We start from the raw sequence: 121896 nt of genomic DNA, 5'->3' as shown, positions 1-121896 counted from the left end.
TCTTGATGATATTAAGATGTTTGACATGGCATGTTCCTTGCTTCACAACAGGTCACACTAATCTTTTCAATGTGTCAAGTGAGTGTCTGTGGTCACATCCACATTCCAACCAGACATGAAAAGGGGAGCCCTTTGTGAGCCAGTATATAATGGCACGTCCAATTAAACCCAAATTAGACATAATTTCAATGATGGATGGAACATGTGCCATGGCATTGCGCAATGGCGTTGGGCAATTTGGTGATATTAAAATATTGTCCTATCCCTTAAAGCTAAAACATTATTTTCCCACATTTTTCGTAGGCGTTTTCGTAGGCGGAGTTACCGTCTCCATGTGCGCAGGTTATTTTTTTTTAAAAAGCTAATGTGTTCGGAGAAAAAAGTGTGTCAATGGGGCACGAGGCACTCCCCGGGGGTCACATGGTCCAGTTTTCAGCCCCGTGCGGGCATACATGCAGTGCGTCCTTGTTCCTTTCCTAGGGATGAGGGAGACTGAGCAAAACCAGGCCGACTTGGAAACTGCGGTTCAGACCTACACGGATAGAGCCTGTGACAGCATAGACGCTTTTCGTAATGTTTTTCACTGGCAGTGCTCACAGAGAAGCGATTCACATTACGCGGGAACTTGCTCGATAGCAGATGCATCCTTTGGTACAGTTTATTAACCCTGGTTCTAAGTATTTTAATGAGTATTCAAACTCAAACAGAGCTTTTATTATAGTTACTTAATGACATCGTTATAACAGAGAATAGAGGACCTGCTTTTTGCCAAGAACCTCGCCAGAAGGGAAATGATCCTTTCCTAAACTGTTTACTATTTGAACCGATATCTATATGAATGTTTTGGAGCTCAGGTTGGCAACAACAGCAATGGACACAAATAACAACAACACAGGTAAATAATTCTGGATGATTTTGTTTTGCATGTGTAATGGATACCGTGTTTGGGGTTAAAATGTGTTTTGGCTATCTGGTTTATTGGCAGTCTGTTGAAGCTCTTTACAGTTTGTTGTTTATCAGTCCGCAATGCGTAAATCAATGATGAGTTGTATTGTATTGATGTACACCTGTCGATTAAGTAGAGCTCATTTTGTATGGGATTTACGTGGTTGATGGAATCATCCTTGTGATGCACTAGATGGGGTAAAGTTCAATAGGTCTCTGTACAGTTCTACTCATGCCAAACCTCAGTGCCTGATTTACGAGGCTTGAAGTAGGCCTATTCCTCTATTCCTCGTATTTTGAATTAACTGATGGCTGTGTGTTGTCATTACTGTAGCCTATAGATTTTTACCCCAACCGCTCGACATAACTGTCATTGTCAAGGACGAATTACTGGCCTCAGTAAAAGTAAAATGAAGAAATGTTGTATCAAGAAGTATTTTAAATACTATACATTGTTTGACGGTGTACGTGTGGTAGTAAGAACATCATGGGTTAAGACACAGTGCTCTAAAATAATTCGAGGGGAAGTAGGTCATGTCAGGTGGACGGACATCGCTTTGATGCAGACATCCGCGCATGTTTTTGCCCAATTCACATGGCCCGCCAAGCTAGCCATGTGCGTTTTGTTTTCATTCACTGTTCTCCACCAATCTCCATTGGTACAGAGAGCAAGCTCATTACATAATTGCTCGTCAGAGTCCCATGGGTGACGCAGTCTTGGATGCCATGTGTGCACTGCTATTGGATAGCTTGCGGGTGTAATTCTTGCGATTCGATCCGGACATCATTCAGTCACGTGTTATATTGAAAAGTGGGACACGAACATTTATGTAAGGCATAATGTGTTGTTTCTGACATAATTACACAGGCATAACCAAATACTTGCAGGGTGATTGGGACATTCCCTTTCGTTATCTAAGATGTCCAAAATATTGGGCTTAACTTTATTATATTATAATTAGGGCAAGGCGATAGTAGGTCTAATAAAGCATTTAGTGGTTCATTCATTTGAATATAGGTTCAGAGTAAATGCATTTTCAATACATAAAATGATATTGTACAGCTACAACATAGCAAAGTGAAAACATAGATAGATACCAAGCTCTTCGGTTATATTCAGCAAGTATATTGTAAATTACATGAGAATATCTTGTGGGAATTGGCTGTCTATTGGGTACCATGGATAGCGCTAAGCGGGAGGGAACGTGAGGCTGTCCTAGAAACAGTTGGTGTGTTCAATCGGCGTGTATTGCACAGCCAGTCGGGTTGCAAGTCTTTTTATTTTTTTAGGCTGCCTGTCTCGTTGAGTAACCTGAAGTTGGAAGCGCGCACGTTGAGTAAGGGCGTGACTAGAATGTACTCCAGCCAGCCTGCTCTAGTGCTGCTCCTCGAGCAACACAAGTATGCAGCCCAGCCTGTTTTCATTCTATGGCTCTCCCATGCATAGCTTTCGATGTATTATTATATTTCTTTCAAATACTTCACTCTGAATGTATGTTTACTCACTAAGACTAATTCAACATTCATAGCTATGTCTATTGATGTGTTTTCTTCATTTCACATTGACTGTATAATTGTTGGTTTAAATGGCAGGTAATTGATTTTGATACACAAGCAATCTTATTTTCCACTCACTGATTGGTTATTTTGGGTAATACCTTTTTTTTTTAGAGATAGAAAGACAGGAGTTGGAAGACAGAGGAAAGGGAGTGAAAACACGAGGTGGAGAGAGGGGGGGGGGGACTTAATACTATAGAAACATGCAGGACAAGGAAGTACACGTGTTGTGGATGTTGTGGTGACACCTTACACAGTGACCCCATAAGACATTATGTTCCTTTCCACAGTGAAATATGTTTCTCCTCCAGGGCTGCCTGGCTTGGTGGACTCTGAGATTGGAATGTCTCAAAAAGAACAGAACAGAACAGGACAGACATTCTCTCACTGTTTGTTCAATCAGGAAATTGGAATTCATCCTGTGTCAGGCTCACAGAACAGAAGTATGGAGTTTGGTTTTGTTAAGCACAAAACAACGATCCCATCCTTCAATAGGCCCCACCCAAACATACAGTAGGTGGGCAGCCTGCCATCAATGCAGGGAAATTAAATCATAAAGACGGTTTTCAAGGGCATCATCAATTGAAAGCCTCAACAACACCAATAAAATGTATTGCAAAGGTATCAAAGACTCCTTAAAACAACACATTATCGACTCACAACAACACATTATCTCCTAACAACAACACAATACAGTTGATCTGGTATTAGAGCACAGGTTAATTGGAGTCAACAGGATGTGCAGAAAGTCTTGGGCATATGCTTTGTGGGTTCGGGTTTCGGCAGGGACGCTGTAAGTGGCAATGGCGGGGTACACCATTTGGCATTTAAAAAGCGATTAGCCATTCCCGGTAGCCTTGTGCGTGGCAACCCCCGGCGACCGGGCACGAGTTGGTGTGTGGGTGGCCAGCTGTGGCGAAACGTGATCCTTGGACGGAACTTGTGAGAATTAGCCTTCACAGCGGGAGAAACTGAGACAGCTGGATTAGAACAAGCGGGAGGGAGAAAGAGAATGAGAGTGAGAGAGGGAGAAGAGAAACAGAGTATGAGCAAGATAGAGTACAGAGGGGAGGGGGTGTGGAGAGAGAAGAACAGGGAGTTTCACAGAGAGTGAAAAGGGAGAGTTGGAGAGAAAGGGAAGTAAGGGCAAGTGAAAGTTGTCAGGAGAGTTCCAACAAAGAGAGAGAGAGAGAGAGAGAAAGTACAAGAGTATCTAAATCCACTCGTGTGGGTGGCTATGTCTGGCCAATGAGACTGCACAACAGCAATAGCACTGCCTGTGCTATTGGGCTGCATCCAAAAAGAACGCGCTCATTCTCCATTCTGCAACAGCTTCTTCCATAATGTAAATAATGTTCTGTAGGTGATGCTTGCTCACGTGGCACAACCCACGCAGGACAATCTTGCCCTTATGGCTTCCTATAAATGTACTCTGTGGTCAGGGCTTCTGTTTTGGTAAGAGTGGTGACCTCTGAACTAGAAAAATAAACGGAAAGCTAGTCAGGGCAGCCATTCCTGCCAACTTTTCCTGGAAAGCAATGTTCTTTTCCAGTCACTTGTCTTCTTGGACTCTCTCCAGCCACCCTGTTGCTATGGTTATCCTAACATTGCCACAGTTTCCTTGCATAACTGTCCTGGGTAGCTAAGGGAACATTTGGAATGTACAGAATGATACAAAGTTGCATCCGCCCCCTCGTTTTTTGTCAGTGAACATGACATGGGCACAGTATCAATCCTAACCAGTGGGCGTCCTCTCTCCAACCCTCTTCCTCTTTACCTCCTCTGTTTTAGTTTCCATCAGTCCTCACTGTCAGTTGACTGATGTCCAGTGGTTAGAGAGTCAAAGAACGGAGCACCAAATGTGACAAATCAAATTATCTCACTGTTTTTAAACCATGCATCCATTCTAACAAGTGGTCCTCTCACTTTTTATTTTGTCCACCAGGGGGTGTAATCTCCTACATCGGCTCCAGTGGCTGCTCACCGAATCACACCAGCCCGGTGTCTATGTACAGCGAGAACTCCTTCGGAGCCTCCTTCCCTCCCTCCCCCAATGGTTCCCAGAGCTTCTCCAATGCCTACTCCGGCAGCTCCAGCTCCTCCAATGGTGATGATGGCAACTCCTCTTCCGGCTCTGGAGGGTCCCCAAGGCCTAGGGGTCGTAATGACAACAGCATCTCTCGCTGCTCCACCAGCAAGTCCGTGGCAAGCCTTACCAGTGAGTAGACCACCTTACCAGAACCACAATCCTTTATATGATTCCAGAATGTGCACCCCCATCTGTCACTGCTGGAACTGCAGCTTTGAGTGTTTTTGGAATTTGGACTCATTGTCAGTTCTACTCTTTATGTTTGTAACAGAACTGAATGGGATGGTGCTGCTGTGTAAAGTGTGTGGAGACATCGCCTCAGGCTTCCACTATGGCGTCCATGCCTGTGAGGGCTGCAAGGGATTCTTCCGACGCAGTATCCAGCAGAACATCCAGTACAAAAAGTGCCTGAAGAACCAGACCTGTACCATCATGAGGATTAACCGCAACCGCTGCCAGCAGTGCCGCTTCAAAAAGTGTCTGTCCGTGGGCATGTCTCGCGATGGTATGTACAGCTTCACAGGCTAAAACATGACGCATATAGCCACAAAAGGTCTAATAAATCTGTTACACTCTCATTCCTGTTAGGACTGTTGTCTCTACATGTCTCTTTTTCTCTCCACAGCTGTTCGCTTTGGCAGAATACCTAAGCGTGAGAAGCAGCGCATGCTCGCAGAGATGCAGAGCGCCATGAACAACATGAACAACATGCAAAATGAGTTCCAGCTGGCCAGCCTGACCCACAACTCTCCCCCTTCTCCCACTTCCTCCTCTCCCTGCCCGGGTCTGACTGTGGCACCCCAGCCTCAGGCCCTGCCTTTTGCTCCCTCCCCTTGTCCTCCAGCACAAGCCCCTGCTTCCCTTCTGCCCCCACCAACCACCCAAAGCCCGCCACTGTTGGCCAGCTCTCCACCCCTGTGCCCCAGCCCTGGGGTGGACTGCACCATAACGGCCATTGCCCGGGCGCACCGTGAGACCTTCGTCTACGCCCACGACAAGCTGGGCGAGTCCACGAGACAGCATAACGGAGAGGTGGACAACTGGGGCTCCAACTACTGCCCTGCTGGCTACCATCAGAACGGCCTCTACACAATCTACCACCACAACAACAACGTGGGCCTCCAGCACCATGGCTCCCAGGCCATGTCTGACAGACATCACCAGAACAATGGCAAGCAGTTCCACAACAGCAACCTGTTTGAGTGCCACCAAGGCATTGAGACCAGCAGCGTTCCCGAGGGGCAGAACTTCTCATGGAAAAACCACAAGGACATTGTGCTGGTGAGTCACTCAACAGAGTAGCAACATTGAAAAGATCTTGACGTCAAAGATTGTCAATAATAATGGCAGGTAGTCATAGCATATAGGAAAATGCTGAGTACGATTCTCCTCGCTCCTCCAGGCATGTCCAATGAACATGTGCCCCCAAGACGAACCCAACAAGACCCCTCAGGAGATCTGGGAGGACTTCTCGCTCAGCTTCACGCCGGCTGTGCGCGAGGTGGTGGAGTTCGCCAAGCATATTCCAGGGTTCAGTGCACTCTCTGAGAACGACCAAGTCACTCTGCTCAAGGCCGGCACTTTTGAGGTAGGCATCCGTGAAATGTGTGCAAACACAGACATGCAAAGACCCTTCACACAGGGATAAGCAAAAATACTCACAGCTTGAGAAGATTCAATGATTCAAAGATTCAATTCTTGAGAAGATTCACCACTCACTTACTTTTGCCTTTCTTCTGTTCCAGGTCTTGACGGTGCGCTTTGCCTCTCTCTTCAACGTGAAGGAGCAGACTGTCACCTTCATCTCTGGTGCCACCTACAGCCTGGAGGCCCTGAAGGGCATGGGTATGGGAGGCCTGCTAGACACCATGTTTGAATTCAGCGAGAAACTCAACTCCCTGGAACTCACGGCCGAGGAGCTGGGTCTCTTCACCGCTGTAGTGCTAGTGTCTGCAGGTAAGAACAATACAAAGCCGTATTACTTTTAACAACCCATCTAAGCAGTCAGCGTGACCAGTGTTCCCTCTAAGCTGCACGCAGGTGCGCAGCTCCACCCGGGACTGCCCCGCAGAAGAAATAACAGCCCGCGCAGAGAATCGCAAGATTGAACTTCACTCAACTTTCTGGAGTTTTCACCGTTAGTTAACGATATCAACGTTTCCATTTACTGGGGGAATCAAACCAAACTTTATTTGTCACATGCGCTGAATACAACAAGTGTAGACTTTACCGTGAAATGCTTAATTACAAGCCCTTATAACCAACAGTGCAGTTCAAGAAGAGTTAAGAAAATACCAAGTAGGCTAAAATAAAAAGTAATCATAAGAAATAACACAATAAGAATAACGAGGCTATATACAGGGGACACCAGTACCGAGTCAGTGTGCGCGGGTTTCAGGTTAGTTGAGGTAATTTGTACATGTAGGTGGGGGTGAAGTGGTGAAGTATACATAGATCATAAACAGTGAGTAGCAGCAGTGTACAAAGGGGGGGGGGGGTTCAAACTAAATTGTCCACGGGCGATTTTATTAATTGTTCAGCATGGGGGTATCAGCTGTTGAGGTCCTAGACTTGGCGCCCCGGCACTGCTTGCCTTGCGGTAGCAGAGAAAACAGTCTATAACTTGGGTGACAGGAGTCTCTGCCAATTTTATGGGCTTTCTTCTGACACCGCCTATTATATAGGTCCTGGCTTGGCCCCAGTGATGTACTGGGTTGTTTGCACTACCCTCTGTAGCGCTTTACGGTCAGATACCGAGTAGTTGCCATACCAGGTGGTGATGCAACCGGTCAGTATGCTTTCAATGGTGAAGCTGTAGAACCTTTTGAGGATCTGGGGACACATGCCAAATCGTTTCAGTCTCCTGAGGGGGAAAAGGTTTTGTCGTGCACTCTTCACGACTGTCTTGGTATGTTTGGACCATGATAGTTCGTTGGTGATGTGGACACCAAGGAACTTGAAACTCTCGACCGCTCCACTACAGCCCCGTCGAAGTTCGGCCGCCTTTTCCTGTAGTCCACGATCAGCTCCTTTGTCTTGCTCACATTGAGGGAGTGGTTGTTGTCCTGGCACCACACTGCCAGTTCTCTGACCTCCTCCCTATAGGCCGTCTCATCGTTGTCGGTGATCAGGACTACCACTGTTGTCGTCAGCAAACTTAATAATGGTGTTGGAGTCGTGTTTGGCCACGCAGTTGTGGGTGAACAGGGAATACAGGAGGGGACTAAGTACACACCCCTGAGGGGCCCCAGTGTTAAGGATCAGCATGGCAGACGTGTTGTTGCCTACTCTTACCACCTGGGGGCGGCCCGTCAGGAAGTCTAGGATCCAGTAGCACTTTAAATGCAACATACCGAAACAAAACAAAGTATGCAAGATATTTTGTTGTCGGCAGAACGCATCGGAGTAGGATTCTATTGTTTTTACACACACGACTCAGCCCAAACTCTACACAGACCGGTGCGGCATACCCAATCAGAGCTGCAGTAGGCCTATATGCAAATATTGCCATATATGGATCTGTGGCATTCACTTGGAACTGGACTGTGTTTACAGCATGAGCAGTCATGAGTAGATTCACTTGTTTTGAGATCAAAGCAAGAGATGCATGCAGCCACGTGTGTACACTTGTTCATATCCTTTGATAGTTAGTGAGTTATTAGCCCAAGTCTCTGATCATTTGTATTCAGCAATGGGGGAGTGATTGCTTCCTACAAGAGCACAAAACGTGAATATTTCTAGACATCTTTGAAAAGGGAGTTAGATAAAGAGCTTTTTTGTGTCTTAAAGGGGCAGTGTTGTATTTTGAGAGAGTCTTAAATAAGCTAAATAGCCAATAGGCAGTAAGTAGCATAATTTGTCTGATTCACTGTAATATTTTGTAAAGTGGTTTCATCAAACAACACAACATTTTCAGTCAAGCCCTGCATGTTTTTTCAAAAGTCTAATGGAATGTATGCCTACATTGAACACCACACATTGGCTGCTACTTTCTGCTGAATGATAGAACAGCTATTTCCATGTTAAAATGTTATGGAATGCATTTTTCCATTGTTTTTTATGGTAGGCCAATCTGGTAGGCCAATCTGGTAGGCCAATCTGGTAGGCCTACATTATGATCCAATAGCCACAGTAGCCTACTTGACCACTGTCTGAAACTGTTACTTAAAGTGGGTACAGCCTCAGCGTTCACAGTAAATACTCGCTGGAAGTTGCACAGAATTTCACAATGTTCAAGTTTGTGCTCAGCAGACCTGAAATTTGCTTAGTGCCGGAAAAAAATGATGGGGAACATTGACGATGACACTTGAAACTTTAAAAAATCACTCACTATTATGGCATAGTAATGGTCTGTACTAAAGTGTAAAGTAGTCTAACGGGGCTCTCTTTCTTCTCTGTCCTCTTTCAGATCGCTCAGGCATCGAGAACATTAACTCCGTGGAACTGCTTCAGGAGTCTCTGATCAGAGCACTGCGTGCCCTGGTCGGCAAGAGCAACCCCTGTGACGTCTCTCGCTTCACCAAGCTGCTGCTGAAGATGCCCGACCTGCGCACACTCAACAACATGCACTCAGAGAAGCTGCTGTCCTTCCGCATCGACGCATAAGAATGTCACCACTGATGACAAGAAAACCTGTCTGGACTCGTCGCTCATCTCCACCTCACAGACAGTGGTGGTTGGTCGGCTAAGGGGCGGGGCAAGTTGGGGGAGGTGACGCGATCTGATTCCGCCTGCTCGCTTGCCCCCTTCAGGGACACCCGCCCGCCTCCGAGTTGACTGATGTGCGCTTCAGCCAATAACATGGCCAAGAGACAGTGACTGACAACTAATATGGGTAAGGCCAATAAACCCGTGGAGAGGAGGGAAACTAAGCCCTCTACATAAATGATTTTGGGTGGAGGTTGGGGTGGTCGCAGCTCAAAACTGCCCAGAACAAGTGCCCCCTCTACACCAGCTGGTCTGAGGGGGCCAGAGACCACTAGTCGGTTGAGGTGAACCAAAAGCAGCATGGGACTTTTCTACCCCACATGTCCAGCTAGGCCTGGTTCCTTCCAAGAGGCTGCTAGATACATATTAAAACCATCTGCTCTCTGTTTTATCATGACTGTAAATAATTAGTCAAATTTATGCATTGTTGTATACTTTATTCATACTGCAAACTGAGTTTGTACAAATGTGTAAATATCTAGCTACAAACATCAATAGGCCTACTTGAAATGTTAGACAAATGTGTATAATATATATTTTTTTGTTAAGATGAAATGTTTTAAGGTGCAAAGTTGTAAATGTGTGGGTAGAAATGTATAAAATTCAATTTTAGTGTATGCGTATGAAAAACAATATCCAGACTTTTATTTCAAAAAAGTTTTATGTAAATGAAGGAATTATATATAAAAAACAATACTTACTTGAATTCCTTTGTGTGATCTTTTTCTGTCGTACCAATCTTGTTATTCTACTTCTGTCTGGGACTGGGTTGGAGAGACATCACCGAGCATTTAGAGGGCTGTGCTACGTATCAGTCAGCCACATGTCACAACACTCACTTAGGATGCTGACAACACTAAAGTGGGAATAACAGTTCGTACTGACCAATTTTTTTATTCCACCTTTATTTAACCAGGTAAGCTAGTTGAGAACAAGTTTTCATTTACAACTGCGACCTGGCCAAGATAAAGCAAAGCAGTGTGACAGAAACAACAACACAGAGTTACACATGGAATAAACAAGCGTACAGTCAATTACACAATAGGAAAAAAAGAACGTCTATATACAGTGTGTACAAATGGCATGAGGAGGTAAGGCAAGAAATAGGCCATAGTAGGAAAGTAATTACAATTTAGCAGATTAAAACTGGAGTGATAGATGAGCAGATGATGGTGTGTAAGTAGTGATACTGGTGTGCAAAAGAGCAGCAAAGTAAATAAAAACAATATGGGGATGAGGTGGGTAGATTGGGTGGGCTATTTAAACAGCAGGTGCTTCTACACCTGCATTGCTTGCTGTTTGGGTTTTTAGGCTGGGTTACTGTACAGCACTTTGAGATATCAGCTGATGTACGAAGGGCTATATAAATACATTTGATTTGATTTACAGATGGACTATGTACAGCTGCAGCGATCGGTTAGCTGCTCAGATAGCTGATGTTTAAAGTTAGTGAGGGAAATGTAAATCTCCAGCTTCAGCGATTTTTGCAATTAGTTCCAGTCACTGGCAGCAGAGAACTGTAAGGAAAGGTGGTGTTGGCTTTGGGGATGACCAGTGAGATATACCTGCTGGTGCGCGTGCTACGGGTGGGTGTTGTTATCATGACCAGTGAGCTGAGATAAGGCGGAGCTTTACCTAGCATAGACTTAAAGATGACCTGGAGCCAGTGGGTCTGGCGACGAATATGTAGCATGGGCCAGCTGACTAGAGCATACAGGTCGCAGTGGTGGGTGGTATAAGGCATTTGGTAACAAAACGGATGGCAATGTGATAGACTACATCCAATTTGCTGAGTACAGTATTGGAAGCTATTTTGTAGATGACATAGCCAAAGTCGAGGATCAGTAGGATAGTCAATTGTACAAGGGTAAGTTTGGCGGCGTGAGTGAAGGAGGCTTGGTTGCGAAATAGAAAGCCGATTCTAGATTTGATTTTGGATTGGAGATGTTTGATATGAGTCTGGAAGGAGAGTTTACAGTCTAGCCAGACACCTAGGTATTTGTAGTTGTCCACGTATTCTAGGTCAGAACCAACCAGAGTAGTGATGCTAGTCGGGGGGGCAGGTGCGGGCAGTGAACGGTTGAAAAGCATGCATTTGGTTTTGCTAGCATTTAAAAGCAGTTGGAGGCCACGGAAGGAGTGCTGTATGGCATTGAAGCTCGTTTGGAGGTTAGTTAACACAGTGTCCAAAGAAGGGCCAGATGTATACAGAATGGTGTCATCTGCGTAGAGGTGGATCAGGGAATCACCCGCAGCAAGAGCGACATCGTTGATATATACAGAGAAAAGAGTCGGCCCGAGAATTGAACCCTGTGGTACCCCCATAGAGACTGCCAGAGGTCCGGACAACAGGCCCTCTGATTTTACACACTGAACTCTGTCTGCGAAGTAGTTGGTGAACCAAGCGAGGCAGTCATTTGAGAAACCAAGGCTACTGAGTCTGCCGATAAGAATACGGTGATTGACAGAGTCGAAAGCCTTGGCCAGGTCGATGAAAACGGCTGCACAGTACTGTCTTTTATCGATGGCGGTTAGGATATCGTTTAGTACCTTGAGCATGGCTGAGGTGCACCCGTGACCAGCTCTGGTAATTGAACAGACTGGTAAAAGGGGTTGCAACAATGGTGGCGGATCATTTTAGAAAGAGAGGGTCCAGATTGTCTAGCACAGCTGATTTGCACAGGTCCAGGTTTTGCAGCTCTTTCAGAACATCTGCGATCTGGGTTTGGATGAAGGAGAAGCTGGGGAGGCTCGGGCAAGTAGCTGCGAGGGGTGCGGAGCTGTTGGCCGGGGTTGGGGTAGCCAGGAGGAAAGCATGGCCAGCCGTAGAGAAATGCTTATTTAAATGTTCGATTATCATGGATTTCTCGGTGGTGACCGTGACGCCTAGCCTCAGTGCAGTGGGCAGCTGGGAGGAGGTGCTCTTGTTCTCCATGGACTTTACAGTGTCCCAATGACCAAGGCTGCACATTTTCTTGGATTAGGTCTTAGTTATGGAATCCATTTATAGTTTCAGTAACCCAGTCCACGTTGACCATAAGATGAACTTATTTGAAAGGACATGCTGACAGTAATAATAGCCCCTTCAATAGTAACAGATTATTGTGGTAGCTCATGGTCTTGTCTATAATTCTTGAAGGGTAGTGGGGTATTTTCAGTTGAGTGGCGCAGCGGTCTAAGGCACTACATCTCAGAGCAAGAGGTGTCACTACAGTCCCTGGTTCGAATTCAGGCTGTATCATATCCGGCCGTGATTGGGAGTTCCATAGGGCGGCGCACAATTGGCCCAGCATCACTGGGGTAGGCCGTCATTGTAAATATGAACTTGTTCTTAACTGATATGCTTAGTTAAATAAAGGTTAAATAATATATATATATTTTTTTTTTTAACTGACCATGTGAGTGTCAGCTCTGAGTGACAGTGTAGGGCCAAAAAGTATGTTCTCTTCAGAAAACCAAAATGTAATCTACTTTCATAGAACACACTACAAGCAGGTATTTATTTGACCTTTATTTAACTAGGCAAGTCAGTTAAGACCAAATTTTTATTTTCAATGACGGCCCATTTATAAAACCACTCAAAATATTTGTCATGTTTCTGTTTTGATGAACAACATTTAAAAAGTTTTAAAAGTAAGACGATGATTTGGTTTGCAAAAGTCAATGAAATTACAGTCCTGGAGACAAATTTTAGATTAGGAATTGTATTATGTAATAAATATGTATGGGTAGGAAATTTCCATGGACGCAGGGTTCTTCATTAATGGGAGCAATTTGTAATTTACTGTATGCATTTGTGCATTTGGAAAGTAGTCAAACCCCTTGACTTTTTCCACATTTTTGTTACAGCCTTATTCAAAAATTGATTAAATAGGGTTTTCTCTTCATCAAACTACACACAATACCCCAAAACGACAAAGCAAAAACAGGTTTTTAGAGATTTTTTGCAAATGTATAAAACTGAAATATCACATTTACATAAGTATTCAGACCCTTTACTCAGTACTTTGTTGAAGCACCTTTGGCAGCGATTAAAGCCTCAAGTCTTCTTGGGTATGATGCTACATGCTTGGCACACCTGTATTTAGGGATTATCTCCCATTATTCTCTGATGATCCTCTGAAGCTCTGTCAGGTTGGATGGGGAGCATTACTGCACAGCTATTTTCAGGTCTCTCCAGAGATGGTGGATTGGGTTCAAGTCCGGGCTCCGGCTGGGTCACTCAAGGACATTCAGAGACTTGTCCCAAAGCCACCCCTGCGTTGTCTTGGTTGAGGGCTTAGGGTCGTTGTCCTGTTGTAAAGTGAACCTTCACCCCAATCTGAGGTCCTGAGCACTCTGGAGATGGTTTTCATCTGTACTTTGCTCCGTTCATCTTTCCCTCGATCCTGACTAGTCTCCTAGTCCCTGCCGCTGAAAAATATCCCCACAGCATGATGCTGCCCCCACCATTCTTCACCGTAGGGATGGTGCCATGTTTTCTCCAGACGTGACGCTTGGTATTCAGGCCAAAGAGTTCAATCTTGGTTTCATCAGACCAGAGAATCTATCCTCATGGTCTGAGTCCTTTAGGTGCCTTTTGGCAAACTCCAAGCAGGCTGTCTTTTACTGAGGAGTGGCTTACATCTGGCCACTTTACCATAAAGGCCTGATTGGTGGAGTGCTGCAGAGATGCTTGTCCTTCTGGAAGGTTCTCTCATCTACCACAGGGGAACTCTGAAGCTCTGTCAGAGTGACCATCGGGTTCTTGGTCACCTCCCTGACCAAGGCCCTTCTCCCCGATTGCTCAGTTTGGCCAGGTGGCCAGCTCTAGGAAGAGGCTGTTGTTCCAAATTTCTTCCATTTAAGAATGATGGAGGCCAGTGTGTTTTTGGGGACCTATTATGATGGAGAAACATTTTGGTACCCTTCCACCGATCTGTGCCTCGACACAATCCTGTCTCAGAGCTCTACGGACAATTCCTTCGACCTCATGGCTTGGTTTTTGCTCTGACATATACTGTCAACTGTGGGACTTTATATAGACAGGTGTGTGACTTTCCAAATCATGTCAAATCAACTGAATTTTACCACAGGTGTACTCCAATCAAGTTGGAGAAACATCAAGGATGATCAATGGAAACAGTTGAAGTCGGAAGTTTACATACACTGAGGTTGGAGTCATTAAAACTTGTTTTTCAACCATTACACAAATTTCTTGTTAAAAACTATAGTTCTGGCAAGTTAGTTAGGATATCTACTTTGTGAATGACACAAGTAATTTTTCCACCATTTGTTTACAAACAGATTATTTCACAATTCCAGTGAGTCAGAAGTTTACATACTCTAAGTTGACTGTGCCTTTAAACAGCTCCAGAAAATGTCATGGCTTTAGAAGCTTCTGATAGGCTAATTGATATAATTGGAGTCAATTGGAGGTGTACCTGTGCACGTTTTGCAAGGCCTACCTTCAAACTCAGTGCCTCTTTGCTTGACATCATGGGAAAATCTAAAGAAATAAGCCAAGACCTCAGAAAAAAAATTGTAGACCTCCACAAGTGTGTTTCATCCTTGGGAGCAATTTCCAAACACCTGAAGGTACCACGTTCACCTGTACAAACAATAGTACGCAAGTATAAACACCATATGACCACGCAGCCGTCATACTACTCAGGAAGGAGACGCGTTCTGTCTCCTAAAGATGAACGTACTATGGTGCAAAAAATGCAAATTAATCCCAGAACAACAGCAAACGACCTTGTGAAGATTCTTGAGGAAGCACGTACAAAAGTATCTATATCCACAGTAAAACTGGTCCTATTTCGACATAACCTGAAAGGCCGCTCAGCAAGGAAGATGCCACTGCTCTAAAACCACCATGGAGAAGCCAGACTACGGTTTGCAACAGCACATGGGGAAAAATATTGTACTTTTTAGAGAAATGTCCTCTGGTCTGATGTAACAAAAATAGAACTGTTTGGCCATAATCACCATCGTGAAGCACGGGGGTGGCAGCATCATATTGTGGGGGTGCATTGCTGCAGGAGGGACTGGTGCACTTCACAAAATAGATGGCATCATGAGGTAGGAAAATTGTGTGGATATATTGGAGCAACATCCCAAGACATCAGTCAGGAAGTTAAAGCTTGGTCGCAAATGGGTCTTCCAAATGGACAATGATCCCAAGCATACTTCCAAAGATGTGGCAAAATGGCTTAAGGACAAAAAAGTCAAGGTATTGGAGTGGCCATCACAAAGCCCTGACACCAATACTATTGAAAATGTGTCTCTAGAACTGAAAAGGTGTTTGCGAGCAAGGTCTACAAACCTGACTCAGTTACACCAGCTCTGTCAGGAGAAATGGGCCAAAAATTCACCCAACTTATTGTGGGAAGCTTGTGGAAGGCTACCTGAAACATTTGACCCAAGTTAAACAATTTGAAGGAAATGCTACCAAATACTAATTGAGTGCATGTAGACTTCTGACCCACTGGGAATGTGATGAAAGAAATAAAAGCTGAAATAAATCTCTCTATTATTCTGACATTTCACATTCTTAAAATAAAGTGGTGATGCTAACTGACCTAAGACAGGGAATTTTTACTCTGATTAAATGGCAGGAATTGTGAAAAACTGAGTTTAAGTGTATTTGGCTAAGGTGTATGTAAACTTCCGACTTCAACTTTACCTGAGTTTAATTTTGAGTCTCATAGCAAATGGTCTGAATACCTACGTAAATAAGGTGCACACTGGATATCTGTTTTTGCTTTGTCATTATTGGGTGTTGTGTGTGTAGATTGATGTTTTCTGGTAGATTGAATGTTTTTGTTTATCCATTTTAGAATAAGGCTGAAACGTAACAAAATGTGGAAAAAGCCAAGGGGTCTGAATACTTTCTGAATGCACTATAACATAAACAACAAGCAATTGTCTGTGTAAAACTGCCCTAGAGAAAGCTAGGGAGCTCCCAGTCATTAGAAACAGGGGACAAAAACAAAGTAGGACTGATGCTGTTTGATGAGACTACTGTATGACATTGAAGACAGAAAAACATGATCCCTTTCACTTGCGTCCACAGTGGAGTGGAATCTGATCTATGAAGAGAATTATCAAACCACCCTACCCCTCAACCGCAAAGAGAGGAGAATGTAACCTAATAGATGCAGAAGCTGCTGCCTCATGGATCAGAAGTGGGTCAAACGGTCCGCATAACCAACTTTTCACAGCTCCGACATTAGCCCCGCCTGCTGCATCCCAGGGAGCAAATTGAAATGCAGCTGGTGAGGAGCAGTGTTGGAAAAAGTACCCAATTGTCATACTTGAGTAAAAGTAAAGATACCTTAATAGAAAATGACTCAAGTAAACGTATCAATAATTTCAAATTCCTTCTATTAAGCAAGCCAGGCGGCACCCTTTTCTTGGTTTTTACATTTACAGATAGCCAGGGGCTATCTTCAACACAGACATCATTTACAAATTAAGCATTTGTGCTTAGTGAGTCCACCAGATCAAAGGCAGTAGGGATGACCAGGGATGTTCTCTTGATAAGTGTGTGAATTGAACCTTTTTCATGTCCTGCTAAGCATTCAAAATGTAAGTCCTTTTGGGTGTCAGGGAAAATGTATGGATTAAAAAGTACAATATTTGCATTAGGAATGTGGTGAAGTAAAAGCTGACAAAAAATATAAATAGTAAAGTACATATACCCCAAAAACAACTGAAGTATTTTTATACCACTGATGAGGAGTGAAGCATGACGCAGGGAGGGTAACTGTGACTGTATGAAAAGTGAGAGGGAGAGCAGGCTCTCAAGTGCCAAGTAGCGCCAACAAAGGGCCTGTCTTTTCAAGAATATGAGTGCAAGTTTTGTAAACAGCTTATATGTTAAGTTACAAAGGTAGGTGGAAAGAAATTGAACACATTGCTTGTGGAAGCCATTGAAGACCCATCTTAGATAGGCTATTTCTCTTCAGGCTTTTGACAGCCTTCAGGGTTGACTTTGTCAAGAGCCACAGGCTCAATCTGTCAACCCATAGATTATCTAACCAGCCTTCAGTTAGCAACATAATTCACAGAGGCCCAGCCACAGGATCTATGCAGTGCACATAGTTACTACACTCTAGTGGTGAAATTCTGAAAAAAGACACAAACAAGATATCTTACAGGGGTGCTGATGACTAAAAGAGCCTAAACTGATCACGAAATAAAAGATGCACTCTACATCACAACATGGTTGATTTATTTTTAAGACTATAGAGTAGAGTGCACAACTTTCACCTTTTCTTTGTCTAAATATTATGAAAAACAAATGAACAAAAGTTAACCGAAAATGTTTTATTTATTTACATGCGAGTAGTAATATCGTTACAACAATACATAGACAACAGATATATCTAGAAGACAAAACAGAGCAACATTAGAAAGGGCCATGAGATATTTACTTGGGATGTGCAGCTCCCTAGTAAATTTGAGAGCCCATGTATCTAGATACGCATCTAGACACATGAACTCTGATATGATACAGGAACGATATGTTTTAGTCATAAATTATTTGGTGTGATTAGCAGTGGTTCCCAAATGTTTTAAAGTCCCGTACCCCTTCAAATATTCAACCTCAAGCTGTGTACACCTTCTAGCACCAAGGTCAGCGCACTCTCACTTTTTGTTTTTGCCACACACACACTATAAGATACATTTATTTAACATAAGAACGAGTGAGTTTTTGTCACAACCCGGCTCGTGGGAAGTGACAAAGAGCTCTTAAGAACCAGGGCACAAATAATAATCAATAATGTTGCTCTTTATTTAGACATCTAACATATAAAACTTGAATTGTTCATCGAAAATTGAGAATAGCCCCCACAGGTTAATGAGAAGGGTGTGCTTGAAAGGATGCACATAATTCTGCAATGTTGGGTTGTATTGGAGAGTCTCAGTCTAAAATCATTTTCCACACAGTCTGTGCCTGTATTTAGTTGTCATGCTAGTGAGGGCCGAGAATCCACTCTCACATAGGTATGTGGTTGCAAAGGGCATCAGTGTCTTAATAGCGCGATTTGCTAAGGCAGGATACTCTGAGCACAGCCCAATCCTGAAATCTGGCAGTGGCTTCTGATGAAATAAAATTTTCACAGAATTGTTTGTTGCAATTTCGATGAGGCTCTCTTGTTCAGATATTGGTAAGTGGACTGGAGGCAGGGCATGAAAGTGATAATGAATCCAGTTGTTTGTGTCATCCATTTCGGGAAAGCACCTGCGTAATGGCGCACACAACTCACGCAGGTGCTTCGCTATATCACATTTGACATTGTTCGTGAGCTTGAGTTCATTTGCACACAAAAAAATCATACAATGATGGAAAGACCTGTGTGTTGTCCTTGTTCACACAGACAGAGAATTGCGCCAACTTCTTAACCCTTGTGTAGTCTTACCATTCTGTATACTCCCCTTGTCCTAAGGGTCATTTTTTTACCCACCTTCACTAAACCCCTAAAATAAAGTGGCTTAATTGAATTTTAAACCCCAAATCTATTTTACACGAAGAAACAAGTGGTCATTCATCACAAAAAAATTGGGAATATCTGGGGTTTCCCTCTTCACAATGCAAAGATTGCATTTAATCAGTGGACACCACTCGTTTTTATTACAACACACCTGCCATAATCGTTTAATATTCTAAAGTAGAGATGTATTATTAATTATTGCTAAAGGTACTGCATATGTGTAAACATTTGTTTAGCAAGAGATAGCACTTGTATAGCCTATGAAAATAGATGTGCAGAAAGTAATTCTGAATGCATTTTATTGAAGGGAAACAATAACAGTCTTGAACGTTTTTGGCAACAGTGATACATTCTTATATACTGTACAATGAGGAATTCAACTACAAAATACTAGTCTTCTCCCATTTTTTAAAAACCATTGCACCCACCCACAAGGTGCGTAAACAATAAATAAGAATAAAATAAGATAATAGGGTTGATCTTGTTCCATATCAAAGGCATTGTTTGAGGACACATCAATGTTATGGAAGATGACCAGGGGCCTCCTGCAGCTGTAAGTTCCAATCACATTGTCCAGGTTGTCCACACTTCCTTTGTGGTTCTAGTCCAGGATGATGGCTGGCTTCCTTTCCTCACGATCACTGATCTCAGTCGTTTTGTGCAGTGTGTTCAGGAGGACCACAATCTTGTTCCCCTTTGGGAGATAAGAAACTAGAGTGGTGGTGGGGGTGAAGGCAAACTTTGATGAGAAGGCCTCTCTGCCCCTTGTTGCGAGGAGTGCAGGGGAGAGCTCAGGCTTGTTCTTTTTAACTGTGCCAATCATGGTGATCTTCCTCTTCAAGAGCTGCTGGCCGAGTTCATAAGAGGTGAAGAAATTGTCACACGTGACATTGTACCCCCTCAGTCTGTCTGTCACATCAAGCACAACCCACATCCCCTGGTTCTTCTCCGGGCCTCCACTGGTCAGTTTCCCTGCGTAGACTTGCATCTTCCAAGCATAGCTGGATTGTGCGTCACAGGCCACCCATATCTTGATGCCATCTTTGCTGGCTTGCTGGGCATATATTGCCGGAAATGACAGCGACCTTTTTGTTGTTGTTGTTTTTTAAAATTTTAACCCTTTTTCTCCCCAATTTCGTGGTATCCAATTGTTGTAGTAGCTACTATCTTGTCTCATCGCTACAACTCCCGTACGGGCTCGGGAGAGACGAAGGTTGAAAGTCATGCGTCCTCCGATACACAACCCAACCAAGCCGCACTGCTTCTTAACACAGTGCGCATCCAACCCGGAAGCCAGCCGCACCAATGCGCCGGAGGAAACACCGTGCACCTGGCCACCCACCTTGGCTAGCGCACACTGCGCCCAGCCCACCACAGGAGTCGCTGGTGCGCGATGAGACAAGGACACCCCTACCGACCAAGCCCTCCCTAACCCGGGCTACGCTAGGCCAATTGTGCGTCGCCCCACAGACCTCCCGGTCGCGGCCGGTTACGACAGAGCCTGGGCGCGAACCCAGGGACTCTGATGGCACAGCTGGCGCTGCCAAAAGTTATTAGTATCAGTGTCACAGAAATCAATAATATAAATCGATGATATTACAGCAATACATTATAAAATGAACTGTGAAAATCACTTACATTACAGATATGAACGTAAAAATGTACCTCTGAATGGAACCAGTTGTTCATCCACTATTACTTCAGGCCCAGGGTTGTAGAGGTATGGCAGATGCTCAAACCACTTCACCCAGACTTCTCTTATGGCTGCCAATTTGTTTCTCACACGTCTTGACTCACAGTTATCAAAATCATAGCATTCTTGAGAAAGTGTGAAAGACTTTCAGTGGCATCGTGACACGGAAAATCACTCTTCCATTCCCTGCATCCCAGAGACTACACATAGCCTTGCCTCGGGACCTATACACACCCGCTAAGATTAGCTGCCCTATGTAGGCACGCAGGTCAATCTCATCCATCCTTTTCCAGTTGTCTCCATTTTACAGAAACCCTCCAAATTTTGCATCTCCAGGATTATTTTTTTTTAATGGCTGGTGTGATGAACATGTAGAATGTTGAGGCGATGTCCTGGGCATGGGTAACTGCATGTCTTGTGGGCCCTGGGGTCATCCTTGACATTTTGTGTTGCCATCCTGCCCTGGTTGTCAAATGATGACAAGGACCATGTTATTTTGCTGTTCTTTGACAAAAATGTATCTTTCAGTTTAGCGGATTTCTTCTTCATCTGAAGATGTTGCATCGTGCTTTGGGTTGCATTCTTCCCCATCTTCCTCAGATACCACCTCTTCTAAATCATTGTACTCTTGCTCATCCTGGACATCTGAAAAAAAATCTGATCTACGACCTGTTGGGCACTGAAACGTACACTCGTGGCTTCAGTAAAGAGAGAACTCATCTGCAGCACCTTTACAGACTGACTGCATTCCCCATTAGTAAACAATGATGTCAAGAAATGTTTATTATGTCCGAAATGGTTTTTATTTTGTCTGTGAACGTGAGTCATGTGTGGGGTCATGGAGGGGAGATGCTGCACATGCACAAGACAGTTTTAGTTTTGTCTGAGTTCAATAAGTAACACAAATAATCTACATTTCTCATTGTGTGTGTGTCTGTCTTTGTGGTGGGTAAATGATTTTATAACTGCCGGGTAAAAAATGACCCTAAGACAATCTTTGTACCCTGGTGGTGAACAGCTTTCATGGAAATATGAACAAAGGTGATGTTTCACTTTTACTAATGTTGGGGTCACTCTAGGAAAAGTCAAGTTGAAAAAATATCAAGGGAGGTTCTCTGCTGTCGAACATAGTGGCGGGTCATTTTTTACCCTTAAGACAACACAAGGGTTAACCATAGCCTCAATTGTGTCCCGCACATTGAATATAGCTGCGGATAGTCCCTGTAATCCTAGATTCAGATCATTCAGGCGAGAAAAAACATCACCCAGATAGGCCAGTCATGTGAGAAACGTCATCATCATGCAAGCGGTCAGACAAGTGAAAATTATAGTCAATAAAGAAAACTTTAAGCTCATCTCTCAATTTAAAAAAAAAAGTGTCAATACTTTGCCCCTTGATAACCAGGGCACTTCTTCTGTATGTTGTAAAAGCGTTACATGGTCGCTGCCCATGTCATTGCATAGTGCAGAAAACACGAGTTCAGGAGCCTTGCTTTAACAAAGTTAACCATTTTCACTGTAGTGTCCAAAACGTATTTCAAGCTGTCAGGCATTCCTTTGGCAGCAAGTGCCTCTCGGTGGATGCTGCAGTGTACCCAAGTGTAGTCGGGAGCAACTGCTTGCACACACGTTACCATTCCAATATGTCTCCCTGTCATGGCTTTTGCGCCATCAGTACAGATACCAACACATCTTGACCACCAAAGTCCATTTGATGTCACAAAGCTGTCCAGCACTTAAAAGAAATCCTGATCTCCTGTTGTCCTGGTTTCCAGTGGTTTGCAGAAGAGGTCTTCCTTAATTGACCCCCATAAACGTAATGGACATATACCAGGAGCTGTGCTAGGCCTGCCATGTCTGTTGACTAATCCAGCTGTAACGCATAGAATTCACTGGCTTGTATGCGAAGCAGAGATTGTTTCAAAACATCTCCTGCCATGTCACTGATGCATCGCGAAACAGTGTTTGATGAAGACATTGTCTGTATAGTTTTTTGGGCCTTTTCCCCCAGCATTGTCCCAGCCATGTCCACAGCAGCAGAAAGAAGTCCTCCACAATAGTATGGCGCTTGCCTGTCCTAGCCACTCGGTAGCTCACCAAATAAGACGCTTCTAGCCCCTTCTTATTAATGGTATCTGCTGCTTTTATACATGTCTTACTACTCAAAAGTTGTCTTAACTCTCGCTCAAAAAACTCCCGTGGCTGATTTTACAAATTGGCATGTTTTGTTTCTAAATGTCAACAGTGAAGGTTTCATAGAGTAGTGAGATAGTACTTTTGCACACACACAACACACTGTGGTTGAGGAAAGGCACTGCTCTAAATATAAGTGAACCCCAAATCAATGTAGTGCTCATCATATTTGCGCCTCTTCGATGGTCCAACATCCCTGTCTGTTGTTCGGTTCTTTCCCGGGTAAGGGGGAAGTAGCACTTCGGCTGCATCAGATTCACATTCGTCAGTGTCCATGCTAGCTGGGCTAACAACAAATTTAGAATTACTGATGGTAGCATTGGATGTGCTCGTGGAAACAGAACAATTTGTGTCGTCGACAGGTGCAGGTGTAGTACTGCTGGTAGTAGCAGTACTACCAGTAGAGCTAGTATGTGTCTATGTATGCGGGCCTTACTTCTTTAAGCATTTATCAATATTCGAGCAATTGGAATGAGCAGCACGTTTGGCTACATACGGACAGTTAGTGGAATTCCCACGAGAGCGTAACGGTTAATGTGATTGGTTAATGTGATTAATGTGATTGGATGTTAATTATTTGACTGGGCTACCTGTATTTGACATTGTGTTGTTATTTCGCTGAATAGTAGACGGTTTCATTTTATCTTTGGCAGTCAAACGAGGCTACTCAGGTGAGAGAAAAACATCACCCAAATGTATAGCCCCGTTGGAAAATATAAATGGATTGATTGAAAATGCTTAGAATTTAATATATATATATTTTTAAAGATGTGATTGACATTTAAAAAAATTAATTAAACATTTTTATTTGGCGAACCCCCAATGGCATTGTGCTTACCCCAGTTTAGGAATACCTGGATTATGGAAATTAATTGATGGGATTCAGTTCTATACAGTATTTCTGTTGTTGTTGCATAAACACATTACATTTTCCATTTTAAAGTCATATCTGATAATGATTGGAGCGCAGGAGCTGGGCCTCTGAGCTGTCTTCTATAAACTGAGAGGCCCTCTGTTAGTGTCTGTGTGTCAATGGTATAGGCACATGAGCTGAGCCATAGGGCAGACATCTACCAACCCACTATCATCAGACTATTATCTGCAATACCCACTCATTAACTTGTCATTTCTTCAGATAAAACATGTTGAGCTTGTACTTCATCAATAATTATCTTTACAAATTAGCATGGCATTTAATATAATGGAAATTATTATATCATGCAACGTTGGATTTTATCCTACTCAAAAGCAAATGGTTTAGACCATTTTGAATTTTCTGGAGCGCTTATCCTGCGCTCTGACCAATGAATGTGACCATGCGCATCCTTTATGAAATGACCCTGTTCATGTATAAATGACCAAATATACTGATTGGGTCGTTTTTCTTTAAACAAACTATTTATTATGGGGACCCGAACAATCTAAATAAAATCAGAATGATTGAAAACCCCACTCAGCAGGTCGATGCGAGTTGTGTGCACTCCGGTAGACTACGCAACCCCAGTAAAAAAACAATTCTACAGCGCATTTGGTAACAATGACCCGGCAAATTGCATTGGTTGTCACTCAACTAATAAGACCCTACGATATGACAATGAGAAAGCCATTTTCAAAGCCTCTGAACCTTGAAGGTGCCGCGGTGAGGTCCGAACAGCCCATTAAGAACATGGAGAGGCCTACTTCTAGTCGGCGCAAGCAGCTGTGTCTACCTGACAGTCCTATGCAGTTACACGCATAAAAGTTCAATAGCCTACTGAACTGAAAGAGAGGACTCATCAACTCAGTCACAACACATAAGAGTTATTTTTAGAATAAAACAATGAGTGAAAAACTTTAGTGAACTGGCGATTGTAACGTTTGAAATCGGTTTTCTGACCGATGCATGCTAAATTTGAATTGGGGTCCTGCAGAACCATGCACTAGCATCTTAAACATTCGAACCAGGATCAATGCATATTAAATTGTTACATTCCTAATATTTACATATTAGAGGTAAGGGCGCCCCTTTGGTGACCATGGAGAGAAACAGCCACTTCCTCTGTGTCAACTAGAGAGAAGATGGTCAGATGTACGGACTGGAGGAGAGGAACTCCAGCCACTCTGTCAGAGTGGGGGTCTTCTGGGGAGGCTGCAAATTCAAACATACATGTCTCACATTATAACGGAACAGAATGTACAAATCAACATCACTTACATGGTTGTTTGTAGCTGTGGATTAAAAAATAAATAAAAAAGAAGACCCCAGAGGGTAAATAACTTCAAGAACTAAATAATTCATGTTTAAGCATAGATAATAACTTGAAGAACAAGGGCAGTGCTCCATCTTTGCTAAATAAAGTTTTTCCTAATACCATTTCAATGGGACTCAAATGGGCCTCAATACATCAATAAACAAGTAATCGCGATGAACGTTTTACCTGTAGGACAGCGTTGTCGACCAGTTTGCCGTCCCTGCGTACAGAGATGAGTGTAGCTGTGCCTCTGGAAGGGTAGCCCTCCTCCACCTCCAGGTTGCACACCCTAGAGGCAGTCTTCAGGAACACCAGCAGTCTCTGGCCTGGACGCCAGTCTATAGCAAACCTACACACAGGGGAAATTGTCACCATGTCAAAAACAGGTGTTTAAGAACGCAAGCAGATTGGACGTTAGACAACTTCATGTGTCATTGTGCTTGAAATATGAAAAAAGTCCACAGATATGAATAACCTCTCACACAGTGTAATTCTTGCGTAGAAGTGTTGGAGTATAAGCAATGTTATGAACATAAACAGTGTTCTCGTGTGATTGAGAATGCATGGGAAAGGTACTCAATATTTGCTGACAACTTCTACTCACCTTCAGTAGAACTGAGTAGTTCAGAAGTAATATTGTGAAGATATACTATCGGGGGTCATTAAAAACATTGTCTTTAATGGGTTCTCAGCTGAGCTAGTTATGGTTTTTGAGTGCTACTCCGCATGTTTTCGTTTGTAGAAATCTCTGTTGATCTGATCGACTGTATACAACAGTTTTACATTGGTTTTTGTAAGTGTGTGTGTGTCTCAATGATCCCTCTCCAAAAGAGAGGCAGTGGGATATAGTCAGACGGCTGCTTTCAATGCTTTAGATCACATGGTAAGGCAATTCAAACAGTTACAGGATTCAGTCTCAGAAAGAAACATCATTCTACTTCATCATTGAAGATCAAGGGTCTCACTTCTATCATCGCTGACTGATCTTTGTAGGCACTGTGTGTGTGTGTGTGTGTATATATATATATACCTGGAGTGTAGGGCCTGGATCTCAGCCAGCATCTCTCCCTGGCTGATGTAGCACTGCATGACCTCCAGCAGGGCAGCACTGAGGTGAGAAAGGCGACTCTTCATGGACTCCACTAACAGCCCTGTAGTACCCTGATACACCTTGAGAGAGGGACGGGGGGGACAAAGTGGGGGTTGTGACTAATGGCGTCAAAATGATGTTCTTTTCTCAATAGGTGCCAAAAACTGAGAAATATTGTATCGATATCTTACTTGGCTAAATCTAACAATGATTCCCATCTAGGAGACAGGGCCAGGTAAGTGGCTCAGAGGGAGCTAAAGAGAAGAGTTGTAGGAACTGGGATGGAACCGGACAAGGAGCTATGGAAAAGAGCTGTAGGGACCGGAAACCAAACCAGGAGTGTATTCATTAGTCACTCACTGTAGCAAAATGTTTTACAACGAAAACGAGAGTTTTTATTGGACAAATTCAGGAAGGTCCCTCCACATTTTGTTTGCTAGCGTTTGGTTCATAGTGAATAACACCCAGGTCGGAAGTCAGCTGTGTTGTTTACCTGGAGGTGGAAGTGGTCATCAGGGCTCCAAGTGACAGTCAGCCTGAGAGGCTCCAGCTGGCCAGAGGAGGAGGATCCACAGGAGCAGGGCCTCAGTTCCACACACAGCTCCGAGGACCCCACTGACAACAGCCTACACTGCATCACCCCTTGTGTCTCCTCCACATAGCCCTGCAGGCTAGGGAAGGGAGACAACAGGGGACAGAGGTGAGTATGGACTAGAGCAGGGCAGTCAGGTGCCCATCCTAATTTGGAATTACCAAGGGTCTAGGTTAGGGATTCTGGGTTGATTTTAGACTAGGCAAATTTTCATCTCTCTCACGTTCATTATGAAATGGTAAATTGAATGAGAGTTCTAATACCTGAGTCAACAACATGGAAGTGTGGTAGCTCAAGACTAAAGTCAGAGAAAATTAGTGGTGGTAGAATAGAAATAGGACACGTCTCTGCAAGGATGTATGATTGGTGGATAGAGCTGCTAGTTACTCACACATCTCTCAGGTGCTGCCAGTCAGCCGAGCGGGCCAGTGTGGCGTCTGTCTCCACCCTCAGCTGGGCCAGCTGCACCTCACATACACGCAAGGCATTGTGGGCCGTCTTGAGGGACTCCCCCATCTGCAGGCTGAGATCTTTCTACGGGAGAGATGTGGAAAGACATTACACATCCAAAACATGGCACAGGACTATACAAAGTAACCATATGAAAGACCACATCCATCAAATGCCTGCAAATTGTGAGGACTGTTGCTCTCTTTTTTATGTGGAAAGTCACTGTACAGACTAAAGTGTGTGTGTGTGTCCGTGAGTGTGCATCATGAGTGCGTGCGTGTATACCTTCTTATCTAGTGCTATGACCAGGTTTGTCAGTCTGTCCCGTTTGTGGTGCAGTTTGTCCATCCTGTCCTGTAAGGTGCTAATAAGGGTCTCCACCTCCTGGACTCCCTCTTTATATTCACTCTTCAGGACCTTCCAGCGTCTGTGAGCATCGTTGCCTGAACACAGCAGACCAGTCATTTGCAAAAGTACTACACTGGGGTAGACCTGACCCCTCTGAATACTATTACATGGTACTCGGAGGCCATGGAAGTAAGGATATCTTGAGCAGCATGATAGCTGATTATGTGTTGGGTGTGTCTCTGTGTGTTACCGGGGTTTGGGGGGCAGGGTTCATTAAACAGCTGGTCAGTTGTCTCCAGTCTCTCCAGAAGCTGCATCATGTCATCCAGCACAAACAACTGTCTGCACAAAATCTTCTGTTTGCTACGACTTTCCTGAACAACAACACAGATAGTACTTATAAAACGTAATTATTGCAATGCATATGTTTTCTTTGACCATCTCCAACATTTTGACGAGTTGTTTGGCCAAGCATTTCAAAGTGTCTAAAGTGGGTGAGGTGTTAACCTACTCACGGTTAGGTAGGGCACCATCAACTCCGCTTCCCCACCCTCCTGATGCTCTGCCACATCGTACAATTCCAAATGTAGATGGTCGCATCTTTCAAGTAACCTGCAAAAGATGGTTCAGAGTCAAACTCCGAATTGCTATCGAACTAGCAGCTAGCTAGCTTGCTTGGCTAACCACTCACATCATCTTGAGTTATTTTTAGGGATTTATAATTAACTAACGTTAGGCTATTATATGAAGTCTAATTTAACGAAATGCACGATATTGTGGCATAAGGTTGAAATACATTGCATAAGAGTATTCCATTTGATAAAAATGCTTAGGCAACTTACGCTTGAACAGCCTCAGTAGCCATTTTGGTTTTCAAAATTGAGCAGCCGCCGTGCAACGTGGAATGTGATTGGATAGATTATTGTCCAATTAGATTGAAAGTAGTCCGTGCGTGATGGAAAAGGGAGCGGCTTCTCTCATAGCCATAAAAGGCAACATTTATAAGGAAATCTATGTAAAAGCCTAGAAATGGTCTGCTTTTTAATTTTCCAATTGTATTTATTAGCAGCACAGGCTCCTGACTACCGAACTCAACAGTACTTTAGACATAAATACACACCACAGTGTTGGTCTTAAACAGGTATGATTAGTGACATTTAAATCAGGAAACTACCAAGCTAGCACATTTGGTTCCTTGGAAGCTGTGGGAATGTAAGTTTTTGGTTTCACATTGGTTCTGGGAACAAAGTCATACATTTCCTGACCGGTAAAATTGAAAGGTTTTAAACGTTGTGAGAATGTTCATTTTTAGGTTGCAGGCGGGTTCTGACAATGTTTTACATGGTTCCCAGAAAGTTTTCCTGGGAGGTTTTCTTAACCCTCTGAGAGTGGAAGCTATAGGTTATTTGAAGGTTTTAGAATAATTTCCTTAACTTTCAATAACACTGCTAGCTTAGTTTGGGTTAACTGTTTTGAACTCCAAGCACAGATAGGACACATGGACATTATTTTGCTTAAGCATTAATTTGGGGTGGCAGGGTAGCCTAGTGGTTAGAGCGTTGGACTACTAACCGGAAGGTTGCAAGTTCAAACCCCTGAGCTGTCGTTCTGCCCCTGAACACCCACTGTTCCTAGGCTGTCATTGAAAATAAGAATTTGTTCTTAACTGACTTGTCTAGTTAAATAAAGGTAAGTTAAAAATTAAATTAAATTAATCATGCAAAAATGTTCATTTTCTGTTCTCTATCCATAGAATTAGTCCACAGCGCCACCAGGATGGAGCGAGCATGTTGTGTGTATTCTAACAGACCCCATTACAATGGAAACAAGCATTCATTAAGATCAGGTGTCACCAATTGGTGTGCTCAGCCAACACACTTAAAGTTTTGTTGGAGCTGAGAATGGAATGTATATGTTTTAAATAACATTCTTAGAACTTCTTTTGAACGTTAATAATATTTTCTTGTGGTTTTTATGGAAAGTGTTCTTAATGTTCTGAGAACATTAATTTCAAATAGAACTATGAGGGGAAAAGTTTAAATTCCCACTTAAGAAACCTATGTTTCTCAGAACGTTATGCGCTAGCTGGGTATCTTGTGCCCAGACAGTTGTAGGAAGGCGGTGTGCAAAATAACCATAGAACAAACATGCTCTCACCAAGCTCTAGGAAACGTATGGTTCTCAAAACGTTATGTGCTACCTGGGGATTTTTTAATAAGAGAGGGGGGGGTACTGCTAAATTCATAGACTGTAAAACAAATTGAAAAAAATTATAGGACCTTGACCTAGCCAAGTGCGTACCCATGAAACAATTATGCTATGTGTCAGAGGAAACATTTCCTCAGAAAGTAAAGAATTTTGGTAAACTCCTGCTGAGTGTCTCCAGATATAGGCTTAAGTATATTTGTTAATACCAGTGTTTGAGGTTGCTTCTAAGAAAGTTCAATACCACTATGAATACCTCTTTGCAAATATTTGCAGAAAATGCAGATATAGTCATGGAGTTCCTAGACTCTTAATCGATATCTTTGATTGGAATTTCAAACTCTAGATCGAGGTATCTGATGTGACATGATACAGTGTTCCACTCATGGAAATATAATACATTATTCTAGTTCTGTGGTTAAATTGTAGTTTTTCTGTAAAGACCACAGTGGGTGAAGAAGGCATTGGTGGAGGCACTGTATAGAGTTAAAAGACAACACAGAAAACACAAGACCGAAGCGGGTTCCGGTTTTCTCGTCTTTTAATAACACATATCTATGCTCTGTTTTGTTTACAAGGAGTTTAAAACAAGTCTTGATGAGAACTAAAGAAACCAGGCAGGCAGAAGTTGAAAGGCCAATGCCACAGAGGTGGGAGGAGGGCTGGCAGCAGAGCAGAGCCCGATAGATGGGCCTCTCGCTCTACATGTCCTCCTCCTCCAGCTCCTCCGGAGACTGACCAGCTAAACGGGTCCTTTTCAAATGAATCATTGAAAATTAAAATAAACAATTCAATCGTTTAGACATCATGCTGCTGTGAAAAGGATTCACTGAGTGTTATTGTGTTGCAGTTCAGAGAGAGAATCCTAATGCATCCAAACACAAGAAATACAATCCTATGTCATTTGAAAAAGCAATCAGAAAATAAATCAAACAAAAAAAAAAAAGATGAAGAATTTTGAGGCTAATGAAGAACAAAAATACAACTGGATAATTAAATCTTGTTTATCTTGTTTTTTTGGAGAGAAAAAATACTTAAGTTTATCTCTCCCCTTGAATTTTTCCATTTCATAATCTTTTCAAAACAACTTCTAACAGAGAAAACAAAATCATCTTTGGAAGAATATAAAGTTATTTTTCTTTAATAGACCGAACTGCAGTATATGGAGATGCCGCTACCTAGTTATTTATTCATTTACTTACTTTTTATTTCAGCATTTTCAAATGTTAAACTTTTTGTTTCCTTTTTTTAATTTGACCTTTTACCTATTTCTTTTCTGAAGAGGTAGATCAATTATTTTTTACAGGGTTACAGGTATCGTGCCCCTTGATTCCGGAAGTGAAGACAAAGGGAGAGATGGTGGAAGAGGGGCGGAGCTAGAGGAGGACTGTGGGAGGAGGAGGGTGGGACACTGGGTCTCAGGGCCCCAAGGTGAGGGCCCATGGGGGAGCTGGTTATCCGAAGGGAACACGGAGAAATGTGGAACAGGCACAGAGTGTGGTGTATCTACTGAGGGACAGAAGCAATTTCAGGGCCCTCGGGTTCTCATTCAAGAGAGACCGAATAACCCTGCTCCACCAGAAGAGCCACAAAGGGTTTAGTTTCCCATGTATTCACTTTGTTCCAATCCTCAGTGCCCCCTTATCACTCAAACCAACATGTCCCAGGCCTTATGGGGATGCCCATAATAAACCCAGTCACTCCCCACACATAGTCCTCTCCCTCCCTGCTCCTGCACCCCACTTCACCCTCTGTATTTATTTTTATTTTTACAGTCCCACCAATAAGCCGGAGAGGTAAAATGAAAATAAAAAAATAAATTAAAGTGAATGAAAGAAAATACTGTAACATGCTGTTTGCTCTTGTCTGGTTGATAAAAACAATCTTATGGCTAAGTCTTGAGGTAGCGTTCCCAGTTATGTGTGAGGTTTGTTTCATCTTTGTAGCACCCATCTATGATGTTTCGTTTAAGTGAAGACCAGAGTCTACCAATGAGGAAAAAACCATTGCGGTGTGCATCTTTGTTTCAATAATCATAGCCATCATTGAATCTGTCATCAATATGCGAAAGCTACAAGCTTTGATGGGAAGTTTCAAAAGAGTTTTGTCATATTGTTGTGGGTTTGTTTTGTAAGTGGATAATCAACAGTCCACATGCCAAATGTTGACCATGAATATAGCTTGTCAACATATCACTCAAATTGCATAAAAAAGGACTTCATTTCAGACATGAGAGGAATTTTGTTTGTGGACACAATAGTGAGCCATTCGCTTTGCCACAGACAACGAGCATGGATTTCATGTTATAGTGCTTCAAAGTGTGAGGGCTGAAGAGTAAGCCACTCAGTGAACAGACCAGGTGTCATCCATTACAGATGAAACCAAATTCTTATTCTTTCTCTTTTTGAGTACAAAAACTTGTGTTTGGCACAGTTATTACTTACATCATGTAATGCGTTACATGTTAGTATTTTGTATTTATTTAGTAGCTGTTTAATAGTCCTGTGCATTAAAAAACATGATCAGAAAAAAAATGTAATCAACAATTTTTCCAAACTAAAGCAACGGAAACTAATTGAAAAAAGTATATGTAATACATCTAGAAACATCTGAACAGAAGTGAGAAAACGAACACAATCGAGGCCAGCGTAAGAGAGGGTGGAGGACTCTGTAGTTCCCCTCAACTCCCCAAAATGAAACGGATTTTAAAAAAGGTCCTCCTAATCCTGTGAAGTACAGAAAAGTACAAATAAAATCCTGGTAGAAAGAGTGTGAGTAGAAGGATCTTAAACCAGGATGGTGAAATAGTGAAAGAAGACTAGGGGGAGGAGGTTAAGTGTGTGATGTTAAGTCTACTTTGACTGGACTATGGTATACAGTTGCATTTCCATTGACCAAACATGAATAGGCAATTCCTGTATGTCAAACAAGGGTATGCTATTTGTCTGTCAGTCTCTGACATGGTAGATAAGTCCGTCCCCCGCTTTTCACAAAATATTGTCCCATCTCCTGTTACTCGTCTACGCCTCCGTTACTAAATTGCATCAAGTTTTAAAAAGCCCTGGAGGTTCTCTGTCATTTCAATATTTAGTTGTTTACATTATTCAATTAGTGTAACAGTATTTAACCAGATGTCATGTCCAAATAAAGCTTGCTGAATACAAAAAAAAAAGATACAAAAAAATGGCTGCAGTCTGAATAATCCAAAATAGTGTGTCTTGGTGTTTGTGAACAGAGCTCTATGGGTCGGAAAGAGACTGAAACTTCTGAGGAGCATTTGTACCCCACATGATGATGGAGTCATATGCTCGTTGCCAAGGAGACCTCTAAACATGTCAAGTCAGCTCTTGCCATGGCAAAACAAGAAGTTGCCCGTCTCTTGAAAAAAAAAATGGAAGCATAAACAGTAGAATAGACTTTCACCTGTCGATGGTAAGAAAGTATGTTTCAAAGCCGCTGGCCAGTCTACTGGATGTGTTAAATGAGTAGCTAAGGCTGTGGAAATGATGCTATCTGGCAGTGTCAATCAGTGACCTGGAAGTTTTTACTCTTCGGCTTTTCCATAATTTCTTCATCATTTTCCCTCCATAGTTATTTCAAAAAATACCAAAGTCTGGTGATCGGTTTCCTTTTACATCTTATGAACAGGTTGAATCTATTTATTTTATGCATTTTTTTCAACTTCCTTGTTTTTTGCTCCCATTTTTAAAAGGTTTTTGAACACCCCTCTGTCTGTTGAAAGACCAACCGAGTCCATAGGTTCTCTTTCTACTTTTTTCTGCTTTTTTTTTTACACCCCACCACTTCCCCCACAAAAAAATGAAACACTTAAAACCAATTTAAAAAAATAATAAAAAACACTAACACACCCAAACCCACACACGATCACACTCACAGATCAAGATCATGAGAAATGGGGAGGGCTGAGGCTTATTGGTCAGTGCACAGAGCTAATAAATATTCACATTCAGTGTTTTCAGAGTAAGGGGACAGATCGAACGCCCTTCAGTCTTACATCAACATTTCTCTGGCACAGCACAAAAGATGGACTGCAACATGTAAGTAAACATTCTGCGCATTAAGATGATGTCATCATGAAACAGACAAGAGGGCCTCGGATACACAGTGGTCAAAGTCATATCATGGGAATTCTGCCTCAAAAACCTGTCCTGTCATGCTGTCAGTATTCTAGTTCAGCAGTAAAACAAATGATAGCTTGTATGACAAACATATATAATCATAAATAACCTTTTGACCATGTCAAAAACATAATTACCGGGACCTGATCATAACCCACACCCATGGTGTGGTATGGACCAAAATGTGCCCAGAGACCCTCTTGACTAACAGCGCCATTCCCCATTGGCCAATAATCTGATTTTAAAGACCGAATGCTCCAATCATACTTCAGAAGAGCCAGAGGCTGCCCCCAAAGCAGGCATGACAACACATGACATGGTCCTCTATCACCTGGCCATTGTTGGCTGATTTCACTTTTTCTTCTGGGGCATCACCTCTGGGTCATTCTGATTTTCAAAATAAAAGTCACACAAAAAAAACCCAGAAAAAAATAACCAAAGCAACAAGACAAAACCTAAAAAAAGTTTTTTTCTTTCCTTAAAAAAATAAAAAATATTCAGGACTATCAGCTTTATATAAAACACCAGCAAGCAAAAAAAAAAGAAGTTAGGAATACTGAGGTAACAATACCCTGAGGTAGGTTTTTATTTTTTTATTTCATTTTATCTAATCTTTTCTAGTAACGGTGAGAGCGCCCCATGCTTCTACCCCTCCTTCATTAGGTGGGGTCTGGAAGCGTCACCAGCAGGCCTTCAGCGGAGGGGAGAGAGAGCGAGAAGAAGCCATTCCCCACTAACTGTTATTACCTTTCCATCTAGAGGAAAGGACTGTGGATCAACTCACCTGACCCATGCAGTCGTGGTCCTCAAAGACCGCTGTGTGTACTGTTTTTGATTCCATCTGGTCTCCTAACTAGTTTGTGACCACAGTAAGTATGGGTTCAATCCTGCTTGGTATCAATGGATTTAGTTTTTGACGTTTTTGTAGATCCAATAAAAACAAAATCCAGAACACACAGGAGATTCCAAAGAACCGGTTTTGGTCTAAATTGGGTCTGAGCATGAAAAAGGCAATGAGCAAAATCAAATAAGACCTCTTGTCTGTCAGTCATTGCAGGACTGCTACATATCTGGCTCAACTGTCCACAGTATTTCTCCTTGCCCTCAATTCATTCTCCCGAGGGACCGGGTTAACTCACATATCATATATATATAATATATATAAAATATGCCGTTTAGGCGTGGGCCGCTCGCCAGCGAGCATGGCTAGCTAGTTAACGGTCGTTCTCGTCCGCGTCTCGGAGCTAAGCCTCTGCAATAGAACTGCAGGACTAGCCGCGGCCACCACGCACTTACTGATCTCTCACTGCTCTGACCACCAGATGCCTATCGGGACCTCAGGAACAAACAGTGCCTTGGAAACGAGGCAGACCTGAGTCTCGAGGCGACCCCAAAAGGCAAGGCGATCGAGGGCAGCATTTCATGAAGATTCTATTTACAACCTCATATTTTATTTTTTTTCCTTCGTAGTTTTCTACGAAGGAGTCAAAGAGCAGTGTTAACAACTGCGGCCCCTCTGCTGAACTTTCATTGGCTGACGAAGGGTCACCTAATCCATGACCCCGCCCTCACTGCAATGGCTTCCCTGCCCCCTCTCCCGGCTCCCGATCACTGCATTCTATTAATAATACCTCTGAATAAACATTTCTATACATATATCTTTATCTTAAAAAAAAACACCCTTAAAATATAGGACTGGCTGGAGATGGTTAAGAGCTCAGTGTGGGTTTAGTATCAAGTAGGCTGGCACATCCAAGTGTAATCAGGGAGAGTAGTCGCTCTCCATATGAGGAGAACCAAATGCCCCCCATTGGTGTGAGAGAGACCCTCTCTGAAACACAAAAGGAGGCCTCTACCTGCCACATCCTCCAAACAACTCACCATTCCTAGTCAGTCACTCTGGCCTGGCATCTGGTCTCTGTTTTCTCTAAGTTTACTTTTCCCCTCTTTTTTCCCCTCTCTAAACTTTGTCATCTCTCAGGCGTTTCCTCTATCCGACTCAGTTTGACTCGCATCTCTCCCTGTCTATCGCTGGGTCCATGTGTCGCTCTCTTTTATCCGTCTGTTCATCTATCCCCCGTCCGTTTTTCTGTCTGTCCGTCCGGTAAGGTCCCTCTGCCCCGTCACTTTCTCTGAGGCCGGGGCTCCTGTGCCAGTCCCTGGGAGGGCCCCATCTCAGACAAGACCGGGCCGGGGTGTGGCCCCTGGCGCTCCCCCTGGCGCTCCCCCATGCCTCCCTTCTGCTGCTGCCTGACCTGTGTAAGAATGTCCCTGATCTTCCTTTGGGCCAACTGCAAGAGAGACAACAACATATGAGTGAGCAAGTGAGGAGATGGAAGAGTACTGGAGAAACTGTTGATGGAAATGATGAGGAGAGGTTGGGGCCTCTTCAAATCTCGGTAGGTTCTATATCTATAAGCAGCTTATGAAAGAGAGTGAGGACTAGGAGATCTTCACCTGGCTTGCGTAGAAGTGGCCGATGATCTTGACAATAACCTGGTCATTCTCGTCGGGGGTCTGTTCGCGAGGGACCACCACTTCAGCTGCAGTGAGGTTCTGTAGCTCATTCACCTGAGGAATAAGAATGTTTTGTTAGTGATTTGCACTTAGTTAAAACTAACATGACTGTTTATAGCGAGTCGTGGTCCTATGCCCAGTTGTTCTAGCTCAGGAGAGGATAGCCACAAGGAAATATAGGAACAGAATTGACTGTAATAAAGGGTACAAGCTATTCCAAAAAGAGAACGGGATGGAACCTGAGAAGGACCCAGAGAAGACCCTCTACACTCACCGTCTTTCCGCCTTTCCCGATGACTCGGCCGGCAGCGGCAGCAGCTACCTTGATGTGGGTCTCCAGCTTCACTTCCTCCTTTGGCCCAAAGAAGTTTTCCTCCTTCAGTTTACCATAAATCCTGCCCTGAGCCTGAGGTGGTCGACAAAGAGTCAAACGTCAGTTTGACATCGAAAAGTAACTACACCCTATGGCTTGACATGTGACTTCAACAGGGATTTGGAGGGAAAAAAAGAGAGTACTAAGGAGAGGGAGAGTGTAAGGCTAAAAGTAGGATAATACAGGTTGGAGAAGAGGAAATGGATGGAGGAAGAGAAGTCAGGACAGGCAAGCAGAGACCACACACAAAGAAAGATGCAAACAACAAGAAGAGGGCTCCCAGTTCTGGACACTGATATGAACACTATGACAAACAGGGGCTGAAAAAGAGATTGTCTGATCATGCTCCCATTCTACTGTACCTTGAACTGGGCCTCAGGTGGGCCAGTTACAATGACCATTCGCATCTTGGAGTCAGGAGCCTCCGCTGGGGCAATCTGGAGGGGAAAAGATATGAAGGTCAACTTAAACCACATAGATAGACATAGTCTTTGGCACATGGGGATGTGCGAAACATACTTCACATGGCGCCGACCGGCAAGATGCTTAAGGAGGGCGGTCACGTGTGCTAGCGAAGCAGAGGTCCCTAGTTTGAGGCAGGTATGAGCCGAATCAGAAGGAAGTGGTACTCGCTAAGCAAGCAGCGTGACGTCCTTTACAGAGACATGATATGTACAGGTATAGGTGTCTCAAAAAAGTCATTGTTTTTCTCAAATCAGTTTCAGAGGGGTGATGAAATGCACTATTTACATCCCGCTCGGTGCATTATCTTTCCTCATTGACCAATTTCCGCGTGTGAGTGAATGTCTGTGTGTACCAGTAAATCTCTCACCTTGATTGATGCTCCAGCGAAGCGGCTCAGCTGTTTTATATGCTGTCCCTTCTTGCCAATAATAGCTCCTACCGCCTGGGCCGGGATGTACACATGGACTGTCTCCTGCTCAGGGGCCTGTAGGGTGACATGAAACAGTTACAACTGTGTCACTACATGACCACAGCCCAACCAATATCTGACCCCGCTGATCTAGAGGTTTTTACCACACCACAACCCAACCCTGAGGCAGACTGAGGTCATGTTTGTGAAAGCTAGCATCAGCGTTTGCAAACACAGCTAACTCAACTAAAGCTCAATGACTGGAACCCAACGAGCTTAGATAGAAGCCTGTCCACTTACCCCAAAAGAGCCGTAGGGGGATGCAGAGTTGCCTGTTGGGGGAGGGGGCATGGAACCGGAAGGGGGGAAAAGTCCAAGCGCTCCAAGGTTCAGTCCGGGAATCAGATGAGTCTGTTGCTGGAGACAAGAAGCAGGTAAGTGCCAAAGGAACTGATCTGAGAGTGCATGATAGTTTGAGTGCATGTGACAATGACTGCATGTGCGTTTCTCCCTACGAAAGTCAACAAATACAGGTGGAAACCTAAAGTGCCAGGGGCAGGAGAAAGATCTATGTGAGAGACCATTGTGTTTTCAAGAGAATTGGAGGCCAGTAACTTTATTGAGCATTGACTCACATTCATGGCGGCCATGTCATTGTCATAGGCCTCGCGCACTTTCTTCATGATCTCTGTCTCGGCCAGACAACAGGCCTCGATGGGTCCCTTCACTGTGATGGTCCTCTCTGGGTTGTACACAGTCAGGTCCTGGAGTCTTCAGACAGGAGTGGAGGGAAGGAAGACACAGGGTGGGAGAGGTAAAAGAGAAGAATAGGAAAGAGGGAGAGGTCAGGTGGAAAAGGAGAACGATAAGAAACAGGAAGAGCAGGTAGAATGAGAAATAAGAAGCATAAAGGTGATGGGGAGAGGAGCAGGGGGAGAAAAATAACAAGGAACGTTATTGTTAATCAACCACAGTTGATGACTGGAGACTACAATAATGAAGAAACAAGTCAGTACATTTAGTCAGTCATTGGATATAGTCATATGTTTCCATCACACGGTGCATGACCTTTCCTAATTGACCATGGCAGTTCTACATAAACATACCCAGGGACCCGTGTGTTTCATGATGAGTGTTGATGTGTTTGTATGTTTTTAGATGTGTGTGACTAACGGGGAGATTGTGATCTTGGTGTCGGTGTCCTGCTCCACTTTCTTCAGGTTGCGCCCCTCCTTGCCGATCAGTCGGCCGACAAAATTATTGTGAGCCAGGATCTTCAGGGGTACTTCTTCAGCACTTGAGAGGACAAGGAGAACACAGCATGAGATTAAACACAGAAGAAAATCAAATGTACCGTTTCCTAACTGCATGCATAAACGTCCACCCCTAGCACAATCGGAGATACCGTTTTTCTTTATGGGAAAAGTTACGAAATAGCTGGAGGGTCACTTTAAAGTTGTCACACTGTGCAGGTTTGACAGCTGCTTCATGGACACTGCACTCACGTCTTGGTGTCCTTAGCCTCCTGTTGCATGATGTCCAGGATCAAACGGCAGGCCGAGGAGCAGCCCTCGGGGGTGGAGTGGATGCTGATTGGCTTCTCAGCTGCGCCGGCATTCTCTTTGCGATGGACGTCGATTCTAGCAGCAGGGACAGAAAACGCAGGAAAGTCCGTTTGGCCATACAGTGTTGTGTTCACAAGCAGGTGGGCTGGGTACTTTTGGTTTGTTCAAATTCAATCGAAAGCCCTTTGGGTTGTGCAATGCTCCCAGTACATTTTCATAATCACTTTCAAAGCCTTAATAACAAAGATAGGATGTAGTAAAGCTTCATTTCAGTAATGGCTTTGCTCTGTCTATTCTAGCAACAAGTCACCGGTATGGCCTGACTTGCACTCACTTGATCTGGTTCACTGGCACTGTTACTACTATATTGGTACTTACTTGCTCTGGGTTTGTTTGGTGATGTTGCGGATGGTGGCACCCTCCTTGCCGATGATGGCCCCCACGTATTGGGTGGGCACCAGGAGTCGGAGGGGGATGTCGGCGTGCTGGTGTTTTGAGGGCATGCCTGAGCCCGGGGAACCGCCACGGGGGCCGCGGGGCCCGTAACCGGGGCGACGACTATTGTCTGGGCCGTGTTGGGAGTCGACATCCGATGTCTCATCTGGGATGTAGGAGACACGCAAGGAATTGTTCTCAAACTCGTAGCCGTTCAGCTTCTGGATAGCCCTGGGAGATACGGGTAGATGTTAGATTTCACATTCAATTATACATCGACAATATCAACAAAACTAGAAATGGTCATTTGTAAGGATGACGAAAGAGAAGGAAAGAGTTCCCGTGGTTTGTGTCTTTCACCCATGAGGTGAAAGGAATACCTAGGATAGGGTAAGTAATCCTTCTCACCCCCCTAAAAAGATTTAGATGCACTATTGTAAGTGGCTGTTCCACTGGATGTCATAAGGTGAATGCACCAATTTGTAAGTCGCTCTGGATAAGAGCGTCTGCTAAATGACTTAAATGTAAAATGAGGTTTTCTGAATAGCTTTCTATAATGATTATCTGTTTTTACTCCCCAAATGTTTTTTACCTGGACCTCGAAAGCCAAATGTCTCAAAACAATGCTTTTCTCAAGTGAAACCTTCTACTATGGCCAAATTCATCGGCTGCATGTGTATAAGTTCATCTTTAATATCTTTGATCATTTTTAATGTTGCAGAGCAGAGCAATCACCAACTGCAGTCCTACCATCATACCACTAGAGGTCAAGCGAGTGATATACACACCCTATATACAAAAGTATGTGGACACCCCTTCAAATGAGTGGATTTCAGACACACCCGTTGCTGACAGGTGTATAAAATTAAGCACACAGCCATGCTATTGCCATAGACAAACATTGCCTGTAGAATGGCCTCACTGAAGAGCTCAGTGACTTTTAACGTGGTACCGTCATAGGATGCCACGTTTCCAACAAGTCAGTTCATCAAATTTCTGCCCCACTTTAGCTGCCCTGGTCAACTGTAATTCTGTATTTTACCAGGTAAGTTGACTGAGAATACGTATTAATTTACAGTAACGACCTGGGGAATAGTTACAGGGGAGAGGAGGGGGGGATGAATGAGCCAATTGTAAGCTGGGGATGATTATCTTTCTATTCTGGTTAGAGACGGTTTGCACTGTTCTGTGAAGGGAGTTGTACACAGTGTTGTACGAGATCTTCCGTTTCTTGGCAATTTCTCACATGGAATAGCCTTCATTTCGCAGAGCAAGAATAGACTGATGACTTTCAGAAGAAAGTTCTTTGTTTCTAGCCATTTTGAGCCTGTAAGCAAACCCACAAATTCTGATGCTCCAGATACTCAACTAGTTTAAAGAAGGCCAGTTTTATTGCTTCTTTAAGCAGCACAACCATTTTCAGCTGGACTAACATAATTGCAAAAGGGGTTTCTAATGATCAATTAGCCTTTTAAAATGATGCACTTGGATTAGCTAACACAACGTGTCATTGGAACACAGGAGGGATGGTTGCTGATAATGGGCCTCTGTATGCCTATGTAGATATTCCATTAAAAATCAGCCGGTTCCAGCTACAATAGTCATTTACAACATTAACAACGTCTACGCTGTATTTCTGATCAATTTGATGTTGTTATAATGGACAAAAAAATGGCTTTTCTTACAAAAACAAGGAAAATTCTCAGTGACCCCAAACTTTTGAACGGCAGTGTAATTTATCCCTATACGCTTCATTCATATGGTCCTCCATAGCTCAGTTGGCAGAGCATGGCGCTTGCATTGCCGGGATAGTGGGTTTGATTTCTGGGACCAGCCCTTTGTAAAAAAAATGTATGCACTCGTGACTGTCCCTTTGGAAAAATTAGTCTGCTAAATGGCATACATTATATGGACACAAACACATCCAGATAAGCAAGGTGTGAAAGGATATGGACTGGGTACATTTGGAAGTAGAGATGTAGAAAAGATCATGCACTATGGGAGACTTACTGTCTGGCATGTTCCCGAGTTCCATATGTGACGTTGACCACCGCAGTCTCACTGTCTGTGTTCACTAAGAAAAGGAGCCAGAGTGAGAGGAGAGGAGAGGGGAGGAGAGAGAGAGAGAGAGGGAGGAGGGGAGATTGCATAAGTCAGAGGATATAAACCCACCTCCTTGTCAGACCCATTTCCTGAGAGTTAATGATATTGATTGACCTATGACAGAGCATGGGATATCCCATTGATCAAATCTGATTGGTTGACAGAGAAGGACTGAGAAGCAGCGATTTACCACTGACATAAAGACTTCACTCCTGCAGGGTGTCCTGTAGACTGGTATACTCAAGCTATTTCTTAATGAGCTGCATTCACAAAGGGAGGTGCTTGGACGACAGAAGGACTCTCAGAACTCTGATCATGCTCCTTATTCATAAAGCGCCTCTGAGTAGGAGTGCTGATCTAAAATCAGTTTTGCCTAGGATCAGGTCCTACCTGATTAAGATTACCTGGACAGGTAGGACCTGATCCTAAATCAGCACTCCTATTTTGAGACGCTTTATGAATATGCTTTTGTTTTGTAGCTCAGATGGATAGGGAAGGCAGATCCGGTCAGGACTCGATAGAAAAGAGTGAGTGACATTTTTGTAGTGCAAAAGCATTGTGCAAAATGCGAAGAATACTGTGAATCTCCTTATCTTGCCCAGTGAGGCTTCCTTTACAGTGTGTAAAGGAAGCCTTATCATTGGATTTGTAGATCCGATGTTCAGAGCGAATTATGACCGGCTATGAATAGAACAGAATAACTTTATTTTTTTCCCCAGAGGTAACTTCAGTATCTTACCTTGTTCGCAGTTCTCAACGGTCCCATATTGGGCCAGCAGACCATCCAGCACCTAGGGAGGGGAGAACACAATTTCATTATAGTTGTGTTTCGACATTTCCACCTAAACCGAGTTTCTCCAATGTTCTCCTGTTTGTCTCACTTCCTACATCAGTGTAAAGCAGTTCCAGTCCTCAAGGGCCAAAGTGTCTGCATCATTTCAACCTCCCACTTCCTTGATTAGTGTTACTGACTGGAGAGAGACACTTCCCTGGTCTAAATCAGACACTGATGTCCTGTGTGGCTCAGTTGGTAGAGCATGGTGCTTGCAATGCCATGACAGTGGATTTGATTCCCGGGACCACCCATATGTGTAATTTATGCACTGGTATGACGCTTGGATAAAAGGCATATCTGGCCATCCAGAAGCTTGGTTTGACTGCTCTGATGTAATGAGTTAGAATTATGTCTTCAACATGGTTTCTTAGTCTGACATTGGGCCTATTTTATTTTTTAACTCCTTCTGGCTCATGTTCAGGGCTTTAACATGGATGGAGAAACGTTACCCTCGTGTGGCCAGCTTAGGGAAGGACATACTGCGTTGCACGCGAGCATTGGCAGGATGGAGTGGAGAGCGAGAGAGAAAGCGAAAGAGCCCCCCGCCTTAGCAGAGACATGTGGCCCGTCTTCGTCCAGCTGTCAGCGGTAGCGTGCGCCGCTCAACACCCACACACACCATTTATTTTTAAACCTTTATTTAACTAGGCAAGTCAGTTAAGAACAAATTCTTATTTACAATGACGGCCTAGGAACAGTGAGTTAACTGACTTGTTCAGGGGCAGAACAACAGATTTTTACCTTGTCAGCTTGAGGATTCAATCTAGCAGCCTTTTGGTTACTAGCCCAATGCTCTAACCACTAGGCTACCTGCCGCCCCCAAAATAAAGCCGCCCCACAATAAAGACACAAATACACATACGAACACACACAATCATGTCCGCAGCCATAGTCAATCTAAATGCTTTTTTACTCCCCTAACTCACTCACATCTCAGATGGCTACACAGAACATCATGTTCTGAACAGATTTTTCCTCATTACTTACCTATGTTGTAGCAGGGACTAACCTATGCTTTTCCATCTAAAACTGATTGAGAGACACTAACGGACCCATTGATACATTTTGATATGGTGAAACTATGTTATGGTCAAACCAGGGGCACTCACCTCCCACTGCAGGTGTGGAGGAATGTTTCTGATCTGAAGTTTCCTGGTCCTAAAAGAGAGTGAAAGAGAGAAATAGAGAAATACTATTTGAAAATATTAAACTCAAACATGGACGTAAAACATTTACATACTTCATGCAGTCAAATGGATTTGGTCCAACTATTGCCTGGTGTGTGGGTCTAATCCTGAATGCTGATTGGTTAAAACCACATCCCAGCCGGTGTCTATTCCACAAGTTACCACCGGCTAAATCTATGATGTTAAAATGCCTATTCACTCTGTTCCATCTGACTGTGCAATCCACTGTCTCATCTCCCCAGCCAGGCAATTTATAAACTTGGATCTCCACTATAAAAAGCATCTAGACGTTATCTCACATTTCTTTTAGACTAACATTTAGTTTTCAACCGCGGACAAGACAGACAAGCAGGCAGAGTTTTTTTTTTATGCCAGGCGAAATCGTGCCTCATTAGCACATTGCTATGGATGTATCCAAACAACTGTCACTAGAAAACAGCTTAAACAAATGCAAATGCAGTTACTTTGCTGTTATTCTGGCCGCACTTTTTAACGTGACTCTCAGTTAGCCGTAGTCGGCTAGCTAGCAAGCACGGGATAAGAACATTGCCAGCCAGTATGACAATGGAACATTTAGAACGAATGGCTGGGTTGTGTCTCTGGCAACCGAACCACCAGCCGACCAGCCGGCTTGAGTAACTACCCCAGATTTGTGTCGGGACTATATCTTGTGGAAGTATGAAATAGTTTGACTAAATTCATCAGAATAAATGTTTTTATGGAAAATATGTAAATCATTATTTGAATGTGTTGGTAACCCTTTGTATAAAAGTGATAGTACCCTCGAAGCCGGTGTTTGGAGGATATATTGGTAATAACAACACCCGTGCCAATATAGCCTCCAAACACCAGCTTCTCGGGCATTATCACTTAATTAACCATCCAATTCTGAAACTTTTTATTGTAAACCTACATGGAAATTGACCAAATATTTTTTGGTCAAACCTCATTCTTTATTTCATAGAATCAGAAGCATGACTGGGTTCTCTGGTTGGCGGTTTAGCATCGTAAAATACCAGTGTATCTCAGAGTTTGCCTGCAGCGACTGTGAGAGGAAAGAGCATCGGTGTCACTACTCCATATGTTTTATACTAGTTCACAAGTACAACTCCAATACTTTGAGCCTCTCAACTGAGAATTTTGTGACCATAAAAAAAAATGACGAGCTCCATTGTACTGACCGCCAATGCACCATTGAAAGTTATGACAAGCTGTCAGAGACACACACACACACACACACACACACACACACACACACACACACACACACACACACACACACACACGGTTGGCAGTCTTGTGTTTCAGGTCTTAACATCCTGGTTCAGTACACATGAGCGACGCTGAAAGTGTGTGTGTGTGTGTCTCAGCTCATCAGCATCTGCCAGCTTGCATATCCCGCTGCCTGTTGCTGGCCTGGACTCAGAGAGAGAGCGAGAGAGCGAGAGAGCGAGAGAGAGAGAGAGAGAGAGTGTTTGTGTGGGTTGGATGGACTGAGGGGTGTGTAGGGAGAAAGAATGGGTATATTGAAACCGGACACTGACGACAGATTTAGTACTCTGCCAGCTGCCCTGGAACGTTCCCAACACATGGGCACAGAGCGAGAAAGAGAGAGAGAGCAAAAGAAAGAGAAAGAGAGAGAAAAACTATGAGGGAGTATAGTAGAGGGAGAGAGGGTGTGAGGTTGGCATTAAGCGAGAGAGAGTTGACTGCAGGGGAACGCATGCGAGAAAGGGACAGAGTGTGACAGAGAGCAAACAGGAGCGAGAGAGAAAGAACTGCAGCAGGGGGAGGACAATCTCCATAACAACAACATCAAGGTTCCCCAAAATACAAGAATAAACAAACAAGCTGAATAACTTGTATATTGAACCACACAGTACCAAAGTAGTATTTACAGATTTATTCAAAGATTTGGCCACAGAGAAGGCAAAGTGGAGGAGATCAGGGGAACATAGTGAGGAGAGAAAAGAGGACAAGGAGGGGTAGCAGGTAGGTAATAGTAGCCTATCAAATTTTCCTGCTTCAACCCCTTGTATAAAAAATATATAATATATGCCATTTAGCAGACGCTTTTATCCAAAGCGACTTACAGTCATGTGTGCATACATTCTACGTATGGGTGGTCCCGGGGATCGAACCCACTACCCTGGCGTTACAAGCGCCATGCTCTACCAACTGAGCTACAGAAGGACTTGTAATCTCTGACTGGGAGTAGAATGACGTCGCCCCTAGATGTCCGGTCAGTTTTCACATTTTCCACCAGATTTTAGAGGGTAAGCTGATGCTAGATCTGTGTGCCTAAGGGCAACTGAAACACAGAGCTGGTAATTGGTTGCCAGCGTCCTGATTGAACTCCTGATTGAACTCTAGAGGGAGCTCTAATGATCTATGTGAGGGGTTGTGTGTGTGTGTGTGTGTGTGTGTGTGTGTGTGTGTGTGTGTGTGTGTGTGTGTGTGTGTGTGTGTGTGTGTGTGTGTGTGTGTGTGTGTGTGTGTGTGTGTGTGTGGGAGAGAATGGGCGCCAGGGGTCATAAGGGAGGGGCAGCTCACAGCTCTGCTGATTTGTAAAGGGTTAACATGTTGGAATCCCCTTGTGACCTCTGAACCTAAGTTTCTACACCCAGGAGAGACACAACCCAATAAAAATTCCCTGCCTCGCCTCTTGTGCTCTGCGCAAGAAAACATATGGAAGGGCCAATCTAAGCTCATGGGCCTCAGGTAAATAACATTCTACACATATATTACCATAAAGCAACCCAATACAATCATGGCACATGTTGTTTTCAAGAGCAGAAACATTCCGAAAGGTTTCAGGGCTTTTTGATGATGAGGCTAAGAGGTTCCTGTTTCCTGTGCCACACCATTGGATGGTAGTTCAGCAACGTGTTGAATGTGCTGTAACAATTAAAGCACTACTGACTATTTAGCCACATAGAATGGTTGTTACTTGAAGGTCACCACCGTCTTGAAAACAAATGATTTTGTCCGTTTTTGGGGAAACGTGTGCAAGCCACCAAATTAACAGTCAACATCATGGCCGTGCTTCAGGCTTCACCGCCCACGGTAGGCTATTTGTGAGGGGAGCACGTGAGGGGGACGGGTGGGCCTTTGAACTGGTACTTCTCCTCCTCGGCGAAAACCCTTCTTCATTCATCAAAGTCTCTGTCCCGCAAATCAATACATCAATAGACGTAACCATCCACCCAACCCCCACATCTACATAGCCCCCCACCCAACACTTAACTCACATTTGCCCCTTCAAACCCCCTCAACCATCAGCTCCACACCCACACCAACTGTGAAATTAAATTAACCTAGACAACACTGAACGCCGACTCCCAGGCATCTCATTGGCTGACGCCATGACGACAGGGGAGGGGAGGGGAAGATGGATGAGTGGTGAGGAGACAATATGGTTGCACCCGTTCATATGTTGTTGTTCTTCCCTTCAGGGGTGGTCTTCCCTCCACATGCTCCCAACCTCACATAGCAAATACTCCAAAATGAACAAACATTTAAAATTCCTGAAAAACTCATCTCAGCTGAAGCTTAATGAATGTTTATGTCTGTGTTACTGACTTTGTCTTTGAGGTAGCATCTAACGTACATAGCCTGTGTTGGTACCAACAGGACAATGGGAGAAAGAAGAGGGGCCTGGATGCTTCGAAGCCTCAAGCCTACAGCTTTATGCTGGTGGGGTCAAAAGCAAATGTATTTAGTCTGATCAGGAGACTCTATTGGGGGTGAGACCATAGCATTGTCACATAGGAGGGGCATGGAGGTGTTAGCTTACCATGTGAAAGAATTGAATGGTCAGGGAATATAGGGTGGTGTGGGAGAAGCACAGCACAAGAGAGACAGAGACAGAGACAGAGACAGACAGAGAGAGAGAGAGAGAGAGAGAGAGAGAGAGAGAGAGAGAGAGAGAGAGAGAGAGAGAGAGAGAGAGAGAGAGAGAGAGAGAGAGAGAGAGAGAGAGAGAGAGAGAGAGAGAGAGAGAGAGAGGAGAGAGAGAGAGAGAGAGAGAGAGAGAGAGAGAGAGAGAGACAGAGACAGAGACAGAGACAGAGACAGAGACAGAGACAGAGACACAGAGAGAGAGACACAGAGAGAGAGACACAGAGACAGAGACAGAGACAGAGAGAGAGAGAGAGAGAGAGAGAGAGAGAGAGCTCCATAAACATGGTTGAAAATGAGGAAGAGGGAAAGTGTGAGGGAGCATGTTTGCGCAGACCTGTGAAGGAGAACGAAGGTGTGTTTGTATGTATGTAAGTGTGTATATGTTGTACAGACACTGGTTGGTTATGTAAGGGAAAATTGACTTGAAGGAGGTTTCGAAAGGTCCTAACTGAATGGCTTGACCCTCTGTCTTCCATTATACTCATGTCCTCAATTTCGGTTCCACTGTACCTGTCCTTTGAAGATCTCTCCCGCAACATTTCACTCAAGGATAGGCCTCCACGGCAGGGGTACCCAATTACATTCAGCTGTGGGCTGATTTTTCAGTGGATGGTCAGGGGGCCGGAACATAGTTATAAATAATTGTACACTGCAAATTGGTCCGCAAAAATCCTAAACAGACTTTGGGATATGATCACATATCCCCCTATTTATGCATGGGAATATTTGGGAACACATTTCCTAAATTATAATCACTTTGAGCTCACCACTCACAAGTCGTTCTGGATAAGCACATGTCCTAAATTATTAAAATGTAAATGTACATTCAATATAATTTCCTAAAATTGTATATCCAATAACGAAAATGACATAATATATACTATACACACTACCTGTCAAATATTTTCGAATACCTACTCATATCAAGGGTTTTTCTTTATTTTCACAATTTTCTACATTGTAGAATAATAGTGAAGTCATCAAAACTTTGAAATAACACATATGGAATCATGTAGTAACCATAAAAGGGTTAAACAAAACAACGTGTATTTTATATTTGAGATTCTTCAAAGTAGCCACCCTTTGCCTTGATGACAGCTTTCCACACATTCTCTCAACCAGCTAAACCTGGAATGCATTTCCAACAGTCTTGAAGGAGTTCCCACATATGCTGAGCACTTGTTGGCTGCTCTTCCTTCACTCCCTGGTCCAACTCATCCCAAACCATCTCAATTGGGTTGACGTCAGGGGATTGTGGAGGCCAGGTCGTCTGATGCAGCACTCCATCACGCTCCTTCTTGGTAAAATAGCCCTTACACAGCCTGGGTGTGTTGGGTCATTGTCCTGTTGAAAAACAAATTATAGTCCCACTAAGCCCAAACCAGATGGGATGGCGTATTGCTGCAGAATGCTGTGGTATCCATGCTAGTTAAGTGTGCCTTGAATTCTAAATTAATCACAGACAGTGTCACCAACAAAGAACCCCCACACCATAACACCTCCTCCTCCATGCTTTACAGTGGGAACTACACATGCAGAGATCATCCGTTCACCCACACTGCGTCTCACAAATACACGGAGGTCTGAACCAAAAATCTCAGATTTGGACACCAGACCAAACTACAAATTTCCACAGGTCTAATGTCCATTGCTCGTGTTTCTTGGCCCAAGCAAGTCTCTTCTTATTATTGGTGTCCTTTAGTTGTGGTTTCTTTGCAGAAAATCGACCATGAAGGCCTGATTCACACAGTCACCACTGAACAGTTGGTTGTTGTTGGTTGTTGTTGTTGAGATGTGTCTGTTACTTGAACACTGTGAAGCATTTATTAGGGCTGCAATCTGAGGTGCAGATTAACTGTAATTTATCTTTGCTTATTTGAGCTGTTCTTGCCATAATATGGACTTGGTCTTTTACCAAATAGGGCTATCTTCTATATATGTGTCCACACTTTTGACTGGTACTGTATATTTATTTATTATATTTTTTATTTTGCTCAGAAACCTTAGGGGCAAAAATAAAATCACCTGTGGGTCGCTTATTGGAGAACTCTGCTCTACAGTGTCATCTCACCATTTAATAAACAAACACAACCACAATACTAAAAACTTCACACTGAACCACAAATGTATTTAAAAAAAAGCCCGTTCCATGCCAAAATCAGGCTCAATTGCATAGCACACACACCCTCAGGTAATTTTACATGGGGGTAAGATGTACACAACCACACACACGCATACACAGAGGAGGTGCGATTTTCACAGTGAGCTGTTACACAGGCATGCATGTCGCCCTGAGTGGCTCGCCTCCCCTTCCCATCAGGCCATCTGTTTAGCATTGGAAAGGTCCCTAGAGCGCCCCCCACCGGTGGCTCACCCAATGCATGACGGGCCAGTCTCAGCAGCGCTGGACGACTCGGGTGTCCTCCCGGTGGAAGGAAAAACAATGAGAAGCATTCCATAGCCCATAATCATAAACACACACCCAGACGCCCACACAAAACACACCAAGTCACACACCCTCCAAGCAGATTAAAAACAAACACACCCACTCGTCCACACATGTACACATTTGAACATACATCAGAATGGGTATTGTAAAAAATAATAATAATAATTTAAGTACAAATTAACACAGCCACATAATCACTTAGGCGCCACACATTCACGTTTGAACACACAAACGCACACTTTGTGTTCTGAAATCACCAACACACCAACACCACACGCACCAAGTGCATACAGACTTTGTAGATGCCCCTTGATTTACAAAATACAGTCAAAAACAAACAAAGGCACACCATAAATGTAGGTTCGAACACACTAGCGAAAATAATAGGGCACAGATAGGGCATAGATAAAATACTCATGATCATACTAACATACTGTAAACGCCTACCAACACAAATACACACACACAAACTGTGATTATGTCCTTCACTTTTAAACTTAAGTCAGTGGGTGGTTGGCCTCAGTAACCCTTACTGTCCTTTTCATTTGAGAGTATAACTACAACAGACCATGGAGGTTTGAAAATGGAGGCCAAAATTTGTTTTAGAGAAGATGGCGTAGCCGTAGAATTGTGACAATAACACAACAGCATTACATATACAGTCTACTACACAAAGGGGCCCACGACAACTCAACCCACTCAGCAGAATGAAAGAAGTACACACACACACACACACACACACACACACACACACACACACACACACACACACACACACACACACACACACACACACACAAGGGTAGCTGCAGACTTCCAAATCCCACCAAATGAACTATGTGTGGCCCATTGCGAGGTGAAAGGTCAAGCAGGAAATGGAGAACACAGGAAGTCTCAGTCATGTAGCCCCACTTTGCATTTTCTTTTTATCCAGAGCTACTTCCTGTCTAATTTCACCCTGTCGGTGGCTTGGCCAATCAGCAACCAAGCTCTGAGGATGATGGGGGAGTGGGGAATGAAATGCAGAGAGAGAGAGAGAGATAGAATAAAAAACAATAGGCTTCAAAGACAGCAGCGTGCATTCTCTCTCTCTCTGTGCACTGCGCCCCTCCCCCACATGCACACACCCCCACTCAAAGCTAACTTCCTCTCAATGCATGTGGAGAGCAGAGGAGAGGGGCGAGAGATGGAGGAAGGGAAAGGGGTGGGGACTTCAAAAAGGTGCCTCTTAAAAAATAAAAAATAAACAGGCTACTGATTAACGGCTCCTATGTACACTCTTGTTGGTTCCAGGCAGAACTCTTTTGGGTTCCATGTAGAACCCTCTGGGGAAAGGGTTCTACCTGGACCCAAAAGGGTTCTACCAGGAACCAAAAAGGGTTCTTCAAAGGTTTCTCCTATCGGGACAGCCGACAAACCCTTTAGGTTCTAGATAGGACCTTTTTTTCTAAGCATGTATAGAGCAGTTGGGTAAGGAGATTAAGTAGCGAACTGCCAAAGCCCTTCAGTCAAAATGTTAACTTCTTCTTCCTACAGCTGTGATGGACCTTATGCGTTTAGACAACATAACGCATAGACTTTATCCGTTTTTTTGTTTGTTTTTTTACAACCAAATGCTTATTTCACTGCAACTATCAGGTGACTTTCACAATAAAACATGACTATGATTATTAAAATAAAAAATAAAAATGTATTATGAATTCGTGTTTTGATTTCACATTTTTTTTAAAAGACCCGCCTGCCAACATTGACATTGAGAAATTATTTCAACACACAATTATTAGGGCTATACCCATAACCAGTGTGTTCGAAACGGTGTATTCTACAAACGGTACATTCAGAATGCCTACTGTTTCAATATACGCATAAAACGTTAAATTCAATTCTGTGTTGGTTTTGAGCGATCGTTCAACATTTCAGCTTAGCTAAATACACCTCACATCCCTAATAGCCATTCTCTGCTGCCTACGCCCTTCAAAGGAGGTAGCAATGTTTCACAGGGATGCAACAGAACTCTAGCCTGAATTTCAACCCTAAAAGAAACCAAATCCACTTTCCAAGCTCAAAGGCTCAAGATAATAACTATTACAACAAGGCCATACAATAGCAAAGGATGTAGCCTGGCAGCACCTTAGCTTGTGCTCAGAGAGAACGATAGCGCTAATTGTGAATTGCAATCACTTAATTGAAAAGCTAAGCTAATTCCCATAATTGACCTCAGTAATGTTTGGTTGTCATACAACGTACACCCTAAAGCTCCACACTCATCCTTCAATTGTCCCAAATTACATCAATTTGGTTGGTGGACACAGTTGTTGCACCTTCATTATGATCATTTTATTCAAATAATACTAACAACTTGTTAATAGTAATGGAATAGTAAGACAGATGCAGATATGACTTATTACACAATCATACCTTGAGATTCGGTAGTATTGATAGGGATACAAACAAATATCTATTTTTAAAAATTCTTCAAATCATTCATCTCTTATTTTAGCAAAATTAACAAAGTTCAACATGTTAAAGGAATGTTTTTGTGTTCATGCTGTTTCTCCAAAGTGTAGTGATTGATTTAGCAGGCCTCAGGAGAGCCTTACAGATGTAGGATCTTAATTTGATCACCATGTCGCAGGAGAACCTTCCTGCAATGCAGGACATTTTAAACGTCGAGTGCATTTGAGGTTTAAGTCTCCAGAAGTTTGTCATTTCCACTTTGAAATGTCAGACTTGAAAAGGCATCAACCCATACAAACAAATGGCCTTTGATTATAATCCACATAATAATTCACATATCCCGTTGCTGCAGGATTATTTTCATGCTGTAGCAAACTGGATCAAATTAAGATCCTGTATACACTATACACTATACTGTCAACAGCCTATCCATCCTGGGAATGGTGGTCAAGAAAGCTGATTGTGTGTTTTGTGTGCTGTGTGCTGTGTGCTGTGTGTTGTGTTTATGGGGTGGGCTGGGAATCTGCAGGATAGCAGGCCAATGGTTAAATTCTAAGCTGATTATCCCGAATGAGGGAGAGAGAGAAAGAGAGAGAGATTACGAGCGGACTACAGAAGTAAATGAAAACCACAACACAAAGCCTAGTTAAGAAATTGGATCAGTGTCCACCTTGCTGTTGGTGAAGATGGGAATAGGCGAGCGACACCACAAAAACAACCACCTTTACACAAACACACACACACACACAGACACACGCACAAATCAAAATGTATTGGTCGCGTACACAGATTTGCAGATGGTATCACAGGTGCAGCGAAATGCTTGTATTTCTAGCTCGAACAGTGCAGTAATACCTAGAAATTTAAAAAGAAAATGATGCACGCCTAATCCATAAAAATAAATTATATATGATGAGCCATGACTAGAATACAGTATATACATATGAAGTGGCTAAAACAGCATGCAAATGTTATTAAAGTGTTCATTGTTCAATGACTCTGTGTACATAGGGCAGCAATCTCTAAGGTGCAGTACTGGGTGGTTGCCAGCTAGAATAGTGACTAAGGTTCAGGGCAGGGTACTGGGTGGAGGCCGGCTAGTAGTGGCTGTTTAACAGTCCGATGTCCTGGAGATAGAAGCTGCTTCTCAGTCTCTCGGCCCCAGATTTGATGCACCTCTACTGTCTCCTCCTTCTAGATGGTAGCGGGTGGCAGTTGTGGATGGTGCAATTGCCGTACCAGGCAATGATACAGCCAGACAGGATGCTCACAATGGTGCATCTGTAGAAGTTAGTGAGGGTCTTAGGGGCCAAGCCAAATATTTTCAGCTGATGCGCCTTTTTCACCACGCTGTCTTTGTGAAGGGACCATTTCAGGTTGTTAGTGATGTACACGCTGAGGAACTTGAAGCTTTTGACCCTCTCCACTGCAGCCCTATCGATGTGGATGGGAGTGTGCTCTCTCTGCTGTCTCCTGTAGTCCACAATCAGCTCATTCATTTTGTTGACGTTGTGGGAGAGGTTATTTTCCTGACACCGCTTTGCCAGGGCTCTCACCTCCACCTGTCTCATCTGTGTTGGTAATCAGGCCTACCACTGTTGTGCCGTCAGCAAATTTGATGATGGAGTTGGAGACGTATGTGGCCACGCAGTCATGGGTGTACAGGAGGGGGCTTAGCATACACCCCAGTGGGGCCCCTGTGTTGATGTTCAGTGTGGCAGAGTTTTTGTTGCCTACTATCACCACATTGAGTAGGCGGTCAGGAAGTCCAGGACCCAGTTGCACAAGGAGGACCCAGGGCCCTGAGCTTAGTGATGAGTTTGAAGGCTGAACAGCATTCTTGCATAAGTATTTGTCTTGTCCAGGTGGGATAGAGCAGTGTGTGCAGTGCAATGGCGATTGCTACATCCATGGATCTGTTGGGGAGATATGCCATTTGTAGTGGGTCTTGGGTGTCGGGTAAGGTAGAAGTGATCTGCCTCTCAAAGCACTTCATGATGACAGAAGTGAGCGCTACAGGACGATAGTCATTTAGCTTAGTTACCTTCGCTTTCTTGGGTACAGGAACAATGGTGGACATCTTGAAGCACATGGGGACAACAGACTGGGATATGGAGAGATTGAATTTGTCCGTAAACAATCGAGCCAACTGGTCTGCACATGCTCTGAGATCGCGGCTTGCGATGCCGTCTGGGCATCCCAAGCCGCAATCTCAGAGCATGTGCAAACCAGTTGGCTCGAGAGTTTACGGACATATTTTTTTACATTTGGCTAGTTTGTCTTTTGTTAATCAGCATCATTAACCCCACCTGCCTTTCTTTTTCCCCATAGAGTTATTTCTTCTCGTCCGCGAGATGGACGGAGAACCCCACTGGTTGAATGGACAGTGACAATATTGCCTGGAGAGAACCGTGAAGCCATAAAACAGAGTGTGTTACAGTCCCTGATGTGTCTCTGGAAGGAGATCCTTGTCCTGAGCCGGTCTAGTATATTGTCCAAGGACTGAACGTTAGCGAGTAATATACTCGGAAGCGGTGGATGGTATGCAAACAAAGGATCCAGGTCAGGGAAGTCACATTTAGAATGTGCTAGAATTTCTGGTGAGTGACCGCCGATCTAATGTCCAAAAGTTATTTCTGGCTGAAGGTAAAAATACAATAAATGTTCTGAGAGAATAATGTAAGAAATAACATAAAAACATATATACATATATATATATATATATAGAATCGCCGTCAAGATGGCGCTGACAGACACGGTTGCACTGTTTCCTGATCCTAGCCAACTTTTCAGTATATATATCGCCATCTTGACAACGATTCCATGAGGTCCATACCAGGATGTTGTTGGTGCCCATGACTCCAGGAAGCCAGTTCACAAGACAGGACCAATGAGAGCCATGGAGCTAAGTACTCAGAAAAAGGTAGTGGATGTGTGTTTATCACAATTCTTTGTAGAAAAAAGGCTTACTACCACCCAGGAAGCTCTCAAGATAGAGGCTAAATGACTACATCAACATAAAGTGCAAGCAATGAGCACTGACACGAGACAAGAGTGTGGTAATCTGAGCCATTTTTTACATTCAGCATCACTCCGTCAAGCGAAATATAGTATTATTTCTAACAAAGATATCTACATATATTTCAGTGTGGTGGGTATCCTTGGAAATGATCAGAATTCATGTAAACATTACAGTTTTAAAAACATAGTTTGTCCAAAAAGTGGTCTCTTGGCACAACTTACCCGGGGAATGGGGTTCGTTGATCCACAGGACAGAGTAAGTTAAGCCGCCTACAAATTTCTGTACTGAATAAAATATTATCACTACTTTTTTAAAACCATGACAATCTCCATTTCCCAAACACAATTCAACACAATCACAATCACTTTTTTTTGTCTATTAATAATTTTATGCATCTTTTAACACAGGCTTAACACCTAACAAAAACTTTCTACTTTTTAAAAACACTTTTAACAAAGGCCAGGCTCTGTTGTTACCTCATATCCCATAGATAAGGCCTTGCATTACACCTGGGAAGAAAACACTTCAATTTGGTTGGCTCAACCATTGGCTCAACTTACCGGAAGGCAAACACGTGGACTATATTAGCCCACACATCTACACGGATGTACTTTCATGCTAGGTTAAGGACCTCATATTGAAGCTTATAGAGTCCCCAACCGAACAGTCTTAGAATGATCTACTTTGATATCTTGCTTACCGCTTTTTCCATGTGGTTTCTTTCTTCATAGACTCCATGAAATGAAGACGTCTTCCCAAATATTTGGTCAAGTTTTTTATTTTGTTTATGGTTTCCTAGAAACAAAGATGGCTTAATTTACCCCTTTGGCTCAACTTACCCCACTCTCCCCTACACCGTATATTTACAACCCTTCCTCCCCCTCCCTCTCTCCCCACTTGACCCCCCTTCCCCCCTCCCCCCTTAGAATACCTGATAGCTGCCCCCACCTTCCCTTTTCCCCTCCCCCTCTCTTTGCTCCACGCCCTGCCCTACAACGGGGTGAAAGGTCACTCCGCAAGCCAGGCAATCAGGAGGCGCCGATGCAACATTAACCCCAAATGTGCAATGGACTCTGATGGGGAAGAGCCACCACACACACAAAGAGTTGGACCTTTCTGCTGCTATAGCAGGCTGTCTATGTCACTGCCTCCTGCTCGTATTCACCTAAATCTACAGCAGACCCTACTACTAGAACATAAAGCTATACTCTTTTAATCACTCGTCTCTCTTTCTCCTCACTTGACTGCAAAGTTGCTGTGAGGGGGAAGAAATCTGTTCTTCCATTTCATCATTTCTTAGAAATCCTTCAAATAGCAACCTATAGGGATTTGAGTCATATGGAAATGCCCAAAACTTGACATGCTAACAAAAAAAACAACACAGGGAGATCTTGCATAAGTAGGTAGTCTGTTGCATGAAAAGAGAACAGAGAGCTGGTGGAAAGACTGCCGCTGTCGATACGATTACAATCTTCACCTGGTGCATTACACTTCAAAAACAGCCGTCATGGAAAAGAGGCTCCAAATTTGCTGAAAGTGGTTGAATCAACGTGGGTTTTAGCGGAATTTGTCAACGTATTGGGACGTGGAACCTACGTGGAAAATACATTGGATTTGCAAAAAGTCATCAACTTTTGTTTGGGGGTGAAATTTCAACCACAGAATTATGTCATCATGGTAACCAATTATCAACATAGACAAACCTTATATAAAACATTTGTACAATTTGTACATGAAACAGCGTCAGACCTGCAACGTTGTATCCACTATAAGAAAGAAAAACTAAGCTGGGCAGCAACTCCTACTGGAGAGTTGATCAAACTACAGCTAGGAATTTGGTTTCCCATCTAGGCTTTTAAACCAAGCCCAGCCTTGCTTAACTTTGATATTCATCACTAACTACTACCAATGTGCTATCATGATAATGATTAATTAGAGATCTCTTAATAACCAAATAGATTCACTGTTGCTATCGAAGTCATTCCAAAGGGAAGGTTTAATATTAACAGAGCAAATAAAACGTAACCATACTCTCTTTACGTCATATGTCATCAATGTTAATATTTAGGCCTATACATACCGAACAGAAATATAAAATGCAACAATTTCAAAGATTTTACTGAGTTACAGTTCATCAGCCAGTTAAAATAAATAAACAACGCTCTAATCTATGGATTTCACATGACTGGAAATACAGATACGGATTTGTTGGTCACAAATACCTTAAAAAGAAGGTAGGGGCTTCTTTTTCAGAAAACCTGTTAGTATTTGGTCTGACACCAAGTTGCCTCATGCAGATCTCCTTCACATAGAGTTGATCAGAGTGTTGATTGTCAACATGTGGAATGTTGTCCCACTCCTCTTCAAAGGCTGTGCGAAGTTGCTGGATATTGGTGGGAAATGGAACACGCTGTCGTACACGTCGATCCAGAGCATCTCAAACATACTCAATGGGTGACATGTCTGATGAGTATGCAGGCCGTGGAAGAACTGAGACATTTTCAGCTTCCAGGAAATGTGTACAGACGCTTGCGACATGGGGCCGTGCATTATCAGGCTGAAACATGAGGTGATGGCGGCGGATAAATGGCACAACCTTTGGGCCTGAGGATCTCGTCATGGTATCTCTGTGCATTCAAATTACCATAGATAAAATTTAATTGTATTCGTCGTGCGTAGCTTATGCCTGCCCATAACATAACCCGCCCGCCACAACCGGGCACTCTGTTCACAACGTTGACATCAGTTAACCGCTTGCTCACACAACGCCATACACGTGGTCTGCGGTTGTGAGGCCGGTTGGACGTACTGCCAAATTCTCTAAAATTATGTTGGAGGTGGCTTATGATAGAGAAATGCCCAGTAAATTCTGACAACAGCTCTGGTGGACATTCCTGCAGTCAGCATGCCAATTGCACGCTCCCTCAAAACGTGAGACATCTGTGGCATTGTGTTGTGTGACAAAACTGCACATTTTAGAGATGCCTTTTATTGTCCCCAGCACAAGGTGCACCTGTGTAATGATCATGCTTTTAATCAGCTTGTTGTCATGCCACACCTGTCAGGTGGATGGATTATCTTGGCAAAGGAGAAATGCTCACTAACAGGGATGTAAACAAATTTGTGCACAACATTTTAGAGAAATAAGCTTTTTGTAGGTATTGGAAAATGTCTGGGATCTTTTAATTTAAACTCATGAAACATGGGACCAACACTACATTCATATTTTTATTCAGTGTAGCATTTGCAAAATCATCAATAGCTATTGTTTCAATTCAACCCAGGGTTCAACTAAAAATAGACAATAAATAGGCCTAGGATTTCAAGCTTCGTTTGATGTCAAATTTTATCTTCAAGTTAATAATGAATATGTTGGATTCTCATCTCCAATTCAACCAAAAATCAAAGTTAATGAATAGGTCTAAATCAAACCAAACTTTATTTGAAGTGCATTTAACGTTTGATTTGATTTGATTTAGTCATATTCTTTAACTTTAACTTTTGGTTGAGATTGAGAATGCGAATCCAATATATATTATTATTAATTTGTAGACAAACTGGAATTAAAGTCAGACTAAGTCAGTGGCACAAAATATACATCTCCTTCAAATGCAAATATTTGGTTGTGTTGAAAACAAAACGCAATTCTGTATCAGTTTTGCTATTATGTAAATAGCCTATTAACTTGTCGACAAGTTAACAAAATTATATGTTGTTTTCACGTCTCCAACTAAACCAAAAAATGTATGTTAAAGAACAGGATTAAGCCAGTGGCTCCGATGGAACTATGTAAGCATTACATAAATCTCCTTTAAATGTTGATATTTGCGTTGCCAACCTAACACAATTCGATATGACTTTTGTAACACAGTAAATGACCTCGAGTTAAGGCTATCTTACAAACTAATGTAACATTTTGTATTCAACCTTAAATTAGCGAATCATCCATGGCCACGTTTTAAGGTTACTGTAACTATAAAAGTATCTACGGAACCACAGAAGATATGCATGTCCAAGACAACATGCAAAGGTCGCAGGATCTGTGGAGATTTTCACAATATAAATATTTGTGCAGAATCACGAACAGCATTGATCACTTGCACTATGTACTTTTAATGTAATCTCAACTACAACCCAGGTCATTTGGTTGTGCTATTCGATGAAGCGCTGTGATAACACATTAAGTTGTTGTATAAATACAAAATATCTAAGAGTGTATTCCTATTTCAACTTTGTTGTGCTTTGAAATGTTTGAAAGTGCCCTTAGATGACAACTAAACCAAAAATGAGACATTGTTTTTTTTATTGGAACTTAGTTGTGCTTTTAGATGGTTGAGAGCATAGTGATAACATATTGGGAATTGAACACACGTCTGGCTCTCTTTTTGAGTGGGCGAATAAAGGTTGAAATGTCATTGATTAATGTCTCAACCAAACATGTCCCACATTTCCACGTTGAAATGGGTGGGTTGTGTCAGTTCAAAAGTATCTTTACACTATGCCCAAAAGGAAGGAGATGGGCACTTTCCAGGTATGAATAAAAAAAAAAATTGAAAGTCGGAAAGCGAAACACGAAAATCGTCCATCATCTCTAGGCACTCAAACACAATAAATGGTTGGCTTTCGTTGAAATATGCACGTCATCACCACTCAGTTTCTATCTACAAGCCATCAGACTGCTGAACAGTCAAACTGGACTGACCACCTGCTCTGATTCTTCGCACCATAGCACACATGCGCTCACTCACGCGCTCACTCACGCACACACCCACACATTCAAACACACATACAAACACACACATACAGTACATATACATTCATGCTACACACACACATCACAACTGCTGCTACCATACTGTCATTAAACTGCGAAATTCATACACATACCCACTTTCCCCAATACACGTGTAAATATTGGACTATAAATTGTGCCTTCCTGAATTATACTTATGCAAAAAAAAATGTATGATGTATGATATTCTACTGCCTTTAACTTTACGTTCGTCTTCTTATATTTGATGATTTGTTATATGTCTTGCATTGTGGAGAAGGAACCTGCAAGTAAGCATTTAATTGGATTTGTACCACGCACGTCCTTACACAAAACTTGTAACTGAAACGCACTATTTGAAAATCCTATTCGAGGACGCAATCTCAAATTCAAAACAATTTACAGAGCAAAAACAATGTTACTAAGAGATGATTGGAGCTCTGTGCTCATCAGTAACCGATAGGCTACACGAATGTCAGAGGAGCTGACAACTGTTTTGATAAATGATTGATAGAAATGCATCACATGAATTGCAATGTAGAATTATTTGCATAACAAACCAGGGATTGTACGGAAGCGAGATCACACTTCCAAAATGGCTCCACAGCAACGTTGTTAACCGACTGAAAACTACACTTGCATGGATTGGTTATGCTTGTTGAAATGTTTCTTACTAAGACCCTAACTTACATTTTTCAAAGAGCAGAGAACAGAGTGAGGGAGAAACGAAAGCAAAAAAAGGCAGCTTGCAAGTACACATATTGAAAAATATGAAAGACCCACAATGTCTGCTACAGGAGCAGCTATTACGTATGAGAGACAAGAAGATAAGTAAATATTTAATGGGGACTATCTAGCAAGCATAAAATCAGAGATGAATATTTCATTGTTAATGTGAAGGTGCAAAGGCAACCAAATATCGTGACAGTGTACGCTGGTTTGACTGATCTAGCTGCTAGAGCCTGAAGTGACAATATTCCTCAGTGTGTCATTCAAAGACAGACACATGAACCCTTCTGTGGATGTAATACTGTACTTCATGCTTTAAATAGCTAGGGTGTGCAAGAGAGGGAGGGAGAGAGGGAGGGGGTTGTGAACGAGAGAGGGGGTGGAGAAGAGCGCAAAGAAAGAGTGGTAGGGGAGAGGAAAATCTCACAAGCACTTGGTGAGATTTCTTGAAGTCAACTGGCAGCAGGCAGTCAGCTGGCAGTATGCAGTCGTCAACTGGCAGCAGGCAGTCAGCTGGCAGTATGCAGTCAACTGGCTGCAGGCAGTCAGCTGGCAGTATGCAGTCAACTGGCTGCAGGCAGTCAGCTGGCAGTATGCAGTCGTCAACTGGCAGCAGGCAGTCAGCTGGCAGTATGCAGTCAACTGGCAGCAGGTAGTCGTCAACTGGCAGCAGGCAGTCAACTGGCAGTATGCAGTCGTCAACTGGCAACATGGATGACATGTTCTTTACACACGCTGAGCTTCAGTCTGCTTGGGGATACCACTTGGGGATACCACTGCTTGGTATTAAATAGGTGCCAGTACTAATTTCAGGTACTGGAGTCAGATTGTCGAGTCAATATTCTACAGAGTTTGATTCTAAATTCAAGGTCCTGGTACTCACGACAAGTGCACACCTACCCAGCCCAAAGCAAGTGGATAAGTATTACGTAATGAAAAGACAATGACTCGTTGCCTTACAAAGACACTACAGTAGCAAGAATCGCCGGGGGAGTTCAAAGACTCGGGCAACCTCATTGGCCTGAGAAAACCCGCTGAGAGGGATGAATCTCTTCTAATCAAAAATGTATTGATATGTCACAACACATTTCCTCTGTGGTTGTATAGTACCGGTGGATGGGCTGACAAGGCTACTGTGATGAGCAGTGGTTGAAGGTAGAGGATTGATTCCCCTGGCACTGGCCTGGTCCTGCTCCCTTCGCATATGAGTATTTCATGATTCACGATTGAAGACGGATCAAAAACAAACAAAACAACGTATTTTGTTTGTTTGAATATACGGTGCCTTGCGAAAGTATTCCGACCCCTTGGATTTCATCGCGTTCTATTGTGTTCAAAAGTGGGATCAAAATAGATGTAATTGTCCTTTTTTTCTGTGTGTCAACAATCTACACAAAATACTCTGTAACGTCAAATTGGAAGAAATATTATTTCAAAAATGTTTTAATCAACTTAAAGGTCTTTTTTTTTAAATATAGTCGTTCAATAAGTATTCAGCCCCTTTGTTTAGACAAGCCTAAATTAGTTCAGGAGTAAAAATGTGGCTTTAACAAATCACTTAATAAGTTACATGGACTCACTCTGTGTGAAATAATAGTGATTGGCATGATTTTTGAAGGACTAACCCTTCCTCTGTTCCCCATACATACAACATCTGTCTGGTCCCCTCAGTCAAGCGTTGAATTTCAAGCACAGATTCAACTACAAAGATAAAGGACCTTTTAGAAAGCTTCAAATAAAGGGCAGTGATTGGTAGATGGGCAACAATAACAAATCAGACATTCAATATCTCTTTAAGCATGGTCAAGTTAACAATTCAATTATGCGGTGAATTATATACTAAACCACCCAGACACATCAAAGATACAGTTGTCCTTCTGAACTGAGCTGCAGGACAGGAATGAACCTGCTCAGGGATGTTACCATGAGGCCAATGATTATTTTAAAACAGATACAGAGTTCTGTGATGTTAGAAAACAGAGGATGGATGAACAACATTGTAGAGACTCCACAATAATGACCTAAATGACAGAGTGAAAAAAATGAATACAAACAAATATACATAATACTTGCGCCTTGTATGCAACAAGGCACTAAAGTAATACTGCAAAAAAAAAACTATAGCAAAGGAATACCATTTTTTGGCCTAAATGCAAAGTAGTATGTTTGGGGCATATCTATCAAACACATCACTGAGTAACTGCCTCCTTATTTTCAAGCATGATGGTGGCTGCATCATGGCATGGGTATGCTTGTCATCAACAAATACTGGGGAGGTTTTCAAGATAAAACAAAGTGTGATGTAGCAAAGCACAGGCAAAATCCTAAAGGAACATTTGCTTCAGTCTGCTTTACACCAGAGAATGGGAGAGGAATTCACCTTTCAACAGGAAAATAATCTACAACAGAAGATCAAATTTAGACTGGAGTTGATTACAGAGAAGACAGTGAATGCTCCTGAGTGTCCAAGCTACAGCTTTGACTTAAATCTGCTTGAAAATCTATGGCAAGATTTTAAAAATAGCTGTCTAGCCATGATACCTAACACTTTGACAGAGCTTGAAGAACTGTGGAAAGAATAATGGGCAATCCAGGTGTGCAAAGCTCTTTATAGACTTACCCAAGAAGACTCACAGCTGTAATCACTGCCAAAGGTGTTTCTAACGTCTATTGACTCTGGGAGCTGAATACTTATGCAACAACTATATTCTAGTTATTTCATTTCTATTAATCTTTGAAAAAAATGTTTCTTCCACTTTTACGTTAGGCTACAGGGTATTTTCTGTCGATTGTTGACCAAATAAATGTACAATTAAATACATTTTATTACCACTTTGTAACCAAATAAATTGTGAATAAATCCAAGGGGTCTGAATACTTTTGTAAGGCACTGTAGCTTCCTCTTCTCTGGAGATCCCAAATATGCCATGGCATGATACGATTTGTTTCTAACCAGGATTTTATCGAAAGAAAACTCAATCAATTCCAGAAAATGACCAAATCTTAACTCGGATGCTATTTTCTTTGCAATCAAGCACCCAATGGCATTCTAGGTTTTTTTTAATCGCTTGATTGAATTTGTTGATTTGTTCCAGTACACTACAAGACCTTCAATCTAATCAATCATGTTATCGTCGAGTCCCATATATTTCAGAATCATAAAAGCTCCTCATCTTTGGAAACGCATCCACAGTAATCAAGTATATGGCAACCATGTTTCTGACAATGCCATAAAAAACAAATGGACTATTAACACATTCATAATACATTCAGCACTAAAGGAACAGGACAGTTACAGGGTTACAATAATAAACATATTATTACTCAGATACAGCATGAACATTCTATTAGGCATTAATAGCCTAACACTTCATGACAAGGACAAGTATTAATGACCAATGGTAGGTTTATAATTAAGCAATAAGGCACGAGGGGGTGTGGTATATGGCCAATATACCACAGCTAAGGGCTGTAGGCACGGCACAAGTGCCAGGACACAGCCCTTAGTCGTGGTATATTGGCCATATACTACAAACCCCCGAGGTGCGTTATTGCTATTATAAACGGGTTACCAGCCTAATTAGGGCAGTAGAAATACATGTTTTGTCAAACCTGTGGAATATGGTCCGATATACCACAGTTGTCAGCCAATCTGCGTTCAGGCTCGAACCACCCAGTTATTAATGTTGCCTATACACTTTTACAATATGATTGAAATAGTGTACATTACATTTGAGGTAAATTATGTAACTTAACCATTAAATAATATACCTACTTAAATTAAACTCTATGCAGATGTTTATTATCATGTGTATTTACTGCTTTGGATGTTTTCTAAAATAGAGTCAATGTAAGGTATTACTGACTATTATGCTGCTGTAAAACAATAAAGCCTGGTCATCAACGCTTGTGTATATATCTGTGGTGTGTGTGTGTGTGTGTGTGTGTGTGTGTGTGTGTGTGTGTGTGTGTGTGTGTGTGTGTGTGTGTGTGTGTGTGTGTGTGTGTGTGTGTGTGTGTGTGTGTGTGTGTGTGTGTGTGTGTGGAGCGGTCAGTCCTGACAGTTTGAGGCCCCTGGAAGCCTCTGTGTTTTTGGTGTCATCTCTCTGAAGCATCACAGTACTGCACCTCACACTCACGCACACGGATGGACTGAGGAGAGAAAAAAGCTCTGCTCAGCTGAGGAATGTGGGGCTTCTGCCATGGCAACCAGCAGGGGAGGGCACACAGGTCCTCTCCTGCATTATCACGTTAGGAGCCCCACCTTCTTCCCTCCTCTCACTCACTCACTCCTCCCTCTCCCAAACGCCGAATTCCACAGTTCCCGAGCCCAAAACAAATCTCGTTAGGTTTTCGATCCTAGCTCATTCCATCGCAGCAATGGCGGTTTGACCCGAACCATACACCGCAACCCTTGACTCCGGAGTGGTTATGGAAAGCTGTAGTTTAAGAGTTTAGGAAGGGCCAGAGGGCTGGCATGGTCAGGGGGTAGCACTAGCAGCAAACAATTGTACTGTTCAAAGGGGCCGCAGCTTCAGCTGAGGTACAGCCGCCATAGCGGGGGATGGGCTTCCCCTGACTTAAAATAGCCCGCGCAGGGTATGTGGAACACTATCAGACAGTCAGCTGCACACGAAAGGCTAATTTTTCACACGGCTGCCTCTGGCACTCCTCTTACATGACATCATATATATTAATAGGCTATACGTGGATATCATATTTTGAGATTGTACGTAATTGCCTTGAATCAAAATACCACACAAAAAAAAACACACCTCAACCAACAATCGCCCGAAAGCGTGAGATTGATAGCATCTGATATGCAGGCGTTTTGTTGCATTTTCAGAGTAGTTGAGTCCCATTTGTGCGTTCGCCTCTTTATTACAGAGTTGTGGCTTGCATACACTAATCCTATTCTATTGCAAAATGCTGAAGTACAGATGTAGGATTTGATCACTGGTTTGATGCTGAGAATTTTCCTGCATAGCAGGAAATGCAAACTTATAGTCTATTTGAGTTTTAAAAATGTTCTTGAACGTTTGAAATGTCCATTTATAAATTTCAGATTCGATTTGCCCTAACGAAAAATGTATTAGTCCCTACAAAAATGGCCATTATTATAATCCTCATAATAATTCACATTTCCCGTTGCTGCTCAAATTAAGATCCTACATAAGTTAATAAACTGTGCACACGAATCAATGATGGGAATCGCAGCCAAGGACCTTCTCCACTGTTGAAATGAGTCTGCTCTACAGGTCTGGCCTTCACAGTAGAGAGAGCATTCGCGCCATTGCCTGGAATACGTGGGGTGGTCGTTGCGGTGGCTGGTATTGGGAGAAGAAGCTGAACCTGCGAGGACAACAACTCTGGAGTTCATTTAGCAGTGGAGTCGGAGAGACGTGCCTTCAGTCTGGCTCAAAGTTCATGCTTTTCTCCACAATGACCCGTTCGCCATGAGAAGATGGCAGCCGCAAGATCTCCATTTTGTGTGGCACAGTAGCCTAACAGTGCGTAATCTCCACGTTGTAGGCGAGACATTGATCACCATCGAGTACATTTAGCCACTGTCACTTTATTAACACGTAACTTATGAATATCTATTTTCTGTTATACCATTCCGATTACTAAAAAACACTTATATAGCCTATATTTCCATTCTGATAAGAGCAAGGTTGAGAGAATCAATATTTATGCATGACAGTTGTTAATACTATTCCAATGCATGTTTTCTTTACACTGTAGATGTGCTACTGGAGTCTGGTCACTTTATGCCCTGTGCATATGGTCAGTAGGTTGAGTGGAAAAACGGTGAACATAGGCCACTGTAGGAGAACGGAGAGTGAACCTACTGTAGCACACTGCGTAGTACAACTATGCCTTGATGCTGCCAGCGCCTCTCGCTCACCACTCCCTCGTGCGCCATTTTGTGCGCAACAGTAGCCTACATTTTATGCACTGCATGGGTTCGAGAGAAAGGCATGTCCACTTCACAGCATGTAAAGTAAATGATTAACTTTGATTGAAATGAGTCCATATATTATAGCTCAAGAATAGTCTATAGGCTCCTCGTTTAATTACTTACAGTTTGATCATTAGAAAAAAGGTGTCACTCGGATTTGGGTTGACGTTATTAAGAAGAGGAGGGTCAAATGTATTAAAATGTATTCATTTTGGTAGGAGCAGGCTACCTAGGTGGATGACCTTGCATCTATTTATCTTTCAAAGCGTTGTCCCTTTCTCGGTAACCCACCCAATTTGACAGGCTCCGCCATATCACCTGAGGCCCTATGCCCATATAAACCTATTGATTTGATATTTCTATGCAATATTAATGCCCAAATGATTGCCAATTAATTTATATTGATACAAAAATCAACAAAAAACACTGCTATAAGGTTTCAAATGTATATTCGTTCAACAGTTGATTCAGTCAACTGATGGTCTAAAGACAAACGTCTTTAGAAACCTGTATCCAGTTTTCGCATAGGCACAGGACTACTTGTCGCCAACAATAATCTTGAGTGTCCAAAAAGCAATAGAGAGATTTAGGCTACTTGACTGAGGCCGTAGGCCTAAACATTCCTCATTCATTTGGCTATATGGTCTATAAACTCATAATCAGAACCGACGGCTATTTGCCTTATTTGTCTCTCTGTCCATATTCCATATTTGCCATGCAAGAACCCAGCGGGTAAACATCTGAATCAGACACATATTGGGATGATTTCGCGGTCACTTGGTTAATGAGAATGCATATGTTTAGAATATAAACAAAACCGAAACACTGCATATAACAAGCGACGGTGGCAGTTAATAAACACTTACAGGGCTCTTAGACACACATGTCGGTAAAGCCGGATTTTCTAGTTCACTGCGAATGACACCACCCTGGATAAGTCTGAACCATGTGAGCCAGCAAGTTGGCAGCCATTTTTATTTGACAACGCCCAATTACCACAATGAAAAACAGTCACATGTGGCAGAGCAGAATATACCAGAACATTTAGAAACATCAGTGACAGACAGCGCAATTCATCTGGGCGTCACCTTTTGAAAAAATGTATATGGATGAGTGTTACGTTAAGAATTCGTGGCTAGGTTCCTGTATGGGTAAAACAAACGCGTATAAAGATAACATATTATTAATAACTTACACTAAAAAACCCAAACAGCTGACATTGTATCACTATTGTTTAAAGGTTAAATAATAGCAGTTTTATAGGCTATGCAACCATAGTCGAAGGCATGCACAACATTGTAAATCTACATATTATGAATGCACGTCTGGCTATATTTCATTCGAAAGCAAGGACTGTCTATTACGTTCTACTGGGGATGCAAACACTCTTGCTCCTCTCTCTGTCTGCCGGTGCCGTGGCTATACACCCCCCCCGCCCCCCCATCGCTCAGCTGCTAGCGCTCGCTCTACAGCCTAGCGCTGCTGTTAGGAGGAAAACCTGCCTTCATTCATAAAGTCTGTAAACTACTCGAGAGTACTACAGCATCGTGGAAGAGGCGGTTCTCGGAGTAGCTGCACCGCCCACATAGAGAAGAGAAAGGGAGGGGAGGGGGAGAAGATAGAAGCAGTCATTGGATAGAAGAAAGGAGGGAGAGTGTGGCTACAATGTATGCCAGAGAGCACGCCTGACGCACACAGGGGTATATAGCAAGGGTTTGGCTATGCTGGTGATATCGAGCAGTGACACATTTCTGATACATGTGAACTGTTTTCGACGAGTGCCAGATGAATCGTTGCTACAGTTGCCGTGGACGATTTGATTCTCGTCGCTGCACTGTTCAGGAGAAGCCAAGCCTCATAGCGTGCAGAATAAAACCACGTAGGCTACTTTTCTATAACGTTTGACATGACTCATGGAGCAGAAACCTAACCGCACATCCTTACATTCGCTTTTAATTTGATGTCGACATGACTGCTGGTTCTAAAGAGATCGAGATTAAGGGAGTGTTTAAACGGTTAGCCTAGATTTTATATGCATTATAGCCTATACATTAATTATCAAAGCCTCATGGGTCCTCATACACGTGCAAAATGTTTTTCTTAATTGCAACCATAACGTAGCATAAATATGACAACAATATGTTCCATCTGAATCCAAACTTTAGATCTATGTTGTCAAAAGTTAGAGCATTCATATGGGAATCGCACTCATTTTGCATGCAAGCATCATGCCAATGATCGCAATCAAATAATTAAATACTAAGGGAGAATGCCTACTAGTTGAACGAATTCTAGTTAACATCAGTATTATATAAACCCAAATAAAATGCAACAATTATCAAGTTTATCCACATTGTTTTGCCAGAGTAACAACTTTAGTGTAGTCAACTCATTGCTATCTAATCTACACTATGAACAGAACTTCTAAATCTTTGAATTCTATAATGAGAAATGTACATATTTCCAAACAAAATTCTTTAAGATAAACAATTCTTCCCCACTAATAATATAACGCATTACACCGAAGAAACAAGAAACAATTACATGACGAAAACACTGGTGAACATTTGTATATTTGCTCACTCTACCTAGTTGTATATAATGTACAGTACGTAAACGTTGTCTAAACTCAGATTTCTGTATTCTGTCTCTAAATGCTGTCAATCACTAGTAGCACCATATCACCAAGTAACATTCCGAGTATGTGTAAATGTACTTGGAGAATGAAGGTGATTCAGATTCTGAGAGAACTGATATACACCTAGGTCTACTGCTATAAATCTGATATAAATCACTGATAATTGTCTGAACTTTAAAAAAATGTTTAAAGAAACTTTGAAAACTGAACAGCACTAAAGTTGATGTAACGTCAAATGGTCATTTTGTTGCTTTATTATACATCAAGATACATTATATTCTCGGCTTAACTCTGATGTAAAACAACTATCAGAGTAACTTTAGGATGCACAGTGAATAACATGAATATATACGTGAGAATAGAGAGTGAGAGGAGACAAACATTACTCCTAAATGAGAAAAATGAAAACATTATGAAAAGCTAGTTGTCTTAAATCTGAGAGTGTTAAAGCACCCGAATGAAATCACAATGTTACTACTGTAATGTTCCGAATTCAAAACCACTCCTTTACATCTCAATTAAGCCCAGAAACCTTTACAACTAAATGAACATATCATACTCAAAAAAGTTAGCACATATCTTTACACATAAATTAAATTAATTGAATAACAAATTCATATCCATAGAGTAATAACAGAAATTGTATTGTATTATACTCAATTATACAGTAATATTTCCAGTTCAATTTATAGGACCATGTCCAAACGGTCAGCATTGGGGTAAAGCCTGTCCATTGCCAGAATGTCCTTTTCTATCAAGTACACGTCGTGGTAAGTGACATCCAATTGACCACAAAGTTCTATGCCAACAAGACCATCATCTTTAGTTAACTATAAACTTGGTCCAACCAGAAGCCTTCTGTGAGTTCCACTTTAGAAGAATAGAGAAGTTATTCTTCCAATTTACCTTTAAAAAGGCAAATAAGGATTTGGACTAAATAAGATTTTCCTACTTTCAGAGAATTTAGAGTCCTGGATCAAATTGGAACACTTCAAAAGTAACAACGTGTGAGGTAATCACTGACTACACTGCTCGTGTACCTCTGTTTTCCCCACTCACATATCAACAGATTAACAAAAATAAACACTTAAAATCTGCCTCTAAAAACATTGACCAAAATATCCATATTCATCAATATGACCACAAACAGTTCTCATAATCTTACTTGAAAAATCTGCTAAATGTAACAAGCATCTCCAACTTCAAAGTTCACTTTGAGAGATTAAGAGAGAAAGAGAGAAAGAAAAGAGAAAGAAAGAAAGAAAGAGAGAGAGAGAGAGAAAGAGAGAGAGAAAGAGAGAGAGAGAGAGAAAGAGAGAGAGAGAAAGAGAGAGAGAGAGAGAGAGAGAAAGAGAGAGAAAGAGAGAGAGAGAGAAAGGGCAAACTCGAGCCACAATGTTCTTGTGTTTCAAAAACAAGAGGGTGGTTTCTTCCTCGGAGGGTGTGACGTCAGCCCTGACTTTGTTTTGAATCAATGAACCCCAAGTACCTATAGAACGTCCAGAATGTGGGGGCCAGTCCACCCTATATGCAACTGACTCGTAGGAACAGCCAAGGCGCCCCACCCACGCCCGGCCTTCCTCTGTTTTGTCCCCTCCTCATGTGCAACTTCCAACACACAGCACAACGCTATAGCTGCTGCCCAAAACATTGATAGAGGAATGTCAGGTAATGATCATTGATAGAGGAATGTCAGGTAATGATCATTGATAGAGGAATGTCAGGTAATGATCATTGATAGAGGAATGAATGTCAGGTAATGATCATTGATAGAGGAATGTCAGGTAATGATCATTGCTGATCAACATGGCAAAGATATTTGGGCTCTGGATTCTAGTAAAAAAAAACATGTTTAAGAAGCACTAGAGCTCAACTCTGTTAACTATTTGTTATGTTTGGTACAGTCCACATAGCATTAGAGGAGATAAATAACGAGTTAAAACTAATACAACTAAACTAGTTATAAACTAGTTGACAAATAACATTTATGTCAAGCATTTTGCTCAATACTTGAACATTGACGCAAGGACAAACACTACGTCATAATTCCATTGCATGGTTTCAGGTAGATTGTAAATATTTTTTCACATTTACTTGAGGTATCAGAAGTCCTTCTAAGAAATGATACAAACTGCAGGGAGTCTCTGTACATGTGTGTTTAATCAACGTTCAACAAATCTATCAAATTCCCAGACTCAAAATATTAACATTTACATTTTAGTCAATCAGCCGACGCACTTATCCAGAACGACTTACATTTAGTGCATTCATCTTAAGATAGATAGGTGAGTCAACCACATATCACAGTTATAGTAAGTACATTTTCCTCAATAAAGTAGCTATCAACAAAGTCTTGTAACAGAATTATTACTAGAAGTGAAGAGGAATTGAAACACATTCAAACTCACTATGCAGAGATCAATCAACACCTTGGTTAACAAACCTACAGGTAACTGCCAAAATAAAGCAAACACCAACATAAAGCGTCTCAATAAGGTGTTGGCAACTTGTGGTGGCCCCAACACCCTATTCAGACACTTTATGTTGGTGTTTCCTTTATTTTGTGATTTGAAATGTGTTTAAATTCCTCTTCACTTCTAGTAATACTTCTGTTCCAAGACTTTGTGGATAGTTACTTTATTGAGGAAAATGTACTTACTATGACATGTGGTTGACTCACCTAGCTATCTTAAGATGAATGCACTAAATATAAGTCCTTCTGGATAAGTGCGTCGGCTGAATGACTCAAATGTAAATGTTCATATTTTGATGTTTTGTTGATGGCGGTGGAAAACGCTGTCTCAGCTGATGCTCCAGAATCTACCATAAGTGTTCAATTGGGTTGAGATCTGGTGACTGAGACGGCCATGGCATATGGTTTACATAATTTTCATGCTCATCAAACCATTCAGTGACCACCTGTGCCCTGTGGATGGGGGCATTGTCATCCTGGAAGAGGCCACTCCCATCAGGATAGAAGTGCTTCACCATAGGTTGAAGGTGATCACACAGAAGGGCTGTGTATTTATTGGTGTTTACCTTTCCCTCCAAGGGCATGAGAGGACCTAAACCATGCCAGGAAAATGCACCCCACTCCATAACCGAGCCGCCAGAACCCTCATTTACTCAAGTGTTTTCTTTATTTTGGGAGTTATCTGTATATGGATAATGAAGACAAGGATTAAATGTTGACCCAATGGCATCCCAACATGCCAGTCATTTTAATTAGACCCTTAACTGAAAACCCTACAAAAACAAGTTTTATTCATAACATCGGTCAGTGTGTTCAACCTCATCCTTTTTCGTATGAGACTGAAATGACGCCTGCGACCGCAACTGGGGAGGAAAAATAGAGTCGTGCATTCTCAAATAGCAAAGCAACCAAACATGTTTGCTGGACAAAATCAAATCAATATGGAACATATTTCAATAGATCTAGATCTCATCGCTCCTCGATCTATGTGCTCAGCAACTCAGTAAATACATCTCAATCAAGAAATCCAACACCACACTCACATCCATGTGAGCATGTGTCCTGTGTGTGACATGGCACACACTCCCAGTATGATGAAGTGACTAGTATGAGGTGTCTCACTCAGGGTATGGGGGAGGGGGGTTGAGTAAGGGTGTAGGTTTGTAAGCTGCCCTCGCTCCCTCTGCCTTGTAGTGTGTGTGTGTGTGTGTGTGTGTGTGTGTGTGTGTGTGTGTGTGTGTGTGTGTGTGTGTGTGTGTGTGTGCAAGTGCGCGCGCAAGGGTATAGCATGGCCATACCAGCACATGCCTGTTTGGCGGACATGTGACCTGGAGGCTCCATTTTAACTGATTCAGAGTCAGAGCTGTGAGACTGAGGGAAAGAGCGAGAAAGAGAAAGAGGGAGAAGGAGCGATAGAGGGGAAAAGAATGGAGGGGAGAAAATGGGTCTTCACTGGGCTCTGTAAGGCCTCATAAGAGAATAATAATAATAATAATAAAATTCTTACATATCATTTGACACACCCACTTCTTACCACCTTATATCCACATTTGAATTGCAGCAGAGACATGTCTATATCAACTTATCCAAACACCTATCTTCATACATCTAAAGTAATCATCCTCACTGATATTAGACTATTTCTATCTTTTTCCATTGATGTTGCCCTCTAATTAAACACATTTTAAAGCTTGACATAGGCTTATTTTTGTATATATTCAAGTATTTCCTTAATACTGCAGTAGGCTGAATCAGGGTCACACAGAGTGTTTCTTGGTAGTCTTAAACAAACATAACCACCATGGTTATGGGCTTAAAAAAAGAAGAAGACCTGTACAATTTCAGTTAATGTCTTGAAGTGTATAACATTGTATAACAGTTTGCATCCCAATATTACACTTCATATACATCGCAGAAGACTGAAATACAATAAAAGCGTTTGACATAGAAACACTGGATTTTTGGAGGTAAAAAAATAAAAAAAAGTTGATTAATTATGAAGTTATTACAAAGATGAATAACATTCCACCCATAAGGCCACTAGGTCTTTAGACTGCAGGAAAGGGCTACAAAAAAACTCAAACTTTCACCAAGGTCAATGGATCTGGTAAAGGAGACCCCATTAACACATCACTGTTAACAAATATCAAGCCATCCTTGCATGTGCCCCTGATACATCACAACCTTCTTAACTATATGGGAAGGTTTACATGAAGTAGTCCGGTCATTCAGTAACTAGTTGATGTTGTGAAAATGGTGATGACTTCTATGCACTGATAGAGCTATTTGGTCACTAAGACATACTTTAAAATATAGATGAATGACCCGTAACCCTATACTCAGTTCAGTCACAATTATTTTCGTTGTCTCAATAATTGGCCATTTTGGATGTCTAAAATAACAACGCTTTCTCACCTGTGATGCAGCAAAATAATTAGTTTATAAACCATTGTTTAGTAAGGTTCAGTAACACTTTTATATGTGATGTCATATTACATACTTTAAAGACATATTTTATTTTTCAATGCAATACTATGAAAAATGTCATTAAGATTTAATTCATTCATTTGAAGACAGTTTTCAAAAAGTACCAACAACTTCTCCATTGAGCGCAAACATGTTACCAGCATTAGATCATTATTCATATGAAAACAATATTTCATAAATCAATAGTTATTAATTACAAAAAGGTAAACATCCCAATTAGAATCCAAGAACCCTTCTTATAAGTTAATATAAGAACATAACACAATTATGAATCTTTGGCCCACACAACTCCACAATCCTTAGATCTTGCTACTACGGCTACGACCATGAATCCTATCACGTTCCCACTTCAAGCTGCAGACAGTCTTTCAATAACTTCATTGAGCTATTCAAAATGTATTATGAAAATGGAACTAATTCTCAACAGTCCATTAACTTAGAAAATGTAGAAATCAACTTGCCAAAGGACATGCTGTCCACAAAAGCTTTATCTTCCTCAGCTCTTTAATGACCTTGTACAGTACATACAAGATGTGCACTGGAATTTAATCTGTTGCTTGTCCTTAACAAAGTTTACAGCACCTATGCTTTCCACACCTGGGATCTGCAAACCCCCTTGTGAGTCAATGATGAGAACAAGGCTCTGAGTGGGAATCCACTCGTATGAAACAGGATTTGGATGTTTAGATATACAAACTATGATTTTTGATGTTGTTGAAAATGTATAGAAATTGGCTGACAATTTAGAGCTCCGCTACTAAGGAACCCATTGTCTACACCACTGAGAAGTGGGCCACGGATTTCTGAAGACAAGCCAAAAATACCCTCTCTCTCCCGAACGAAACCTTCCACATTCCGGCACCCAAGACCCACTGTGACACCCACAGAAATGAGATGGGAAGACAGTTGCTAAATCCACACGAGGAGACGCAACACCTCTTAAAGCAGAGCAGAACAGCAAGGGGACTGACTGGGGAAGCTCCGCCCACTAGGCTCTCTGCTCATTGGTGTCCAAGTGTACAGGGAGCACTCTGGAACAAAATGGCTGCCCTGGCTGATCAACCAGGTGGATGATGAAGCACATTCATGACAAACAACATTTGGGTCCTTTATGAGAAGAGGTGATTAAATGCAACAGAGCTAGTGAAAAGGGACTCTTCTCCTGCTGTGAACCAAATCTAAGGAGAGGAAGATCGTTGACACTACACAAATTGTCAACATCGTTGGCTATGAAATTAATAATCAACATCTTGGCATTTAATATTTATCCATTCAAAATGTGGAAACATTCATACGTATTTGTGAACTAATGAATGTATACTCAAGCAAAACAACTACACAAATAGTCAACATCAGAATAGCCCAGGAAGGGCCTCCTGAGTGGCGCAGTGGTCTAAGGCACTGTATCGCAGTGCTAGCTGTGACACTAGAGATTCTGGGTTCAACGGGAGACCCATGGGGCGGCGCACAATTGGCCCAGCGTCGTCCGGGTTAGAGGAGGGTTTGGCCGGCAGGGATGTACTTGTCCCATTGCACACTAGTGACTCCTGTGGTGGGCTGGGTGCAATGCACGCTGACACGTTTGCCAGGTGTATGGTGTTTCCTCCGACGCATTGGTGCAGCTGGCTTCCGGGTTAAGTGGGCATTGGGTCAAGAAGCAGTGCAGCTTGGTTGGGTTGTGTTTCAGAGGACGCATGGCTCTTGACCTTTGCCTCTCCTAAGTCCGTATGGGAGTTGTAAGTGATGAGACAAGACTGTAACTACCAATTGGATACCATGAAAAAGTGGGGGAAAAAATAAAAGAATAGCTCGGTCACTTTGAAAGGAATAATGAACATCTTGGCATACAACATTTATCCATTCAAACTGTGAAGTAATTCATGCTTAAATTCAACTGTTAAGATAAATTAAGAGCAAAGTTTTGAGAAAATAAATGCTATGATGTCATTTAAATTTTCAAGCAAAACAAGTGTTTCTGTCTACAATGTGGGCCGTGACCTTAACGTGAATTACATGTGAAAAATATCCAGCAATCTTTTGATGATGCCCAAATGTGACTACATTAAAACTCTCTGCAGCACTATATCTTATAGCACATGAAGTGGTAATAACACGGTATTAAGATTTTAACAAGATGTTAGTTTCTCCCCAATGAAAACATTACTTCAATATCCTTTGATTTAATAAACAGAACTAAAGATAAAAACCAGTCACACCTTTTGTAATAATGTATCCAGTTGGAATTTTCACACGGTGAAATGAAACAAGTGTCACGCCTTGGTCATTGTATTTTGTGTTTTCGTTATATATTTGGTGAGGCCAGGGTGTGACATGGGTTTATGTTGTTGTATTTCGTATTGGGGTTTTTGTATTATTGGGATTGCGGCTGAGTAGGGGTGTTGTATGGGCTTGGCTGCCTGAGGCGGTTCTCAATCAGAGTCAGGTGATTCTCATTGTCTCTGTTTGGGAACCGTATTTAGGTAGCCTGGTTTCGCTGTGTATTTCGTGGGTGATTGTTCCCGTCTCTGTGTAGTTTCACCAGATAGGCTGTAATTAGGTTTCACGTTCCGTTTGTTGTTTTGTATTTTGTATCGTTATTCTATGTGTCACTTTTTTCTATTAAAGTCATGAGTAACCACTACGCTGCATTTCGGTCCGACTCTCTTTCCACAAACGAAGAACGCCGTTACAACAAGACACGTGGCAAGGGATGCAAATGATGACTGTCTATCAGTCGTTTGTTCTGACTGTGGCCAAAGGTGCTGAGAGAATGCAGAGTACTGTATGCCGTCTAGAGCTGCAACCCGGAGGCTTATCTTAGCTTCCTTTGGGTTTGCAAATGCAGAATAATACAGAGGCTCTGCCCTGTTCCCTCTGGCCTTGCTTTTTTCCCATATCTACTCTGGAAGGATACAAAGGAACAGGCGTGATAGACACAGCACTGATAGACAATTTCATAACAAGCCATCATAACAAGGCAACAAGACAAGCTTGTCTGCATTGAGTTTGGGAAGCCAAAGACTAGGAGAAATCCAATAAGGATGTTTGACCTCCAGACGGATTCAATTTGATGAGTCAAACTCACAAAAATGAAGGAGATTGCACAAGATGCACACCCATAACGCTATTCATCTTTTAATTTTCTCCACATTTAGAGGGGAGATGGTATTCGGTGTTAAAGGAGCCTTTGTCCTTGAATACATTTTTACAGTTTGGTCATTTAGCAGACACTGTTATCCAGAGAGACTTACAGTCACTGCATTCAACTAGGTAAGACAACCACATATGGGTCTGTCCACAGACCACAGCAAACGTACTGATAGTGTAATACATTTTAATACAACGTTACTAAATACGAGGATGTCAGTTGGATCTAGCTGTTACTGTGTCAGGTTAACTTATTTACAAAAAGCCGCATCATATTGGAGCAGAAGCTATATGTGACAACTTAAAGAGAGGAAATCTCCCAACCTCAACAGTTTATATGATAGAAAGAATATTTCAGAAAAATGTGCCCTTGGTACACATATTTCCTGTGAAGTTTGCAAAAACTCTAAAAAAGCAACAACAAAAAAATGATAGAGCACTGTTACATTTTTACAGCAGTCAACTTCAGGTTTGAAAAGATCCACATGGATAGCAAGAGAGGGACTTCAATTACACAGAATAACTCTGCCACAAGAACCACTGACATAAAAAAAACTGTAGCTCCTTGATCTTAAATTTCTCACATTGCAAAATATATTTTTAAGTAATTAGGTCTAAGGGGCAGTGCCTGCCGTCTCCCTACCCCTTCATGCACACACACCCCTCCCCTCCTCCGCTTTGCCCCGGGGGAAACTTTGGGAGTGTTTACTGTGTTCCTCACCCACCCGAGCCTCCAGAGAGGCCGGTTCACAAGGCACACAAAGAAAGGTCAGGGGTGAGGGGGCAGGAGGCCCCTAACACAGGGAAGCACTTTTTTGTGGGGGGGGACGTTCTGCTAGACTGAGCGAGGCTGAAGACTTTGTATTCCAGGAACAGTGAGGTAAGTAAGTAAACATCCGCTGACTGTGTTACACAGAGTAAATAAATGTGATAACTAAAAACAAATCAACAAACGCCCCTTAGTCGTGTAAGCTCTTCAGATTCAGGCCAGACATCACAAAAGGCACGCTTACTTTCAGTTCTACTCAATTCATAAATGTTCTATATGGCCTTTATTTAACTCTAAGTTGATGTTTTTCTTCAAACCAAACTGAACAGTCTGTATAATATCATAAAGGAGAGTAAAGGACCGGATTTAACTTAACAAAGTACTTTAAAGTGTATGGGCACAACCTAAAGCATGAATCAGACTGAATTGTATCACTGTGGGAGGCCATTCCTTCTCTTGCTAGGAAATAACTGGTACCTGCTTCGTGCCGACCCGGTAGCAACGAACCTGCCGTTTCTACTTGTAGAATCTTAATGCTCATCAGTGGCCAACAACTTGACTTTAAACCAATCAGAGAGCATAAACCCCCACGTGAGGAAGCCAACAGGAGTGACAACAAAAAGGGAAAAAATAGGGCATTTTACATTGACGGTTAAATGTCATGAGCCAATCACACTTCATATGCAATGTAGCTTATGGAACAGCTGCCTGTGTTAGCTGTCGTGATAGGTCAGTCTGCTTAACTAGCTAGCTACCTATGCTGTGCTAGCTAGAGAATTTAGCTATATAGCTAGCTAACATTGGAATCTAGACCATAAAAGAAGCAACACAAACGGACATGTATTGCCAAACAACGCTACTACCACCTTCTGGTTTGGAGTATTTTAACACGGCTGAGTGGCTGACGACTTCAAGGTCTTTGCTGGATGAACACAAAAGTGATTGACTGGCAACACTGTTCAGAGGTGCTAATTACTGTCTGAAGGCAAATGTTTGACAAGCCTACCACAGTGTCTGAACTATGAGTGTCAACACGTCTACCAATCCATGAAAAACACATTTAAAAAATGCATCATAAATGCCCACCCAATTTGTTATTATAGTTAACCCGTCCATTCTGTGCTTATCTGCCCCGTCAACTGCCCTTTCTATCCAGCTGTTTGGTGCAGAGCCACCCCTGGAGAAATACACTCTCAAGGAGGCTTCTTCTGGGTGACGTGCCCTTGGATGGGTGGGATGGAGTGGAGTGGGACGAGCCTCCGTCCGTCTACACAGGGACAACTCAACTCTACCCGGGGCATCCCTGCTGTGTGTGTGTGTGTGTGTGTGTGTGTGTGTGTGTGTGTGTGTGTGTGTGTGTGTGTGTGTGTGTGTGTGTGTGTGTGAAGGGTGGGAAGGGTTGGTTTCCCTTGCATTTCAATTGTAGCTCGGAAAAGCCTGACTCTCACACATGGAGACAAATCCATTTGGCTGCACACTGACCCCAGCCGAGGGGATCGCTCCTTTCCTTGCTCCACCGCCATATAGGCTCTCCCATTCAACAAAAAACCCAAAGATATCCTATTTTCCCTGTCCTCTCCCTCTGCCTTTCTTTCTTTTCACCCTTGGCTTCATCCAGGTCAACGGTTCACATTTTTACCAAGATTTATGAGACATGTTGCCAATCCCCCTGCATTTTTTCCACAGCAGCCATAGTTGGTTGATGTGTGTGTGTTGGGAGGGGGACAGGGTTGGGGTGGATTTAGAGGCTAGTGGTGTCCATGGCAAGTCCAAAGCTGCGAGAAGATCTGAAGGGAGTAGGACTCAACCCCTTTAAAAACAGGACAGATGGTCCAAACCAGAAAGGGGGAAGAAGACACGTTAGCAAGGGGTTGGGGATTTCTTAAAGGGACGGTGCACATTTTCCCTCAGCTAGACCCCTCCAACAGATTCCCTTCCCTCTTTCCAATACATACACACAGAAATGGACACGTCTCTCTCGCCATCTCCACAACACACACAAACCCCCACTGGACTGTCTTTCCTTCTGAAAGCCCATAAGGAAGTCCTTCTATGCAGCGTCCCTGCCTCTCCCCCCTCCACTATAATCGGCAACTGAAGCCCCGGAAAGAGAGGGAGCAGCTAATCATATGACCCTGTAGAGGAGCGCGCGTTCATGTATGCGACAGCTCTCTTTCTCTCTTTTTTTTTGTCTCACTTTTTCTCATTCACTCACTCACTCACTCAGATGCTCGCACGCACTCTTTCTCTCATTCTGCCTGGCTGGCAAAAAGTTGTGTATCCGGAATGTAATAGAGTGCAGAACATGTCTTTCTACTCTGGGTGTGTGAGAGGTTGGGGTGTGTGTGCCAGCTGTGAGTGGATGTGTGTGTGTGAGAAAGAGCAAGAGAGAAGGAAAGGGAGGGAGCGAGGGACTGCCTTTTTGTGTGCTGCAGTGTCAACGGCCTCTCGGCGCTGCACACAGGTGTTCCAGCCAGCTGATTGGTCGCACCCCCTCTCTCCCAACGCCCCCGCCCTCGCCTTTGGTAGTAGAACAATCGTAAGAGGAAGAAACAGTGAGTTTGCTGGTTGCTGGCTTGAGACAGGCAATGGGAGCAATACTACAGCACTACTAGGGGCTTGATTGATGCAGATCCAAGGACATTTCATATGTGACACATATTTCAAGGAAGTTTGTTTGCAACGCAGGAAAAAAAACAAAAAAACAATAGGAACTGTTTTTTTTTTTTTTACATCTTTCAATGTACATTTCAAAGTATTTTCAATTAAACTTTGTGAAACATTATTTGAATAATCATATACTGGGCTTTCCCCTCATAATAAAATCACCCATGTAACCTTTTCCCCCCCATTTAACCCTATATATATAACAACAAAGACCACCACCCAACTTTAAAACTGTAAATATGCAAATATGTTTCTTGCAACCAATAAGAGGATGAACACAACTAATACATTCACTTCCAAATCTATAAAACCCAGAGGACAACGTCTTTTGTTCACATAAGCGCAACAGTAACAGAAAGCCATACTGGATGGATAGGAGGCAAATGGGAAGATAATTACAGAATAGTTACAAATATACATATATATTTACAGTAATGAATGTAATCAGGAGTACCGGGGGTATGCTTTCTTTTTCACAAAGCATTCCAGCAACTACCCTGCTCCCCAAATACAGATGTGCCCAAAGTGTTCAATTGCCAATCGCTGCATCCCACTGGGCATAGACAAGTGGCCTGGAGGCCAGCAAACACTGGTCATGATGTCACAATAGGACGCCAACCTTTCTTTTTTTTGTTTCAGGTTCTCTCAGGGTGGTGTTGGGTGATACTAAAGGGGGGTGCGATGTGGGGGAAGTAGTAGGCTTCTTTTTTTTTTTTTACCAGCACCTGGCATTTAAGAGGGGGTCTGGAACGCCCCTTTGTTTCAACGTCTCTCAGAAGTGTAGGCACATCATAATAGGCCCACCACATCATTGCAAACGGCCATGCTCGAGCTAATTTAGCATTCCTCATTAAGCTTAAAGCAGTGAAGCAGGGCCATGGGTTTGTGTGCAAGTGTGAGTGGAAGAGGTGTTGTGCACACAAAAGCTGTACACACCCACATTAAAAGAGTAGTTCACTATTTTACAACTTGATATTAGATGGTTCCTCACCCTGAAATGTGTCTATGGGCCAAAAGAAAGTGTAATCCGGGGTTCAGTTCTCATTATTAAACAGCCACTACAAACTTCAGCTAACATAAGTGACGCTTTTATCCAAAGTGACTAACAGTCATGCTGGTATACATTTTACATATGGGTGGTTCCGGGAATCGACCCCACTATCTTGCCGTTGCAAGCACCATGCTCTACCAAGTGAGCTACAAATGGCCATGTGAACATTTTTTTTTTTTTTAAGTATTTGCAAATCACCTGAAATCAGTTCAAATCAACTCCATATTTGGTTTGATGTTCCTTAAAGGTGATTTGGCCATTTAAAAATGCTCACATCCTCCTATCCCTTCCATTGATTGTTAGCTTGTGGTGGCTAAAGTTAGCTGAAGTTTGTAGTGTCTGTTTAATAAAGAGAACTGAACCATGGATTACAGTTTCTCCTGGCCCATAGACTACTTTCAGGGTGTGGAAGCATCTAACACCAAGTTGTAAAATAGTGAACTACTCCTTTAAATCTGAAAATTCACAACAACAAAAAACATAATGTTCCACAGTTGCTTTTAAGTGTTGTGGCAAACTATGTGGCAAACTATGCCAAAAAAACATTTAAAGCTGCAATATGTAACTTTTTGGGTGACCCTACCAAATTCACATAGAAATGTGAGTAACAGATCTGTCATTCTCACTGAACGCAAGTCTAAGAAGCGGTAGATTTGTTCTATGTGCGCTATTTCTATGCTTCCCGTTCTTAAGTTTAATTTTTGGGTCGTTTACTTTCGGTTTTGTACACCAGCTTCAAACAGCTTAAAATACAATATTGTTTGTTATTGAAAATATATTTAATAGCGATTTAGATTGTACAATGATGGTACACTTGCTTGTTTTGTCTCATAAACTAAAATCAGATGAATTATTCGAATTTTAGCCACCAGGAAATGGCGGGCGATTTCTTCATATTACACTTTTAACTTAATCTCAAGCAATGTCTCCCATTTTTCTTAAAACATCAGATACAAACTAGGAGTTATCACAACAGCTTAATTATCATAGTAAGTAAGCATTTCACTGTGAATCTACACCTGTTGTTTACGAAGCATGTGACAAATAACATTTGATTTGGTAGGACATTTCAACGTAAATACATTTCAAATTTATAGTGTATGTACTTATGTCAGGAGGGACAGAGTGATGTCTGAAGATCCTTCCTCAATCACCCCTCCCCCTCTCACCTTTCTCTCGCTCCCTCTCTCTCTGACACACAACCACAACTCTACATCGTACTCTAGGTTCTACGTCACTCGCGGGCTTTAGCCCACCTCAATACTTAGGACGCTGCAGAAAGAACACGACTTTTGAAGATATATATTTGTGTTAATCAACAAGGGTGGCAACGTAAGCCAACACAAAGAAGCAATCATAAATACACAATCTAGCTTGAATATTTGAGAGTAGTTTAATTTAAGCACCAGTATGCAGAAAACAAACGAGATCAAGATAATATGTTGAAGTGACTTCAAATAGCCTATTTGTTCAAATTAGTGTTTTTACAGTAGGCGAAATAAGGTGGAACAATGAGTTGGTGTTGCACTCAAGTCGCGTGGTTGCTCTCGAAGAGGACTGAGCCAAATGAGCAGAGTTTGAACCATTTTCTAATACCTCATAAAATGACCACTTTCTTCAAATGATGTTTGTCATTAAAGCTCCTATGCCCGTGCTTCTCATCAAAATCGAATGAGGCTTTGCGTAGCATATTCATTGGAAATCTAAAACAACACAACTCGGCATAGGCTACTGCAGTAGCGTTTACATAATTCCCAAATAATTGATAGGCCTATTTATATGTTCGGGTGACAATGAGAGAACTATAAATATGTATTTGCCTGAATTTAAATTCCTAATGCTTGTTTTAACAGAATTTGTCCACCGCTAGTTGAGTTGTTGCGGCCATTTTGAGTGTCAGCAAGATATTAGGCCTGGTCGAAACATTCATTTTAAGCCTATGTTTAACTTCATGGTAAAGCCTACAGATGCCTAAGATCATCAGAATAGAAAACGTAAACAGTTTTGCTACATTCATAGAGAGGAGTGAGTGCTTTGCAGCTGTGAATGAACGAACGAAAGAAAAAGGGCACCCTTTGCCATTCACGATGAGGCTCGCCATTTTTCCCACTCAAGTGACGTTGGATGACTTCTCTTAGTGGGGGTGACCACGTGTTGTGTATCACCAAAGGTAGGCCTCTCCAGTAACACTGAAATGTAGGCTATTTCATGGGCGAAAACCTCAACACAACTATATTTATCTATGCCATTCAAGGTTGGTAACTTAGGACATATAGCCTCGTTCAAATTGCCCATAGGCCTATGCATATCCGTGCATTTGTTATTCAGACAAAGGTTATACGATTCCTATAGGCATCAATTAGTGTTATAATTGTTTTTCACTTATAGGCAAAAAATCCACCAATGAATGACACTTGAATGGTAGGTTATAAAACATATTTATATTATTATTGGAATACAGCCATGACTTTTCCTTGTCAGGGCTACCGTCTATTACATACTTGTATGTAGTCTATACGTTTACATCAGCCTACATACATAACACTTTTACAGATAGGGCCTAACATATGTTTGAATATATTTAGTAGATCAAAATAAATTGCCTTTGATTAAATGTCGTTTTTTAAAACAAAAGGCACAAAAAAGGTACGCCTACACCTGAATTAAAAACGGTTAGCCAAACCTCACAACTGTTAGAGCCTAATGTCAAACCCGCTCTTTCCTAGACTAATAATTTAAAAAAATAACCTAAGTGTGTTAAAAGGTTCATGGTAGTGAATATTTTTTAAACTAAGCTAAACTTTCGTAATATGTAACTGGGTCAACTGTAATGGAGGGAGGGCTCAATGTCCCCATTTTGTTATAGCGTCTAAATAGATAGGATAAATAACCTAGGCTACTGAAATTATGTTTTGATAGAACGGTCCATTGAATTATTGTGAGTATTGCATTACATTTCAGCACAATATGTGTTTACTTCCATACACATGTATGTTTAATGACAAAATATGAATTAGACCAGAGCAAGAATAGGCATTGCCTGTGCATGTACATATAACCATGTATTTTCTACAGGCCTACTTCATGATTAGAAACAGTATTTTTCACGTTTCTAACCTAGAGACCAAATTTATTGGTGATTCGACATAATAAAACATCGCCCAGACAACACGAAAACAACGTTCGTGTGCAATAAAAGCAAAAACGTAATTAAAAGACTTCACTCTTCATAATGAATAATCGCTGTGCAACAAATTACTGAAGTTTCAGTAGTTGCCGTGACGTGAATTAAACACATTTCAATCCCACATATTGACATAGCAAATCGATTGTCTCTAGGCTGTGCATGAAAATAAAGTACCAACATACACAATGTAATCACGTAACTAATGCCACTAAACTCCAGAACATGACACTTAAAATGTGAAAAGTAGCTATGGCCTACACATATAAATAAATAATTATTCACACAGGAAGGCCTAGGCCTATGACAAGGCCTTCGGGAAGTAAAATGAACATGAGGTATTTAAGTGATGACGTTGCAATCAATATGAAATTCTCTGTGACAAATAACTGTCCCAATAGTTAATGGGCATTCATCATTTTCGTTTTAAGAGTAGCCTTTAGTGCATACGTAGACAAGACTCGTGACACCACATACTCCACACATGAGTAGGCCACACCGTTCACAGCAATATAATTAAAGAGTAGCCTAAATACAAAAACTTCATTCAAATATTGGATTTACGAGTCTTACTACTACATCCACACACCAGGCATATAACTCGACATCTAATGCGTGGATTAACTTAAATAGCAACATGTCCCTTCTGCAGCAAAATCCATACATTACCAGATGCAACAATTGAAGTGTTATTGGGGGAGGGTGCTAAATACCTTTGCTTCTTAGGGACAGAGTGTTCGACCTCAATATGTTTCCCATGGAGCTCCACTTTACCTGTAAAATAAATGTTTATGTTGAAAAAACGAGGCCATGTCCTCCATTCATAGTGTAGAAAATGTATTGTATTTATTTGCCATATGGAAACAATATTTACCATGTGACTGAGTTGTGTGTTCCTTAATTGTGTCTCATGTTGTCTAATGTGCACGAATAAATGTTCAAGATTAGTAGTCTAATAACGCAATAGGCCTGTCATTCAAAGATGATGGGCAAGAAGTTTACCCTCCTTGCTCAACTGGAAAGCCATTCAAAAATTGCGTTGTGTATTAACTCATCAACTCCTAAATCACGTACACACATTGTTGATATTTTACAACTCATTCATACACAGTAAAACAGAACACGTATAACTTAATAGTCCATTTGAAAGGGACATTGTCAAGCATTTATTAAAAGCTGAAGATACACGTTTGCGTGTTCTTGGTGATCAATTGCAGGTTTAACACACGAGCAGCATGGCGTCCTTCGTGCTATATAGAACACACATCACATGCTACATATGTAGGAAATCATGAAGATACATTTAAGGAAATCAAGCACGTTCGTGACTTGTGAGAAGAATGGGAGAGTAATTTGGCAATGTAATGGTCAAGGCAATCAAAGCCATTAATCTATGAAAGAATAGTTTCGATGTATGCTTTTAAACTACACCTACAATCGCTATAGTGGCCTATTCGCCAAAAGGGGGGGGGATTTAATTCTATAGCTCTACCGAGTACACAGAACCTAGTCATACAAGGCACCAGAGAGCAGGGCTTCGGCAAGTACAATAAAAGCGTGTGGCCATAAGGCCGAAATATAGGTATCTGGCAATCATAGCCAGGACTAAACATGGGTTTTAGTGTATGTAAATTGACCTAAAATAGAATACGATTCGAGAAATCTGGATATCTTGATGTTCACATTCAAATAGGTAGGCCTATGTGATGGGCCCCCTCTCCCTGTAAAAGTTGAGTATCTTGTTGTTCGGATAAGCACTTCATAAACCTTTCGTCGATTATTATAGGCCCATGGAATATATTTTCTTCGAAGTGTCTCTTAATTCTATCATACCTTCTACTGGACATTAACATTGGGACGCGTGAGGGGAGTGGGCAAGCCCTTGTATATTTGAGCCTTGGTGGTTTCCCTATTGAATTAAATTACATAAAGGTAAGACGCTATTGAAGCGCTCATTTACGTTCAATTACTTACCAGAAAATGCTTCAATGGCTTTCATAGCCCATTGGTCGTCTGGACAATCAACAAACGCGTAGCCAGTTTTCATAAGAAACTGCCCAGAGTATGGAATCTTGTTGTCATCAAAGGTTTTAACCAAGTCCTCCGCAGTCACGTTTTCATTGAGATTTCCAATGTATAGCTTGTTCATGTTGAAAAATAGAGGTCCTCCAATTGAAATGTAAAAAATCAGAGCAACAAAACTTTTTTTCTTTGAAAACGCAACAAGATAGATCTACCCAGGATGATCACAGGTTGAAAACACTTGCAAATGTCCACAAGCAGTAAAAGAAAACGAAAGACATTTATTTTCAAAGTAAAACTAATGAAAGAGGAAAAAGTTGAAAGTAATGGTAATGTTGGAGTCTGATTAAGTCCAATACTGAAGTGGAGAAACCTTGACTGCAGCAACGCAAGCGAATGTATCGCACAATGTAGAAATTGATCAATTTGAATTAATTTGATGGTGGTTATGGTGGAATAAAGTATGGCGGGATCGGGAGAAATGTTTTCCTCTCTCTGCCCCTCAACCTCGAGTTGTACTCTGCACTGTCACAGATCCTTCTGCCTGGCGATGGCACCGCCTCTTAACCGACTCGAATTCACATTTTTTTTGTTTGCAGCGAGGAAACCACGTGGTATTCGAGTAGTTAGAAAAAGGGCCAGCCTCCTGGCCGCGTAGCTTCCCAGATGAGTGTACGCAGCGAGCCTTCGTGCTATGCCACCGTGTTGTGTGCGTATAGGCTTTATGCATACGTAGCCCACACACATGCGCGAGTGTGCTGGGCTTGTGTGCGGAATATCAGTCACCGGGAGGGGAGACTTCCCTCAAGATGCGGATGTGTGTTTTGTCCTTTAGAAATATATAAATAATTCGCAGGTTCTAGATAGGAACACAATGTATGACTATGGTGGCGAACGTGTGCGAGTTGTGGTCTCCGTAGTTTAATATCAGCTCTTAGCTCATATACCATTTGGTCATGACATTCTCTCTTCAGCCCAGCTCCAAAAGTCATCCCGCCTCTCCAATAAATATGCATTGTGGTAAAGAATTTGGTCGCCAGGAGGATGTTACATAAATGTAAAATCATGAGCTTTAAGTCATTTTTGAAAAGGCTCTAACAAAAGGTTGTGACATAGGCAACGAGGCCAACAGCCGTCAAGCAAGATACATTGTAACTAACTGCCGCGTGGGAGGAAATTGTTTGGGTTCATTGTAGCACTCGTAACATTGTTGCATTCGTCTGAAACTAGAAGGCCTCGCTGGAGCAACGAGTCCTTGGTTTGAGGTTATTCTTTGGCCATTTAGACAGCCTTTACAAGTGGGTGAATGACAATAGTCATGGTATGCAAATACGCCCAAGCCTCTTGGGTAACATAACTCGGCGAAATAGGCCATCAAAGGCAAAGAAGATCTTTGTTTCTTCTGTTCTCATCATAGGGTTTTGGGGAAACCGACAGCACGCAAAATGGAGGATCCAGTGTTGCAGGCCCAAAAAGCGCAAAGAGCAGCTTTTCATTGGAAGGGGAAATGGTAGAGCTTCTGAGGCAGTCAGTGTGCGTCGTGTGCTCCATCGAAAGTCGTGTACTTCATCATGAACAGTCACGAACTTACGTTATAGTGAGTTAAGTGTGTTTAATATAATCATGCAATTATCTCTACAGAACGCTTACTTTGAATAAATCATGCGACAATGAAGCTGCATTGAGCCATTAGGTTGACTACTGAGACTGCAGCAATATACTGTATTCAACGTGGCATATAGGCATACTGTATCGCTTAGTTGTAAAATGGCTCGCCTACAGACGTTGGAGGGTTAAAAACTCAAAATCTTCCAACAATTTTATTATCTGTAACACATGGCAACGACTCACGTTATAACACATGTGTTATGGAACTGACAATAATGTCACAGTAATTAATGCTATACGAAACATGCAAGTCGTGGGCTTGAGAACCAACAGCGAAATTATTTGTATGCTAATTGATTGTTTTATTAATTACACATTAAGACAAAACCTAAGTTTCACTTACATACTCTAGAACCTGTTAGATATTAATAACATAATCTATAGCCTATTCCTCTTCAGCTTCACACAGTAGCTGCAGATAGAACAATGGCCGAATTGTACTGAAAGGAAACTGACCAGATTCTGTTTCAAATTAGCCACGAGTAAGCCTATAGAATAGGTACTGCATAGTTATTATACCAAGACCTTGAAATTCCATGTAAGCACATGATATATGTTCACTTTTTATCTTTTAAAAAACGTTTTACAAACACACATATATATGCACATAATAAAAGTCAGTTATAAGATTTTTTTTTTTTAACTGTAAAAGGCAAAATGAACATACATTGTGAACGTGCATATGGCCAAAACATACCATAACATTAGAGGAAGAACATAGGCAAACAAACACTTACAATAATACCTAAAACAATGGAATAATGAACACTTCGGGCTAATTGAGTTGATAATGAGGACTTGGACTTCACACCAGGTTATAAAGATTCACAAAGACTAATGTAAGGAGGAACTTCCTCAGCCTTTGCCCCACCCTATATAATGTTTTAGCAACACTGTAATAGTATATACACTGTATGTTGAAAGCTATGACCAATGGCACCAGTCACTCAAAACAACTAATGGTAGATGTCACTCAATATTGAGTCAACCCACAAATAACAAGTGCATGTTTTGTGTTGTTTCGTTGATGTAATTTGTTGGGTGCAAAAAGTATTACATTCTAGAACAAACTGTCACGTCAAAGGTTAATTGGTTCCTATACTAACACACTTTTCAATTTAATTTTTACCTTTATTTAACTAGGCAAGTCAGTTAACAACAAATTCTTGTTTACAACGACGCCGCTCTATGGGACTCCCAATCACGGCCGGCTGTGATCCAGCCTGGATACGAACCAGGTACTATAATGCACTATAATGCTCTGAGATGCAGAGTCTTAGACCATTGCCCACTGTAAACAGGCTATTCAGTCTGGCACAGTGTGGAAGTATTAGTCACTAGGGAACTGAAGTTGTAACCCGGGAGGTTGCTAGGTCAAATTACAAGATACTTAACATCAATTGCAGAAAATACCCAGAGGACAACAAAATGAATAACTCTAAATACTTGTAATGGTCTAAATGGAAAGGTTACAAAGTCATGTTTTTTTGCTTATGTCTTACATTGTGTTTTGTATCAATATGTTGCACTCACTACAACGATCAATAGAGTTATTATGGAGACCCACACACAACTGTGTTTGATAGGGAACTGGTAAGTACAGGCAGGGTCTTAATTTGATCACTCTATTGCAGGAGGTTTAAAAAGGCTTTTGAAGTTTGCCACTGAAATTTCAGACTTGATTTTCCCTTAAGAAAAATGTATTAACCTCTATAAAAATGTCCATGAATTATAATCCACATAATAATTCACATTTCCTGTTGCTGCAGTATAATTCCTCTGCTGTACCAAACTGGCTCAAATTAAGATCCTACATCTGTATGGGATCACTGGTATGTAAAACACACACTGGTAATGGCATACATTGAACCTAGCTAAAAGGTTTGATAACTTTATGAAACAAATGAGGTTCTGATAACTTCATCATCAAATCAAATTTTATTTGTCACGTGCCAAATACAAGAGGTGTAGACTTTACAGTGAAATGCTTACTTACGAGCGCTTTCCCAACAACGCAGAGTTAAAAAGTAAGAAAAATACATTTAAAATGTGCAAATAAGAAAAAAAGCAAACAATAAAATAACAATAACGAGGCTATATGCAAGGAATACCAGTACCGAGTCAATGTGCAGGTGTAGGAGGTAGTTGAGGTAATATGTAGGGTAATGTGGGAAAACTATCCCCTTGGGGTAGATACATAATCCACTTGTTTAGAGATACAAATTGTAATCAGATTTTAACAAACCAGTCAAATTTAAGGTAAGTGTGTTGAGGCTAACTGACCCACTCCACAATAGGGCAACTTGTCCCCCCGGCAATCCAATCCAAGTTAATGGTACCTAAATTAGCATTTTCTAAATCATGGAAATGATGTGATGCAAACATGAAAAGAGGGATCTTATATCAAACCTCATCATAGTGAGAATATTAATAGTGAGATGTGCAATGCCATTATGTTTCAATGTTTTGATTTTAGACTTTAGCTTTTAAGAGTTAATTACAACAAAAAATCTAAATAAAATGTATAAAATCGTTTTTACACACTAATCTTCGGGGGAACCAGTACCTCCGGACTTTGGAAAACATTTAATTAAATAATAAAAAATATTGTAAACAGTAGCCACTTATTTCCCTTCATAGCTTGTTTGCCTTAGCATGGACATCATTCACATACCTAACATTTACCAAACATTGCTTTTGTTTTCGAATGCCAAGCCAGTCAAGATCCTCTGGATTATGTAGCCAACATATTGAAAATCAAGATCATTTTATTGTCCATTGTCCTCGAATGTTCAACCAAAAAATGTGTGTTGTACTTTATCCCAACCCCTTTCGAAAGACACCAATAGCCTACAAACACAGAGGGTGGCGAAGTTAAAGCAGAGGGTCGGCCATAGTAGTTAATTAAGGGGGTAAGTGCCTTGCTCAAGTGCACAACTGCAGGAGGCGGCATCTAGGATACAGGAGCACCGGGGCTTTTGATGTACAGAATCCCCTATTTGTGCTTTTCAACCATCTCTCTACTGCTATATGAGTGAGGGGGACACTGACAATAACTTTGTTATAGAGGTAACAACAGAGAATGCTGTTCAATCAGTGCTATGCACTGTCAATTACTAACTCTGGCACCCCAATGAAAGGTTTTTCCACATACAAAAACAGGTATGTCAGTTGATGTCTGATGGCACATCATAAGGGCGTCCATTGTTGTGTGTTCCAAAGCCTCATTCCCCTTCTTTGCTAGCTCACTGGCAACTACCAGCAACATGAATGTCTGTGTAACAACAGCAGGTAGCCTAGCAGTTAGAGGGTTGGGCCAGTAACCGAAAAGTATCTGGTTTGAATATTTGAGCCAACAAGGTGAAAAAAATCTGTAGATGTGCCCTTGAGCAAGGCCCTTAACCCTAATTTGTTCCAGGGGCGCTGTACTACTATGGCTGATCCTGTAAATACAACACATTTCACACATCTATGTGTCAATGCAACATGTATATTTTGTATATACACAGCACCAGTCAAAAGTTCAACAGTTTGGACTCACCTACTCATTTAAGGGTTTTTCTTTATTTGTACTATTTTCTACATTGGAGAATAATATTGAAGACATAAAACTATGAAATAACACATGGAATCATGTAGTTACCAAAAAATAATTAAACAAATCAAAATATATTTTATATTTGAGATTCTTCAAATAGCCACCCTTTGCCTTGATGACAGCTTTGCACACTCTTGGAATTCTCTCAACCAGCTTCATGATGTAGTCACCTGGAATGCATTTCAAATAACAGGTGTGCCTTGTTAAAAGTTCATTTGTGGAATTTATTTCCTTCCTAATGCATTTGAGCCAATCAGTTGTTTTGTGACAAGGTAGGGGTGGTATAGAGAAGATAGCCCTATTTGGTGAAAGACCAAGTCCATATTATGTCAAGAACAGCTCAAATAAGCAAAGAGAAATAGTCCATCATGACTTTAAGACATGAAGGTGAATCCATCCTGAAAATGTCAAGAACTTTGAAAGTTTCTTCAAGTGCAGTTGCAAAAACCATCAAGATGATGAAACTGGCTCTCATGAGGACCGCCGCAAGAAAGGAGGACTCAGCATTACTTCCAAAATAAATGCTTCAGAGTTCAAGTAACATACACATCTCAACATCAACTGTTCAGAGGAGACAGACCTTCATGGTCTAATTGCTGCAAAGAAACTACTAAATGAAACCAATAATAATAAGAGACTTGCTTGGGCCAAGAAACACGAACAATGGACATTAGACCAGGAGGAAATCTGTCCTTTGGTCTGATGAAAAAAGAAAAAAAAAACATTTATTTAACTAGGCAAGTCAGTTAAGAACAAATTCTTATTTTCAATGATGGCCTAGGAACAGTGGGTTAACTACCTGTTCAGGGGCAGAACGACAGATTTGTACCTTGTCAGCTCAGGGGTTTGAACTTGCAGTTACTAGTCCAACACTCTAACCACTAGGCTACCCTGCCACCCCAATGGTTCTGAATCAGATGACCTGGCCTCCACAATTACCCTGACCTCAACTCAATTGAGATGGCTTGGACCACAGAGTGAAGGAAAAGCAGCCAACAAGTGCTCAGCATATGTGAGAACTCCTTCAAGACTGTTGAAAAAGCATTACTCATGAAGCTGGTTGAGAGAATCCTAAGAGTGTGCACAGCTGTCATCAAGGCAAAGGGTGGCCACTTTGAATAACTTTTTTGGCTACTACATGATTCCATGTGTGTTATTTCATAGTTTTAATGTCTTCACTATGTTTCTACAATGTAGAAAATAGTACAAATAAAGAAAAACCCTTGAATCAGTAGGTGTGTCCATACTTTTGACTGGTACTGTATATATGGAATTTGAAGGGTGGTGTGTGGGTTGCTGTTACATTGTGGGTTAAAAACTACACATATGGGAGAGTTATGGACATGCTGTGCAAACCAAAAGACAAAAAAACACCCACTTCCTACTTTGACTTTCACCAAATCAGCTCACCTCCCCTTCTTCACTGGTAGTGGTGGTTGTGTGTGTATGTTGTTGGGGGAGGTGCAAAGGAGGAGGTCAAGAGGTTAGGATAAGCAGGGGTTATATTGGGCGGGAATGCAGAAGTAGAAGAATAGGGTCTCACCACCTTTTGCCTGATGGAACACCAGACTGCTTTATAAAAAAAAATAGAGCCACTAGTTACGTTGGCTGCTATACCCTCAAAATACCATGGAATGATTAGGTTTTACCATCTTAAAAAAATAATGGTGGAATACCCTCAGAATATCAAGTCCCTGTGAATTTGCAACACAAACTTAATATTGTTGAGTTAAAAAAAGGATGAGACTCCCATTTCCAAGTTACAGTGCCTAACACACAACATATTTGTGGGGATAACTTTGTGGGTGGAAAGAACACCTTGAGCAACATTGATGGAGCAATGGAGATGAAAGAAAGTACAACTGTATAGATCTAACATGGCAGCTAGTTTCTAACCTGAACTAACGTTATCCTTGTCACTCCACCTGTCTTGAAAAGTGATGTACTCTCAACCCCTTTCTATGGACACTGCTGATTTCTCTGTATTCTCCATTTGATATCTGAGTGATACAGACACCTAAGGAGGGAACTAAAACCGAAGCTGCATGAAATATACTCAGTGGGTCAGCGACAAGGAAGGCTGTATGGAGCTCAGCAATCGTACAAGGTCTTACCGAGTTCCCACTCTTACACTGGTATAATGGCGTCAATGGTACACGAGTAATAATGTTTCCATTTAATTATGTTTCTGTTCAATGATTAAATGATGTTGGTGATATTGTATTTACCAAGATGTTCTCTCTTTTTCTTGTTACATTTCATGAAAATATAGCTTCATAAGCTACAGCATAAACATTTGGGCTCACATAACATAAGAACTTTACATCACTGAGGTTAAGTATAAATACTTTAGTAGTTTTTTTGGGGTCTCTCTACTTTACTTTAGTATTAATATATTTTTTTTACGACTAATTTTTACTCCACTACATTCCTAAAGAAAATATGTACTTTCTACTCCCATACATATTCCCTGACACACAAAGGAATGTAACAAATGTCTGCGCATTAGTTACATTTCGAATGCTCAGACAAAACAGCGATATGGTCCAATTCATGCACCTATCGATATAACATGTCATCCCTACTGCCTCTGATCTGGCGGACTCACTAGACACAAAGTGAGTGTTGGAGTGAGCCCCTGGCTGTCCGTACATTTTTAAAAAACAAGAAAAGTGTGCCATCTGGTATGCTTATTTTAAGAAATTTGATGTACAGCATTTACTTTTATTTTTTTACTCAAAAATGACTATTGAGTACTTTTTCCACGACTGAACTTAAGTACATTTAAAACCAGATCGTTAATAATTCTACTCAAGTACTATTTTACTGGGTGACTCTCTTTTACTCGAGTCATTTTCTATTAAGGTATCTTTACTTTTACTCAAGTATGACAACTTAGTACTTTTTATTACCACTGCATAACCTCTGCATAAAACAGTTCAAAGTACCGTTTTCAGAGGCATCAAAACACAAGGTGATAGTAGTAATTAATGAAAATGAAGGGAAAGAAGATGTGATGAAGTTAACAAAGATAAGGTTTAGAAGAATGATAGAATAGTTTAGTTATGAGCAATTCCAGTAAAGTGATAGTTGTAATAATATCTATAATGTCGGGCCACTAAAAGCAGCGGCAGCGACCATATTGCTGTTTGCCTGAGCATTCGAAATATAACATGTACTTTTGGGGTGGCAGGTAGCCTAGTGGTTAGAGCATTGGGCCAGTGACCAAAAGGTATCTGGATCATGTCCCCAAGCTGACAAGGTAAAAATCTGTTGTTCTGCCCCTGAGCAGGGCAGTTAACCCACTGTTTCCCGGTAGGCCGTCATTGTAAATAAGAATTTATTCTTAACTGACTTGCCTAGTTAAATAAAGGATCAAATGTAAAAATGGTTTACTACTGAGTTAAAAAAAACAAAAAAACATAGCTCAAGAGAACTCCAATGCAATTTTCTCAATTAAGATGAGACTGCATGCCAACAACGACACTAGGCTACATTGCTGCTGCTCTACCAAAAAGGCAATACCGGACAGCCGCCCAAAACTGTTCGGCAGTTTGTCTTCAGAGTTTGTTCTACACTTTTGTTTTAGTGGCATAATCGTAACAAGAGATTGATACCTAGAAGGAGAAAAGAGACGTGTAGTGAACATAGTTAATGAAGCATTATTGTAAATAGCCACGAGGGACTATTGTTGACATGCAAGATACAATCAAGAGCCGGAAGGTTAGTGGCATACTGCAAACATGGTATTACATTTTAGAATGTACAGTATTGTGTGCAATTAAGGCGGAACACCTGAGGGGAGAACACATTGATTCTGCATCTATCCAATATTGTCACAGAACACATCATCTTGTATTTATCGTTTCCACCTTTGGAGAATATACATGAAACATCCAATGAGAATGTGCCATATCTACCATCAGAGTGATGGCTGTTTATGATACCAGTAGGTTGACTGACTGACTTTGGAGGTGGAGTGTTTGCATGATGGCATTGCCTACACAGCCAAAATATTCCAAGATAAAAAGAAAACTTCATTCGTACCGTCTTACTGGCATTGTAACCCTGGATTTTCATATACGCTCTCAACTACGATAGATACATACGACTAAGGATTCCAAAGGTAGTTTAGACAGTGCTTGACTGTAGACATCCGGTCTATGTCTATGAATTGGTTCGATCTGCACAAGGTATTGAGGATGTTCATCTCTCTCAGTTGGCATCACAGTCTTGGGCTATGTCCCAAATATTCCCACATAGTGCATTACTTTTGACCAGAGCCATATAGATCCTGGCCAAAAGTAGTGTCCTGTATAGGGAATAGGGTGCCATTTAGGATGGAATAGGGTGCCATTCTGCTGCCTGCATAGATATGACATAATCTGTTATATTGAGGACCCCCATCCTAATCTAGATGTATTTATCTCAGGGGACAGTAGGACTCGTTAAGAGTCCTAAAGTGTGCTACCTTTTCAGAGGCTTGTATAGGATATCAGTGGGTCAGAGTGCTGTTTTGTTAAGTGTTGTTTCTTGTTTGTGTTTTCCTTCTGGTTGTCAGTCACTCTTACTTCTGAGGTTGTGTGGTACTACACACTTACTAAAGTGAAGGTTGGCGACATGAATGTAATATGAATACATGGTAGTGTGCTTTCAACAACATTTCTAGTGCAGTTTACATTTCTAAGCTGACTTACCTTTCTACCCATTTAGGGAATTACAGGGTTAAGTGAGAATGTAGACAGATTTAGTACATGGCACCCCCCCGAATTGAATAAATCAAACCAAACTGGAAGTGAGAATATTGTTCTAAAAAGTAATCAGCTTTAAAGTCTTGAACCAAACTTGTAATGTTACAAGGTAGTTATGGCTAAAAGGGTATACATTCCTGTTCTTCAATAAGCCGGAAACAGGCATGGGTGTATAAACACAATTGCTCAAAAGTTTGTCTTACTTGATACAGCATTTGTGGAACTAAAACATAAAACGATATACTACCGGTCAAAAGTTTTAGAACACCTACTCATTCAAGGGTTTTCATTCAAGGGAGTTCCCACATATGCTGAGCACTTTTTGGCTGCTTTTCCTTCACTCTGTGGTCCGACTCATCCCAAACCATCTCAATTTGGTTGAGGTCAGGGGATTGTGGAGGCCAGGTCATCTTATGCAGCACTTCACCACTCACCTTCTTGGTAAAATCGCCCTTACACAGACTGGAGGTGTGCTGAGTCATTGTCCTGTTGAAAAACAAATGATAGTCCGACTAAGCCCAAACCAGATGGGATGGCATATCGCTGCAGAATGCTGTGGTAGCCATGCTGGTTAAGTGTGCCTTGAATTCTAAATAAATCACAGACAGTGTCACCAGCAAAGCACCCCCACACCATTACACCTCCTCCTCCATGCTTTACGGTGGGAAATACACATGCGGGGATCATCCGTTCACCCACACTGCGTCTCACAAATACACAGCGGCTGGAACCAATAATCTCCAATTTGGACTCCAGAGCAAAGGACAAATTTCCACTGGTCTTATGTCCATTGCTCATGTTTCTTGGCCCAAACAAGTCTCTTCTTCTTATTGGTGTTCTTTAGTAGTGGTTTCTTTGCAGCAATTTGAACATGAAAGGTCTGATTCACACAGTCTCCTCTGAACAGTTGATGTTGAGATGTGTCTGTTACTTGAACTCTGTGAAGCATTTATTTGGGCTGCAATTTCTTAGGCTGGTAACTCTAATGAACGTATCCTCTGCAGCAGAGGTAACTCTGGGTCTTCCATTCTGTGGCGGTCCTCATGAGAGACAGTTTCATCATAGCACTTTATGGTTTTTGCAACTGCACTTTAAGAAACTTACAAAGTTCTTGAAATGTTCTGTATTGACTGACCTTCATGTTTAAAAGTAAAGATGGACTATTGTTTGTCTTTGATTATTTGAGCTGTTCTTGCCATAATATGGACTTGGTCTTTTACCAAATATCTTCTATACCTTGTCACAACACAACTGATTGGTTCAAACGCATTAAGAAGGAAAGAAATTCCATAAATTAACTTTTAAGAAGGCACACCTGTTAATGAAATGCATTCCAGGTGGCTACCTCATGAAGCTGGTTGAGAGAATACCAAGAGTGTGCAAAGCTGTCATCAGGGCAAAGGGTGGCAACTTAAATGTCTTCAGTATTATTTTAAGATGTAGAAAATAGTAAAAAATAAAGAAACACCATTGAATGAGTAGGTGTTCTAAAACCTTTGACCGGTAGTGTATATATTTTGCAATGCACATATTTAGGCAAATAAGTGCAAGAAGTTCACAGTAAATCCAGACAGAAGTTGAACAACAATAACAACATCAACATTATGAAGGTAAAGCTTCCTGCTTGACACATTGATTCGTAGGCTATAAAACATTTACAACTACATTTTGGTGAAAACGTTTAAATCAACCTCAATTTCATGACAGGAAAAACTGTAAAAACTCCAAAACCATTTCAGTCAATTTGGCCCATGTTTGTAACACAAATACAGAAAAACAAATACTTATTTATGATACTTCATAATTCTGTTAATTTCAGAAAGAACAAAAAAACTTTGGCAGATAAACAGTTACTAAAAATGTTTTTGGAAACATTAAGGGATGTATTTTGTAATTGAATTGTATTCAAAATAATCATGTTCGAGACGTTATAGGTTAAATACTGGATATTACTATTCACCAAATAAATTCTTACATAATTTATAAATATCAAAACATGATTTGAGGTTATTGTTCTCTATGAGAGATGTTAGTCAGTGATCAAAACATTGTTAAATTATCTTTTAGGAAGAAAGACAAGTTAGAAATTAATACGTTTGCTCAAAGGCTACGAAACAGGTTACGAAACAGACCCGCGTCCAAATAAAGTATATGAAACGTTTAAAAAAAATGTACTTATTGAAAATCTTAGTAATTCTTACCATTGACTTGTTCAGAAATGGCTCATGTGTCGCTCTCTGATACGATAGTTTCTGTTGTTTCAGTCAATGCTCAAAATGGAGAGAGTGAAAGGGGGAGGAGAGGGGAGGGAGGGGAGGGAGGGGAGCGAAGTTATTTCCGACGAGAAAAGCGCCAACAGGAATGGAAAAAGATATACCGCTGAAGAGGATACTGAGTTATTCCAGAAACGAATATTAAAATAAATAAATCGTGTTCAGTTGTTTAAAAAAAAATATCCCCACGTTTTAGTTAGCCTAATTGCAATAGCTACTTTCAATCAATTTTGAACTTTCTGAAATATTTAATTGAAAATCACAAATAGTTTTGATTTAGGATTTTAGTGCATGTAATTTTGATTGCTACTTCATCAATAACTTAGTGTTGGTTTGTCATAGTATCTAGCAATATCAGTACATCTGCCCAAGATTTCGTTCACTAATCAATTGCTACAGAAGACCTGTGAGAGAACATAAAACAGTTCTTTGTTCAGAAGAATGATTGATTAAGAGGTGGTCCTAGACGTTTCACCCACCAAGATTGTTCTGCTCGTAGCTACTCCCACCAAGTGGACACGTTGAGATAACGCATCGCATGTGCACATACATGAACTAAAATGGTTAATGTATGTTCCCACCATGAACATTAGTTTTTATGTTGTATTATCCTTCATTAAAATGTAATCCACTAACAGGCCTGTAAGGGAAATTATAAAATAATCATAGAATGCTACACTTTATTTTCAAATTAAGATTACTATTTTTTTATACTGAATGCAGGCTACTGCAGCGAAGTAAACATTTTAAATACAATATCCTACCAAACAATATAAAAACAAATATATAAAATGCATGCACATATAGGCTACATTGTTACATATGCTGGCTAAAGCCAAACTAGGATTTCTTCAGCATGTCGAAGCAGCCTGTATTTTATCAAACATGACAAGTGGCATGCCTGGTGACTGCAATGATGTTAGTTTATTTTCACGTGAACATTTGACAACAAATTTAAGAATGAACTGTAGTGAACTAAATCCCTTTGTCTTTTTAAATGTTAAATGTCTTCAATTTGTTAGAAGATATTATGCAGAATCTTGTTTGAGTCATCGTTAATTATTGTGTAATAAAATTGTTAACTCGTGTTTTGGAGCGATAGAACAATTCTTCGGATTTCTCATCAAAAGTTCTACTGAAAGCACAAACGAAAAGCTCTCGAAAAGGCATATAATTACAAATCAACGCTCACTTTAAACGAAATCAGACCGTCACAATGGCAAAAACATTATATGAAATAGCTTTCCAGGTGTAAATGTGAACATAACATTGAATACACCTTTGTTTTCGATTATTTTCTATTGTATAAATTGTGTAGTAATAATAATGATAATAATATGAAAAATAGGATACAAATAATATGAATTATATAGGTTACAATAGACATCTGAATGGGTGTCAAGACTGCCTACTAACTTAACGATGAATGTTTGCAGTAAATATTCCGTTTAAAATTCAACACACTTGACATATGAATAATTACAAAACCTCTCAAAGAGACTTGATCAGTTACTACATCTAAAAAAACAACTAACTATATGGAGCACATAGTTAGTTGTTTTTTTCGATGTAGTAACTGATCAAGTCTCTTGAGACGTTTTGTAGTTATTAATATGTCAAGTGTGTTGAATTTTAAACGGAATATTTACCTCGAAGTTATGCTTTGGAAAACCATCAGTCATATTGAATCTTGTACAATTTCGAAATGACAAAAACATACTGGCTCCCTGTATTAAAAATGACTAAATTCTTTCAATAGTTTGTATTTCATACCAATTCTCTAAATTGTTGTTGGTTGGGATGCAGCTACCTGTTGAGTTGAAAGAAAGCGTGTCCCGCCCATCTCAATCATAGGCTGTGTTTGAGGGAGGGTCGATAGAATGAAGCTATTTGGACCGTCAGATAGTAAGTAGGAGCGTTTACTAAATCAACATTGGGAATATTGAACAAGAATACTCTATAAAACGTATGTCAAAAAGTCGTTTTAAAATGTATAAATTATATAGGCCTTATAGAACAATAGCAAAATATTATTCGTAGAGGAGACAACTGGAGAGAACTGTCACCAACTAATGTCCCCGCTGAAGATAGTAGCACATAAATCACAAATGTTTCATCATGAAGTTGTGGCTTTCTATATAGTTTCATCAATAATTGAGATCAATAGTCCTATTTTTTTCTCTCAATTAAATGTTTTCACCCTCTTTTAAACTGTTAATATAACTACAAAGACAAACATAATTAGAATGAATCAATAAATTAAATCAATCAAATCTGTCAAACCCTTACAGATGAAAGCCTTACTGCCTGTGCCTGACAAGCACACAACATTGCCGAAAGTCTGAGAAAGAAAATGATGCATCCATAAAACGTAATAGTCCAAAGCAGGTTACCCTCAGAATAGCCAACATTTCAACATTGTTCCAGTAGTCCCTTATCTCACATGATGGAATGCTCTTATTTTAGTCAAGTAAGTCTCACATGTAGCATAGATGAATGTAATTCCTGTGTATTGATATACCAAGGGAAGTTAAAGAGTGGTGTGATTTAGGTTTAGCACTGTCAGGGGTTCTGTCGGATAAACACTCCAAACAGCCTATCCGACCGCTCGGAGGTGTCAGCATGGTCCTAAAGCACACCGCAGCCACGTTTTGTATCATATTGCAATGGTAAAACTGGGGGGGATGATTGGCAACCTTGATAAAGATTAGCTAAAAAAGACTGCATAAAATAAACCGAGCCACTGTATTTTGTATGGAAAAAAAAATAGATATGTTAGCTTATACTAATACAATTGCTCAGATAAAGCGATTGTTTAACAAGTAATTGCGTTTTCAGTACCTTTCAATACCTCACCCTGCAAGGATAACGGCACTGAGCCTTTAAAACAATGTTTTATAAGATTAGAGAACACATTGAGAGAATCTTTCCAGATCATTGATATCCTTCTTCTGCTCATATGGACTGCCCTCTTTAATTCACACCACACGTTTTCAATGGTGTTCAAGTCCGGAGACTAAGATGGCCATGGCACAATTAAGATTTTGTAGTCAATTAACAATTGATTTGTGGATTTTGTGTGTTTGGGGTTATTGTGTTGCTGGAAAAGCCACTTGCGGCCAAGTTTCAGTCTCCTGGCAAATGCACTCTTGCCTGACGACTCAAACTGATTTCTTCCGCTGCTTTATGATTGCGAAACATTTGTGGGCGTGGCTAGGCGTTTGCCCAGAGCAATGTGGTTGGCTAGCCAGGCAAGGTTGCCTCTGCCGGTAGGCTGAAACTTGACTTAAAAGTGGATCTTCCAGCAAAGACAATAACCACAAGCACCAATCAAAATCCACAAAGAAATTGTTAATTGACCACAAAATTCAACATTTTGCAATGGCCTTCTCAATCTCCAGAGGTCAGTGCATAAAATCCATCCAATCTCATAAAACATTTTAGAAAAAGGCTCAGGGCCTTTTGATCCTGGCAAGGTGAGGTACTGAAAGGTATTGAAAACAGGAATACCAATCATTTTTACCCCTATGTTTTTGATTTAAAAAAAATATTGTTAAACAAAGTCTCTTTATCTGAGAAATTGTATCAATATATAATATAATTTCCCCATGTTTTAGCATAAAATATAGCTCAGTATTAGTATTATGTATTTTATAGTCTTTTTTGCTAATCTTTATCAAGGGTGCCAATAATTTTGGAACTGATAATATATGGGGGTTATGGTCCTTATCGTCCTCCTTGGCATTACCAACACAAAGGTGGCTGGGCTGAAGCCCTCAACTGAATGCCTATAAAATTGACACTATTAACAATATAACACTTGCTCTGAAACAGAATGCCACAGATCAAAATAGCCATTGGTATATTTTATTATGTATATTTTTTTTACATACACAATATAATGAAAACAGAGATGAAGTCAGATGAAAATAGTCTTGCATAAACTTGGCGGTGAAAGTCCTGGGACTAATGCCTTTGCCTGGAAGTCAAGGCCTAAAATGGGTCCCCCATCTTCTGTTAACTCAAAAAGTGTAAACCATTCATTTACCCTTGACTGAGAATGAATGGCCATTAGAATGTTGAGCACCCCTGTGGGAATGTACTGCTAGGCCAGGGTTTCCCCAAACATGGTCCTGGGGGCACGTATTTTTTATTTTTTGCCCCAGCACTACACAGCTGATACAAGTAATCAAAACTTGATGAGTTAGTTATTTAAATCAGCTGTGTAGTGCTAGGGCAAAAAACATGATGTGCACCAAGGGGGGAGGGGCCCAGGACCGTGTGGGGAAACCCTGTCGTAGAGCAACAGCTCTATGTGGCAGCTAGTTTTAGCAGCCCTGCACATTGCTGGTAGCTAGCTAAGAAGCATTGTGGTCTACTCTACACCATCCCAAGTCCTAATTCAATCTTGAGGAAAAGATGCAGTATATTTTAGTATCACTCTCATAAAAAAATGACATAGATTGAAGGTCAGGAGATACTGAGACATTAACGCAATGGGCCTCAATACAAATGTTACTTAACTCATTGAGATCGATGAGCTCTCCCCGTTTTATTATTATTATTTTTAATTATGCCCATGGCCGTGCCAACATTTATTCTAGAAGTTTCTACGCTTTACATACTTCACTTTCTGAAAACACCTAAATGCAAATACCATTATCGATTGAAGATGCCTCAGTAAAAGGAATTCCGATCGATACTCTGGGTTGGGGGCACAAACCATCAGACAAGGGACATAATAGAAGGGTCCCATCAGAATGATACAGGAATATACACACCAAACCATAACAAGGCTTCAAACTAACTGGTTGCTACATTTAGCATGAAGTGTCATCTCACACCTACTCATTTGCAGTGGAGCTGGCCAGTAGGATATTTGCTTGAATAGTTTCATTTGCAGTAGATTCATACATTAAACATATAGATTTTTTTTTTTCCATTCTTCGCAAACAAAGTTAGCAGTATTATCTCAAATATGAGATTTATTAAATCCAACATTATTTCCTGTGAGAGGAAGTCCCAATCGACTGAGAGAACTGAGCAGAAATGCACCCAGATGGGAAGGAATAGAAAAACATGTCCATGAGAGGAAAAGAAGGGTGTGGTCCTGTTTTGGGTGCCAATCTTCACTGGAGCTGGCCCCCTCATTTAGACAGTAGATTGTGGTCCAGACAGTCCATTACAAAGCAAGAGGTTTTGTTGTATCCTGAGTGCGTAGTTTCAAAATGCAATAAGGACTGAAGACAAAGGTATAATTCTTTGCACCTTGCTAGATAGGATTACAAACCAAGTGACACAGTAGAGGCGTTCAGCCCCCTAAACCTTTAAGCAGTTTTGATAAAACCAGAAAGATGGAGAGCCTTTGAGGCCTCAGTAGAGGTTATTGGTGAGCTGCACTGGCTGATAGGCACAAAGATTCGTGACACTTTGAAGGGGGACTATTCAAGAGACAAACGATTGTGGCTCAGGCAGAAGTCTCGAAAGGGGATCTGACTTTGTCTTTCAAAGCAAGAATAACAACTCCACATCAATATGAAAAAATAAGATCTACCCCTTACAGCAGAAAAGACCAGTGGTTCTAACGGGTCATACGGTTTACCGTAAAAACATTTTTTTTTTTATATCCTCCTTGGTCACCTGAAGTCCATATTCCATTTGTGTTGTCAATCTTACTGCCAGGTTAGGTTTATATAGAACTTGTACCTTAGACTGTGTCAACCTGTGGAACGCACTTCTGACACCATATATGTAAGCCAACGTAAAACATTTTAGCGCTTAAAAAATGGCCGAAACCGACATGAGATCATTCTACAAACCAATCTACAGTAACCCATTGCAGGCGAAAACTCTAAAATAAAGAAAGTTCACACGGCCTTGAAGCAGGTGTCCGGTATTTCTTGTTACCATCATAAAACATTTCCCGTGGCTCGTTTGAAATCCTGGCGGTGGCTTTCAGATGACTGAAAAGGTGACACCATGGAGGTCTAACACAGGTCTGTGACTGTTTGGTAACGGCCGTCTCTGCTAAATGGAGCTGAAGAGGAACCAGTCCACTGCCTTCCAATGAAAAATGCAATGGAAAACGTTGCATTGGTTTAATGGGACAGGTCAAATGGCAAATCTGGCTTTCTTGGCATTCCTATTAGTCTCCACTAGTATTTTAGCATCAGAGAAGAAAACCATCTCTTGAAAGTTTAACCTACAACACTATAGCTCAATGATAATCATACACATCAAACATTGATTCAGAGAGCATTCAGAGAGAAAATGATTTGAAGACACTGCCCACAGACCATAATAAAATCTCTCGCTGTGCTCACATATACACACACACATACAGACAAATATATTGGCACCCTTGAACGATTCACTATTTTCTTATCAAATAAGTTCACACCTATATTTGTTTGATTTACATCTGCACGGGACCAAGACATGTTTTTATCAAAACTGAAATTTTGATTTTAAAGTCATTATTGGAATTCTAATAAATTTGGTTGGAGGCAAGTGATGTGTAATTTTTCCTCACTTGTCATAATTTGCAAGTGCCTACAGGGAAAATAAAAACAAAGGAGCCACCCAACCAGTTTTGAAAATAAGAACTATTAAAAGGGAAAGGGGGATACCTTGTCAGTTGTACAACTGAGATGTGTGTCCCCCATTTAACCCAACCCCTCTGAATCAGAGAGGTGTGGAGGGGGGAATGACAGACTTTTACCTTGTCAGCTCGGGGATTCGATCCAGCAACCTTTCAGTTACTGGCCTCAAAGCTTCAACCACTAGTACAATCTGTTCCACTGTAAAGTGCAAAGGTGCCTACATATTTGGCCACAACTGTACATATTTTGTACTAGGCATTAGTGGAGTTTAAATTATTTTTTTAAACAAATGCAATTCATTATGAATTCATAACGTAATTATGACTGTTCATAATTGTATTAAGTACTGTTCAGATTAAGGAAAGATCATAAGAGACAATGGGACTTTAGAAGTGAATAGTCTGAGGTGTATGTACCGATGTATGAAAGAATAGAAGTTGGTGATCTGATTTATACGATCGATGTGGTTGTACTGACTGAATATTGAGAATGGGCAATCTCAGATTTCCCCTCTACTTCCTAATCCAATCTGGCGTGGGAAAACAAAAGACAACTAAAGGCGGAATATGACAAATTGCTTTCAAAACAACTAGTGTCCATTTCTACAAGCCAAACTCCCAACACTAGCATTGTTTACTTACAACAGTTGAAAAATAAAAGCAAATAATTAAATCAAAAGGCAGTTATGATTGCAGGCGAAGGAAAAAGAACCAATCAAAACAGTCATTAGCTATCCCCTGCCTTTGTATCATAAGTGCTTCCTGATATCAAGCCTTTCCCCCTCTCCAACATCTCGCTTGTGCCAAAACCATCCTGCAAAAACAGAAAGGGAGAAACAGAAAAATATAAGTAGTGTGGCGCCATCTGGTGGCTAAGGCTGGGAGCTGCCCTGGCTATCTGGGTCTGTGCCTGAGGAGCTGGTGTCCGAGTCCGAGTGCTCATCGTTGTCCTCCGGTGGGCACTTCTCCCGTATGCGCCTCTGGGTGGCACTCAAGCGTGCCAGTAGGCCCTGGTAATCGAAGCGACCCCTCTTCTCTCCAAAAGGGTCCTGGACGTATGTAAGGAGAGAAAGAGTGTGGGATTTGCAGCTCATATTTCAACATCTAATATTTTCCAATGTGGTGGAGGTTTAAACATGTGGGAGAAGTATATACTGTGTTGTTTAAATTTATTTTGTATAAGTGTACAAATAATTTATATATACATGTGTAGAGAGAACCGTCTGTAAATAAACCGGGACAAATTACTTTGGCAATGAAGAGCCAAATGAACTTGTGGCATGCAGTCATGGGGGCCAGGCTTCCCAAAATAATTTACCAAGAAAAATATTAATATCTTGTTTGTGTTTCATAAATTTCCTTCAAATCAAATTTTATTTGCCACAAGTGCCAAATACAACAGGTACCAATGAAATGCTTACTTTCAAGCCCTTAACCAACAATACAGTTAAGAAAATAGTTGAGAAAAAAGAAAAGAAAAAGAAAGTAACACAATAAAACAATAATGAGGCTGTATACATTTACATTACATTTAAGTCATTTAGCAGACGCTCTTATCCAGAGCGACTTACAAATTGGATACAGTGGGCACCTGTACAGAATCAATGTGCAGCGGTACAGATTAGTCGAGGTAATTTGTACATGTAGATAGGGGTAAAGTGACTATGCATAGATAATAAACAGTGAGTAATATAAGTGTTACTCAGGAAACTAAAAAGATTTGGCATGGGTCCTGAGATCCTCAAAAGGTTCTTCAGCTGCAACATCAAGAGCACTGGTTGCATCACTGCCTGGTACGGGAAGCAGGGCGCTGGGGGGCAGTGCGTACGGCCCAGTAAATCACTGGGGCTAAGCTGTCTGCCATCCAGGGTCTCTATACCAGGCGGTGTCAGAGGAAGGCCCCAAAAAATGTCAAAGACCCCAACCACCCCAGTCATAGACTCTCTCTCTACTACTGCATGGCAAGTGGTACCAGAGTGCCAAGTCTAGGACAAAAAGGCTTCTCAAAACAGCTTTTACCCCCAAGCCATAAGATTCCTGAACAGGTAATCAAATGGCTACCTGGACTATTTGCATTGTGCACCCCCTCAAACCCTCTTATGCTGCTGCTACTCTGTTTATCATATATGCATAGACACTAACCACATCTACATGTACATACTACCTCAATCAGCCTGACTAACCGGTGTCTGTATGGAGCCTAGCTACTTTTATAGTCTCGCTACTGTTTTTCACTGGTTTTAATTCTTTACTTACGCATTGTTCACCTAATACATTTTTTGCACTATTGGTTAGAGCCTGTAAGTAAGCATTTCACTAAGGTCTACTACACCTGTTGTATTCGGTGCACATGACAAATAAAGTCCGGTTGGCCATTTGATTAATTGTTCAGCAGTCTTATGGCTTGGGGGGGTAGAAACTGTTAAGAAGCCTTTTGAACCTAGACTTGGAGCTCCGCTACTGCTTGCCGTGCAGTAGCAGAGAAAACAGTCTATGACTTGGGTGACTGGAGTCTTTGACAATTATTTTGGCTTTCCTCTGTACACCACCTATATATTATATAATTGGTCCTGGATGGCAGGAAGCGTGGCCCCAGTGATGTACTGGGCTGTACGCACTACCCTCTGTAGCACCTTACATGCTGACCAGAACGGCCACGTCGCATGCGTGAGCGTTGCAAAATAAAATGTAGAAATTAATGTTATTAAATTATTGCACCCACACTGCTTGCGTGCGCCGACGAGCGTCTGCGTTGCCAAGGGCTAAAATAGAAGTCGTTCCTATTTTTGACGCAGATCGCACTGCAAGTCCTGCCTCTCCCATCTCCTCATTGGTTTATAGAAGCAGGTACCCACGTGCCATCTCCTCATTGGTTATACCCACGTGGGTGCTTAAAATAAACTTTTGCCGGTCGTGGTGGTAATACTATGAAAGTTCAGATGCCAATCACCATATAAGTTCAAAGATGAAAAAGCCTGGAAGGAGGAGAGATGACTAGAAACGATTCGGTTGACCGTTTATGTGTGGATTAATTGTCAGAGTAGAGGACCTTGTGCATGTCAGGTAAAATAACTCAATGTTTATATCCCAGGACAAATTAGCTAGTAACAGCAAGCTAGCTAACTAGGACAAATCAGCTAGCATGTAAAAGCTAGCAAGCTAAATTGCCATACATGTTTAATGCTTTTCGACCTGTCCCCAAATCAATGTAATTGGTTCAGAGTTTGTTTTGATATTTTAACCTGCGTGTCGTGATCGCGTTTGGACAAAATAAATTGATGCACGATGGCGCACGCGTACAGTCGGCTGCAGAGCAGTTGCCATACCAGGCGGTGATGCAACCGGTCAGGAAGCTCTCAATGGTGCAACTTGAAACTCTCAACCCACTCTACTACAGCCTAGTCAATGTGAATGGGGGCCTATTCAGCCCTCCTCATCCTGTAGTCCACGATCATCTCCTTTTTCTTGCTCACATTGAGGGAGAGGTTGTTGTCCTGGCACCACACTGCCAGGTCTCTGACGACCTTCCTAAAGGCTGTCTCATCATTGTCGGTGATCAGGCCTACCACCGTTGTGTTGTCAGAAAACTTAATGGTGTTGGAGTTGTGCTTGGCCAAGCAGTCGTGGCTGAACAGGGAGTACAGGAGGGGACTGAGCACGCACCCCTGAGGGGCCACCATGTTGAGGATCAGCGTGGCAGATGTGTTGTTGCTTACACTTACCACCTGTGGGCAGCCCATCAGGAAATCCAGGATCCAATTGCAGAGGGCGGTGTTAGGTTCCAGGGTCCTTAGCTTAGTGATGAGCTTTGTGGGCACTATGGTGTTTAACACTAAGCTGTAGTCAATGAACAGCATTCTCACCTAGGTGTTCCTTTTGTCCAGGTGGAAAAGGGCAGTGTGGAGTACGATTGAGACATCTAAAAAATTCACAAGAGGCGCATTGTACCTCACCGGAGAAAGCATCTGAGCGAGCAAAACAGCACTCCTCTGTCTCTGTATGCTGTCTGGTCCAAAAAAGTATGACATTGTTGCAGTCCGTAGCATTGAATGCTTGGGAAACCAGTGAGCATTTGGCCTCCCTTGATAAAAATAATAAATAAAATAAAAAGTATAAAATAGCCAATCAGCAGTAAGTTAAATTGAGCGAGCTCAATTGTGAATGGTCCTGGCAGACCAACAAAAACGTGTCAAAGGAAGCCAGTTTGCAGAACTTCTATCAAATCCCATCAAGAGCATACATCACTGACAGAAACAACTTAAATTGCATTTCTTGTGCTCCTCCGGTGGCTAGCTAGCAAAAATCGTGTCTTTCCTAAATTAGCCATGGATGGAGATAGGGATTTAGACTTGTGGTTTTACTGAATTCTCCTTACTGGCCAATGATTATAACAGTGATTCTAATCCAACCATTAATTAACCATATATTGTTGTGCCCCTGGCCTGAGAGTTCAATAAGTAGAAGGCTAATGTTAACTAACGTTGCCTACGAAAGGAAGTTAAGCTAGCGAGCGAGCAAGCATTTTAGCCAGGTAATCTAGGACAACAAAAAATAAAAGTGTGTACTGTATGACAGAGTGATCATCAACATGAGAGAGGATGGCATTGGCGGGTGAGTCAATGTTTTTTTTTTTTCTACTTGCACGTACACAAATCAGAACCATGGACAGCCAGAACCATGGACAGCCACATGATTTTATATTGTTTTTGGTATCTTTTAATTGTCACCGTATTAGACTAAGCATGGGTGATTTGATGATGTTGAAATGGTGGTTCTAAATCAATAGTTGTTTAGTAGTCCAAAAATTTTGGAAACATTAACTTGCTTGACCATGTAACTGTTACACACACTGCTACTGCTCGTGGATATCATTATGTTTCTGCCTTCATTATGAAGGAAGGAGGTAGTTTCGTGTTCAAATAATCAAAGCTCGATGATTAGTTGATTATTTGAGTCAGCTGTGTAGTGCTAGGGCAATAATCAAAAAACGTGCACCCCTAGGGGTCCCGAGGACCTAGTTTGGGACCCCTGCTCTAACCCCAGGGAAGGTGCAGTGCATTAGTCATCAGGATGTGTGATGCATTATTACCCGTGTGTTCTGCTTCTCCAAGGTGCATAGAAGAAACATGTACACACACACACACAGAGAGACACACAGAGAGAATGAGGTCTCTGGCAATACCTGCATGTTCTGTCCCTGTTGGTGTAGTCTCTCTTTGCAGACCCCCTCGTAGAAGTCATAGTACTCCAGGAATGATTTCTCCACCACACTCCTGCAACACAGGAACATTCATGAGGTTAATTAACCACCAACAAGTGCTAAAACGACTACAAATTAAAATGACTCGCCATTGAAAGCGGTGTTTGTTCTAAAAATGCATTGTGGGTCAGTGGCTTTGAACATGTCTCTTGTAATCCAATCTGTTAAGAAGGTTCAACAATATGCCTTATGTACAATAAGGAGATTAGATGTGGCCTGTAGCCTTCATTTGGAGTTCAGGCATATAAAGTCCCTTCAGAAAGTATTCACACCTTGACTTTTCCCACATTTTGTTGTGTTACAAAGTGAGATTGAAATGGATTACATTTTCATTTTTGACAACCAGTGGAACAGCCACTTGCATCTAAATCTTGTTGGGGGACAAAATCCTCCTAAATATTAAAGGAAAATAAAACAATTTTTTTATTAGATAAGTATTCAATCCCCCGAGTCAACACGTTCGTCACCTTTGGCAGCGATTATTGCTATGAGTGTCTGGGTAAGTCGAAGAGCTTGGAAAACCTGGATTGTACAATATTTCCCATTATTCTTTTTTAAATTCTTCAAGCTCTGTCAAGTTAGACAGCAATTTTCAAGTCTTGCCATAGATTCTCTAGACAATTTAGTCAAAACTGCAACTAGGCCACTCAGGAACACACAATGTAATCTTGGTAAGTAACTCGTGTACATTTGGCCTGGCATTTTAGGTTATTATCCTGCAGAAAGGTCTATTTGTCTCCCAGTGTCTGTTGGAAAGGATAATTAACAAGGTTTTCCCTCAAGGATTTCACCTGCGTTTAGCTTTATTAGCCTCCCCCCCAAAAAAAGCCTAGTCCCTGCAGATAAGCATACGCATAACATGATGCAGCCACCACCATGCTTGAAAATGTGGAGTGGTACTCAGTGATGTGTTGTGTTGAATTTTCCCCAAACAATGCTTTGTATGCAGTATTACTTTAGTGCCTTATGCAAACAGGACGCATGTTTGGGAATATTTTTATTATGTACAGGCTTGCTTCTTCTCATTCAGGTTAGCATTGTGGAGTAACTACAATGTTGTTGATTCATCCTCAGTTTTTTCATATCACAACCATTTAACGCCAACTGCTTTAAAATCACCATTGGCCTCATGGTGATGAACTCCCTAAGGGGTTTCCTTCCTCTCAGTTAACCGAGCTAGGACAGTCATTGTAGTGACTGGGTGTATCGATACACCATCCAAAGTGTCATTAATAACTACACCATTCAAAAGGCATATTCAATGTCTGCTTTTTTAAATGATTTATACACACCTACCAATAGGTGCCCTTTGGGAGGCAGCGTAAAAATGGGGGTGGGGGGAACAATGCAAATAGTCCGGGTAGCCATTTGATTAGCTGTTCAGGAGTCTTATGGCTTGGGGGGGAGGGGGGGGGGAAGCTGTTAGATGTGGCACTCCAGTACAGCTGGTTGTCATGACATTGGCCTGGGGGTAGGTTTATGACAGTCATAAATACCTCTTCCCCCCTTTTTCCTCTCTCTTCCCTACTGATGTTACATTTGAAAACCCCTGGGTTAACATAGATTCTGGGAACATCATAAGGTGGGGGAAATTAACTATATTCTGGTAATCCGACCAATGATACTTAGTGAATATGTCAGTTCGGATGTCATCTGAGAGATTCACCCATTTCTTTATTTATTTCACCTTTATTTAACCAGGTAGGCTAGTTGAGAACAAGTTCTCATGTACAATTGCGACCTGGCCAAGATAAAGCAAAGCAGTTCGACACGAACAACAGAGTTACACATGGAGTAAAACAAATATACAGTCAATAATACAGTAGAAAAATGGGTCTATATACAATGTGAGCAAATGAGGTGAGATAAGGGAGGTAAAAGGCAAAAAGAGGCCATGGTGGCGAAGTAAACACAATATAGCAAGTAAGTAACACAATCAATGATAAGATGACAAACTCTACAGTGGAAAGTCTACACAATTATCGGATTCACATGGTATTGTTGTTCAATTTAAATGTTTGAACATGAAATTATTTGTGATAGGAGAAATGTGATTTTAGCTTCTAAAATGTGTTTTCATAAGGTTAGGGCTCTGCTTAATCAGTGGCACGCCCCTGTGAAGGGACATGGGCTATAAAACTTTTCTAACACGCCCTCCTCTCCCTTCCTATATAAAGCCTTGACGACAATATAACCTCCTGTTCCGAGGATGTGAGGACGACGGTCTGATGTCTGAATGGTTCAGATAATAACTACAGAACGAAGCCAACATCAGCGTGAGCGTTGGTTGCGATTGGTATAAACTTTGAACTCTTATTCACTACAGAAGAGATACCTCCTAGCCGTTGAGTTAGAAACTGCCGCTGCAAACAAGGGTTAGGAAGGAACAGGGAGTATCCAGTCTCACACAACGACGTTACTACAACGTATCCAATTGACCACCAGAGACATTTTTCAAAGGACTCGGTTTGGCAACACGGCCTTCCAACTACCACCAACCTACTGAAGCGCAGCTCAGAGTAAATATTTTTTGCATTTTCCTTTTCCAAATGGGCGGTAATTTAGAATGCATAAGATACTGTATTTACGATAGCACAGCTTCACCCTTTGTTCCTCAGTCTTCCCGCTCTTTCATTCAAACCCAGACCCTTTTCTTTTGTGTAACAAGCTGTCATCTGTTCCGCCCACTAGGGATGTTTTACTTTATGACGTAATGAAGTTATAATTCTGTGTGATTAGTTAGGTATTTAGTAAATAAATAATTAAACCCAATTTTGTATTGCTGATTCAACTTGTTGGCCAGGGTTCGTGAAGATTACCAAGAATTTACAACTTTTAGATGAGACCGAATTAAGGTGACGATTAATATTGCCTGCTATTGATGTAAAATATTACTAGGTCCTTAAGAGTTTATTCGGAAGATAACAGCTCTATAAATACTCTTTCGCGGTGCCCAGACTCTCGTTAATTACATTTACATGATTAGCTCAATCAGGTGATATTAATTATGAAGAAATTATTTTATAGAATAGCATGTCCTATCACTTCATCCGGCATAGCCAAAGACACGACAATGTCGTGCAGTAGCAGAGAGTAGTCTATGACTAGGGTGGCTGGAGTTTGACAATTTCTAGGGCCTTCCACCAACACCGCCTGGTATAGAGGTCCTGAATGGCAGGGGGCGTGGCCCTTGTGATGTACTGGGCCGTACACACTACCCTCTGTAGTGCCTTGTGGTGGGGCGCCGAGAAGTTGCCATACCAGGCAGTAATGTAACCGGGCAGGATGCTCTCGATGGTGCAGCTGTCGAACATTTTGAAGATCTGAGGACCCATGGCAAATCTCCTGAGGGGGAAGAGGCACTGTGGTGCCCTCTTCACGACTGTCTTTGGACAGTGTGTTTGGACCATGATAGTTTGTTGGTGATGTGGACACCAAGGATCTTGAAGCTCTCAACCTGCTCCACCACAGCCCTGTCGATGAGAATGGGGGCGTGCTCTGTTGGGGTGGTATGCAAATTAGAGTGGGTCTAGGGTTTCTGGGATAAAGGTGTTGTGAGCCATGACCAGCCTTTCAAAGTCCTTCATTGCTACAGACGTTGAGTGCTATGGGTCGGGAGTCATTTAGGCAGGTTACCTTGGCGTCCCTGGGCACAGGGACTTGAAACATGTTATTACAGACATGGTCAGGGACAGGTTGAAAATGTCAATGAAGACACATGTCAGTTGATCAGCGCATGCTCAGAGTACAAGTCCTTGTAATCCATCTGGGTCTGCATCCTTGTGAATGTTGACCTGTTTAAAGGTCTTACATCTGCTACGGAGAGCATGATCACACAGACATACGGAACAGCTGATGCTCTCATACATGCTTCAGTGTTGCTTGCCTCAAAGCAAATATAAAAGTTATTCAGCTCGTCTGGTAGGCTCGTGTCACTGGGCAGCTTGCGGCTGTGCTTCCCTTAGTAGTCCGTAATAGTTTGCAAGCCCTGCCACATCAGACGAGCATCAGAGCCGGTGAAGTACGATTCAATCTTAGTCCTGTATTGCCTGTTTGATGGTTCATCGGAGGGCATAGCAGGATTTCTTACAAGTGTCCAGGTTAGAGGCCCGCTCCTTGAAAGTGGCAGCTCTACCCTTTAGCTCTGTGAGGATGTTGCCTGTAATCCATCGCTTCTGCTTCTGTGTTCAAATCAGTCAGGTTTCAAGACTAGTCATTCAACTGAGACTGCTCTTCTCTGTATCACGGAGGTGCTCCGCACTGCTAAAGCTAACTCTCTCTCCTCTGCTCTCATCCTTCTAGACCTATCGGCTGCCTTCGATACTGTGAACCATCAGATCCTCCTCTCCACCCTCTCCGAGTTGGGCATCTCCGGCGCGGCCCACGCTTGGATTGCGTCCTACCTGACAGGTCGCTCCTACCAGGTGGCGTGGCGAGAATCTGTCTCCTCACCACGCGCTCTCACCACTGGTGTCCCCCAGGGCTCTGTTCTAGGCCCTCTTCTATTCTCGCTATACACCAAGTCACTTGGCTCTGTCATAACCTCACATGGTCTCTCCTATCATTGCTATGCAGACGACACACAATTCATCTTCTCCTTTCCCCCTTCTGATGACCAGGTGGTGAATCGCATTTCTGCATGTCTGGCAGACATATCAGTGTGGATGACGGATCACCACCTCAAGCTGAACCTCGGCAAGACGGAGCTGCTCTTCCTCCCGGGGAAGGACTGCCCGTTCCATGATCTCGCCATCACGGTTGACAACTCCATTGTGTCCTCCTCCCAGAGCCCTAAGAACCTTGGCGTGATCCTGGACAACACCCTGTCGTTCTCAACTAACATCAAGGCGGTGGCCCGTTCCTGTAGGTTCATGCTCTACAACATCCGCAGAGTACGACCCTGCCTCACACAGGAAGCGGCGCAGGTCCTAATCCAGGCACTTGTCATCTCCCGTCTGGATTACTGCAACTCGCTGTTGGCTGGGCTCCCTGCCTGTGCCATTAAACCCCTACAACTCATCCAGAACGCCGCAGCCCGTCTGGTGTTCAACCTTCCCAAGTTCTCACACGTCACCCCGCTCCTCCGCTCTCTCCACTGGCTTCCAGTTGAAGCTCGCATCCGCTACAAGACCATGGTGCTTGCCTACGGAGCTGTGAGGGGAACGGCACCTCAGTACCTCCAGGCTCTGATCAGGCCCTACACCCAAACAAGGGCACTGCGTTCATCCACCTCTGGCCTGCTCGCCTCCCTACCACTGAGGAAGTACAGTTCCCGCTCAGCCCAGTCAAAACTGTTCGCTGCTCTGGCCCCCCAATGGTGGAACAAACTCCCTCACGACGCCAGGACAGCGGAGTCAATCACCACCTTCCGGAGACACCTGAAACCCTACCTCTTTAAGGAATACCTAGGATAGGATAAAGTAATCCTTCTCACCCCCCCCCCCCCTTAAAAGATTTAGATGCACTATTGTAAAGTGGCTGTTCCACTGGATGTCATAAGGTGAATGCACCAATTTGTAAGTCGCTCTGGATAAGAGCGTCTGCTAAATGACTTAAATGTAATGTAATGTTCTGGTTGGGGTATGCATGTACGGTCACTGTGGGGATGACGTCATCGATTAACTTATTGATGAAGCCAGTAACTGATGTGGTGTACTCTTCAATGCCATCAGAAGAATCCAGGAAAATATTCCAGTCTGTGCTAGCAAAACAGTCCTGTAGCTTAGCATCTGTGTCATAAATCATGTTAAAACAATTATTGCACACAGAGTGAGTCCATTCAACTTATTATCTGACTTAAGCGAATTCTTACTCCTTAAGTTATTTAGGCTTACCATAACAAAAGGGGTTGAATACTTAGACTCAAAACATTTCAGCTTTTCATTTGTTATTAATTTCTAAAAACATAATTGCACTTTGACATTCAGGGGTTTTGTGTGTAGATCAGTGACAAAATGACAATGTAATCCATTTTAAACTCAGGCTGTAACAAAATGTGGAAAAAGTCAAGGTGTGTGAATACTTTCTGAAGCCATTGTAGCAGGATCTAGACAATAAATGCCGTGGAACATTGACTCATCTCGACATCAGTCCACTTTTGAGTTTTCAAAAGGTCTTCAAAATTTTATTTTGGAGTGAACAATCCAAGACGAACTCACCACAGGGCTTCTGGACAGGGCACCTTCCCATCCAGCATGTCACATACAGCCACGCGCATGGTCTCATGGCGGATGCACTCATTGTAGTTCTTGCTGTCCCCCGGGTGTCTCTCCTGGCAAAGGGAGTGTCAGAGGGAGCAGGTGTAAAGGGGACAATAAGACACCAAAAGTGACACATTCCACACTGGTATGGTCAGTCTGTAGCTGTTGACAGAAAAAACGGTTTTCACTACAAATGGGGAAGAAATGGCAAACGGACTAAATAGACAAATAGAACACCGGCTGAAGACTTCTGTAAGTCAGACAGTTATAGTGTTCGCCACAACGTCACAATATCATATGCCTTTTGTTTTTTTAAACAGTAGCTTTGTTGATCAAAATGGGTGCATTTCTTCAGTGAACCACATTCCCCATAAGGCTGTAGGATTTAAACTGCATTCTGGGGATTGTGGTTTGGCTTGCCAGCTAAATTAGAGGCCAACTTACCAGTGGGCTATAGGCTTACCTGTTCAAAGCCTGGTTCATTGTGGTAAGGGTTCTCAGTCATCAGAGACTGGATGGAGATCAGAACTGAGGAGATGCTTTGGGCCGGGCTCCATGCTGGCCCTGTCCAAGTCCTACACAACAACCCAGAACAAAGAGAAGTTTAAAGCACAAAAGATTCACGTCAGGAGCCCGCGCACTAAGCAAAATATTACGTTTAAGTTGTATATGAACTACGGGGCTTCAACCAAAATGTTACTGTAGACTGAATAGTAGCTCAATTTTATTCTTCGGAGTGCAAGCTTTTGAACTCCCTGTAGGTTCTCGAGACTGACCAACACCACTATAAAGAGAACAAGAGGAAGTACTTCAAAGCTGAGTCAAGGAGCCATAGGTGCAAAATAGCATTACGATAGATGGCCACGTTATTCCAAGAAAAATACAAATGTATTCTATTTAAAGCAGGAGAATGATGGAATCACATCCTCTGGGCCAAAGTCACCCACACATCAACAGTGAGGGGGAGATCTGGACCAAGTCTTGGAGGAAGTGCTGACATGCAAGAAATTATCTGCATCTCTACACAGAGAGCTGCCATAAATAAGCATGTTCGGCCAAAGAATGGCCGCTACCTGAATCTACCCCTTACAGTTGTGGTCAGACCAGGTCAGGCATTAATAATACAGACTGACTTGCAACTATTGGGCACAACTGTGTGCCGTTTTTCCATGCTCTTGTGTGTAATTAGGTGGAATCATGATATTGATTGCAGGTCTCATCACACAGTGTCCCAAGTATATCATTTGTAAGAGATGCTATTCTACGGGCCTGGGTTTAATAGGTAGACTTATGAATGCCTTGTCCCATTTCGACCCCTAGTCATCCCATCCCCTATTTAGAAAGGGAACTGGGCATAGCAGTATGGGTTGCTCAGGTGCAGCAGGTTTCCCCTGAGCTGCAGGACCCTGGCTTACCCGAGGATGCTGAGGCATACTTTGCCGTTACGGTAAAAGTTGGGGTTGAAGCGCACAGTGTTTTGGCCAGTGGTGATGAGCTTGACCCGTGGGGGGTGGATGGGGTAGTCCGGGGGGCAGCGGAACAGAAAGAGGAAGAAGCCTCCCTCGTAGGGCGTGTCGAAGGGTCCTGTGATGAGGGCATGGATCTGAGGAGGGAAGACTAGAGTCAGGACTAATATATAGGGAGGGTGTTGATGCGTTGAATATCTCCATAATTCGCATGGTTGCCATAATCCTCATAATAGTTGTGCAGAAGATAAATTCCAAGATGGCTGTTGTTCCTCTTGCCACAGGAACAGTTCTTCAAGGCTGTATTTTTTTGTTTAGTAAGTCCAATTTCATTTTTCTTTTGACTTAGTACAAACATTGAGTCTGTGGGTTATAATTGTGAAGACAAACAAGGGTAAATTACCTGATAAATACTTAAGTAAATTGTGGCCTGACTAAATTATGTTAACTTTCTTTCAAGAAGGATCCTCCCAACCACAACTTGAGCCAGGGATAGGAGTTGTTGGGGGAAGGCTCTGGCTAGCTCAATGTACAACAGTAAGGTGGTCTGGACAGACCCCGTGGACCTAGGTTCTGGAAGTCTGTGAGCTTTACCTTAGTCATGTCGTGAGGGTCAGGAACTACAAACATACCCGGGGGAGGCTCCTTGTAGATGGACATTATATCCCTGAGGAAAGAGTAAGAAGAGAAACTTAAGAAAATATGCAAATACACAAGGATAGTAGCCAGATCTGTTTGTGCTCTTGGCATAACATTTTTTTTTTTTTTTAAATGTAACCATTTAACTAGGCAAGTCAGTTAAGAACAAATTGTTATTTAGGCAAGTCAGTAAACAAATTGTTATTTTCAATGACGGCCTAGGAACTGCCTCGTTCAGGGGCAGAACGACATACGTTTTTTACCTCGTCTGCTCGGGGATTCGATCTTGCAACCATTCGGTTACTAGTCCAACGCTCTAACCACTAGGCTACCTGCCGCCCATGAAAGCACAAGCAGACTGGCACTCGGGGCACCTTTTATGTCAACAATGTAATGTTGACAACGTTGTGTTCTTATGTTTCATAAGGTCATTATATTAATTACTGAGTCACATCGTATGCAAATGGATTTACACATTATGATATCAGTAACTCTGACCAATTAATACAAACTATTGGCCTAACTAGTAGCCTAAGTAGCCATTTTCTTAGGGCACATTTTCCTACAGGATTTACCCCAGTGTTTCACCAAAAAGGCTCAAACTTTTCTTTTTCCATCTATGTGGGCCAGCACCAGTGTCTCACTGGGTCATAGCTCTGATGGACTCGCTCTCGCTTCGAACCAAAGGCAGGCCTCTGGTACTTTTCAGCTGGAATTTACACCTCACAAAAGCAACAGTTTTGATTATTCAGAGGTTGTTGACTCTGCTCTTCACAAATCCTGTCAGTCCTAGCTCTCCAACTCTAGGCAGCATGCTGCCTTCTCCCTAATTTTCAGCTATTAGCTTCGCCCAAAACTACATATTTTGAACTACAACCCTGACGCTGTTTTAACGTTTAGAAACGTCATTAATCAACGTTTGCGACAGGGCTTTCGAAACATACCGCCCCTATCTTTCACCAACGGGAAATAATCCTTAAAAATAAAATGATCCATACAGTTATGGGTGGCTCCAACCAATGAAACTACACGTCTGCTACACTTTCCGAGTTATGCTTAGACACAGGTGTTCGGAACATGCTAGATTAAACAATCACTGTAACATGGAGATATGGACGTGTGGGAACACTAACCCTATGAAGGTGTATCAATTATTTTTTTAAATTTGAAAATTATTCCCCCTGATATGAAAGGTGCTTCCAAAACCGTACTGCAAGCGACGAGTGTTAACGTTCAGATTGAGTGTCAGCGCTCTTAAACAAAACTCCAATACAGAAGACGCCTTTCGTCCAATGACTCATGTGTATGGTCAAGGAATTGAGAGTCATGATCAAGGACTACGTCTAGCTATATAAACACAGTAGTACAACACTGGTGTTTGTAGAAAAGTCGCGTTTATATTCACAGAAATACACGTGTGGTGTGGTTATTTATTTCGTTTTCAGACAGCATTGAAGTTGGAACCACATCCCATATGTTGTAACAGGCAAGCCCACCAGTATATATCTGCATACTCAAATGATCACCTTTTGATTCGGAGAATGCATTGCTGGGACGTCTTCTCGTTGTCCCAGTCGGTACTTAGTGTTGGGTCCCAGGACGTTGCGTGAATCTGCGACAAGAGGCCCGCTCCGGCCACCCCCAAACCGATACCGCCCGGCAGAGCATTGGTGGCGGAGTAGGTGGGTATTGGAATGGCAGAGCACACTACCGCGCTAAGAGTACCTGCACCTCCAAACCCGCTCCCAGTCCCCATGGCTGAGGTAGTTGCGGCTCCAGGGGCCATGACGGCTAGGCCAGTCTCCGCAGCCGCTGCTGGGGATGGCGAGGCCGGGTTAGCTCCACTCGTCGAGTGGCCCGGCAGAGAATTACCCAAACTTGGTAACAATGGAGCTCCATTTCCCTGAATACCAACACCTAACCCAATTTCACCATTAGCAACCTCTCCTACGCTATCCGCCATTGTAAATTAGCACGTGTTCAGGTTATAGCTAGCTTCAGTTAACGACACAGTAGTTTCTTGTTTTGAGTCCGTCCTCACGCAGTTGGTAAATGAGGAAGAGCAAGGAGAGCCGAAGATGACAAAAAGCGCTCCCACG

General features: G+C 41.9%; 5 protein-coding genes across 7 annotated transcripts in view; 2 read left to right on the top strand and 3 right to left on the bottom strand.

Annotated features, from left to right (window-relative positions):
* Positions 1-392: 392 nt before the first annotated feature.
* LOC118365207 (nuclear receptor subfamily 1 group D member 1-like) lies at positions 393-10004 on the top strand. Its single transcript, XM_035747215.2, has 7 exons — positions 393-895; positions 4448-4720; positions 4863-5096; positions 5217-5872; positions 5994-6179; positions 6337-6547; positions 9000-10004. The coding sequence occupies exons 1-7, from the start codon at positions 835-837 to the stop codon at positions 9194-9196; spliced, it is 1818 nt and encodes a 605-aa protein (XP_035603108.1). The 5' UTR covers positions 393-834; the 3' UTR covers positions 9197-10004.
* A 14040-nt stretch (positions 10005-24044) lies between these two features.
* Positions 24045-28352, bottom strand: LOC118365206 (uncharacterized). Its single transcript, XM_035747214.2, has 9 exons — positions 28220-28352; positions 27893-27989; positions 27628-27751; positions 27315-27472; positions 26971-27113; positions 26481-26658; positions 25928-26067; positions 25084-25246; positions 24045-24794 (listed from the first exon to the last, which is right to left on the bottom strand). The coding sequence occupies exons 1-9, from the start codon at positions 28240-28242 to the stop codon at positions 24729-24731; spliced, it is 1092 nt and encodes a 363-aa protein (XP_035603107.1). The 5' UTR covers positions 28243-28352; the 3' UTR covers positions 24045-24728.
* A 1753-nt stretch (positions 28353-30105) lies between these two features.
* LOC118365205 (insulin-like growth factor 2 mRNA-binding protein 1) lies at positions 30106-87897 on the bottom strand. 3 transcript variants are annotated; one of them, XM_035747211.2, is made up of 15 exons: positions 87294-87897; positions 86033-86093; positions 43533-43581; positions 42328-42379; positions 41496-41559; positions 39429-39716; positions 38991-39125; positions 38659-38781; positions 38121-38256; positions 37786-37902; positions 37444-37560; positions 36974-37048; positions 36513-36644; positions 36179-36292; positions 30106-36012 (listed from the first exon to the last, which is right to left on the bottom strand). In XM_035747211.2, exons 1-15 carry the CDS (start codon positions 87466-87468, stop codon positions 35845-35847), a joined length of 1806 nt encoding a protein of 601 aa, XP_035603104.1. In that variant the 5' UTR covers positions 87469-87897; the 3' UTR covers positions 30106-35844. The 3 variants fall into 3 exon arrangements, with proteins under 3 accessions (XP_035603104.1, XP_035603105.1, XP_035603106.1); XM_035747212.2 differs by having other exon boundaries at positions 37786-37896; XM_035747213.2 differs by having other exon boundaries at positions 41496-41550.
* Positions 87898-103476: 15579 nt separating this feature from the next.
* LOC118365204 (ubiquitin-conjugating enzyme E2 Z) overlaps positions 103477-121896 on the bottom strand; it is an 18624-nt gene continuing 204 nt past the window's right edge. The window contains exons 1-7 of the mRNA XM_035747210.2: positions 121324-121896; positions 119753-119825; positions 119108-119295; positions 118156-118267; positions 117651-117763; positions 111415-111505; positions 103477-107281 (exon numbers count right to left, since the gene is read on the bottom strand). The exon at positions 121324-121896 is cut by the window's right edge and continues 204 nt beyond it. Of these exons, the coding sequence (XP_035603103.1) occupies positions 107105-107281; positions 111415-111505; positions 117651-117763; positions 118156-118267; positions 119108-119295; positions 119753-119825; positions 121324-121760 (1191 nt within the window). The 5' untranslated portion in view covers positions 121761-121896 and the 3' untranslated portion in view covers positions 103477-107104. The remainder of the gene's footprint in view (positions 107282-111414; positions 111506-117650; positions 117764-118155; positions 118268-119107; positions 119296-119752; positions 119826-121323) is intronic.
* On the top strand, positions 114789-117636 carry LOC127914476 (uncharacterized). The gene is made up of 2 exons (XM_052490724.1): positions 114789-115916; positions 116112-117636. Exon 2 carries the CDS (start codon positions 116157-116159, stop codon positions 116904-116906), a length of 750 nt encoding a protein of 249 aa, XP_052346684.1. The 5' UTR covers positions 114789-115916; positions 116112-116156; the 3' UTR covers positions 116907-117636.

Source organism: Oncorhynchus keta, chromosome 32, assembly GCF_023373465.1.
Source record: "Oncorhynchus keta strain PuntledgeMale-10-30-2019 chromosome 32, Oket_V2, whole genome shotgun sequence".
NCBI classification, from domain to species: domain Eukaryota; kingdom Metazoa; phylum Chordata; class Actinopteri; order Salmoniformes; family Salmonidae; genus Oncorhynchus; species Oncorhynchus keta.
Note: the sequence above shows the minus strand (reverse complement) of the source record. Positions and strands in the feature narration are given on the sequence as shown.

What these genes read in the sequence shown, in the direction of transcription:
- LOC127914476 (XM_052490724.1), top strand. Translation starts at nt 116,157, where the DNA reads ATGACGGATCACCACCTCAAGCTGAACCTCGGCAAGACGGAGCTGCTC.
- LOC118365206 (XM_035747214.2), bottom strand. Translation starts at nt 28,242, where the DNA reads ATGGCTACTGAGGCTGTTCAAGC. An exon ending in TGATGGTGCCCTACCTAACC is followed by an intron (nt 27,752 to 27,892) that starts GTGAGTAGGTTA and finishes GTTGTTGTTCAG; the next exon opens with GAAAGTCGTAGCAAACAGAA. An exon ending in TCATAGCACTAGATAAGAAG is followed by an intron (nt 27,114 to 27,314) that starts GTATACACGCAC and finishes TCTCTCCCGTAG; the next exon opens with AAAGATCTCAGCCTGCAGAT.
- LOC118365207 (XM_035747215.2), top strand. Translation starts at nt 835, where the DNA reads ATGAATGTTTTGGAGCTCAGGTTGGCAACAACAGCAATGGACACAAAT. An exon ending in GTCCGTGGCAAGCCTTACCA is followed by an intron (nt 4,721 to 4,862) that starts GTGAGTAGACCA and finishes TGTTTGTAACAG; the next exon opens with AACTGAATGGGATGGTGCTG. An exon ending in CGTGGGCATGTCTCGCGATG is followed by an intron (nt 5,097 to 5,216) that starts GTATGTACAGCT and finishes TTCTCTCCACAG; the next exon opens with CTGTTCGCTTTGGCAGAATA.
- LOC118365205 (XM_035747211.2), bottom strand. Translation starts at nt 87,468, where the DNA reads ATGAACAAGCTATACATTGGAAATCTCAATGAAAACGTGACTGCGGAG. An exon ending in ACTCGGGAACATGCCAGACA is followed by an intron (nt 39,717 to 41,495) that starts GTAAGTCTCCCA and finishes CGTATCTCCCAG; the next exon opens with GGCTATCCAGAAGCTGAACG. An exon ending in GCCACTTCTACGCAAGCCAG is followed by an intron (nt 36,013 to 36,178) that starts GTGAAGATCTCC and finishes TCTCTCTTGCAG; the next exon opens with TTGGCCCAAAGGAAGATCAG.